Source organism: Coregonus clupeaformis, chromosome 19 (genome assembly GCF_020615455.1).
Source record: "Coregonus clupeaformis isolate EN_2021a chromosome 19, ASM2061545v1, whole genome shotgun sequence".
NCBI lineage: Eukaryota > Metazoa > Chordata > Actinopteri > Salmoniformes > Salmonidae > Coregonus > Coregonus clupeaformis.
Genome location: NC_059210.1, coordinates 47,052,859 through 47,197,037, shown reverse-complemented (window position 1 = coordinate 47,197,037; position 144,179 = coordinate 47,052,859). Strand labels below are relative to the sequence as shown.

The 144,179-nt window shown below is 43.4% G+C and overlaps 4 protein-coding genes across 5 annotated transcripts; 2 read left to right on the top strand and 2 right to left on the bottom strand.

Moving 5' to 3' along the window:
- Positions 1 to 37,146: 37,146 nt before the first annotated feature.
- LOC121531217 (fibroleukin-like) lies at positions 37,147 to 37,500 on the top strand (the record flags this gene model as incomplete). Its single annotated transcript, XM_041836472.1, has 1 exon — positions 37,147 to 37,500. A coding segment is annotated over exon 1 (354 nt), but the record flags the coding sequence as incomplete, so codon positions are not given.
- Positions 37,501 to 39,443: 1,943 nt separating this feature from the next.
- LOC121531414 (fibrinogen alpha chain-like) lies at positions 39,444 to 43,371 on the top strand. Its single transcript, XM_041836653.1, has 2 exons — positions 39,444 to 40,678; positions 42,252 to 43,371. The coding sequence occupies exons 1-2, from the start codon at positions 39,451 to 39,453 to the stop codon at positions 42,959 to 42,961; spliced, it is 1,938 nt and encodes a 645-aa protein (XP_041692587.1). The 5' UTR covers positions 39,444 to 39,450; the 3' UTR covers positions 42,962 to 43,371.
- An 18,058-nt stretch (positions 43,372 to 61,429) lies between these two features.
- Positions 61,430 to 111,984, bottom strand: fbxl13 (F-box and leucine-rich repeat protein 13). 2 transcript variants are annotated; one of them, XM_041836651.1, is made up of 21 exons: positions 111,845 to 111,984; positions 111,551 to 111,657; positions 110,843 to 110,936; positions 110,352 to 110,419; positions 107,530 to 107,684; positions 106,138 to 106,247; positions 105,435 to 105,539; positions 99,310 to 99,405; positions 98,277 to 98,412; positions 75,961 to 76,013; positions 67,454 to 67,554; positions 66,111 to 66,240; positions 65,560 to 65,658; positions 65,313 to 65,433; positions 64,749 to 64,911; positions 64,528 to 64,647; positions 62,725 to 62,851; positions 62,555 to 62,638; positions 62,274 to 62,408; positions 62,026 to 62,189; positions 61,430 to 61,922 (listed from the first exon to the last, which is right to left on the bottom strand). In XM_041836651.1, the coding sequence occupies exons 1-21, from the start codon at positions 111,917 to 111,919 to the stop codon at positions 61,697 to 61,699; spliced, it is 2,469 nt and encodes an 822-aa protein (XP_041692585.1). In that variant the 5' UTR covers positions 111,920 to 111,984; the 3' UTR covers positions 61,430 to 61,696. The 2 variants fall into 2 exon arrangements, with proteins under 2 accessions (XP_041692585.1, XP_041692586.1); XM_041836652.1 differs by lacking the exon at positions 99,310 to 99,405.
- An 8,582-nt stretch (positions 111,985 to 120,566) lies between these two features.
- On the bottom strand, positions 120,567 to 124,191 carry LOC121532181 (zona pellucida sperm-binding protein 4-like). The gene is made up of 8 exons (XM_041837950.2): positions 123,633 to 124,191; positions 123,161 to 123,348; positions 122,804 to 122,901; positions 122,312 to 122,472; positions 121,833 to 122,025; positions 121,462 to 121,615; positions 121,035 to 121,107; positions 120,567 to 120,732 (listed from the first exon to the last, which is right to left on the bottom strand). Exons 1-8 carry the CDS (start codon positions 124,189 to 124,191, stop codon positions 120,635 to 120,637), a joined length of 1,524 nt encoding a protein of 507 aa, XP_041693884.1. The 3' UTR covers positions 120,567 to 120,634.
- Positions 124,192 to 144,179: the final 19,988 nt, after the last annotated feature.

The window sequence follows — 144,179 nt, the reverse complement described above, 5'->3', positions numbered from 1 at the left end:
AAACATAAATATCCTTAAAAAATATATATACAGTGGGAAGAACAAGTATTTGATACACTGCCGATTTTGCAGGTTTTCCTACTTACAAAGCATGTAGAGGTCTGTAATTTTTTATCATAGGTACACTTCAACTGTGAGAGACAGAATCTAAAACAAAAATCCAGAAAATCACATTGTATGATTTTTAAGTAATTAATTTGCATTTTATTGCATGACATAAGTATTTGATACATCAGAAAAGCAGAACTTAATATTTGGTACAGAAACCTTTGTTTGCAATTACAGAGATCATACGTTTCCTGTAGGTCTTGACCAGGTTTTCACACACTGCAGCAGGGATTTTGGCCCACTCCTCCATACAGACCTTCTCCAGATCCTTCAGGTTTCGGGGCTGTCGCTGGACAATACGGACTTTCAGCTCCCTCCAAAGATTTTCTATTGGATTCAGGTCTGGAGATTGGCTAGGCCACTCCAGGACCTTGAGATGCTTCTTACGGCGCCACTCCTTAGTTGCCCTGGCTGTGTGTTTCGGGTCGTTGTCATGCTGGAAGACCCAGCCATGACCCATCTTCAATGCTCTTACTGAGGGAAGGAGGTTGTTGGCCAAGATCTCGCGACACATGGCCCCATCCATCCTCCCCTCAATACGGTGCAGTCGTCCTGTCCCCTTTGCAAAAAAGCATCCCCAAAGAATGATGTTTCCACCTCCATGCTTCACGGTTGGGATGGTGTTCTTGGGGTTGTACTCATCCTTCTTCTTCCTTCAAACACGGTGAGTGGAGTTTAGACCAAAAGGCTCTATTTTTCTCTCATCAGACCACATTACCTTCTCCCATTCCTCCTCTGGATCATCCAGATGGTCATTGGCAAACTTCAGACGGGCCTGGACATGCGCTGGCTTGAGCAGGGGGACCTTGCGTGCGCTGCAGGATTTTAATCCATGACGGCGTAGTGTGTTACTAATGGTTTTCTTTGAGACTGTGGTCCCAGCTCTCTTCAGGTCATTGACCAGGTCCTGCCGTGTAGTTCTGGGCTGATCCTCACCTTCCTCATGATCATTGATGCCCCACGAGGTGAGATCTTGCATGGAGCCCCAGACCGAGGGTGATTGACCGTCATCTTGAACTTCTTCCATTTTCTAATAATTGCGCCAACAGTTGTTGCCTTCTCACCAAGCTGCTTGCCTATTGTCCTGTAGCCCATCCCAGCCTTGTGCAGGTCTACAATTTTATCCCTGATGTCCTTACACAGCTCTCTGGTCTTGGCCATTGTGGAGAGGTTGGAGTCTCTTTGATTGAGAGTGTGGACAGGTGTCTTTAATACAGGTAACGAGTTCAAACAGGTGCAGTTAATACAGGTAATGAGTGGAGAACAGGAGGGCTTCTTAAACAAAAACTAACAGGTCTGTGAGAGCCCGGAATTCTTACTGGTTGGTAGGTGATCAAATACTTATGTCATGCAATAAAATGCAAATTAATTACTTAAAAATCATACAATGTGATTTTCTGGATTTTTGTTTTAGATTCCGTCTCTCACAGTTGAAGTGTACCTATGATAAAAATTACAGACCTCTACATGCTTTGTAAGTAGGAAAACCTGCAAAATCGGCAGTGTATCAAATACTTGTTCTCCCCACTGTATGTTCCCCTTTATTACTTTCCAACCCCGCCACCCTTTCCCCACTTGGAGTAAACTAGTGAACAACAACGCCTAGGCCTCTACTTCCAGCCCATACCCACTATCTACATTTTATGGACACAGTCAATTTTACAATAATTACATTTTGTTTGTTCTATCTCCTGAACTTCTTCTACTCTCAACCTCTCCGATCATTTTCATGATGTCCATCCGGTTTGCTTCTATATTGCCATATCTTTCTAACTGTGCTCCTTCACAAAAGCTCCCAACCTACAACCCATACACTTATTATGGACACAGCATGCCTACATTATTAGTTATCTTGTTATTGTTTGTTGTTAGTTGTTATTAGTCCCATCCTTCAATTCCATTCAACACCTCCCATCTATCTTTTAACACCATCCATATAGGATTTCTATTTGCCATATATATTTCAACTGTACTGTGATGTCTTACAAAAGTTCTGAACTTTTCTATTCTCATTGTTTCTACAGATTGTGAATTGAAAATAAACATTTTTGCTAATAGTATTATTATGTTATTGATCGATTGACTATGACTTTTCAGATCACCCAGTAGTGCTATCTGCAGGGCTAGCTCCAGGTAAATATTGCAATCCTTTAGCCATTCCTGGACCTGTGTCCAAAAACAAGATACAAATGGACAGTACCAAAACAAATGATCTAATGATTATGTCTCTTCGCAGCAAAATCTGCAGAGCTGGGAAGATTGTATCCCCCATATAAATAACATTCTATTGGTAGCAAGAATTGTATATAATAATTTAAATTGAAAGATTCTAAGTTTTGAATCCGGTGTCGTTTTGCGTATCAGTTCATAAACACTATGCCATGGGATCGGTACGTCAAAAATCTCTTCCCAACTATTTTGCAATCTATATGGGGCGGCTGTCAATCCTTTGGTCCTTAAATTAAACTGATATACTTTTTTATTTATCACAATATTCTTTAACCAATTATGTTCTTTAATGCAAGGCCGACAGACAAGTTCCTTACTTTCTCCTCCTTCCACTTTCCTCTTCCATTTTTGCAGTAAGGCTGCAATTATTTGGTTGTAATTTTGGGTAGAGCAGACATTTCCATATGTTTTTGTTAGCTGCATGTGCGACATAACTTCACCAGTCCTACCTATGATATCATTTACAAAGATTATACCTTTTTTTTAAATTTTGTCAAAAAAAAAAGGTTTTTTGTCAATTAGTATATTTGAGTTTAACCACAATATTTGTTGCATTATTTGTTCTGTCGTTTCTGGAGGATTAAATTGAAATTACAACCAACTTTCTATGGCTTGTTTTAGAAATAGTGATATCTGGGAGATGATTTCCTTTTCAAATAACTGAAAGTGAGTGGTTGTAATCTGAATAAAGGGGAAAAGGCCATTCTTGAACATTGGGTGAGACAATCTTACTAATTTGCTAGAGAACCAGTTTGGATTTAAGTATAACTTTTGTATGACTGAAGCTTTTAGTGTAGGTCTAATGCTTTAATATTTAATAATTTATGTCCTCCGAATTCATATTCATTATATAAATAGGCCCGTTTAATTTTGTCTGGCTTGCCGTTCCAAATAAAATGGAATCTTTTTTTCTCATACAATTTAAAAAACTGTTCGCTAGGCGTAGGCAAGACCATAAGCAAATAGGTAAACTGGGATAATACTAAAGAGTTAATCAGGGTGATTTTTCCACAAATGGACAGGCACCCACCTTTCCATGGTAGCAAGATCTTATCTATTTTTGCTAACTTTCTATTATAATTTATTGAAGTGAGATCATTTATTTCCTTTGGGATATGTATTCCGAGTATATCCACATCACCATCAGACCATTTTATTGGTAAACTACATGGCAATGTAAAAATTGTATTTTTTATTGATCCAATATGTAATATAGTACATTTATCATAATTTGGTTGTAATCCAGAGAGGTTAGAAAATGTATCGAGATCCTCTATGAGGCTGTGGAGTGATTCTAGTTGTGGATTTAAAAGAAAACATGAATCATCAGCGTACAATGACACCTTTGTTTTTAAGCCCTGGATTTCTAATCCCCTGATATTATTGTTGGATCTGATTTTAATAGCTAATATCTCGATGGCCACAATAAATAGATATGCCGATAGTGGACAACCTTGTTTCACTCCTCTTGACAGTTTAAAACTTTCTGAGAAATAGCCGTTATTTACTATTTTACACATAGGGTTACTATACATGATTTTGACCCATTTTATAAGAGATTTACCAAAATTGAAATGCTCCAGGCATTTATATATAAACCCCAGTCGTACTTTATCAAATGCCTTTTCGAAGTCTGCTATGAAAAGCAGGCCTGGTTTCTCCGATTTTCCATAATGTTATATTGTTTCCAATACTTGCCTTATATTATCTCCAATGTATCTTCCATGTAAAAAACCTGTCTGATTAGAATGAATAATATCCGACAATACCTTTTTAATTCTATGCGCTATACATTTTGCTAGAAGTTTTGCATCACAACACTGAAGTGTAAGGGGCATCCAAGTTTTTTAATGGACTGGATCTTTATATTTTCCACTTGTATCCTGTTTCAGTAATAATTTACATTTACATTTTACATTTTAGTCATTTAGCAGACGCTCTTATCCAGAGCGACTTACAGGAGCAATTAGGGTTAAGTGCCTTGCTCAAGGGCACATTTACGTCATTTAGCAGACGCTCTTATCCAGAGCGACCCACAAATTGGTGCATTCACCCTATAGCCAGTGGGATAACCACTTAACAATTTTTTTTTTTATTTATTTTTATTTTTTTTTAAACAATTTTTTTTGGGGGGGGGGGTAGAAGGATTAATTTATCCTATCCCAGGTATTCCTTAAAGAGGTGGGGTTTCAAATGTCTCCGGAAGGTGGTGAGTGACTCCGCTGTCCTGGCGTCGTGAGGGAGCTTGTTCCACCATTGGGGTGCCAGAGCAGCGAACAGTTTTGACTGGGCTGAGCGGGAACTATGCTTCCGCAGAGGAAGGGAGCCAGCAGGCCAGAGGTGGATGAACGCAATGCCCTCGTTTGGGTGTAGGGACTGATCAGAGCCTGAAGGTACGGAGGTGCCGTTCCCTCACTGCTCCATAGGCAAGCACCATGGTCTTGTAACGGATGCAAGCTTCAACTGGAAGCCAGTGGAGTGTGCGGAGGAGGGGGGTGACGTGAGAGAACTTGGGAAGGTTGAACACCAGACGGGCTGCGGCATTCTGGATGAGTTGTAGGGGTTTAATGGCACAGGCAGGGAGGCCAGCCAACAGCGAGTTGCAGTAATCCAGACGGGAGATGACAAGTGCCTGGATTAGGACCTGTGCCGCTTCCTGTGTAAGGCAGGGTCGTACTCTCCGAATGTTGTAGAGCATGAACCTGCAGGATCGGGTCACCGCCTTGATGTTAGCGGAGAACGACAGGGTGTTGTCCAGGGTCACGCCAAGGCTCTTCGCACTCTGGGAGGAGGACACAACGGAGTTGTCAACCGTGATGGCGAGATCATGGAACGGGCAGTCCTTCCCCGGGAGGAAGAGCAGCTCCGTCTTGCCAGGGTTCAGCTTGAGGTGGTGATCCGTCATCCATACTGATATGTCTGCCAGACATGCAGAGATGTGATTCGCCACCTGGTTATCAGAAGGGGGAAAGATCAGACCTTCTTCTTGAGTGTCAGATAATCTACCATTTACATAGGAGTGGTTGAAACATGCTAATAACGGTCCTCTTAGTATATCAAAAAAGGTATGGTATACTTCAACTGGTATGCCATCCAACCCTGGAGTTTTCCCGGACTTAAAGTCTTTAATTGCATCCAGAAGTTCCTCCTCTGTAATTTCACCTTCACATGAGTCTTTCTGTTTGGCTGTTAATTTTACATTATCAATAGAAAAAAATCTCTACAATTAGCTTCAGTTAGAGGAGATGGAGGTGACTGAAACAAAAACATATGCTTAAAGTACCTTGTTTCCTCCTTCAAAATATAATTTGGTTAATCATGTGTTACTCTGTCAATTGTAACCAGTTTCATTAAATTATTTTGATTTAAAAAGATTTAAAAAGAATTTGGTGCATTTTTCCCCATATTCCATCCAGTTTGCTTTATTTTTATAATATATTACACTTGATCTTTCTTGAATAAGTTTCTCCATTTCTTTTAGTTTTCCTCTAATTTATTCTGAGCCTCTATGTTACAGTTTTTATTGCCACCTATCTGTTCTGTTAGACTTTCTATTTCCTTTGTTAGTATAAACTCTTTTGACCTAAATTGCTTTTGTTTTCGAGAAGAGTACTGAATTGCATGGCCTCTAAAGGCACATTTAAAGGTGTCCCATACAATAAGGGGATTTGCTGTACCTATGTTATGTCGGAAAAAGTCAGTTATAAATTCCTTTGTCCTAGTTAAAAATAAATTATCATCCAATAGGCTTTGATTAAATTTCCAATATCCTCGCCCACGTGGAAATTCAGTAAGAGTAATGTATATGCCAATTATATGATGGTCCGACCGCATTCTGTCCCCTATCAACACTTTTTAAACTTTTGGTGCCAACGAGAATGAGATAAGAAAGAAGTCAAGACAACTAGCTTGATTGAGTCTCCGCCATGTATATCTCACTAGATCAGGATATTTAAGCCTCCATATATCTACTAGTTCTAATGTATCCATGTCATGAACCCTGCGTCCTGAGTCTGTTCCTGCCTGTGTTGCCGTTTTTTCTGCTCTGAATCTCCTGTTTCCTGAAAGTTCCTGAACCACACCCTGTCCGGTTGCCGGGCGGCGTTGCTAGGCGGGTGATTTCTCGATTACCCGCACCTGCTTCTCATCAGCTTCGGCACACCTGGTCCTGATCATCACCCCTTCATAAGCCCTGACCTGACATCCATTCCCTGCCGGATCGTTAGCCATGAACAGTATGTTTGTCAGCGTATCAGCCTCTGAGTTACTAGCGTTAGTTTTGTTGTTTTGCACCTTGTTGGCTTGCCGTGTACTTACCTCCGTTTTTTTCTGTCTACAGTCATTCTCCCGGAACCTTCACCCAACCCCTGCCTGGTTGTCGGCGGCTGCCGAGCCATCATTGGATCTGCCACTTCACCTCCACCAACTCATCTCCGCCGCCCGCTCCGTCTCCTGGATTATTCTGCATCTTTTTTTGAATCTGTTAATAAATACTCACCTTCGTTCAACTCACCTTGTCCTGGTCTGCTTCTGGGTTCTGGCTTAGAAAACCGTGACAATCCATGACATTCACGATTTCCTTAAGAGCATGTGGGTGATTGTTTGTGGTGTGATTTCCTTTACGGTCCATTGAGCTATTTAAAACAGTATTATAATCCCCCACCATAATAATATTGTATTGAATTGCTTGCAGGGTTGATAATTTATTATATATATTGTCAAAGAAGTGTGGATCATCATTATTTGGTCCGTAAATGTTAATGAGCCATATCTGTTTATTGTCCAATAACATATTTCAAATAATCCATCTACCTTGCGTATCTATTTGGACAATTTGCACATTTGGATCGAAATTACTATTCATTAATATCATCACCCCTTTTGAATTTCTTTGCCCATGGGAGAAGTATATTTCGCCCCCCATTCCTTTTTCCACTTAACTTCATCTAGAATTGTTGAATGAGTTTCCTGTAAACAATAGATATTATATTCCTTCTCTTAGAGCCATGTAAATATTGTTATTATTTTGTTATTATCAGCTAAGCCATTACAATTATAACTGGCTATACTTATTTCACCATACACCATAATGAGATACAAGTTTCAAGTCTATTTATCATTATATATGTTTGTAAATTTACCAATAAAAAATACCCTAATGATTGAGTGTCCATATAGCTGTACCATGATATTTGCATTGCTACTAAGTGTCCCTTCAATTGTTCTCCACTAATTCCCCAGCTAAAGCCCCTCTCCATCCCAAATTGAGCCGTCATCCCAGTAATCGGCATCCCACCCACATCCCTCCGGATCCCTAGGGCCCCGAGAGGCCAGGACCCATCCATCGAAAACTGCACACAGTGCCACGCACAAAACAGAAGCAGATTAACCGCCAAAAGCATTTCCAATGCTGTCACCTCTATATATAACTATTATAAAATATATATCTATTCAAATATCTTGCATATCTTATTTTCCATCATTATCAATTAATATGCGTAATAATGTCGGCAGTTCATACGTAGGATTTTAACATATAACCCGGATTGCCATTGTATTACATTTAATTTATTGACAAGCAATGAACTGCATTGTTGGTTAAGGGCTCGTAAGTAAGCATTTCACGGTTGTATTTGGCGCATGTGACAAATAAAAATAGATTTGATTTGATTTGATGACACTTTACCCAATACATTTAGTGTGGTCCCTCAGGCCACTACTCCTCTATCACATATTTACAATACAACATCCATGTGTACATGTGTGTAGAGTGCGTCTTATCATGTGTATGTGTCTGTGCCTGTGTGTGTGCCTCTTGACAGTCCCCGCTGTTCCATAAGGTGTATTTTTATCTGTTTTTAAAAATCTGATTCTACTGCTTGCATCAGTTACCTGATGTGGAATAGAGTTCCATGTAGCGATGGCTCTATGTAGTACTGTGCGCCTCCGATTGTCTGTTCTTGACTTGGGAATTGTGAGTAATGCATGGGTGTCCGAGTTGTGTGCTAGTAGTTTAAACAGATACCTCGGTGCATTCAGCATGTCAACAGTTCTTACAAAAACAAGTAGTGATTAAGTTTTTTTTTCTCTCCTCCACTTTGTGTCATGAGAGATTTACATGCATATTATTAATGTTAGTTCTCCGTGTACATTTAAGGGCCAGCCGTGCTGCCCTGTTTTGAGCCAGTTGTAATTTTCCGAGGTCTCTCTTTGTGGCACCTGACCACACGATGGAACAGTAGTCCAGGTGCGACAAAACTAGAGCCTGTAGGACCTGCCTTGATGATAGTGTTGTTAAAAAGGCAGAGCAGTGCTTTAATATTGACAGACTTCTCCCCATTATAACTACTGTTTTATCAACATGTTTTGACCATGACGGTTTACAGCAGTTTAGTCACGCCCAATACCCACATTATATATTACAAGATTTAGTTGAGGTTGAGGGATTAGTGAATGATTTGCACTGAAGTCTAACAAAACAGCTCCCACAATCTTTTTATTATACATTTCTCTCAGCCAATCATCAGTCATTTACATTACATTTTAGTCATTTAGCAGACGCTCTTATCCAGAGCGACTTACAGTTAGTTAGTGATTACATTATTTTTTTTATACTGGCCCCCCGTGGGAATCGAACCCACAACCCTGGCGTTGCAAACGCCATGCTCTATCAACTGAGCTACATCCCTGCCGGCCATTCCCTCCCCTACCCTGGGCGACGCTGGGCCAATTGTGCGCCGCCCATGAGTCTCCCGGTCGCGGCCGGCTGCGACAGAGCCTGGATTCGAACCAGGATCTCTAGTGACACAGTTAGCACTGCGATGCAGTGCCTTAGACCACTGCGCCACTCAGTCATTTGTGTAAGTGCCGTGCTTGTTGAATGCCCTTCCCTATAAGCGTGCTGAAAGTCTGTTGTCAATTTGTTTACATTATAATAGCATTGTATCTGGTCGAACACCATTTTTTCCAAAAGTTTACTAAGGGTTGGTAACAGGCTGATTGGTCGGATATTTGAGCCAGTAAATGGGGCTTTACTATTCTTGGGTAGCGGAATTACTTTTGCTTCCCTACAGGCCTGATGGCACACACTTTCTAGTAGGCTTAGATTGAAGATATGGCAGATAAAAGTGGCAATATCGTCCGCTATTATCCTCAGTAATTTTCCATCCAAGTTGTCAGACCCCGGTGTATGAGTATGAGCTTCTTTCCCCGTAAAGAGTTATCAACAAAGAGTTTCTGAACCATCTTTGTTATTAATCCACGTTTGTTTGGTTTTCCTTGCTTGGGGACTCAGTGTACTATCACTACACCGACCTTATACAATTTGAGGCAATATGAATGGGATGAGATCACGGCCATGCTGAAATATTAAAACGTACCACACGGTGGAAGCAGACCTGAACAATGACATCACCTACACCTCCATACACAGTGCCTAGAGAAAGTATTCATACCCTTGACTTATTCCACATTTTGTCGTGTTACAGCCTGAATTCAAAATGTATTATATGTTTTTTTTTTATCACCCCCATCTACACACCATACCCCATAATGGCAAAGTGAAAACATGCTTTTAGAAATGTTTGCTAATTTAATGAAAAAGAAATACAGAAATATCTAATTTAGATGAGTATTTACACCCCTGAGTCAATACATGTAGAATCACCTGTGGCAGCAATTACAGCTGTGAGTTTTTATGAGTAAGTCTCTAAGAGCTTTGCACATCTGGATTGTACAATATTTGCCCATTATTATTTTCAAAATTCTTCAAGCTCTGTCAAATTGGTTGTTGATCATTGCTATACAAGCATTTTCAAGTCTTGCCATATATTTTCAAGCAGATTAAAGTCAAAACTGTAACTCGGCCAATCAGGAACATTCACTGTCTTCTGGCCTTGTGTTTTAGGTTATTGTCCTGCTGAAAGGTGAATTCATCTCCCAGTGTCTGGTAGAAAGCAGACTGAACCAGGTTTTCCTCTAGGATTTTGCCGGTGCTTAACTCCATTCCATTTATTTTTTATATTGAAAAACTCCCCAGTCCTTAAAGATTACAAGCATAACATGATGCAGCCACCACTATCCTTGAAAATATGGAGAGTGGTACTCAGTAATGTGTTTTATAGATTTTTTCACCAAACATAACATTTTGTATTCAGGACAAAAAGTAAATTGCTTTGCCACATTTTTTGCAGTATTACATTAGTGCCTTGTAAACAGGATGCATGTTTTGGAATATTTGTATTCTGTACAGGCGTCCTTCTTTGCACTCTGTCAATTATGTTAGTATTGTGGAGTAACTACAATGTTGTTGATCCATCCTCAGTTTTCTCCTATCACAGCCATTAAACTCTGTAACTGTTTTAAAGTCACCATTGGCCTCATGGTGAAATCCCTGAGCGGTTTCCTTCCTCTCCGGCAACTGAGTTAGGAAGGACGCTGTCAGATGAACCGATGTGGATGTGGTGGAGGAGTCAGGCGCAGGACACAGAGGCTTCGTCCAACAGACTTTACTAGTCAAAAGTGCAAAAATACAATACACGGCCTCGAAACAAACAGAGGCGAGTGAATACGTAAACCATGCGTAAACACTAAACAAACAAACAGAGCGTAAACACGCAGCTCCGAAATACAGGCAGACAACAACACACAATCTAACCAATACAAAACAGGGAACTTATAGGACACGTAATCAGAACACAAACAGACACAGGTGTACAAGACAGACCAAAGCAATCACACCACGAAACATTCAATGGTGGCAGCTAGTACTCTGGGGACGGCGAACGCCGAAGCCTGCCCTAACCAGGAGGAGGAGCAGTCTCGGCCGAAACCGTGACAGTACCCCCCCCTTGACGCGCGGCTCCAGCCGTGCGCCGACCCCGGCCTCGGGGACGGCCAGGAGGACGCGGACCCGGGCGCGTGGGATGCCCACGGTGGAACTCAGTCAGGAGGGATGGATCTAGGATGTCCCTCCTAGGCACCCAGCACCGTTCCTCCGGACCGTACTCCCTCCCACTCCACGAGATACTGGAGACCACTCATCCGGCGCCGAGTCCAAGATGGTCCGGACCCTGTACGCCGGGGCCCCCTCGATGTCCAAAGGGGGCGGAGGGGTCTCTCCTATCTCATCTTCTTGGAGTGGGCCAGCTACCACCGGCCTGAGAAGAGACACATGGAACGAGGGGTTAATATTCTTGTACTCAATAGGCAGTTGTAACCTGTAACACACCTCGTTCAATCTTCTCAGGACTTTAAAGGGCCCCACAAACCGCCGACCCAGCTTCCGGCAGGGCAGGCGGAGGGGCAGGTTTCGAGTCGAGAGCCAGACTCGATCTCCCGGTGCGTACACCGGTCCCTCACTGCGGTGGCGATCGGCGCCGCCTTTTGTTGACGGATGGCCCGCTGCAGATGGACATGGGCAGCGCCCCACGTCTCCTCCGAGCGCCGAATCCACTCGTCCACCGCAGGGGCCTCGATCTGGCTCTCGTGCCACGGTGCCAGGACCGGCTGATACCCTAAAACACACTGGAAAGGTGTTAAATTGGTGGAGGAGTGGCGGAGAGAGTTCTGGGCCATCTCTGCCCAGGGGATATACCTAGACCACTCCTCCGGCCGGTCCCGGCAATAGGACCTCAGAAACCTACCCACATCCTGGTTGACTCGTTCAACCTGCCCATTGCTCTCTGGGTGGTACCCCGAGGTAAGGCTCACCGAGACCCCCAAGCGGTCCATGAACGCCCCCCAGACTCTGGAGGTGAACTGGGGACCTCGGTCAGACACAATATCCTCGGGGACCCCATAGTGCCGGAACACGTGGGTAAATAGGGCCTCGGCGGTCTGTAGGGCAGTAGGGAGACCCGGCATTGGGAGGAGACGACAGGCCTTGGAGAACCGATCCACAACGACCAAAATGGTGGTATTCCCCTGGGAAGGGGGTAGGTCGGTTACAAAATCCACCGAGAGGTGGGACCATGGTTGTTGTGGAACGGGCAGGGGATGTAACTTACCCCTGGGCAAATGTCTAGGCGCCTTACACTGGGCGCACACCGAGCAGGAGGAGACATAAACCCTCACATCCTTAGCTAACGTTGGCCACCAGTATTTCACGCTAAGGCAGTGCACTGTCCGGCCAATACCTGGATGTCCAGAGGAGGGTGATGTATGAGCCCAATAAATAAGACGATCACGAACGTCGAGCGGAACGTACGTCCGCCCCACAGGACACTCGGGGGGAGTAGGGTCGGTACGCAGTGCCCGCTCGATTTCGCGATCGACCTCCCATACCACCGGAGCCACCAGACAAGACTCCGGCAGTATGGAAGTAGGCTCAATGGCCCTCTCCTCTGTGTCATACCACCGGGACAGGGCGTCTGCCTTATCGTTCTGGGACCCTGGGATGTATGTGATCTTAAAAACAAACCAGGTCAGGAACATGTTCCACCTAGCCTGACGAGGGTTCAATCTCCTAGCTGCCCGGATGTACTCCAGGTTACGGTGATCAGTCAGAATGAGGAAAGGGTGTTGAGCCCCCTCAAGCCAATGCCTCCACACCTTTAGGGCCTGGACTACAGCTAACAGCTCCCTGTCCCCAACGTCATAATTGCGCTCCGCCGAGCTGAGCTTCTTGGAGTAGAACGCACAGGGGCGGAGCTTAGGTGGCGTGCCGGACCGTTGTGACAGGACTGCCCCAATACCGGTCTCGGACGCGTCTACCTCTACTTGGAATGGTAAAGAGGGATCCGGATGCGCCAGCACCGGGGCCGAGGTGAACAGGTTCTTTAGTTTGACAAATGCCCTGTCCGCCTCAGCTGACCACTGCAAACGAACCGGACCCCCTTTAGCAGGGACGTAATGGGAGCTGCAACCTGTCCAAAGCCCCGGATAAACCACCGGTAGTAATTAGCAAAACCCAAGAACTGCTGCACCTCTTTTACAGTGGTTGGAGTTTGCCAATTACGCACGGCCGACACACGGTCTACCTCTATCTCCACACCAGACGCGGCCAACCGGTAACCCAAAAGGAGACGGACTCCTGGAAGAACAGGCATTTCTCTGCCTTGACATACAAGTCATGCTCCAACAGTCTTCTCAACACTCGGCGCACCAGGGCTACATGCTCGGCCTCGCGTAGAAGAGTACACTAGGATGTCGTCGATGTACACTACCACACCCTGCCCATGCATGTCCCGGAAAATCTCGTCAACAAAGGATTGGAAGACTGAAGGAGCATTCATTAACCCGTATGGCATGACGAGATACTCGTAATGACCCGAGGTGGTGCTAAATGCCGCTTTCCATTCATCCCCCTCCCTAATGCGCACCAGATTGTACGCGCTCCTGAGATCCAACTTTGTGAAGAACTGCGCTCCGCGTAATGATTCTGTCATAGTCGCAATCAGTGGAAGAGGGTAACTGTACTTAACCGTGATCTGATTGAGACTACGGTAATCAATACACGGGCGCAAACCCCGTCCTTCTTCTTCACAAAGAAGAAACTCGAGGAAACCGGGGAAATGGAGGACCGTATGTATCCCTGTGCCAAGGACTCGGCTATGTAAGTCTCCATAGCCGCAGTCTCCTCTTGAGACAGGGGATACACACGGCTCCGCGGAAGTGCCGCTCCTGTTTGGAGATTTATCGCACAGTCCCCCTGTCTATGAGGTGGTAGCCGTGTTGCCCTCGTTTTGCTGAACACAAGTGCTAAGTCCTAATACTCAGGGGGAATGCGCATTGCGGGCACTTGGTTCGGACTCTCTACCGAGGTCGCCCCTAAGGAAACACCTAGACATTTCCCTACACACTGGGCAGACCACTCCATAAGAGCCCTCTGTTGCCACGCAATGGTAGGATCAAGGGCGCTTAACCAGGGAAGCCCCAGCACCACGGGGTACGCAGGAGAGTCAATCAGATAAAACTGAATGATCTCCTCATGACCCCCCTGCGTCGTCATCTTAAGTGGTGCTGTGACTTCTCTGATCAGCCCCGACCCCAACGGCCGGCTGTCTAGGGCGTGGACAGGAAAGGGGGCTTCTACCGGCCGAAGGGGAATTCCTAACCTATCACAAAATGCACGATCAATAAAATTCCCAGCTGCGCCTGAATCTACTAGCGCCTTATGCTGGGAATGAGGTGCCACCTGTGGAAATCTCACAGGAATACTCATGTGACCAACAGAGAGCTCTGGGTAAGTGGGGCGCCTACTCACCTGAAATGACTCCCCAGTGCGTGACCTGTTGTCCCCTCTCCCAGGAGACCCTCCCCAGCACCTGGCCGCGGTGTGTCCTCCACGGCCACAGTTGGTGCAGGGGATGGCCCCCCTCGGGTTCTCTCTCCTCCTCTCTCTAGCGCCAGCACCCCCGAGCTCCATGGGAATCGGCTCGGAGGTGCTGGAGGGTGGAATGGACGACCCCCACTCGGGACGTCCGCGGGTAGCCAGCAGGGTGTCGAGACGGATGGAGATGTCCCCCAACTGGTCGAAGGATAGGTTGGTGTCCCTGCAGGCCAGCTCACGACGAACGTCCTCTCGTAGGCTACACCGGTAATGGTCGATGAGGGCCCTCTCATTCCACCCCGCATCCGCCGCTAGAGTCCGGAACTCCAGGGCGAACTCCTGTGCGCTCCTCTTCCCCTGTCGGAGGTGGAACAGATGCTCCCCCGCCGCCTTTCCCTCAGGTGGGTGATCGAAGACAGCCCTGAAGCGGCGGGAGAACTCCGCGTAGGTGATGGTAGCGGCGTCTATTCCCCTCCATTCGGCGTTGGCCCACTCCAACGCCTTGCCGGATAGACAGGAGATGAGGGCGGAGACGCTCTCGTATCCCGAGGGCGCTGGGTGTAGGGTAGCCAGGTAAAGTTCCACCTGCAGGAGGAACCCCTGACACCCGGCTGCAGAACCGTCATATGCCCTCGGGAGCGAGAGCCGAATGCCCCTGGGTTCCGGTAATGAGAGAGGAGGACTGGCCGTTGGTGATGGGATGGTGTAAGAAGACGTGGGCACCTCCCCAGTAACCAACCGGCGCAGAGTGTTGGACACCTCGTCCATGGCGGACCCAAGTTGCCGGATCATGGTGTCCTGATAGCTGATCCGTTCCTCCAGCGACTTGGGTGTCGCAGCTGCTCCTGCTGACTCCATAGTTGGTGTGTTGTTCTGTCAGATGAACCGATGTGGATGTGGTGGAGGAGTCAGGCGCAGGACACAGAGGCTTCGTCCAACAGACTTTACTAGTCAAAAGTGCAAAAAATACAATACACGGCCTCGAAACAAACAGAGGCGAGTGAATACGTAAACCATGCGTAAACACTAAACAAACAAACAGAGCGTAAACACGCAGCTCCGAAATACAGGCAGACAACAACACACAATCTAACCAATACAAAACAGGGAACTTATAGGACACGTAATCAGAACACAAACAGACACAGGTGTACAAGACAGACCAAAGCAATCACACCACGAAACATTCAACGGTGGCAGCTAGTACTCCGGGGACGGCGAACGCCGAAGCCTGCCCGAACCAGGAGGAGGAGCAGTCTCGGCCGAAATCGTGACAGACGCCTGTAAATTTTTACTCCTGAACTTATTTAGGCTTGCCATAACAAAGGGGATTCATTTTTAATTAATTTGTACACATTTCGAAAAACATTATAATAATATAATATAATATGCCATTTAGCAGACGCTTTTATCCAAAGCGACTTACAGTCATGTGTGCATACATTTTTACGTATGGGTGGCCCTGGGTATCGAACCCACTACCCTGGCGTTACAAGCGCCATGCTCTACCAATTAAGCTACAGAGGACCACATGGGGTATTGTGTGTAGGCCAGTGACAAAAAAAAGCTAAATGTAATCCATTTTAAATTCAGGCTGTAACATAAAACATTTAGGAAAAAGTCAAGGGGTGTGAATACTTTCCGAAGCACTGTATATTTGGACATAGCTGCTTTTGGGTCATTCACTATGCGGTGCCTTTTGGACCTCATAACTTTTTTGTGGAAAAGTATATACAGTACCAGTCAAAAGTTTGGACACACCTACTCATTCCAGGGTTTTTCTTTATTTTTACTATTTTCTACATTGTAGAATAATAGTGAAGACATCAAAACTATGAAATAACACATATGGAATAATTTAGTAACCAAAAAAGTGTTAAACAAATCAAAATATATTTTATATTTGAGATTCTTCAAATAGTCCCTCTTTGCCTTGATGACAGCTTTGCACACTCTTGGCATTCTCTCAACCAGCTTCATGAGGTAGTCACCTGGAATGCATTTCAATTAACAGGTGTGCCATCTTAAAAGTTAATTTGTGGAATTTCTTTCCTTCTTAATGCGTTTGAGCCAATCAGGCTGATTGGCTCAAACGCATTAAGAAGGAAAGAAATTCCACAAATCACTTAAATCCTAATAATTATCGGTGGATACACATGGACCATGAAATATTTCCACCCTGTTAGGGACATACACATAATTATCTGAAAGCGTTAACAATGCATTCGGAACGTATTCAGACCCCTTGATTTTTTCAACATTTTGTTACGTTACAGCCTTATTTTTCCTCATCAATATGCACACAATACCCCATAATGACAAAGTGAAAACAGGTTTTTAGAAATGTTTGCTTATTTATTAAAAATAAAAACAGAAATACCTTATTAACATAAGTATTCAGACATTTTGCTATGAGACTAGAAATTGAGCTCAGGTGCATCTTGTTCCCATTGATCATCCTTGAAATGTTTCTACAACTTGATTGGAATCCACCTGTGGTAAATTCCATTGATTGGACATGATTTGGAAAGGCACACACCTGTCTATATAAGGTCCCACAGTTGACAGTGCATGTCAGAGCAAAAACAAAGCCATGAAATCGAATGAATTGCCCGTAGAGCTCCGAGACAGGATTGTGTCGAGAAAAAGATCTGGGGAAGGGTACCAAAACATTTCTGCAGCATTGAAGGTCCCCAAGAACACAGTGGCCTCCATCATTCTTAAATGGAAGAAGTTTGGAACCACCAAGACTCTTCCTAGAGCTGGCTGCCCGGCCAAACTGAGCAGAAGGGGGGAGAAGGGCCTTGGTCAGGGAGGTGACCAAGAACCCAATGGTAACTCTGACAGAGCTCCAGAGTTCCTCTGTGGAGATGGGAGAACCTTCCAGAAGGACAACCATCTCTGCAGCACTCCACCAATCAGGCCTTTATGGTAGAGCGGCCAGATGGAAGCCACTCCTCAGTAAAAGGCACATGACAGCCCGCTTGGAGTTTGCCAAAAGGCACCTAAAGACTCTCAGACCATGAGAAACAAGATTATATGGTCTGATGAAACCAAGATTTAACTCTTTGGCCTGAATGCCAAACATCACATCTGGAAGAAACCTGGCACCATCCCTACGGTGAAGCATGGTGGTGGCAACATCATGCTGTGGGGATGTTTTTCAGTGGCAGGGACTGGGAGACTAGTCAGGATCGAGGGAAAGATGAACGGAGTAAAGTACAGAGAGATCCTTGATGAAAACATGCTCCAGAGCACTCAGGACCTCAGACTGGGGTGAAGGTTCATCTTCCAACAGGACAATGACCCTAAGCACACAGCCAAGACAATGCAGGAGTGGCTTCGGAACAAGTCTCCTAATGTCCTTGAGTGGCCCAGCCAGAGCCCGGACTTGAACCCGATCGAACATCTCCGGAGAGACCTGAAAATAGCTGTGCAGCGACACTCCCCATCCAACCTGACAGAGGTTGAGAGGGTCTGCAGAGAAGAATGGGAGAAACTCCCCAAATACAGGTGTGCCAAGCTTGTAGCATCATACCCAAGAAGACTTGAGGCTGTAATCGCTGCCGAAGGTGCTTCAACAAAGTACTGCGGAAAGGGACTGAATACTTATGTTTTTTATTTGTAATGAATGTGCACACATTTCAAATTTGTCATTATGGGTTATTGTGTGTAGATTGATGAGGGGAAAAAACTATTTAATCAATTTCAGTATAATGCTGTAACGTAACAAAATGTGGAAAAAGTCAAGGGGTCTGAATACTTCCGAATGCACTGTATAACACATCAATCTAACACGTATTCAGGTCTCAGGCAAGGTTCTCATCACATAAGCATGGATCACCAAACGTAACGTTATGACTATAACTACTGTCCCCTGAAGGAGAGAAACGAGGTACAACATACTATGGGGAATCGCGCTCTCGCAACTTCGGTTGAAGGATCTACAATCATGACGGTCAAAGGCTAATGAAACCCAAGCCTCACTGGAAGCCCCGCCTTCCACAGGTGGATACTAAATTAAACGGCCCAAGGCAAACCTCCCACTCCTGACCCCACCCACATGGCATGCTGCCTAGTGACTTTCCCATGTCCCAGCAGTAAGCACACTGTGGGCTACACTGGGAGCAGTGACATCCAAGCGATAAAACCTCACAAAAGTGTGTGGTGATGCCCAACTCACTGCATCACAAATATCTCCTATAGTCAACTCCTTAAACAATGCCCATATGCTGCTATATGACAGGGAGATAGCCTCCACAATTGAGTGGGAGAGACACTGCTTAGAGAGCGCCCTGCCACGAGACGGATTAACAAAACGGACAAAGCTGGTCACATGTGACTCACATACTTGCTATTAGCCACCGTTAGCGGTTTTCACCCAGAACATCAGATTTTCTGCCGGAATAACTGAATCACTGGACATTAACACCGGATCGTAACTAGCTAGCCGCAACCGAATGGATGTTGCTGTTGGCTAATCACCACTGCCCCCGAAGCAAGCACCAGTTAGCCTTGAGCTAGCCTCGAGCCAGGCCCATATCCTGGCTATCTACCTCTCTGTCTACCAGACTGGAGTAGCCAGCTAACTAGCTACTTGCTATTAGCCACCGTTAGCGGTTTTTCACCATTGTCCGTGGCCTGCACTACCTACCAGCCAGCTATCTAGCCAGCCCCGGCCCGCTAGCACACGCAAACAACAGCCGTGCTTCCTGCTAGCCTGTGCTGTAGCACCAATTCGAACTGCTCTCGGACTCACATATTGCTGTTCTCTGGACCTTATGATCACTCAGCTGCACAGCTGATGCCTGCTGGACTGTTCCTTTACACAGTACCCTGTCCTGTTTATCTGTTTAGCCTCAGCCCAAACTTTCATCGCCATTACCAGTTGTTGTCTTAGCTCTCTCGAATAACACCTGTGATTGCTTTATGCCTCTCTCCCATGTCAATATGCCTTGCCTATTGCTGTTCCAGTTAGTTCTTATTATACAATTTCACTGTAAAGCCCCAAGTCCTTCTCAAACTGCCTCTAATAGGTCCTTTGTTCCACCCCCCATACACGCGGAGACCGGCTCAATCGGTGCCTCCAGTGATGCTATCTCTTTCATTGTTACCCAACGCTTAGGTTTACATCCACTGTACTCATATCCTTGTCTGTACATAATGCCCTGAATCTATTCTACAACGCCCGGAAATCTGCCCCCTTTACTCTCTGTACCCAACGCACTAGAAGACCAGTTCTTAAAGCCTTTAGCCGTATCCTTATTCTAGTCCTCCTCTGTTCCTCTGGTGATGTAGAGGTTAACCCAGGCCCTGCAGTCCCCAGAATCACTCCTACTCCCCAGGAGCTATCATTTGTTGACTTCTTTAACCGTAAAAGCATTGTTTTTTTGCATGTTAACATCAGAAGCCTCCTCCCTAAGTTTGAGTTATTCACTGTGTTAGCACACTCCGCCAACCCTGATGTTCTAGCAGTGTCTGAATCCTGGCTTAGGAAGGCCACCAAAAATTCAAAAATGTCCATCCCCAACTACAACATTTTCCGTCTAGATAGAACTGCCAAAGGGGGTGGAGTTGCAATCTACTGTAGAGATAGCCTGCAGATATCTATCATACTATCCAGGTCTGTGCCCAAACAGTTTGAGCTCCTACTTCTAAAAATCCACCTTTCCAGAAATAAGTCTCTCACTGTTGACGCTTGCTACAGACCCCCCTCAGCCGCCAGCTGTGCCCTGGACACCATATGTGAATTGATTGCCCCCCATCTATCCTCAGAGTTTGTACTGCTTGGTGACCTAAACTGGGATATGCTTAACACCCCGGCCATCCTACAATCCAAACTAGATGCCCTCAATCTCACACAAATTATCAAGGAACCTACCAGGTACAACCCTAAATCCATAAACATGGGCACCCTTATAGATATCATCCTGACTAACTTACCCTCTAAATACACCTCCGCTGTCTTCAACCAGGATCTCAGCGATCACTGCCTTATTGCCTGCGTCCGTAACGGGTCCGCGGTCAAACGACCACCCCTCATCACTGTCAAACGCTCCCTAAAACACTTTAGTGAGCAGGCCTTCCTAATTGACCTGGCCCAGGTATCCTGGATGGATATCGATCTCATTCCGTCAGTAGAGGATGCCTGGTTGTTCTTTAAAAGTGCTTTCCTCTCAATCTTAAATAAGCATGCCCCATTCAAAAAATTCAGAACTAAGAACAGATATAGCCCCTGGTTCTCCTCAGACTTGACTGCCCTTGACCAGCACAAAAACATCCTGTGGCGTACTGCATTAGCATCGAATAGCCCACGCGATATGCAACTTTTCATAGAAGTTAGGAACCAATATACACAAGCAGTTAGGAAAGCAAAGGCCAGCTTTTTCAAACAGAAATTTGCATCCTGTAGCACTAACTCCAAAAAGTTTAGGGACACTGTAAAGTCCATGGAGAATAAGAGCACCTCCTCCTAGCTGCCCACTGCACTGAGGCTAGGAAACACTATCACCACCGATAAATTTACAATAATCAAGAATTTCAACAAGCATTTTGCTACAGCTGGCCATGCTTTCCACCTGGCTACCACTACCCTGGTCACCAGCTCTGCACCCTCCGCTGCAACTTGCACATGCCCCCCCGCTTCTCCTTCACACAAATTCAGACAGCTGATGTTCTGAAAGAGCTGCAAAATCTGGACCCCTACAAATCATCTGGGCTAGACAATCTGGACCCTTTCTTTCTAAAATTAGCCGCCGAAATTGTCGCAACCCCTATTACTAGCCTGTTCAACCTCTCTTTCGTAACGTCTGAGATCCCCAGAGATTGGAAAGCTGCCGCGGTCATCCCCCTCTTCAAAGGGGGTGACACTCTAGATCCAAACTGTTACAGACCTATATCCATCCTGCCCTGCCTTTTGAAAGTTTTTGAAAGCCAAGTTAACAAACAGATCACCGACCATTTCGAATCCCACCGTACCTTCTCCGCTATGCAATCCAGTTTCCGAGCTGGTCATGGGTGCACCTCAGCCACGCTCAAGGTCCTAAACGATATTATAACCGCGATCGTTAATAGACAGTACTGTGCAGCCGTCTTCATCGACCTGGCCAAGGCTTTCGACTCTGTCAACCACCGCATTCTTATTGGCAGACTAAATAGCCTCAGTTTCTCAAATGACTGCCTCGCCTGGTTCACCAACTACTTCTCAGATAGAGTTCAATGTGTCAAATCGGAGGGCCTGTTGTCTGGACCTATGGCAGTCTCTATGGGGGTGCCACAGGGTTAAATTCTTTTGCCGACTCTTTTCTCTGTGTATATCAATGATGTTGCTCTTGCTGCTGGTGATTCTCAGATCCACCTCTACGCAGACGACACCATTTTGTATACATCTGGCCCTTCATTGGACACTGTGTTAACAAACCTCCAAACGAGCTTCATTGCCACACAACACTCCTTCCGTAGCCTCCAACTGCTCTTAAACACAAGTAAAACTAAATGCATGCTCTTCAATCGAACGCTGCTGGCACCCGCCCACCCGACTAGAATCACTACTCTCGACGGGTCTGACCTAGAGTATGTGGACAACTACAAATACCTAGGTGTCTGGTTAGACTGTAAACTCTCCTTCCAGACTCACATTAAGCATCTCCAATCCAAAGTTAAATCCAGAATCGGCTTCCTATTTCGCAACAAAGCCTCCTTCACTCATGCTGCCAAACATGCCCTCGTAAAACTGACTATTCTACCGATCCTTGACTTCGGCGATGTCATTTACAAAATAGCCTCCGACACTCTACTCAGCAAATTGGATGTAGTCTATCACAGTGCCATCCGTTTTGTCACCAAAGCCCCATATACTACCCACCACTGTGACCTGTACGCTCTTGTTGGCTGGTACTCACTACATATTCGTCACCAAACCCACTGGCTCCAGGCCATCTATAAATCACTGCTAGGCAAATCCCAGCCTTATCTTAGCTCATTGGTCACCATAGCAACACCCACCCGTAGTATGCGCTCCAGCAGGTATATCTCACTGGTCATCCCCAAAGCCAACACCTCCTTTGGCCACCATTCCTTCCAGTTCTCTACTGCCAATGACTGGAACAAACTGCAAAAATCTCTGAAGCTGGAGACTCTTATCTCCCTCACTAACTTTAAGCATCAGTTGTCAGAGCACCTTACCGATCACTGCACCTGTACACAGCCCATCTGAAATTAGCCCACCCAACTACCTCATCCCCATATTGTTATTTATTTTGCTCATTTGCACCCAAGTATCTCTATTTGCACATAATCTCTTGCACATCTATCATTCCAGTGTTAATACTAATTGTAAACTAATTGTAATCAGGAGGGTGGTTACGTGTATTTTAGAGGCAGAGGTCCGGAGTTCAAGTCTCGGTATGATCTGAATCAGGGGGAAGCGGTACTCGCTAAGCATCAGCGTGACGTCCTTTACATTAACTTCCTGAACTTATCCCTATAGGCTTGAGCTAAGTGGGCTAACACAGTCTTGTGACAAGAGCCAGGTCAGTCAAACCCAGTCAGTCACAAGAGCAAGATTAAATAGGGAGTGGAAAGGCTATCCTTAGAAGAGCTACTGTATGACAGGGCTATTCAACTATATTCTTATGGGGGCCAAGTCCCTTTTAACATGTCTTGCGCATCACATGATCATCATAGAGGGGAACAGAAGGCACGTACCTGTTCCAGAGTGTCTTAGCTTTCAAGAATAGGGTCATAATGGGGTCATAATGGGGTCATAATAGCTTATAGCCCAAACGGTTCCAATGCCAGAGCCAAATCCATAGGAAGAAAATAAATTCAACATGCTACATTGGTTTCAGAAACTGTCAGAAACCACTCCATTGGTACCACTAGCTTCTGTTTACTACAGAGAGCGTTTGATTTTGTATTTTTGGGGTATTTTATTAGGATCCCCATTAGCTGTTGCAAAAGCAGCAGCTACTCTTTCTGGGGTCCACACAAAACATGAAACATGACATAATACAGAACATTAATAGACAACAGCTCAAGGATATAACTACATACATTTTTTTTAAATCACTAAAGGCACACATAGCCTACATATCAATACAAACACACAAACTATCTAGGTCAAATAGGGGAGAGGCGTTGTGCCGTGAAGTGTTGCTTTATCTGTTTTTTTATACCAGGTTTGCTATTCACTTGATTAATATGAGATGGAACGGAGTTCCATGCAATAACGGCTCTATATAATATTGTACGCTTTCTTGAATTTTTCTGGATTTGGGGACTGTGAAAAGATCCTTGGTGGCATGTCTGGTGGGGTAAGTGTGTGTGTCAGAGCTGTGTGTAAAATGACTATGCAAACAATTTGGGATTTTCAACACGTTAATGTTTCTTATAAAAAGAAGAAGTGATGCAGTCAGTCTCTCCTCAACTCTTAACCAAGAGAGACTAGCATGCATAGTATTTATATCAGTCCTCTGATTACAATGAAGAGCAAGATGTGCCACTCTGTTCTGGGCCAGCTGCAGCTTAACTAGGTCTTTCCTTGCAGCACTCAACCACATGACTGGACAATAATCAAGATAAGACAAAAGTAGAGCCCGCAGGACTTGGTTTTTGGAGTGTGGTGTCAAAAAAGCAGAGCATCTCTTTATTACGGACAGACCTCTCCCCATCTTTACAACCATTGAATCTATATGTTTTGACCATGACAGTTCACAATCTAAGGTAACGGTAAAAGTAATTTAGTCTCCTCAACTTGTTCAACAGCCACACCATCCATTACCAGATTCAGCTGAGGTCTAGAACTTAGGGAATGATTTGTACCAAATACAATGCTCTTAGTTTTAGAGATGTTCAGGACCAGTTAATTACTGGCCACCCATTCCAAAACAGACTGCAACTCTTTGTTAAGGGTTTCAGTGACTTCATTAGCTGTGGTTGCTGATGTGTATATGATTGAATCATCAACATACATGGACACACATGCTGTGTTTAATGCCAGTGGCAGGTCATTAGTCAAAATAGAAAAGACTAGAGGGCCTAGAGAGCTGCCCTGTGGTACACCACACTTGACATGTTTGACATTAGAGAAGCTTCCATTAAAGAAAACCCTTTGAGTTCTATTACATAGATAGCTCTGAATCCACGGTATGGCAGAGGTTGAAAAGCCATAACACATATGTTTTTTCAACAACAGGTTATGGTCAATAATATCAAAGGCTGCACTGAAATCTAAAAGTACAGCTCCCACAATCTTCTTATTATCAATTTATTTCAACCAATCATCAGTCATTTGTGTCAGTGCAGTCATGTTGAGTGCCCTTCTCTATAAGCATGCTGAAAGTCTGTTGTTAATTTGTTTACAGAGAAATAGCATTGTATTTGGTCAAACACTATTTTTTCCAACAGTTTGCTAAGAGCTGGCAGCAAGCTTATAGGTCTGCTGTTAGAACCAGTAAAGGCCGCTTTACCACTCCTGGTTAGAGGAATTACTTTGGCTTCCCTCCAGGCCTGAGGACAAAGACTTTCCTCTAGGCTCAGATTAAATATGACAGATAGGAGTGGCTATAGAGTCAGCTACCATCCTCAGTAGCTTTCCATCTAAGTTGTCAATGCCAGAAGGTTTGCCATTATTGATCAATAACAAAAAATGTCACCTCTCCTACACTAACTTTACAAAATTCAAACGTGCAATACTTTTATTTCATTATTTGTTTTTTTATGCATGAATACAATGGCTCACTGTTCATTGTTGCCACTTTGCCAATTAAGTAATCATTAAAATAAATGGCAACATCAAATGGTTTTTGTGATGAATAAGCCATCTGTTGAATTTGAATTTGTTGAATTTGTCTTTCTGCCCATAATTTAATTTAAAGTACTCCAACGTTTTTCTATCATTCTTTATATCATTGATCTTGGCTTCATAATACAGTTTCTTCTTCTTTTTGTTGAGTTTAGTCACATAATTTCTCAATTTGCAGTAAGTCAGCCAGTATCGGTTCTCTTCTACCTTTCCTGGCTGGCAAAGTACCAGGATGTTGATCGTGTTCTCCTGCTCAGACATTGCATGCATGCATCAACCAATGGTTGCGTGCCACGCCATAGACTGTGCCGTCGGGCACCAGATTGCTATAACATATGATGTGGTTAGCTGATACGTAAAATACCTATCCAGGCATTGTAAGATCTGGCATGCATCAGCAACGTCTGAGCAGTACTCCAAACAACCACTGTTGTTTCTGGTTTTGAATCTGAATTTTGAGACCTGAATTGAAAAACTGAATCTGAATGCATCTGAGAGGTTGAATATATGAAACTTTGGTCAACTTGAAATTACAGTTTGTAAACTTAATACGCAGATAATAAATGCAATAAACATTGAAAATGAATATATAAATATTGAATGTGAATATTACATTTAATGTAATTTTTTAATTGAATGCAATATTCATTCAATTCAATTCCAAATCCTGAAAATGAATTCAATTTATGAATTCAATGATTCAATTTGTGCATTTCAAATTCAAAAATATTAAATTAAAATTCAACAACCTAATACAAATTCATAATTATGGAATTCAAATACAATTTCTCTTTGCTCTGAAATCACTCCATACCAGTGTTTTGGAACTAACTTGCTTACCACTTCTTCCATGGGGTTTCTTCCTTCACAGACTCCATGAAATGGTGACCTCTTTCTAAATATTTGGTCAAATGATTCATTTTGTGTATGGTTTCCTAGAAACAAGGGATGGCTCAACTTACCCTTTGGCTCAACTTACCTCACTCTCCTCTATGTATGAAAATACCCTCAAATAAAAGCTGACATTCTGTACAGTCGCTTAATATGAAACATTCTATCTCAAATCTAAAATGCTGAAGTATAGAGCCAAATGAAATTGTCTTGCTTCATTTTCAAAATACATATGGAGGGGAGTGTATGTGCTTTTCCTTTTGAGAGAGAGGGGGAGGGGGTGACAAGGGAGAGACCCCTACTCCTAGGCACTTCACTTCATGTAGAGCCTAAAGAATTGCATAGGCATAAGCAATTAGTGGTCTAATAGGCTGGTGGAGTTTTTTTGCCAGACATGGTGGCGTAGCAGGAAGATCGGAATGCCATGAACCAAGAGGTTGTGAGTTAAAATCCAAGGTGAGGACATGCTGAATAATAATTACTGTATAAATTAACATGCAATGTAATCATGTACGTCAAAGTGTGTCAAATATGTAAGTTAAAAACATTGTATGTTAAATGCGCTGTTTGTGTGTGTCCCTAACCTTGCCAACAGACAAAGAGCTGTGAATGGATAAGTGGTTCACCAATCAGGGTCTTGAATATATTTGACATTTTAGCCATTTAGCAGATGTTCTTATCCAGAACGACTTACAGGAGCAAGAAGGGATAAGTGTCTTGCTCAAGGGCACATCAGCAGATTTTTCACCTAATCGGCTCAGGGATATGAACCAGCGACCTTTCGGTTACTGACGCAACACTCTTAGTCGCTAGGCTACCTGCAGCCCTATAGGCTTGGCAACAGCAACAAACGTCCTATGTTTTAAACATCATTGGACACAGGAATGTTCTTGCAACATTCCCATGAAACGTCTAGAACATTAATATCTTATATTCTGAGAACATGGCAACCATGTCCTGTGTATGTTTGGTGTGATGTTGATGACATATTCTCCTAACCCTCAGAAAACTGGACACGTGAATGTTCTTGCAACATTCTAATGACACGTGTCTAGATTATTCATATTGAATATTCTGAGAACATGGTAACCACATTCTTGGTAAATTCTGGAAAATCACCTGAACATTCCTATGAAAATGTTAGGTAATGACCTAATGACACTCTTAAAGATGCAGACTGGGATCTTAAGCACTTACAAATTCATAACATATTGTACGAATTGGAATTCGTAACATATCGTACGAATTGCATACACATTTTATTTATTTATTAGCAGGACATAACATATAATACGTAATGGATGACGTAGTACACAATTGTGTACAATTTTCGGGGACCCATTTTGGCTCGTGAGCACTACTTTCAAAACTCATGGCTGAAATTACGTTCTCTAAAGTTGTGGAAACGTTTGATGTTAGCTGGGGAGAGACATCAGGTGCACTTTAAAGGATGAGTAAGTTATTTCAGAAGCTAGCAGATTCATTACTTACCAAAAAAGTTGCAAATCCCAATAACAATACATCACGTTTTGAAGTTCACTTACCTTGGTTTGTCTAACAACACTATCATGAATCTAGCAACAAGGTTTTGTGGGTCAGAGTGCAGTATTTATTTAGTTTCATAGCATAAGCGTTTGCTAGAAAATCTCTCAAACTGGCTTAAGTGCAGGGGGGTTGCCTAGTAATATGCGCCTCGGAGGGAGGCAACATCTGCATAGAGCAACAAATTCCCTTGATTTGTGAATCTGTTTGGATCAAACAGCTAGCGTGACTGCTAAAATAGCTTTGTAATAATAGGGAGAAGGATCTATCAAAATAACTACATTATGGCATTCACTAATCATAAACTATGTACATAGAAATTTGGGTACATTTCTGGACAAAATTCTAACTTACTCAACACTTAAAACCCTCTGCTGTTTTCATAGATCTAGTAAAAACCCAAATAGTGTGAGGAAGAGAGAGATGTCATTCCAAAACATGACTCAGTTTGATAAGGTGGTGTTGAAGGAGTCAGGCGCAGGAGGGTAAATCACAGAATAACAGGCTTTAATCCGCAAAATACAGGTTTATGCAGAACTGCGTCAAACACACTCCAGGGCACAAAACAGGTGCACTGGAAAATACAAGGTACACAGGGAAAAAAAAATACTCCCGTCGAACAAAAAATACACGCGCTTCACAATAAACAATCACCCACAAGGACAAGGGGGCAGAGGGAACACTTGTACATGGACTAATTAGGGGATTAGAACCAGATGTGTGTGATAACGAGACAAAACAATTGTGATGATGATTGGGGCGGCAGTGGTTAGTACTCCGGTGACGACGAACGCCGAAGCCTGCCCGAACAAGGAGGGGAGGCAGCCCTTTTTTCTTCACTTTTATTGATTATTTATATTACATCTCTTCTGTCTCAGTTACAGAAAAAAAATAAAGTGCTGTAAACAGCGTTCAAACGTTTCCAGTAATGCACTGCTAATCTGAAAAAGTGAAGTTTGTTTTATATGAGCGGTAACATACATCAACAAATAAACACAGTGAAAATATGCAAACTATACCACTTCTAAATAATTCTGTTCAAGTGCACACTCGGGAAAGGAATCCAGTTGAATACCACTCCCTCCTTCTAATGCAACGTTCAAGTATAGGGCTCAAAATCCATTAGAACGAATGGAGAGTATAGAGAAAACACAGCATAGTTAAATCCTGACAGTGGATTACTCTAACAGAGATTGTTTATTTCTCAGGCCCTAAATTGTTCGTGAGTGTATGTTGGATAGAAAAATGACACTGAGTGAGTGGGTTACAATGGATACAGTGATGACTCACTAGGAAGAGTCAGTAACTCCCTTTTGACCCTCACACACACTCTCCATCCACACACCCATCAGTGGTCTTAAGGGTGTGTGTTAATTGTCTGAAGTGTCCTCCTCTCCTCATCCTCTCCTCATCCTCTCCTCTCCTCTCCTGCGCTGATCTAAAAACATATGGAAGACATCTATGCAGATGGAGATAGATACGAATATAAGGAGACAAGGAGAGGAAGATGTCAGACTATTGAGAAGCACCATAGGGGTCAAATGATCCAGACTAAGAAAAATATTTATAATTTGAAAAATGTAATAATACAAATATATATCTTGTACACAATAAAGAAAACAAATTACGGGGTCAACATCTAAATATTGCTCCCAGCACTGATCAAAGCTCAGAACGCTTATATTCTTGCTCTGACTGAGTTATAATTTTCCTGCCAGATTTGCCTAGCCCTAGCAGCTAGAGGTCTTCTCAGGTCCAAAAAGCTGGACCTGGACCTGAACGGACCAGAGGACAATCAGACCCGGACCCGAACGGACCCAATATATATTTTTTAAAGGGGACCCGGACCCGAGAACAATCAGACCCGAACCCAAATGGACCCGACGTCAATCAGACCTAGACCCGACCCATACCCTAATGGGTCCGGGTCTAGACCAAACCCGATTGTACCTGAGAGAAAAAAATATAATTTGCTCTTCTGAATAGGTATTTTATATGTTGGCTAGACCTTCTATAATTCAATAAATTCACCGTAAAATAAATATGCTACAGGCTATGCAGGGCCGTGGTTGGGTCCATTCGGGTCTGCTTGGGTCTCTCAGCTGTAGTTACACAGACCAGAGACCCAATGACAATCAAACAGGACCCGACCTGGACCCAAGGAAAAAGTTTGAATTTTGGACCCGCTCGGGTCGCGGGTCAGGCCTCGGGTATTTGGGTTCGGGTGGACCTGTGAAGAATTCTACTAGCAGCACATTCACCACTCTCTCAAATGGCTAACTCCACCCTCTCGCAGCACAGGCCGAGGGATGCCGGCCACCTGTCCCACGACCACCTGCAGTGTCTACAGACATCCCCCAAACAAACAAAAAACGACTCTGAGAGTGCACAACTGGTAAATAGTTGCTTATGTCAGATATGTCAGTCAGTCAGGTGGCTAGCTGCCGACAGAGACTTCTATTGCAGTAACGTTGAAGGGCTCTGGCTAGTATTATTTAGCCAGCAAGAAGGATGAAGTAAGAAGTTAACATTAAACGGAGCCTACCTCAGCAGGAGCAGAAAATACACTACAAAGTTCTCATTATAACTTTGCGGCAGGTAGCCTGGCGGGTAGGAGCATTAGACCAGTAACCGAAAGGTTGCTGGATCAAATCCCTGAGCTGACAAGCTACCCCTGAGCAAGGCAGTTAACCCCCGGCCGCTGATGATGTGGATGTCGATTGAGGCAGCCCCTCGCACCTCTCTGATTCAGAGGGGTTGGGTTAAATGCTGAAGACACATTTCAGTTGAATGCATTCCCTTTGCAGAGAGTAGGCAACTGAGACAGCCAATGATGTAGCACTCAGGGGTGAGGCTGAGGCAGGCTGCAATGCATGCAGGAGGAAGCAAAGGAGATACACAGAGAGAGATGAAGCTAGCAGAGAGAGAGGCACAGTGGGGTCCCCCAAGAAAATATGTACTAATCTTATCAAACAAGTTGGAACTTTAAAATGTTTCAATATGAACATCACCACATGGCCTATCTTCCCTATAGGCCTACATTAAAATGCAAACAATACAGTTCTAAAAATATAATGTGTTTTAGTTTCAAGGGTATAACATTACAATTGTATAGCTAATAGGCTATGTGTTTGTAGAGCGACTGAGGTGAATGAGGTGATAATGGCTGGCGTAATTTTTGCTTGTTTTTGTTGTTCTCCATATAGCATTGTAACGTTTTTTTATTGTATAGAAATGCAATAAATGAGCTTCAACTTTCAAGAAATGTCCCTTCCGGACCTCACTAAAACTCAAATCCCGGTTACGGCCCTGCATGCACTATGGAACTAAATGGAGAAATGCACAGTTAAACAATAACAGTTATACAATATAGTGGTCCCTCAGGACACAATATGAGGATTATAAATATAGAATGTCCCATTGTAAATTTGCTGGGAAACATAAAGGTACAAACACAATGTTTTCCAGTACACCACAACTTCTCCTTCAGGTGAAAAATATCAGGGTTAGGGTCAATTCCATTTAAATTCAAGTCAATTCAGAAAGTAAACCAGATTCCAATTTAAATTCCAAATTTTCCTCATTGAAAAGCATTGAAGATTATTGGAATTGAAATTTCAGAATACTTCCTGAATTGACTGATATTGAAATGGAATTGACCCAATGCTGAAAAATATAAACTTTGTTTTATAAAGATTGTGTGGATGGTTGAGAGTCAGTCCAGTCCAGTCCTACCTTGAAGCTCCCCAGAATCCCCTGGGTGAGAGGTGTTAGAACCAAACAACCCACTCCCCTTTTAAAGCACGTTTTCGAAACCCCGCATCGACTCAGGGAATCTTAGAAAGAATTTTCAAACAACGTCTTAATGAGGTCCAGGCTCTTGAAACGGAAACAAAAATGACCTGACGTTATCTGTTTTTGACGCTGTGTAGGAAATCCAGCCCAGATGTGTGGGACTCTAGGTCCTCTCTTTCTCATTGGAAAAAAAAATCTGGCGACTGACCAATGAATAAGTGGAAAACTTTCACATTGAGGAGCAGGAATCTATCAGTTACAATATGTACAGAGGGTTGACCGTGACAGAGGCTGGGGAAGATATTAATTCATTAATTAGTGATTGTGTGTGTGTGGTTTGTGGATACTGTTATAGTAATTAGTTGACAGCTCCTGTCAGAGCACATAACCTCACCTTGTCCTATCTAGCCATAACTCAGCTGATCAGCCTCAACTACAGTTTCTAGACTGAACATAACCTCATGGCAATGACATGCCTAATGCTTCATTATATTACTGTGTTTATGCTATCAGATCCACAGGTCAAGTGCTGCATTACAGGGGACTGGCATGGCGTCACAGACATTTACATTTTTAGTCATTTAGCAGACGCTCTTATCCAGAGCGACTTACAGTTAGTGAGTGCATACATTATTTTTTATACTGGCCCCCCGTGGGAATCGAACCCACAACCCTGGCGTTGCAAACGCCATGCTCTACCAACTGAGCTACATCCCTGCCAGACAGATGAGACTGGTTGGTTTGCTAAGGAAACTTGAGCATAGAGCCGACATAACTACCACTTCTCTCTATAGAGTTGGAGTGGCCTACCAGGAGGTATGGCATTACAGGGAAGTGGCATGGCGTCACAGACAGATATGTGACTTCAGCTCAGTCAGGAATAGGGCACTTACACACATACAGACATACAGGCCAGACGACAGTCACTTCTCTGTCCAGAGTGGATAGAGATGGGGAGGCCTGCCAGGAGGCCTGATCTATTAGTCTAGTCTAGGCAGTGAAGCCTCACTGATGGTCAGATGTTTATTTTAGCCGGTTTATGGAAAGACTACAGTGCTGTGTAGTGCTTACACAACCCAGGACAGAGAGTGGGCCAAGCCAGCTTACCAGGGGAATTCAAAACACTGTGTTCAGAGAGAGGGCACCCTGAAGAGAAAAAAACCCTCCTGACCATACATGGCTACAGCCACAGCAGAGGGTATTAATGGCCTGGGTATAAAAAAAAAAGATAAAGGAAATTGGCTGTGCAGTGTAGTGCCATCGCTCTTGGTAGAAATCGTCCTTAGGCACAGATCTAGAAGATCAGCTTTCACTTACCCAAATCCTAACCTGAGCCATTGGGTGGGAGTCTAGTCTATTGTCTTGGGGACAACTTCATTCTTCAACTACGTAGGCATTGTGGGTTTATACCAGGTTGTGCTATAAATGGCCTGTTCTTGGTTGTTAAATGAATACCCATCAGTCAAGGGATTAGGGTTAGTACATAGGGCTTTGTTTATTTGTTTATTAATTTGACCATTTAAAAAAACAAGCACACATCAAACTTGAAAAAGCCATACATGCACATTAGTAAAATCATCGAGGATAACACACAATAAAGTCTGGGACTTATTTCCATTGTGGTCCTCTTGAGACAAGATGGCTAGAGTGTAAACAGTTCTCTCACACCAATCTTGAGAGACGGGTGGATTTGCTTTTAGCTTTTCAGCTAAGTGGTGGCAGGATAACTGGTCCTGGTTTGTGTCCTTGTCATAGCCACTTTGAAAGAGAGAATGCGGCCAAATCTAAAACCAACAGCAAGCAGTAACATTGTAGCATCCCTGTACTCTATAAGTGTGTATTTGAAATGTACTACAGCCTCAGTGAAGATGACTAAACCTTTATTTGACAGGAAGGCAGTGGTGGGAAAAAGTACCCGATTGTTAAAAAAGTAAAGACACCTTAATAGAAAATGACTCAAGTAAAGGTGAAAGTCACCCAGTAAAACACTACTAAAAGTGTTACTTACAGTTCCAGTCAAAAGTTTGGACACACCTACTCATTCCAGGGTTTTTCTTTATTTTAAATATTTTCTACATTGTAATAGTGAAGACATCAAAACTATGAAATAACACATATGGAATCATTTAGTAACCAAAAAAGTGTTAAACAAATCAAAATATATTTGAGATTCTTCAAAGTAGCCACCCTTTGCCTTGATGACAGCTTTGCACACGCTTGGCATTCTCTCAACCAGCTTCATGAGGTAGTCACCTGGAATGCATTTCAATTAACAGGTGTGCCTTGTTAAAAGTTAATTTGTGGAATTTCTTTCCTTCTTAATGCATTTTAGCCAATCAGGTCCATATTATGGCAAGAACAGCTCAAATAAGGAAAGAGAAATGACAGTCCATCATTACTTCAAGACATGAAGGTCAGTCAATCCGCAAATGTCAAGAACTTTGAAAGATTCTTCAAGTGCCGTCGCAAAAACCATCAAGCGCTATGATGAAACTGGCTCTCATGAGGACCGCCACAAGAAAGGAAGACCCAGAGTTACCTCTGCTGCAGAGGATAAGTTCATTAGAGTTACCAGCCTCAGAAATTGCAGCCCAAATAAATGCTTCACAGAGTTCAAGTAACAGACACATCTCAACATCAACTGTTCAGAGGACACTGCGTGAATCAGGCCTTCATGGTCGAATTGCTGCAAAGAAACCACTACTAAAGGACACCAATAAGAAGAAGAGACTTGCTTCGGCCAAGAAACACGAGCAATGGACATTAGACTGGTGGAAATCTGTCCTTTGGTCTGATGAGTCCAAATTTTAGATTTTTGGTTTCAACCGCCGGGTCTTTGTGAGACGCAGAGTAGGTGAATGGATGATGTCTGAATGTGTGGTTCCCATCGTGAAGCATGGAGGAGGAGGTGTGATGGTGTGGGGGTGCTTTGCTGGTGACACTGTCTGTGATTTATTTAGAATTCAAGGCACACTTAACCAGCATGGATACCACAGCATTCTGCAACGATACACCATCCCATCTGGTTTGCACTTAGTGGGACTATCATTTGTTTTTCAACAGGACAATGACCCAACACACCTCCAGGCTGTGTAAGGGCTATTTGACCAAGAAGGAGAGTGATGGAGTACTGCATCAGATGACCTGGCCTCCACAATCACCCGACCTCAACCCAATTGAGATGGTTTGGGATGAGTTGGACCGCAGAGTGAAGGAAAAGCAGCCAACAAGTGCTTAGCATATGTGGGAACTCCTTCAAGACTGTTGGAAAAGCATTCCAAGTGAAGCTAGTTGAGAGAATGCCAAGAGTGTGCAAAGCTGTCATCAAGGCAAAGGGTGGCTATTTGAAGAATCTAAAATATAACATATATTTTGATTTGTTTAACACTTTCTGGTTACTACATGATTACATATGTGTTATTTCATAGTTTTGATGTCTTCACTATTATTCTACAATGTAGAAAATAGTAAAAATAAAGCAAAACCCTTGAATGAGTATGTGTGTCCAAACTTTTGACTGGTAATGTAAGTATCGAAAGTAAATGTTATTGCTAAAATATACTTAAGTATCAAAAGTAAAAGTATAAATAATTTCACATTCCTTACATTAAGCAAACCAGACGGCACCATGTTCTTGCTTTTGTTTTATTTACGTATAGCTAAGGGCACACTCCAACACTCAGACATAATTTACAAACGAAGCATATGTGTTTAGTGAGTCTGCCAGATCAGAGGCAGTAGGAATGACCAGGGATGTTCTCCTAGTGCGTGAATTGGATCATTTTCCTGTCCTGCTAAGCATTCGAAATGTAACAAGTACTTTTGGGTGTCAGGGAAAATGTATGGAGTAAAAAGTACATTATTTTCTTTAGGAATGTAGTGTAGTAAAAGTAAAAGTTGTCAAAAATATAAATAGTAAAGTAAAGTACAGATACCCCAAAAAACTACTTAAGTAGTACTTTAAAATATTTTGACTTAAGTATTTTACACCACTGCAGGGAGGAGTGTGCTGTAGTGCAATGGTTCAAATCCTTTTGTTGCATTCAATCACTATAATAAGTGATAAATAGGATTGGAAGTTGATTACATGGCAAGACACAGTGACACCACCAAAAAATGATGTTTTTTAAGACATTAATGCATCACTATTATTTGACCCATGAGCCTGTGATATCCTTAGATGCTCCTGCTCTTTTCCCTCCATCCCTCACTTTCTCTCTCCACACCCTGTCAAACAAAAGGAAAATACAACTTCTGGTTGTCTTTGCTGAAACACATCTGAGAAGCATACTCTCCAGCATCAAATAGCATAGCAGAGGTCAGTGAGAGCAGAGAGGGAGATACAAAGTAATTGTTGTGTTGTCACCAGGGGACTTTAAATATGGTGAAACTCTACCGAACGGGCCGGTCTCTCAGATCCAGGTGAAACCTACTCCTGGACTAAAAAGCTCAATGTTGAATCTTCCAAAATAGGCTTAATCTGGGATGAGGAAACCGGCCCAAATTGTATTGTTTTTCAATGATAATTTTTAAACAGTACAGTATTCTGTTTCACATTCCAAAGGCAGTAAAAATATTTTATTTCCATGAATAGAATGTGTATAAATGGCCTACAACCCACATCTCTAACTAAGACAATTCATTACCCATACACTGTATTTAGCAACCACAAACCCTCTGAGATAAATATGTGAAGATAAATTATTGCCTGTTATGCCTTTTAAGCCAGAGAGAACCGAAGCCAGAAAGAACCCAAGCCAGAAAGATATGAGATACAGTGTGTATGAACAGTAATGCAACAAACATTTGTCTACAGCCCAGGGTCTGACGAAGTTGTGCTTCAAATGCATATTTGGACCTGTCTCATCTGTCATTCACATGTGTGTCGGCCCTATTGTCAGGAAGCATGGGTAAATGCCTGCTAAAGCAGCTGTCACACACATGCATATTCACGGTAGTGATATACAAGGAGAGAAAACAATGTGTGCTTATCATTACAGCATGGAGTGAGAATGCATTGCGAATGGCCCTCATTAGATGTTTTGATTAGGTTAAAGACAATGTGGAAAAGAATAATAGGATTACAATATGCTGTAATAATGCCTTTCACTTTTGAAGCTTTTCCGTGCCTTGTTCTATTTAGGACCGATTTAGCTCTGTACCTGTTAACTCTTTTAGTGACATGCTGAAGCAACCAAAGACTACTTTAATCCCCCAATTCTCTCTCTTTCCCTTCTCTTTTCCTGTCTCTCTCACAGACATGGATACCCCCTTGAAGTGGACGCCCAATTATTTATCCCTGATGTCCATTCCTTTTTTCTCTCTCTCTCTTTCTCCATCCCTCTCACACATGCAGACACCACTCTTAAGAAGTCCCTCAGCCCCCTCCTCCTTCTTCCCCTCCTTTCCTCCCTCCCTCTCTCTGTCACAGCTTCCCACACACCGAGGTGGGTCTTTCACCCTCTCACCCTCTCTTCTCTCATCATTCTTCTAACTCAGGATAGCGATGAGGTTAGCTGTGCTTTGCATGTGCGGAACCCTGCTGGCCATCTCCATGACCCCTGGGAACTATGCAAACCCCAGCGAGGGAACCTTCCAGTGGGGTACAGAATCTGGGAGCTGCCTGGTAACTCTAAAGCCTGCAGGGAAGTGTGGGGGAGAGGGGATAGAAGAGGACGCATGCCCCTACCGATTTATCCTGCCACCGCTGGACATCATGCTGCCCTGGCAGCTCAGGGAGTTGGAGAGGACGGTGAAGGAGGTGCAAAGGCTAAAGGAGACTGTGGAGCAGCTGAAGAGAGCCTGCATGGAGTGCAAGATGAGCCAGAGGGAGAGGGAGCGAGAGAGATTGGGGGACAGAAAGAGGGAGAAGGAGAAAGAAGAGAATGAGAAGGTGAGATTGGGAGACAGAGAGAGGGAGAATGAGAAAGAGGGGGAGAAGGAGGGGGAGAAGAAGACGGAGAGACAAGGGGACAGAGAAAGGAAGATGGAGATGGAGAAGGAGGAGGAGGGAGAGGGGGCAAGGGAGAGAAAAATTGTGGAAGAGAGAGACGGAGTGGAAGAAAGGGCCATGGAAAATGAGATAAATATTGTAGAGGAGAGAAAGAGAGAACGGGAGAAAGGGTGTGAGAGCGAGTGGGAAAGGGAAAAGGAGAGCGATAGGGAGGGAAACAGGCAATGGGAGATAGTGAGGGAGAGAAAAATAAAGGACGAGACCAAGAGAGAGGAAGAGGAGGGAAGGGAGACAGAGATGGAGAAAGAGAGAATTTTAGAAGGGGAGAGGGGGAGAGGAGGTGAGATAGAGAAAGACAGGGGGAGTGAAAATGAAAGAGAGAGGTTATGGGAAACAAAGATGCAAACTGAGAAGGAGAGTCAGGGGGATAAGGTAAGGAAGAAGGAGCTGGAGACTGAGAAAATGTGTGAGGGGGGTAGAAAGAAGGAGGAGGAGAGAGGGAGGGGAAATAGAGAAGAGATCCAGGAGAAGGAAGAACATCCGGTGGTGACAGAGAGGGAGAGGGAGGGGAAGATAGAGAAGGAGACGAAGAGTCAACATCCTTGGCAAGGGAAGGAGAAAAATAAGGAGAAAAAGACCCAAGGAGAGAAAGAATGGCAGAAGGAGAAAAAGAGAGAGAAGCAAACCCAGAGCAATGGACAAATAGAAGAAAAGAAAGAGAGTGATCGAGAAGAGACAAGGAAGAAGATAGAGAAAGAGGTAGAAAAAACAGTCCAAAGTGTGCAGAGCGAAAGCATAGGGGCGGTGATGACAGATGGGTCAAGTGATGATCAGGACACGACCTCACCTAGCCCAAGCACTGGTTTTAAACATGACTCAATCCCCAGACCTGACTCCTCAGGACCAGACCAAACATCCAACTCCATCTCAGGACCTGGCACCAATCCCAGCCCAGGATCTAGCTCAGACACCAGCCGTGGATATATTCCATGTCCTTCCTCCAGCTCAACCTCTAGCCCCAGATCTTCTTCCATCTCCAGCACAATAACAAGCTCAAGCCTTAACACAAGCTCCAGTCAAAGGACCATCTCCTCTTTACCTCGCCAGGGAGCCACCAGGTCTGACCCCATCACAACCCCAAGTTCAGGCACCAGCTACAGGACTGCCAGAACCAGCCCAAGTATCACAACAAGCGCAAACCAAACAACCATCAGCTCATCAAAAATGACTACTAGCCCAAGAAACAGACCTGTCCAGAAGCACAAGCCCAACCAAGCTAACCAGGCCATCAGACCCAGACTTAAGCCCAGACCACCCAGCTCGACTAGCTCCTCCAGTTCAACGACCAGCTTCACTAGCCTCAGCTCATGGACCACCACCATCAGCTCCAGCCCTGCATGGACAAGGACTAAACCAGGCCAAAAGCCTATTCCAGCCCTAAGACCTAAACCTGGACCAAAACAAAAGCCTGTCCTAAAGACAAGCCCACCCAACCCAACCAGCTCCTCCAGCTTCAACTCTAAGATCACTCTCAGAACTGGCTCAACTTCAACCACCACCTGTAGTCTTAGCCCTGGGATCAGCTTTACAAGACCCAGTCTACAGTCCACTAAGACAAATACCAGCCAAATCAGCACCATGCCGGGACACTCTTCAGCCACCACCACAAGTCCTAGCTCAAAGATTACCAGCTCAAGCTACAGGACCACTAGTTCCAGCCCTGGGGCCAGCACTAGCAGTAGCCCAACTCCAGGAACTACAACCACCGCTAGACCTAGCCAAAGGACCACCAGTCCAAGCTCCAGAATTGGGTCCTGGTGGACCCCCAGACCTGGCCTAAAGCCAAAACCAGGCACAATGCCTATTCCAGGCCCCAGACCCAAACCTGGACCAAAACCAAAGCCTGTCCTGAAGCTCAGACCATCAAGACCAACTGGCTCCTCCAGCTCCATTCCAGAGACCAATCCCAGAACTGGTTCAACTCCAGCCACCACCTCTAACCTTAGCCCAAAGACCACCAGTCCAAGCTCCAGGACTACCAGCTCCAGCCCTGGGATTAGCTTTACCCCCAGTCCAGGCAGTCTCAGCAGAACCACACCAAGTCAATCTCCAGCAATCACAACCACCACTAGCTCTAGCTCAAAGATCACCAGTTCAAGGATCCGGTCAGGCTCTTTCAGCTCAAGTATCATCACACTAAGCCATACTCCAGCAACCAAAACCACCACTAGCCCCAGCTCAATGACCAGCTTCACTAGCCTCAGCTCAAGGACCACCAGTACCAGCATAAGTCCTGAGACAAAGTCTGCACAACATCCTGAACCCAGCTCAACAATCCCCAGACTTAGCATTAAGCCCAAACCCAGGCTAAAACCCAAACCAGACCAAAAGCCCAAACCAGGCCCAAGGCCTATTCCAGGTCCAAGACCTGGACCAAAGCTTAAACCTGTCCTGAAGCCCAGAACTGCTCCAAAGCTCTGGCCCAAAACCACCACCCAAGGTCGAAGGACCACTTCCCCCACACCTAGCACCAAGACATCTACTAGCTCAAGCCAAAGGACCATGACTGACCCCAGCCCACAAATGACCACAAGCCCTGGCTCAAGAACTACAAGACCTAACCAACAAACTACCCTCAGCTCTAGCTCAAAAAACATATTTAACACTAGCTGGAAAACAACCATTAGCCCTGGCACAATGACCACCACGTTCGCCAGTCTAAAATGTAAGACCAGCTCAAGCCAACAGACTAGCATAAGCCGTAGCCCCAAAACTACCACTACTAAACCCATTCCATTGGCCAACTCTACCCATAGTCCTACTACCACCAACCCTGAGTCCACTACCCCCAGCCCCATACCTGGGTCTTCCACCCCCAGTGTGAGAGAACTTCGTGTGAAGACCAGCCGGGTATCTGCTAGTCTGAATGACACAAAGGACACAAGTGGGGGGCCAAAGGTTTTACAAAGAGGGCACCCAAAGGTCCGTCCTGGGCTAAACCTGCTCATGGAGAAGGACCAGGTAGGCAGCAAGACTGACAGAACAGGGAACCAGCCTCAAAGCCTTGCACAGATTTCATCAGGAGGTAAGATAAATCAATTTTACTTTACCTGCTATTGTCTGCTATTTAAATGGAATTATGATAATTACATTGTAATTGATAATTACATACAGTTTAGATTGAACTTAACTTTGATTAATGTGCACTGTCCCTGTAAAAATAAAAATAAACTCAAACTCAAACTTTCTTAAGGGTTCACTGAATCAAGCCATATTATGTACCATTTGTTACCAGGTAGGCTATAGTAGATACCAAATGTGTTGACTTATTCATAGTTTGATTACATTTTTTTGTAAACTTTATAGAATCGTGCTATACAGATATGACGATTACAAATTCAGAATACTGTATACAAAAACCCTATTCCTATTCTCAGCAGTTAAGAGAAATTATAAACTTTTATTGACAATCATTGCAAAGGTATTCAATACCTTTTGAACAACAAGGGCTGTTAAATATTAATGGTGTTTTCCTTGTTTACCATTTTGTTCTTCCTGGTTGACCCTTCAAAGCCCAGTGAAAATGAGGTTGGAGAAAGAGAAAAAGAGTGTAGGCTAAGTTATGGCAGATAACAATGGAAATTGTGACTGTAAAATATATTGAACAATGTTGTTCTTGAAAAAATAAAATGTTTAACTTTAAAGTCCAAGCGACCTAAGGTGATGTTTAATGAGCCAATTACAATGTGGCGAAGGTTTGAGATCATCATCTTTATATGTATGAGCATGTGCGTGTCTGTGAGTGTGTGTGGCTTAAGTAGGGATCAAGGGACAGCTGTGCAGAGCGTCCTTTGAGGTCATAGTCAGCTTAAACACACATTGTTAGTGCTGAGTGGCACATCTATCAAATAATGCATGAAGTGTCACACAAAGCTAATGCTAGCTTCTGTTAATGTACGAGGCCACTTTAAGCCAATCACCTGATTTCTTACAGACTTAACAACTATAATTGACATTTAACTTAAATCTGTAGGTTTGTTCTCTTAACAAGTCCAAGGGACATGCCTGATTCCTAGACTTGTAATTTATGGTGACAGAGAAATCCTAACTATTTCAGCATGATACAATCCTATTCTAGTCTTGTGTGTATAGTTTCAAATGTGCGAAATATTAAATGTTTTCATTTATTCAACATTTTACTGCAGTGGGCTAAATCAGGGTCATACAGAGTGATTATTTGTAGTCTTAAACAAATCTACTTTTAAACGAAAGTATACACCTCACACACAAGGTTATGGGCTTAAAAAAAAGAAGATGCCTGTACCATGTCAGATATAGAGTTGAAATGTATTCCATTTTGAGTTTTCATCCCAATATTACACTTTATATACATCACAGAAGACTGAAATACAACAAAACTGTTTGACATAGAAACACAGCATTTTCATCTAGTTTTTTAAATATTAATAACGTTCCACCCATGAGGCCAAAGAGGGCGCTTTTGGTCATTGACTGGAGGAAATGAACCAGGTTAGTCTCTGTAGGCCTACAGTAAGAACATTTCTGTTTGTATTACACGCCAAGGCACCTTTTTGTCAGAAAGGATGACAGACTACTCTAATCTTATTTTCTCATTCCACTTTCCTTCCACTCAACAGTTACCATGGCACCCAGAGACTGCTCTGACCACATGGCCAAGGGGGAGAGGAACAGCGGGGTCTACCAAGTGACCCCTGACCCTAAGAACGGAACCATCGCAGTGTTCTGTGACATGGAGTCTCATGGCGGAGGGTGGACCGTCATTCAGCTCCGTCAGGACGGCAGTGTGAACTTCAATCGGACCTGGGCTGAATACCGGACGGGCTTCGGTAACCTGAGGGCTGGGGAGTTCTGGCTGGGCAACGACCACATCCACCTCCTGACTCGACACAGGGAGATGGTCCTCAGGGTGGAGCTGGAGGACTTTAACAGAGCGAGGGAGTACGCAGAGTACAGGCTCTTCCGTGTGGCTGGCGAGCGGCTGCGGTACCGCCTGTCTGTGGGTGGGTACTCGGGCACGGCGGGAGATGCACTTCAATTCAGCAAGAGTTACGACCACAACAACAGGTTCTTTACGACTCCTGACAGGGACTATGACCGCTACCCTTCAGGGAACTGTGGGGCCTACTATGGCTCAGGCTGGTGGTTTGATGCCTGCATGGCTGCCAATCTCAATGGGAGATATTATGTGGGAAAGTACAAAGGGGTGCGGAACGGGATCTACTGGGGGACGTGGCATAACATATCTACAGAGTACTACCCGACAAATGACAGACAATCTTTCATGACTGTCAGAATGATGATCAGGCCAAGAGGCTATGCAAAGTGAGCTAGACGGCTGGCTCTTCATTTGGCGTACTCAGCTGTTGTAATTCTCAAACAGGGGGGCCGGGAAACCCTATAAGGCCTCAGCAATTTCAATTCAATTCAATGGGTCCGCGACAAAAACAGGAAAAAAGTGAATAAATGCTCAATATTAAAAATGTATTTTTTTGGAGGAGCACTGTTTGATATGAAAATGGAGACATTCAGATTGTACTGCTGTTTCATATTTTGGGTGTTTATAATGGCTGTTGTTTAACAAGCAGTTTGAATATATTGTCTCTTATTTACTCTTTGAAATATTATATCTCTGATTCAGGTGGGTCAACCCCTACATCTTGATTTCTTGATACAGTATTTTTCAATCGCTTTGGTGCTATTTTCACAAGTATGTGGTGAATTTTCTAAAATCTTAGTACAAAACTCCAAAGTGGTAACACATACATTGAGGGAAAAAAGTATTTGATCCCCTGCTGATTTTGTACGTTTGCCCACTGACAAAGAAATTATCAGTCTATAATTTTAATGGTAGGTTTATTTGAACAGTGAGAGTCAGAATAACAACAAAAAAATCCAGAAAAACGCATGTCAAAAATGTTATAAATTGATTAGCATTTTAATGAGGGAAATAAGTATTTGACCCCTCTGCAAAACACGACTTAGTACTTGGTGGCAAAACCCTTGTTGGCAATCACAGAGGTCAGACGTTTCTTGTAGTTGGCCACCAGGTTTGCACACATCTCAGGAGGGATTTTGTCCCACTCCTCTTTGCAGATCTTCTCCAAGTCATTAAGGTTTCGAGGCTGACGTTTGGCAACTCGAACCTTCAGCTCCCTCCACAGATTTTCTATGGGATTAAGGTCTGGAGACTGGCTAGGCCACTCCAGGACCTTAATGTGCTTCTTCTTGAGCCACTCCTTTGTTGCCTTGGCCGTGTGTTTTGGGTCATTGTCATGCTGGAATACCCATTTTCAATGCCCTGGCTGAGGGAAGGAGGTTCTCAACCAAGATAAGACAGTACATGGCCCCGTCCATCGTCCCTTTGATGCGGTGAAGTTGTCCTGTCCCCTTAGCAGAAAAACACCCCCAAAGCATAATGTTTCCACCTCCATGTTTGAAGGTGGGGATGGTGTTCTTGGGGTCATAGGCAGCATTCCTCCTCCTCCAAACATGGCGAGTTGAGTTGATGCTAAAGAGCTCGATTTTGGTCTCATCTGACCAAAACACTTTCACCCAGTTCTCCTCTGAATCATTCAGATGTTCATTGGCAAACTTCAGACGGGCATGTATATGTGCTTTCTTGAGCAGGGGGACCTTGCGGGCGCTGCAGGATTTCAGTCCATCACGGCGTAGTGTGTTACCAATTGTTTTCTTGGTGACTATGGTCCCAGCTGCCTTGAGATCATTGACAAGATCCTCCCGTGTAGTTCTGGGCTGATTCCTCACCGTTCTCATGATCATTGCAACTCCACGAGGTGAGATCTTGCAAGGAGCCCCAGGCCGAGGGAGATTGACAGTTCTTTTGTGTTTCTTCCATTTGCAAATAATCGCACCAACTGTTGTCACCTTCTCACCAAGCTGCTTGGCGATGGTCTTGTAGCCCATTCCAGCCTTGAGTAGGTCTACAATCCTGTCCCTGACATCCTTGGAGAGCTCTTTGGTCTTGGCCATGGTGGAAAGTTTGGAATCTGGTTGATTGATTGCTTCTGTGGACAGGTGTCTTTTCTACAGGTAACAAGATGAGATTAGGAGCATTCCCTTTAAGAGTGTGCTCCTAATCTCAGGTCATTACCTGTATAAATGACACCTGGGAGCCAGAAATCTTTCTGATTGAGAGGGGGTCAAATACTTATTTCCCTCATTGAAATGCAAATAAATGTATAACATTTTTGACATGCATTTTTTCTGGATTTTTGTTGTTGTTATTCTGTCTCTCACTGTTCAAATAAACCTACCATTAAAATTATAGACTGATCATTTCTTTGTCAGTGGGCAAACGTACAAAATCAGCAGGGGATCAAATACTTTTTTCCCTCACTGTATAACGCTGTAAGTCTAATATTCAAAACCTTTTACTGTGCATTCATTTTCTTTCGAGACATCTTTCACCACACAACCAATGATCCAAAATCTAAGCTTACTGTGAAATACTATGATAACATTGATTTAATCACCAAAACACAACATAATGATATCTTCTCAATTTAGTTGTTTTAACAACCAGTTAATTCAATAGCAAAATATGCAAGATACATGGCACAACATTTCCCTTCGAATGTAATATGCTACGGTACTGTAAATTACAGTATGTTACACTGTTTTAACATTAGGTAATACACTTGCACTACCCATCACAATTGACTGAAAATCTAATTTCCATAATTTCTATCCAACGTGTGATCAAAGGTGTGATCACTGAAGACATCTTTCAAAATCATTGATGCAAAAAATAAATATATTGTTCAGATACAATTACAACATAGGTGTACTGTAATCAAATTAAACAAATGAAATTAATGAAATGAACATAACATTTAACAGGGACTAGTTTGCATCAAGCCTGTCTTGAGCATTTGGCCATAGGTTCTCCTTGACATCCCAGTAAATGTCCTCATTGTTCATCCACGTGGGGAAAAACCTTTTGGCATGGTGAATCCAAGCCTAACATAGGTCTGGATTGATGTCATTGCATGCCTCATCCATGGCATGGAGTAGGGTGGCACACTCATAGGGATGGTGATCATACACCTTCCACCTGTTTTGTAATCATGTATTGTATTTTACTGTATTGTAGTCGCTTTGGATAAAAACGTCTGCTACGTAAATGTCATATATTATGGAATAACAGTACTGTATTGGCCAATGCAATTTTAGTAAGGCAGTGTGAAACCTCCCCACAAAAAGACACCAGTGACTTCATTTTAGGTACATGTATAGGGGAATTTATTACATACAGCAGATCTCTGAACTTGTCAATATCCAATTTTTTTATCATAATAGTCATCATCATAATAGTACATTACAGTATTTCATATCATTACAGTATATATCACAAACATACATTTCCATGATGTAGTTCTCAAAATCTGTTGTAGACAAACCAGTATAAAATCTATCAGTTTACCAAACGGTTAAGTTATTTTCAATTAAGAGCAGTCAGATTAAGTAATAGTAAAATGTATTTTATCAAATGAGAAGGCAATCATATCAAAAGTAATGTGTGCATTGCATTGTGAAAAGGAATTACTTTATATGAACATGTATTGCAATAGGTAACGTATTCCTAAGATGAAACACTGATTTAGTTTGGTGAAAAAGTGACTAAATGATTTTGTGTGTTTTACTTAGTCAATTGAAAATGTGCTTAGAGTTTTGAAACAACTGCCTTTTTGATAATCTGTTTTGAGTTTGTACTGTTTTGAGTTTGTACTAAGCGTTGTGAAAATGTCCCACATACTTGTGAAAATTGCACCAAAGTGATTGAAAAAAACGAATATCAGTTGGCCTCGGAAAAGCCTGCTCTGTTGGTACAATACTGCCACTTAGTGTTCTGAAACGAAACACCACTTTTTTATGGATTAAAATTGAACTATTTGAAACTGTGGAAAAGAGTTCCTGAAGTAATTTATTATACGATTTTATCTACGGTATGTAAGGTTACTGTGTGAAAGTATTGTCGGAAAACGGTTTCGTATAAGTTTTTTGCCTGTGACGAGAAATAAAAATACTCGGAGGATGGTACTGTATGGCTCAGTTGGTAAAGCATGGCGCTTGCACTGTCAGGATTGTGGGTTTGATTCCCGGGACCACGTAAAATGTATGCACGCATCACTGTAAGTCGCTTTGGATAAAAGTGTCTGCTAAATGGCATATATTATAGAATATTACATTGTACTGGAATGATGATGGTGGTAATGTTTTTTATTCTCAGTAATTTTTACGGGGGAAGATGTAATGAGGTCAATAAAACGTAACTTTATTTCCTTTTCTGATGTGTTCAGTCTCTTGACTTTCTATACAGACATTTTTCAACTAAGCCCAGGAAAATGAAGCAGGCCAACCACTTTTTTGTTTTTTGTTATGTGGGGGAGGGGGAGGGGAGGGGGGTGGGGGGTAGAAGGATTACTGTTATACTATTCCAGGTATTCCTTAAAGAGGTAGGGTTTCAAGTGTCTCCGGAAGGTGGTCAGTTGTAAATTGAAAATAAACATTTTTGCTAAAAGTATTATTATATTATTGATCGATTGACTATGACTTTTCAGATCACCCAGTAGTGCTATCTGCAGGGTTAGCTCCAGGTAAATATTGTAATCCTTTAGCCATTCTTGGACCTGTGACCAAAAACAAGCTACAAATGGACAGTACCAAAACAAATGATCTAATGATTCTGTCTCTTCGCAGCAAAATCTGCAGAGCTGGGAAGATTGTATCCCCCATATAAATAACATTCTATTGGTAGCAAGAATTTTGTATAATAATTTAAATGGAGAAATTCTAAGTTTTGAATCCGGCGTCGTTTTGCGTATCAGTTCATAAACACTATGCCATGGAATCGGTACATCAAAAATCTCTTCCCAACTATTTTGCAATCTATTTGGGACGGCTGTCAATCATTTGGTCCTTAAATGAAACGGATATACTTTTTTATTTATCACAATATTCTTTAACCAATTATGTTCTTTAATGCAGGGCCGACAGACAAATTCCTTACTTTTCCCCCCTTCCACTTTCCTCTTCCATTTTTGCGGTAATGCTGCAATTATTTGGTTGTAATTTTGGGTAGAGCAGACATTTCCATATGTTTTTGTTAGCTGCATGTGCGACATAACTCAACCAGTCCTACCTATGATATCATTTACGAAGATTATACCTTTTTTAAACATTATTTCAAAAAATAATGTTTTTTTATCAATTAGTATATTTGAGTTTAACCACAATATCTGTTGCATTATTTGTTCTGTCGTTTCTGGAGGATTAAATTGAAATTGCAACCAACTTTCTATGGCTTGTTTTAGAAATAGTGATATTTGGGAGATGATTTCCTTTTCAAATTACTGAAAGTGAGAGGTTGTAATCTGAATAAAGGGAAAAGTGCCATTCTTGAACATGGGGTGAGACAATCTTACTAATTTGCTAGAGAACCAGTTTGGATTTAAGTATAACTTTTGTATGACTGAAGCTTTTAGTGTAGGTCTAATGCTTTAATATTTAATAATTTCTGTCCTCCGAATTCATATTCATTATATAAATAGGCCCGTTTAATTTAGTCTGGCTTGCCGTTCCAAATAAAATGGAATCTTTTTTTCTCATATAATTTAAAAAAACTGTTTGCTAGGCGTAGGCAAGGCCATAAGCAAATAGGTAAACTGGGATAATACTAAAGAGTTAATCAGGGTGATTCTTCCACAAATAGACAGGTATTTACCTTTCCATGGTAGCAAGATCTTATCTATTTTTGCTAACTTTCTATTAAAATGTATTGGAGTGAGCTCATTTATTTTTATTGGTAAACTACATGGTAATGTAAAAACTGTATTTTTTAGTGATCCAATACGTAATATAGTACATTTATCATAATTTGGTTGTAATCCAGAGAGGTTAGAAAATGTATCTAGATCCTCTATGAGGCTGTGGAGGGATTCAAGTTGTGGATTTAAAAGAAAACATGAATCATCAGCGTACAATGACACTTCTGTTTTTAAGCCCTGGATTTCTAATCCCTTGATTTATTGTTAGATCTGATTTTAATAGCTAAGATTTCGATTGCCATAATAAATAGATATGCCGATAGTGGACAACCTTGTTTTACTCCTCTTGACAGTTTAAAACTTTCTGAGAAATAGCCATTATTTACTATTTTACACTTAGGGTTACTATACATGATTTTAACCCATTTTATAAGAGATTCTCCAAAATTGAAATGCTCCAGGCATTTTCAAAGTCTTCTATGAATAGCAGGCCTGGTTTCCCAGATTTTTCACAGTGTTGTATTGTTTTCAGTACTTGCCTTATATTATCTCCAATGTATCGTCGATGTAAAAAACCTGTCTGATTAGAATGAATAATGTCCGACAATACCTTTTCAATTCCATGCGCTATACATTTTGCTATAATTTTTGCATCACAACACTGAAGTGTAAGGGGCCTCCAATTTTTTTAATGGACTGGATCTTTATATTTCACACTTGTATCCTGTTTCAGTAATAATGAAATCAGACCTTGTGTGTCTGATAATCTACAATTTACATAGGAGTGATTAAAACATGATAATAACAGTCCTCTGAGTATATCAAAAAAGGTTTGGTATACAGTGGCTTGCGAAAGTATTCACTCCCCTTGGCATTTTTCCTATTTTGTTGCCTTACAACCTGGAATCAAAATTGATTTTGGGGGGGTTTGTATCATTTGATTTACACAACATGCCTACCACTTTGAAGATGCAAAATATTTTTTATTGTGAAACAAACAAGAAAAAAAAAAAAAAAAAAAGAAAACTTCAGCATGCATAACTATTCACCCCCCCAAAGTCAATACTTTGTAGAGCCACCTTTTGCAGCAAAGCTTGGCACATCTAGCCACTGGGATATTTGCCCATTCTTCAAGGCAAAACTGCTCCAGCTCCTTCAAATTGGATGGGTTCTGCTGGTGTACATCAATCTTTAAGTCATACCACAGATTGAGGTCTGGGCTTTGACTAGGCCATTCCAAGACATTTAAATGTTTCCCCTTAAACATTTACATTTACATTTTACATTTACGTCATTTAGCAGACGCTCTTATCCAGAGCGACTTACAAATTGGTGCATTCACCTTATAGCCAGTGGAATAACCACTTTACAATGTGTTTTTTTAAATTATTTTTTAATTTGGGGGGGGGGGGTTGGGGTAATGGAGGGGTAGAAGGATTACTTTATCCTATCCCAGGTATTCCTTAAAGAGGTGGGGTTTCAAATGTCTCCGGAAGGTGGTGAGTGACTCCGCTGTCCTGGCGTCGTGAGGGAGCTTGTTCCACCATTGGGGTGCCAGAGCAGCGAACAGTTTTGACTGGGCTGAGCGGGAACTATGCTTCCGCAGAGGAAGGAGAGCCAGCAGGCCAGAGGTGGATGAACGCAATGCCCTCGTTTGGGTGTAGGGACTGATCAGAGCCTGAAGGTACGGAGGTGCCGTTCCCCTCACAGCTCCATAGGCAAGCACCATGGTCTTGTAACAGATGCGAGCTTCAATTGGAAGCCAGTGGAGTGTGCGGAGGAGGGGGGTGACGTGAGAGAACTTGGGAAGGTTGAACACCAGACGGGCTGCGGCATTCTGGATGAGTTGTAGGGGTTTAATGGCAAAGGCAGGGAGCCCAGCCAACAGCGAGTTGCAGTAATCCAGACGGGAGATGACAAGTGCCTGGATTAGGACCTGTGCCGCTTCCTGTGTAAGGCAGGGTCGTACTCTCCGAATGTTGTAGAGCATGAACCTACAGGATCGGGTCACCGCCTTGATGTTAGCGGAGAACGACAGGGTGTTGTCCAGGGTCACGCCAAGGCTCTTCGCACTCTGGGAGGAGGACACAACGGAGTTGTCAACCGTGATGGCGAGATCATGGAACAGGCAGTCCTTTCCCCGGGAGGAAGAACAGCTCCGTCTTGCCAAGGTTCAGCTTGAGGTGGTGATCCGTCATCCATACTGATATGTCTGCCAGACATGCAGAGATGCGATTCGCCACCTGGTTATCAGAAGGGGGAAAGGAGAAGATTAGTTGTGTGTCGTCAGCGTAGCAATGATAGGAGAGGCCATGTGAGGATATGACAGAGCCAAGTGACTTGGTGTATAGCGAGAATAGGAGAGGGCCTAGAACTGAGCCCTGGGGGACACCAGTGGTGAGAGCACGTGGTGCGGAGACAGCTTCTCGCCACGCCACTTGGTAGGAGCGACCGGTCAGGTAGGACGCAATCCAAGAGTGAGCCGCGCCGGAGATGCCCAGCTCGGAGAGGGTGGAGAGGAGGATCTGATGGTTCACAGTATCAAAGGCAGCAGACAGGTCTAGAAGGACAAGAGCAGAGGAGAGAGAGTTAGCTTTAGCAGTGCGGAGAGCCTCCGTGACACAGAGAAGAGCAGTCTCAGTTGAATGACCAGTCTTGAAACCTGACTGGTTTGGATCAAGAAGGTCATTCTGAGAGAGATAGCAAGAGAGTTGGCTAAAGACGGCACGCTCAATAGTTTTGGAGAGAAAAGAAAGAAGGGATACTGGTCTGTAGTTGTTGACATCAGAGGGATCGAGTGTTGTTTTTTTGAGAAGGGGTGCAACTCTCGCTCTCTTGAAGACGGAAGGGACATAGCCAGCGGTCAAGGATGAGTTGATCAGCGAGGTGAGGTAGGGGAGAAGGTCACCGGAGATGGTCTGGAGAAGAGAGGAGGGGATAGGGTCAAGCGGGCAGGTTGTTGGGCGGCCTGCAGTCACAAGTCGCAAGATTTTATCTGGAGAGAGAGGGGAGAAAGAAATCAAAGCATAGGGTAGGGCAGTGTGAGCAGGACCAGCAGTGTCATTTGACTTAACAAACGAGGATCGGATGTCGTCAACCTTCTTTTCAAAGTGGTTGACGAAGTCATCCACAGAGAGGGAGGAGGAGGGGCGGGGGGGATTCAGCAGGGAGGAGAATGTGGCAAAGAGCTTCCTAGGGTTAGAGGCAGATGCTTGGAATTTAGCGTGGTAGAAAGTGGCCTTAGCAGCAGAAACAGATGAAGAAAATGTAGAGAGGAGGGAGTGAAAAGATGCCAGGTCCGCAGGGGGTCTAGTTTTCTTCCATTTCCGCTCAGCTGCCCGGAGCTCTGTTCTGTGAGCTCGCAATGAGTCATCAAGCCACGGAGCTGGAGGGGAGGACCGAGCCGGCCGGGAGGATAGGGGACATAGAGAGTCAAAGGATGCAGAAAGGGAGGAGAGGAGGGTTGAGGAGGCAGAATCAGGAGATTGGAGGGAGAATGATTGAGCAGAGGGAAGAGATGATAGGATGGAAGAGGAGAGAGTAGCGGGAGGCAGAGAGCGAAGGTTGCGACGGCGCATTACCATCTGTGTAGGGGCAGAGTGAGTAGTGTTGGAGGAGAGCGAGAGAGAAAAGGATACAAAGTAGTGGTCGGAGACATGGAGGGGCGTTGCAGTGAGATTAGTAGAAGAACAGCATCTAGTAAAGATGAGGTCAAGCGTATTGCCTGCCTTGTGAGTAGGGGGGGACGGTGAGAGGGTGAGGTCAAAAGAGGAGAGGAGTGGAAAGAAGGAGGCAGAGAGAAATGAGTCAAATGTAGACGTAGGGAGGTTGAAATCCCCCAGAACTGTGAGGGGTGAGCCATCCTCAGGAAAGGAACTTATCAAGGCGTCAAGCTCATTGATGAACTCTCCAAGGGAACCTGGAGGGCGATAGATGACAAGGATATTAAGCTTAAATGGGCTAGTGACTGTGACAGCATGGACTTCAAATGAGGAGATAGACAGATGGGTTAGGGGAAAAATTGAGAATGTCCACTTGGGAGAGATGAGGATTCCTGTGCCACCACCCCGCTGACCAGATGCTCTCAGGGTATGCGAGAACACATGGTCAGACGAGGAGAGAGCAGTAGGAGTAGCAGTGTTTTCAGTGGTAATCCATGTTTCCGTCAGCGCCAAGAAGTCGAGGGACTGGAGGGTAGCATAGGCTGGGATGAAGTTTGCCTTGTTGGCAGCAGAACGGCAGTTCCAGAGGCTGCCTGAGACCTGGAACTCCAGGTGGGTGGTGCGTGCAGGGACCACCAGGTTAGAGAGGCAGCAGCCACGCGGTGTGAGGCGTTTGTGTAGCCTGTGCGGAGAGGAGAGAACAGGGATAGGCAGAGGCATAGTTGACAGGCTGCAGCAAATGGCTACAATAATGCAGAGGAGATCGGAATGAAATGAACTAAACATCTGGGAAAGGAGAGAGCGGGGCCTCCCTCAGCACAACTCCCAAATATAACTCTCCCAACTTCCACCTCAGAAACTATAATTGTTGTAAACTACAGCGGTTCAATGTTTCTAGGAATAGACTAACTCAGTTTATTCAGCTAGCTAACTAGGTGCAGTATTATTCCGTGAAAATCGTCCGGGCATCAAGTCATATGACGCCACAGACAGCTAGCATGCCGGACTCCAGCAACACGGTTTAGCGCCAATACTCTGCCACAACAAACCACCAGTGTATCAACACGCAAGCAGATCGTTCGTGTCCATGTCTAACGTTGTGGGTTAGTCCCGACAGCTTGAGCGAGTCCGTCGTCAACTTATTCAGCCAGTTAGTTAGCTAGAATAGTTAGCAAACTAGCTAGCCATTGCTTTCAGACAAAGAAGAACCCCTCCTTTCACGGCACGAACACACAGAGAGAGCCAAACTAACGTTAACTAGTCACCCATGTCCCAAATTCCTTGAACAATTCGGGCTATCAATATGTAAAAAAAACTAAACACAAATGTAGGTTATGACTTACCCCTAGCAGCTACTGTTAGCTAGCCAAGTGCAAAGCTAGCCACTGAATTGACTCAGCCAGTTCACGTCTGTTCGCACGGTCGTTCCAGCTATTGTTTACTGGTAGCTATCCAGGTAGCAACAAGCTAGCTAATATTTCAAGCACAGTAGCCACTTGCTACCTAACGTTAACGGTTCAGACAATGAGGTTAGGAAACAGCTGAATGGTAGGCAATTATTGTATGTAATTATTGTAGGCAGCCAGCTGGCGTAATTACAGGCACTCTCAGGCGTGAAATAACTATACCGTTGCTAATAGCTACTCGCCAGCTAGTCCCGGTGGTGGGTTAGCTAGCTAGCTTCGTGCTACGCTAGGCTACGCTGGGCACAGCCGAATACAATACTAACCTACAATAATTACATACAACAACCCACAATAACTACCTACAATACCTAACTACAATCTAAATACATAGTTTAAGCCTTACTCGACATAGCCCAAGCTATGTGTAAAGCCAAGCTTACCCGACGACCTCCCCGTGACAAGGAGGTAAGCAATGTACCTCTTGTTCCAACCTCTGAACAGCTAAACCACTTGAGTGTTGCTTTAGCAGTATGCTTAGGGTCATTGTCCTGCTGGAAGGTGAACCTCCGTCCCAGTCTCTAATCTCTGGAAGACTGAAACAGGTTTCCCTCAAGAATTTCCCTGTATTTAGCGCCATTCATCATTCCTTCAATTTTGACCTAAATTGCTTTTGTTTTTGAGATGAGTACTAAATTGCATGGCCTCTAAAGGCACATTTAAAAGTGTCTCTAGTTGTTAACCCCTTTCGCAAAGTGTGGGTTCAGCTCCAATGTAACATCTCCATACGACCTCTAGACCCGCACGCTTTGCCCGAGGCTAACCGGGCCTTCATCACCATTCACGGTACCAGTGCAGATCAGGGTGTCAAACTAGACAACTTCCAGGTGCACTATGATGACAAAACAAGGAACTGTTTATCTCCCATTAAAAGTGGTGTGTTTTGGTTTGTGATGTTCAAGCATGAGTTTAGGGCCACTGTCTGCATCATGAATCAAAGTAGGCCAATCAGAGAATAGCTCTTAGGTGTACTAACTGTACTAGGATCAGACTGTCAGCTGATGCTCATAATTACATCATTGATCTGATGACCCCTAACCAAGCACATCCCCACCATTTTATAAAACTAGTGATCAGTTAGATATCACGTCCTAATCTCTCTGTGTGTGTGTGTCAGACCTATAATCACCACTCAAGGAGAGGGCAATGTGCGTGTCCAGAAGATGGAGTGTGATACCTGCAGGGTGAAGACAGAGAGGGGAAACTGTGTGCTGCACGCAGTCAAAGTAAATATGAACAGGATTAAAGGCTGTACTGTCAAGATAAATATGAATAAAGTTATAATGTGACTAAAACTACAGCCACGTCGTCTGTTATAATGCGGCAGCCCCTTCTCCCTCTGTGAATGCAAGTATAAGGAGGAGACAGCTGAGCATAAGAAATAATGATGGCCCCACCAAAGTCAAATGGTTCTGGCTTCACGTAGCTTTCTGTGATGACATGCATTGTGAGCTTTAACCCCTTACCTACAGTGGGGAAATAAAGTATTTAGTCAGCCACCAATTGTGCAAGTTCTCCCACTTAAAAAGATGAGAGAGGCCTGTAATTTTCATCATAGGTACACGTCAACTATGACAGACAAATTGAGAAAAAAAAATCCAGAAAATCACATTGTAGGATTTTTAATGAATTTATTTGCAAATTATGGTGGAAAATAAGTATTTGGTCACCTACAAACAAGCAAGATTTCTGGCTCTCACAGACCTGTAACTTCTTGTTTAAGAGGCTCCTCTGTCCCCCACATGTTACCTGTATTAATGGCACCTGTTTGAACTTGTTATCAGTATAAAAGACACCTGTCCACAACCTCAAACAGTCACACTCCAAACTCCACTATGGCCAAGACCAAAGAACTGTCAAAGGACACCAGAAACAAAATTGTAGACCTGCACCAGGCTGGGAAGACTGAATCTGCAATAGGTAAGCAGCTTGGTTTGAAGAAATCAACTGTGGGAGCAATTATTAGGAAATGGAAGACATACAAGACCACTGATAATCTCCCTCGATCTGGGGCTCCACGCAAGATCTCACCCTGTGGGGGTCAAAATGATCACAAGAACGGTGAGCAAAAATCCCAGAACAACACGGGGGGACCTAGTGAATGTCCTGCAGAGAGCTGGGACCAAAGTAACAAAGCCTACCATCAGTAACACACTATGCCGCCAGGGACTCAAATCCTGCAGTGCTAGACGTGTCCCCCTGCTTAAGCCAGTACATGTCCAGGCCCTTCTGAAGTTTGCTAGAGTGCATTTGGATCATCCAGAAGAGGATTGGGAGAATGTCATATGGTCAGATGAAACCAAAATAGAACTTTTTGGTAAAAACTCAACTTGTCGTGTTTGGAGGACAAAGAATGCTGAGTTGCATCCAAAGAACACCATACCTACTGTGGAGCATGGGGGTGGAAACATCATGCTTTGGGGCTGTTTTTCTGCAAAGGGACCAGGACGACTGATCCGTGTAAAGGAAAGAATGAATGGGGCCATGTATCGTGAGATTTTGAGTGAAAACCTCCTTCCATCAGCAAGGGCATTGAAGATGAAACGTGGCTGGGTCTTTCAGCATGACAATGATCTCAAACACACCGCCCGGGAAACGAAGGAGTGGCTTCGTAAGAAGCATTTCAAAGTCCTGGAGTGGCCTAGCCAGTCTCCAGATCTCAACCCCATAGAAAATCTTTGGAGGGAGTTGAAAGTCTGTGTTGCCCAGCGACAGCCCCAAAACATCACTGCTCTAGAGGAGATCTGCATGGAGGAATGGGCCAAAATACCAGCAACAGTGTGTGAAAACCTTGTGAAGACTTACAGAAAACGTTTGACCTGTGTCATTGCCAACAAAGGGTATATAACAAAGTATTGAGAAACTTTTGTTATTGACCAAATACTTATTTCCCACCATCATTTGCAAATAAATTCATTAAAAATCCTACAATGTGATTTTCTGGATTTTTTTTCCTCATTTTGTCTGTCATAGTTGACGTGTACCTATGATGAAAATTACAGGCCTCTCTCATCTTTTTAAGTGGGAGAACTTGCACAATTGGTGGCTGACTAAATACTTTTTTTCCCCACTGTATATCCCAAGGCACTTATAGATGTGAAAGGATTAGATACCAATAAGTTCAAAGTTAGAAACTCGTAGCCTATCCATGGGCAACATACACTACATGATCAAAAGTATCTGGACACCTGCTCGTCGAACATCTCATTCCAAAATCATGGGCATTAATATGGAGTTGTTCCCCCCCTTTGCTGCTATAACAGCCTCCACTCTTCTGGGAAGGCTTTCCACTAAATGTTGGAACATTGCTGCGGGGACTTGCTTCCATTCAGCCACAAGAGCATTAGTGAGGTTGGGCACTGATGTTGGGCGATTAGGCCTGGCTCGCAGTCAGCGTTCCAATTCATCCCAAAGGTGTACGATGGGGTTGAGGTCAGGGCTCTGTGCAGGCCAGTCAAGTTCTTCCACACCGATCTCCACAAACCATTTCTGTATGGACCTTGCATGTGCACAGGGGCATTGTCATGCTGAAACAGGAAAGGGCCTTCCCCAAACGGTTGCCACAAAGTTGGAAGCACAGAATCGTCTAGAATGTATGCTGTAGCATTAAGATTTCCCTTCATTGGAACTAAGGGGCCAAGCCTGAACCATGAAAAACAGCCCCAGACCATTATTCCTCCTCCACCAAACTTTACAGTTGACACTATGCATCCGGGCAGGTAGCGTTATCCTGACATCCGCCAAACCCAGATTCGTCCGTCGGGACTGCCAGATGGTGAAGAGTGATTAATCACTCCAGAGAACGTGTTTCCACTGCTCCAGAGTCCAATGGCGGCGAGCTTTACACCACTCCAGCCGACGCTTGGTTTTGCGCATGTTGATCTTAGGCTTGTGTGCGGCAGCTTGGCCATGGAAACCCATTTAATGAAGCTCCCATCGAACAGTTCTTGTGCTGACGTTGCTTCCAGAGGCAGTTTGGAACTCGGTAGTGAGTGTTGTAACCGAGGACAGACGATTTTTACGTGCTTCAACACTCGTTCCACATCACAATAACAGCACTTACAGTTGACCGGGGCAGCTCTAGCAGGGCAGACATTTGACGAACTGACTTGTTGGACAGGTGGCATCCTATGACGGTGCCACGTTGAAAGTCATTGAGCTCCTCAGTAAAGTTCATTCTATTGCCAACGTTTGTCTATGGAAATTGCATGTCTGTGTGCTCGATTTTATACACCTGTCAGCAACGGGTGTGGCTGATATAGCCGAATCCACACATTTGAAGGGGTGTCCACATAATTTTGTATATATAGTGTATATCTTCGACCTAATCAGTCCTTCTCGATCTACAATAAGTGCCTAGAGGGCTAGGGGGATTAGGGATTGCTTGGGCATGCATCTTTCACCGCGGGTTAGTATAGTCTGTTACTTACAGATGGAGTAATATTCTATTATATTCTATAGGGTCACCAGGTACAGGTCCAGTCCCAGGGAGGCAATGTCACCGGGGTGGGAACCATCCATGGCAATGTGGACATCAGCTCCTCTTATACTCACCTATATGAGACCGTGTACACCCACAGTTATTCTCTAACTATATGAGACCTACCCAATTACAGTGCCTTCAGAAAGTATTCACACCCCTGGATTTTTCCACATTTTGTTGTTACAGCCTGAATTTAAAATGGATTACATTGAGATTGTGTCACTGATCTACACACAATACCCCATAATGTCAAAGTGGAATTATGTTTTTAGAACTGTTTACAAATTAATTAAAAATGAAATGCTGAAATGGCTTGAGTCAATAAGTATAACCATTTTGTTATGGCAAGCCTAAATAAGTTTAGGCATAAAAATGTGATTAACAAGTCACATAATAAGTTGCATGGACTAACTCTGTGTGCAATAATGGTGTTTAATGTGATACCCCACACATACAATTATCTGTAAGGTCCCGCAGTCGAGCAGTGAATTTCAAGCACAGATTCAACCACAAAGACCAGGGAGGTTCCACCCCCCACCCCCACCGAAAAAAAAAGTAGACATTGATAATCCCTTTGAGCATGGTGCAGTTATTAATTACACTTTGGATGGTGCATCAATACACCCAGTCACTACAAGGATACAGGCGCCCTTCCTATCACAGTTGCCGGAGAGGAAGGAAACCGCTCAGGGATTACACCATGAGGCCAATGTTGATTCTAAAACAGAGTTTAATGGCTGTGATAGGAGATAACTGAGGATGGATCAACAATATTGTAGTTGCTCTACAATACTAACATACATTTCAGAGTGAAAAGAAGGAAGCCTGTACAGAATATAAATATTCAAAAAACATGCACCTGTTTGCAATAAGGCAATAAGACAAAAACTGTGGCAAAGAAATGAACTGTTTGTCCTTATACAAAGTGTTATGTTTGGGGCAAATTCAACACATCACTGAGTACCACTCATTAATATTTTCAAGCATGGTGGTGGCTGCTTCATGTTATGGGTATGCTTGTCATCGGCAAGGACTAAGGAGTTTTTAGGATAAAAAGAAATGGAAGAGTGAAACACAGGCAACATCCTAGAGGAAAACTTGGTTCAGTCTGCTTCCCAACAGACACTGGGAGATGAACTCCCCTTTCAGCAGGACAATTACCTAAAACACAAGGCCAAATATACACTGGATTTGCTTACCAAGACGACATTGAATGTTCCTGAGTGGCCTAGTTAGTTTTAACTTAAATCGGCTTAAATCTATGACTTGAAAATGGCTGTCTAGCAATGATCAACAACCAACTTGGCAGAGCTTGAAGAATTTCTAAAAGAATAATGGGCAAATATTGTACAATCCAGGTGTGCAAAGCTCTTAGACTTACCCAGAAAGACTCACAGCTGTAAGGTGATTCTAACATGTTTTGACTCAGGGGATTGAATACTTATCTAATCAAGATATTAGTGTTTTATGTTCCATACATTTTTTAATAATGTTAGAATTTTTCTTCCACTTTGACATTGCAGAGTTTTGTGTAGATCGTTGACAAAAAATGACAATTAAATCTATTTTAATCCCACTCTGTAACACAACAAAAAGTGGAAAATGTCAAGGGGGTGTGAATACTTTCTGAAGGCACTGTATGTGTTTATATACAGTTGAAGTCGGAAGTTTACATACACCTTAGCCAAATACATTTAAACTCAGTTTTTCACAATTCCTGACATTTAATTCTAGTAAATATTCCCTGTCTTAGGTCAGTTAGGATCACCACTTTATTTTAAGAATGTGGAATGTCAGAATAATAGTAGAGAGATTCCGGAGCCAGAGCAGTCCGCTCCACCGGTTTCAAGTCCAGCTCCGGTCAGCGGTTCAACTCCGGAGCCAGAGCAGTCCGCTCCACTGGGGTCCAGTTCAGCTCCGGTCAGCGGCTCCAGTCCAGACCCAGACGTCAGCCCCTCTCTAGGTTCGGGGTCTCCCACACCAGGGTCCAGATAGGGCTTGGTGCATCGTGGGAGGAAGGAGAGGGGAAGCATCGCGCCGAGGTCCAGACCAGACCAGGGGCGCAACGGGGAGGCTGAGAGGAAGAGGTCGTCATGCCCGGAGTCGGATCCGCCTCTGAGGCGGAATGCCCACCCGGACCCTACCCTGTTATGTCAGGTTTGTGCGGTCGGAGTCCGCACCTTTGGGGGGGGGTACTGTCACGCCCTGACGTATGGAACTCTTGTTTGTTTAGTCAGGGTGTGGAAATCTATGTGATGTTTTCTATGTTTAGGATCTAGATTCGTATTTCTATGTTTGGCCGGGTGTGATTCCCAATCAGAGGCAGCTGTCGCTCGTTGTCTCTGATTGGGGATCATACAAGTAGCCTGTTTGCCTACTATGTTTGTGGGATCTTGTTCCTGTGTTTTGGCTTGTATTGTGTATAGCCTTGGACTTCACGTTACGTTGTTGTGTTTATTATTTAATAAACATGTTCACATCGCACGCTGCACCTTGATCTTACCCGTCTCTCAACGATCGTGACAAGTACACATCTACTACTGTTAGTACTAAACTCACCCAATTCTCTTATTCTGCTCCCCCTCCTCTCTCCCTCTTTCTAGGCCATATGAATGGGCAGCCCCAGGGGGACCAGTGGATCAGGGCCCAGGCAGACAGAGGCGCCATAAGCCTAAAGACACAGAGCTGGTTTGAGTCTCTAAAGGCAGACTAAATAGCCTTGCTTTCTCAAATGACTGCCTCGCCTGGTTCACCAACTACTTCTCAGATAGAGTTCAATGTGTCAAATCGGAGGGCCTGTTGTCTGGACCTATGGCAGTCTCTATGGGAGTGCCACAGGGTTCAATTCTTGGGCCGACTCTTTTCTCTGTGTATATCAATGATGTCACTCTTGCTGCTGGTGACTCTCAGATCCACCTCTACGCAGACAACACCATTTTGTATACATCTGGCCCTTCATTGGACACTGTGTTAACAAACCTCCAAACGAGCTTCAATGCCATACAACACTCCTTCCGTAGCCTCCAACTGCTCTTAAACACTAGTAAAACTAAATGCATGCTCTTCAATCGAACGCTGCTGGCACCCGCCCACCCGACTAGAATCACTACTCGACGGGTCTGACCTAGAGTATGTGGACAACTACAAATACCTAGGTGTCTGGTTAGACTGTAAACTCTCCTTCCAGACTCACATTAAGCATCTCCAATCCAAAGTTACTTATCCAATACTTATTTTCCACCATCATTTGCAAATAAATTCATTAAAAATCCTACAATGTGATTTTCTGGAATTTTTTTTCTCATTTTGTCTGTCATAGTTGACGTGTACCTATGATGAAAATTACAGGCCTCTCTCATCTTTTTAAGTGGGAGAACTTGCACAATTGGTGGCTGACTAAATACTTTTTTCCCCACTGTATACTGCATAAATGTATATACTGTATTGATGCTCAGATATAAAATATTTCCTCCCCTAAAATAATCTGTTTTGTGGTTATTCATCTTTGGCCATTCCCTTCCAGCGCTTGATATCTGAGCTAGAGTTAATGTAAGGTGCAGTGTATGTGTTAGGGATTTGATTTACCTTAGATTGTGAGGTGGTGTGTGTACTGTATAAACTCAGTCCTTGTGCATGTGTTTGTTTGTCTGCATGGACTGTGTGTATTCATGCTGTGTAATCGTAGTCCTCTCCACAGGCCTTTATCGAATTCCTCTTTTTGTTGTTGTTTCTTGGTGCAGGCTCCTCTTCCTCCCAGGTGTCCTGGATCTTGTCGGGTCGTCCGATTGGCTGCAGCAGCTGGCCAAGACTGTCATAGCCGAACCAGTAGGGGGCGTCATCGTTACTGTGCTCCCACTTCTCAACACAGGGCTGGAGCCTCAGAGCCGCCTGCCTACACACACACACACACACACACGTCGTTACTGTGCTCCCAGTGTTACATCTTTAGCTTCTGGACATGTTGTTCAGTTGAAGTGTGTGCATGTGTGTCTTACTTGGATATTCCCCTGCAGTAGACCATGTTGATGGTGTTGAGCTGTGGGCAGCCTGTCTGTAGGAAGCGTGGTGTGCGATCAGTCAGGAGAACACAGCCACTCACGTCCAGCTCTCTCAGGAAGTGACGCCCTACTGTCAGGTACTGTACCGCCAGGTCTGTCATCTGATAGGAGGAGTGCATAGACAATAGGCACGATATTTTGGTAAGTGTGTGTATGTGTGTGTGTGTGTGTGTGTGTGTATATACCTTTGGGCAGCCAGGCATGCGTAACGTGACTATAGTCCTGCAGTAGAAGGACAGGGCCTTGATGGCCTGGTCAGACAGAGCTACACAGTGAGACACGTCCATATACTCCAGACCTCTTGCCTGCCTGCAGAACTTCTGCTTTCACAGGGAGAGCAGGAGAAGAGGAAGAGGAGAAGGAACGTTACTTTAAGAAGTGAATTCCTTTAACATTCTTTCAATGAGGGGTCACAGACAGTCAAAAGGTACTGTGCAGACTGCAGAACACAAAGTAAACATAGTACCTCTATGCCAATGTCAGTGATCCAGACACACTCAGAGGCAACCAGCTTCTTCAGGCCAGGGTTCCCACCCAGAGCAATCAGCCCCTGAAAACACGAGTTATGTTGTTGGAGTGTTTTAGATAGCTAACTGTAATACGACACACATACACGGCAAGGTAAGGGAGCATTACCTGGTCCATGATGTTGCAGCCACTGATGTCCAGAGAGAGGAGAGAGGAACAGCTACTGAGCCACTCCAGACCAGAATTAGACAGGTTATCACAGTAAGCCACACTCAGGTGGTTCAGCTTACTGCACCTGTACACACACACCATGCCAGTCTGTCAGTGTGTAATATATGCATGTGTGTGTGTGTGTGCGTGCATGTCTGTGTGTATGTGCGTGTGAGTTTACAGTGCATTCGGAAAGTATTCAAACCCCTTGACTTTTTCCACATTTTGTTACGTTATAGCCTTATTCTAAAATGGATTAAATAAAATATTTTCCTCATCAATCTACACACAATACCCCATAATGACAGAGCAAAAACAGGTGTTTAGAAATGTTTGCAAATTAAAAAAAATAAACAACACAAATACCTTATTTACATAAGTATTCAGACCCTTTGCTATGAGACTTGAGCTCAGGTGCATCCTGTTTCCATTTATCATCCTTGAGATGTTTCTACAACTTGATTGGAGTCCACCTGTGGTAAATTGAATTGATTGGACATGATTTGGAAAGGCACACATCTGTCTATATAAGGTCCCACAGTTGACAGTGCATGTCAGAGCAAAAACCAAGCCATGAGGTCGAAGGAATTGTCCGTAGAGCTCCAAGACAGGACTGTTTCGAGGCACAGATCTGGGGAAGGGTACCAAAACATGTCTGCAGCATTGAAGGTCCCCAAGAACACAGTGGCCTCCATCATTCTTAAATGGAAGAAGTTTGGAACCACCAAGACTCATCCTAGAGCTGGCCACCCGGCCAAACTGAGCAATCGGGGGAGAAGGGCCTTAGTCAGGGAGGTAACCAAGAACCCGATGGTCACTCTGACAGAGCTCCAGAGTTCCCCTGTGGAGATGGGAGAACCTTCCAGAACGACAACCATCTCTGCAGCACTTCACCAATCAGGCCTTTATGGTAGAGTAGCCAGACGGAACCACTCGTCAGTAAAAGGCACATGACAGCCCGCTTGGAGTTTGCCAAAAGGCACCTAAAGGACTCTCAGACCATGAGAAACTAGATTCTCTGGTCTGATGAAACCAAGATTGAACTCTTTAGCCTGAATGCCAAGCATCACGTCTGGAGAAAACCTGGCACCATCCTGTGCTGTGGGGATGTTTTTCAGCAGTAGGGACTGGGAAACTAGTCAGGATCGAAGGAAAGATGAATGGATCAAAGTACAGAGAGATCCTTGATGAAAACCTGCTCCAGAGCGCTCAGGACCTCAGACTGGGGCGAAGGTTCACCTTCCAACAGGACAACGACCCTAAGCACACAGCCAAGACAACACAGGAGTGGCTTTGGGACAAGTCTCTGAATGTCCTTGAGTGGCCCAGCCAGAGCCCTGACTTGAACCCGACTGAACATCTCTGGAGAGACCTGAAAATAGCTATGCAGCGACGCTCCCCTTCCAACCTGACAAATCTTGAGAGGATCTGCAGAGAAGAATGGGAGAAACTCCCCAAATACAGGTATGCCAAGCTTGTAGCTTCATACCCAAGAAGACTTGAGGCTGTAATCGCTGCCAAAGGTGCTCCAACAAAGGGTCTGAATACTTATGTAAATGTGATATTTCCGTTTTTTATTTGTAATAATTTTGTAAAAGAATCTGAAAAAATATTTTTGATTTGTCATTATGGAGTATTGTGTGTAGATCGATGAGGGAAAAAAACAATTTAATCAATTTTAGAATAAGGCTGTAACGTAACAAAATGTGGAAAAAGTCAAGGGGTCTGAGTACTTTCCGAAGGCTCTGTATATGACCTTACTTCTGAGCCACCCTCATGATAGCTAAGTCGTTGATGCGGCTGCAGTTGCTCAGATTCAGCTCCCTCAGTTTAGAGGCAGAAGGCCCTTCAGTCAGGTACCGCAGCCCCATGTCACTCACCCTGCAACAAACGAACACACACGGGCACACACACACAAGCAGTCAGGTACCGCAGCCCGATATCATCTAACGTAGAGACAGAACACACGCGTGCACACACACCTGCTGCAGTGTGAGATGTTGAGGTAGACCAGGTTTTTGAGGGCGCCCATAGACTTGAGGCTGGAGTCAGTCATTCTAGGGCAGTCAGCAGCATGGAGTCTAGTAAGGCCTGGAGAGCTACGACACAGAGCCCTCCAACTGATGTCTGACATACGACTATTACCTACAAAAACACACAGATAATACTGTCATAACACGCACCATAACAAACAAAGTGCGTGTGTTGACATTTGTCTTACATTAATCATTTGTCTTACATGTCTAATCACATCTTCAGAAACAAACTGATCATCTCCTTTGGCTGAAGAGCTATAATCATTGGCTAATCACTTAACAGTGACCTGTGCCAGATACAGCACTGTATAAGGCCAAGAGTTAGAGGATAGCAAAAGTTTTAGGGTTGACCAACAACATGACCTGCTGGCTGCTGCATCATGGTTTGATGTCACAGACCAATCAGAGCCCCTGTAGACTTCACCCTGGCAACGAGACTCACCACAATGATCGTTGCCAAGACAACTAAATAACACTAGTAGACAGACATGGGACATGACACACACTCACCATCAACGCTGAACTTGATGAGGTTGGCCACCTCAGCGATGGCTTTGAAGGCGGAGTCTGAGAGATGGGGCGTGTCCCATAGGGAGATGGCAGACAGAGACTGACACTTAGAGGCCAGCTCCTATTGGACGAAACCAGACTGAGTGACAGGCAGAGGTCCATTCATTCATTAAAGACACAGGTAGCCAATGGTAAAAAAAATATGATCTTACTCCCTAAATGAGTTGTCTGGTAGCTCCATACGTACCAGCACACAGCTGTCTGACAGAGTAGGCATGTCATTGAAGACTATCTGCTGGAGCAGTGGGCAGCCCGCTGCTATGTACCTGAAACCATCCACTGAGATCTGCAGGGACAAAACACCACACACAGAGTACATTAGAGAGTAGGGGGGTGAGAGAGAGACCGAGAGGGTGTACATTTTGTAATTTAAAACGAATTCTCTCTCTCTCTCTCTCTCTCTCTCTCTCTCTCTCTCTCTCTCTCTCTCTCTCTCTCTCTCTCTCTCTCTCTCTCTCTCTCTCTCTCTCTCTCTCTCTCTCTCTCTCTCTCTCTCTCTCTCTCTCTCTCTCTCTCTCTCTCTCTCTCTCTCTCTCTCTCTCTCTCTCTCTCTCTCTCTCTCTCTCTCTCTCTCTCTCTCTCTCTCTCTCTCTCTCTCTCTCTCTCTCTCTCTCTCTCTCTCTCTCTCTCTCTCTCTCTCTCTCTCTCTCTCTCTCTCTCTCTCTCTCTCTCTCTCTCTCTCTCTCTCTCTCTCTCTCTCGAACTCTCTCGAACTCTCTCGAACTCTCTCGAACTGACCTGAGTGCAGCCAGAGAGGTCGAGGTGGATGAGCTTGTGGCAGCCCTTCCCTGAGGCCAGGTACTGTAAGCCTTTATCAGTGAATTTACGGCAGCATGCTAGACTCAGGTACTGTAGGTTCAGACAGCTCCTGGACAGACAGAGAGGGTTGTGTATTAGCCTCATATCCATACTGGATGTGCTAAAGGCACCTCTAAAGCTCTATGATTTGTATTGGAAAAGTAATACTCCAGAGTATTTCTAAAGCCAATGTGCACCCGCAGCCTGTTATCAGCCTGATTTCACTAGTTCAAGTCTTCTCACAATCTTCAGTTTGTGAAGGTGTGGGGGTTGGGTAGCGAGGATATTAATGATTATTTGACTTCTGGCTGGGATGCACCAGTTGAACGACCAAGGTAGGATGGCAGGAAAGGGGTTGAGCGGGTTGGTGAGACGTGAGGTAGGCAGAGTTGTAAATTGACTGTGGCATCTGATTGGGAGAAGCTTTTCCTTCTAAACGTGAGTTTAGACATTGTTAATCAAGAGAGAAATCCCACAAGAACAGCAGAGATGAAGGATGGACAGAGAGACAGAGAGGAGGAGAGAAGGGACTGCCATAGAGAGAGAGCGGAGTGTAGGCATGTGTTGACAGCAGCAGCTGAGGGTTGAACGTCTTTGGAGTTTAAATGAAATAAGACTATTTCTCCAGGTTAATTCTCAGCGAGGTCTGTGAAGCATTTTCACACTGCTAGGTTCCAATGATTTCTAGTCTATAAGCTCATAAGGTTTTTTTTAAAAATGGAGCCTATGGAATTGCTTTCAGGTGTAACATTCTTTGGATACAAAGGATACAAAGAAACATGGTCAAGGTCCTGCATGTGCGCACACACACACAAACGTTTGGCTTCTCTATTTCTCAATCTGTTTCTCTCTGTTCCTCTCAGTATTTCTGTTTCGGCGTGCCACATCATCCCACTACATCACTGGGATAACAGTATTGGGTAATCCTAACTGATTATGACATGAGTAATAGCGATGGCCTGGGATTTAAGTGACTATTTTCCATTCAGAAGAGAGAGAGAGAGAGAGAGAGGAGAGACCCATCTCCTAGATTAGGAGATGAGAGAGAGAAAGAGTGTGCAGGCTCTGTCTGCTTGGGCCAATGGGTACTTCAGCACAGAGGGAACAATAACAGGCCCTTATAAAGGCTTTGCGGACAAGAGGTGGTAAAAGCAGTCCTCAATGTCAACTGACATTAACCCATGGACCTGAAACAATAACTGCTTTACTGTGCATACACTGTGTTCTAATGAAATGGGAAACCTTTTCCATCACTGGAGTAGCTGTGGTCTATGGGTGTTTACCTGGAGAGCTCTCTGAGAGTCCCGTTGGTCACATATGAGAAGGACAGGTTCAGGTAGAGCAGAGTGGGGCAGCCTTCTAGAATCATACGCACCATCTCATCCTGGTGAAGGACAACACAAGGTTACCACTAAACTGCCACCAACAATATATTTTTCATGGTATTCCACTGTGGCCAAAGGCATGTAAAGAAAATCACCAACAGCTGCAACCACCTAGATGAGCCTGGTACAGTGAGCCTGGTACTTCAGAAAGTATTCATACCCCTTGACTTATTCCACATTTTGTTGTGTTACAGCCTGATTTTTTCTCTCACCCATATACAAACAATACCCCATAATGACAAAGTGAAAACATGTTTCAGAAATGTTTGCACATTTATTGAAAATGAAATACATAAATATCTAATTTACAGAAGTATTCACACCCCTGAGTCAACACTTTGTAGAAGCACGTTTGGCAGCGATTACAGCTATGAGTCTTTCTGGGTAAGTCTATAAGATTTTTTCCACACCTGGATTGTGCACCATTTTCCCATTATTCTTTTCAAAATTCTTCAAGCTCTGTCAAATTGGTTGTTAATCATTGCTAGAGAACCATTTTCAGGTCTTGCCATAGATTTTCAAGTAGATGTACAGTGATAGAAAAAAGTATTTGATCCCCTGCTGATTTTGTACGTTTGCCCACTGACAAAGACATGATCAGTCTATAATTTTAATGGTAGGTTTATTTGAACAGTGAGAGACTGAATAACAACACAAAAATCCAGAAGAACACGTCAAAAATGTTATAAATTGATTTGCATTTTAATGAGGGAAATAAGTATTTGACCCCTCTGCAAAACATGACTTAGTACTTGGTGGCAAAACCCTTGTTGGCAATCACAGAGGTCAGACGTTTCTTGTAGTTGGCCACCAGGTTTGCACACATCTCAGGAGGGATTTTGTCCCACTCCTCTTTGCAGATCTTCTCCAAGTCATTGAGGTTTCGAGGCTGACGTTTGGCAACTCGAACCTTCAGCTCCCTCCACAGATTTGCTATGGGATTAAGGTCTGGAGACTGGCTAGGCCACTCCAGGACCTTAATGTGCTTCTTCTTGAGCCACTCCTTTGTTGCCTTGGCCGTGTGTTTTGTCATTGTCATGCTGGAATACCCATCCACGACCCATTTTCAATGCCCTGGCTGAGGGAAGGAGGTTCTCACCCAAGATTTGACGGTACATGGCCCCGTCCATCGTCCCTTTGATGCGGTGAAGTTGTCCTGTCCCCGTAGCAGAAAAACACCCCCAAAGCATAATGTTTCCACCTCCATGTTTGACGGTGGGGATGGTGTTCTTGGGGTCATAGGCAGCATTCCTCCTCCTCCAAACACGGCGAGTTGAGTTGATGCCAAAGAGCTCCATTTTGGTCTTATCTGAACACTTTCACCCAGTTCTCCACTGAATCATTCAGATGTTCATTGGCAAACTTCAGACGGGCCTGTATATGTGCTTTCTTGAGCAGGGGGACCTTGCGGGCGCTGCAGGATTGCAGTCCTTCACGGCGTAGTGTGTTACCAATTGTTTTCTTGGTGACTATGGTCCCAGCTGCCTTGAGATCATTGACAAGATCCTCCCGTGTAGTTCTGGGCTGATTCCTCACCGTTCTCATGATCATTGCAACTCCACGAGGTGAGATCTTGCATGGAGCCCCAGGCCGAAGGAGATTGACAGTTCTTTTGTGTTACTTCCATTTGCGAATAATCGCACCAACTGTTGTCACCTTCTCACCAAGCTGCTTGGCGATGGTCTTGTAGCCCATTCCAGCCTTGTGTAGGTCTACAATCTTGTCCCTGACATCCTTGGAGAGCTCTTTGGTCTTGGCCATGGTGGAGAGTTTGGAATCTGATTGATTGATTGCTTCTGTGGACAGGTGTCGTTTATACAGGTAACAAACTGAGATTAGGAGCACTCCCTTTAAGAGTGTGCTCCTAATCTCAGCTCGTTACCTGTATAAAAGACACCTGGGAGCCAGAAATCTTTCTGATTGAGAGGGGGTCAAATACTTATTTCCCTCATTAAAATGCAAATCAATTTATAACATTTTTGACATGCGTTTTTCTGGATTTTGTTGTTGTTATTCTGTCTCTCACTGTTCAAATAAACCTACCATTAAATTTATAGACTGATCATTTCTTTGTCAGCGGACAAACGTACAAAATCAGCAGGGGATCAAATACCTTTTTCCCTCACTGTAAGTCAAAACTGTAACTCGGAATAGGAACATTCACTGTCCTCTTGGTAAGCAACTCCAGTGTAGATTTAGCCTTGTGTTTTAGGTCATTGTCCTGCTGAAAGGTGAATTCATTTCTCAGTGTCTGTTGGAAAGCAGACTGAACCAGTCTCCCCAGTCCTTAACGATTACCAGCATACCCATAACATGAAGCAGCCACCACTATGCTTGAAAACATGGAGATGGGTACTCAGTAATGTTTTCTATTGGATTTTCCCCAAACATAATACTTTGTATTCAAGGCAAAAAGTTAATTGCTTTGCCACATTATTTGTCGTATTACTTTAGTGCCTTGTTGCAAACAGGATGCATGTTTTGGAATATTTGTTATTCCGTACAGGCTTGCTTCTTTTCACTCTGTCATTTAGGTTAGTATTGTGGAGTAACTACAATGTTGTTGATCCATCCTCAGTTTCCTCCTATCACAGCCATTAAACTCTGTAACTGTTTTAATGTCGCCATTGGCCTCATGGTGAAAACCCTGAGCAGTTTCCTTACTCTCCGGCAACTGAGTTAGGAAGGACACCTGTATCTTTGTAGTGACTGGGTGCATTGATACACCATCCAAAGTGTAACTAATAACTTCACCATGCTCAAAGGGATATTCAATGTCTGCTTTTTTTTTTACCCTTCTTTGCGAGGCATTGGAAAATCTCTCTGGTCTTTGTGGTTGAATCTGTGTTTGAAATTCACTGCTCGACTGAGGGACCTTACAGATTTGTATTTGTATTTCTTAGGGATACCCATTAGCAGCTACTCTTCCTGGGGTCCAAACACATTAAGGCACATCACACATAAAACAAAAGATAAAACAGTACATCATATGACATTATTACACCACTACATATCTACAATACAAAATGTATAATACCACCATACAACAATATTACAATGTACGTGTGCGTGTTCTAGCGTGTGTGTGCGTATGCGTGTCTGTTCCTGTGTGTGTATCTCTTCACAGTCCCCACTGTTCCATAAGGTGTATTATGTTTTTTTTTTTTTTTATCTGATTCTACTACTTGCATCAGTTATCTGATGTGGAACAGAGTTCCATGTAGTCATGGCTCTATGTAGTACTGTGCGCCTCCCATAGTCTGTTCTTGACTTGGGGATTGTGAAGAGACCTCTGGTGACGTCTTGTGGGATATGCATGGGTGTCCGAGCTGTGTGCCAGTAGTTTAAAACAGACACCTCGGTGCATTCAGCATGTCAACACTTCTTACAAAAACAAGTAGTGATGAAGTCAATCTCTCCTTCACTTTGAGCCATGAGAGATTTACATGCATATTATTAACGTTAGCTCTCCGTGTACATTTAAGAGCCAGCCGTGCTGCCCTGTTCTGAGCCAATTGCCATTTTCCGAGGTCCCTCTTTGTGGCACCTGACCACACAACTGAACAGTAGTCCAGGTGCGACAAAACTAGGGCCTGTAGGACCTGCCTTGTTGATAGTGTTGTTAAGAAGGCAGAGCAGCACTTTATTATGGACAGACTTATCCCCATCTTAGCTACTGCTATATCAACATGTTTTGACCATAACAATTTAAAATCCAGGGTTACTCCAAGTAGTTTAGTCACCTCAACTTGCTCAATTTTCATATTATTTATTACAAGATTTAGTTGAGGTTTAGTGAATGATTTTTCCCAAAGATAATGCTTTTAGTTTTTGAAATATTTAGGACTAAGTTATTCCTTGCCACTCATTCTGAAACTAACTGCAGCTCTTTTTTAAGTGTTGCAGTGATTTCACTCCCTGTAGTAGCTGACGTGTATAGTGTTGAGTCATCCACATACATAGACACACTGGCTTTACTCAAAGCCAGTGGCATGTCATTAGTAAAGATTTTAAAATGTAAGGGGCCTAGACAGCTGCCCTGTGGAATTCCTGATTCTACCTGGATTATGTTGGTCCAGGCTTCCATTAAAGAACACCCTCTGTGTTCTGTTAGACAGGTAACTCTTTATCCACCATATAGCAGGGGGAGTAAAGCCATAACACATACGTTTTTCCAGCAGCAGACTATGATCGATAATGTCAAAAGCCGCACTGAAGTCTAACAAAACAGCTCCCACAATCTTTTTATTATCAATTTCTCTCAGCCAATCATCAGTCATTTGTGTAAGTGCCGTGCTTGAAGAATGTCCTTCCCTATAAGCGTGCTGAAAGTCTGTTGTCAATTTGTTTACAGTAAAATAGCATTGTATCTGGTTAAACACCATTTTTTCCAAGTTTACTAAGGGTTGGTAACAGGCTGATTGGTTGGCTATTTGAGCCAGTAAAGCGGCCTTTGTTACAGGAGGGGGTCGCAGTTACAGGAGGGGGTCGCAGTTCCGGAGCGACCCACTAGGTGTCATCCTCCGACAACCTTAGGCACCTCCTTACTCACAGTCTGGACTAATCATCATCCTATTGGTGTCACCTGTGTCTACCTGTTCACCTGTGTATTTATGCCCTCACTTCCCTGTGTTCCCTTGCTCAGTTTTCTCTGCTAGTTTCTCTATGCTCAGCAGTACTAATCAGTGTCTGATTGGAGAAGTATGTACAGGTACTCGAGAAGTGTTCTCCCCGTTTCTTTATTATTTCAGTCGTAGTTACTATTCCGTATTTTGGCTGTCAGACGGTTTTTGTAGACTTATTTGCTCCACCTTTCTTTTATCGTGTTAAGTCTATTGTTTTGTATCCTGGCTTCGGGACCACAAGTAAAGATCCTTGTTTCACCATCTCTGCCTACTGTCTATCCTGCACTGCACCTGGGTCACACCTCACACCAACCCTTACAGGCCTTTACTATTCTTGGATAATGGAATGACTTTTGCTTCCCTCCGGGCCTGAGGGCACACACTTTCTAGTAGGCTCTGACTGAAGATATAGCAAGTAGGAGTGGCAATATCATCCGCTATTATCCTCAGTAATTTTCCATCCAAGTTGTCAGACCCCGGTGGCTTGTCATTGTTGATAGACAACAATACTTTTTTTACCTCTTCCACACTCACTTTACGGAATTCAAAATGATAATGCTTGTCTTTCATAATTTGATGAGTTATACTTGGATGTGTAGTGTCAGCGTTTGTTTCTGGCATGTCATGCCTAAGCTTGCTAATCTTGCCAATGAAAAAAATATATCAGTGGGTTTTGTGATGAATGAGCCATCTGATTCAATGAATGATGGAGCTGAGTTTGCCTTTTTGCTCGAAATTTCATTTAAGGTGCTCCAAAGCTTTTTACTATAATTCTTTATATAATTTATCCTTGTTTCATAGTATAGTTTCTTCTTCTTTTTATTCAGTTTAGTCATATGATTTCTCAATTTGCAGTACGTTTGCCAATCGGTTGTGCAGCCAGACTTATTTACCATTCCTTTTGCCTCATCCCTCTCAACCATACAATTTTTAATTTGTCATTAACCACAGGGATTTTACAGTTTTTACAGTAATTTTAATGAGTGCATGCGTATTAGTAACTGGAATAAGCAATTTTATAAATGTGTCAAGTGCAGCGTCTGGTTGCACCTCATTACACACCACAGACCATCAAATATTCTTTACATCATCAACATAGGAATCACTACAAAACGTATTGTATGACCTCTTATACACTATATTAGGCCCAGCCTTTGGAACTTTGGTTTTCCTAGATATGGCTACTATATTGTGATCACTACATCTGATAGATTTGGATATTGCTTTAAAGCCAATTTCTGCAGCATTAACAAAGATGTGATCAATACATGTTGATGATTTCATTCCTGCTCTGTTTGTAACTACCCTGGTAGGTTGACTGATAACCTGAACCAGGTTGCAGGCACTGGTTACAGTTTGAAGCTTTTTCTTGAGTGGGCAGCTTGATGAAAGTCAGTCATTATTTAAATCACCCAGAAAATATACCTCTCTGTTGATATCACATACATTATCAAGCATTTCACACATATTATCCAGATACTGACTGTTAGCACTTGGTGGTCTATAGCAGCTAATTGTATGTGTGGGGTACAGAGATGAGGTAGTCATTCAAAAATCATGTTAAACACTATTATTGCACACAGAGTCCATGCAACGTATTATGTGACTAGCTAAGCAAATGTTTACTCCTGAACTTATTTAGGCTTGCCACAACACAGTAGTGGTGCGTGGGTAAAATCACTGAGGAAGCCAAGCCAGTAAAAACATCCATATTACAACCTATGTTGTGATAACTGCGTTGTTTGTTCTATAACCCATTCGTTTATAGGCCTGCGTGATATACAATAAGGCTGTGACAACAAAAAAACAACAGTCACACAGTGGCGGAATAAATTCAACTACACATACATTTGTTTCATCACAAAACCAGAGAGCAACATCCACAAAGCAAATACTGCATGTAACAAACAGTTATACGACCTGCAACATGGTCAAGCAAGTTGTTTTCGACAGCACTGCTTCTGCTATTTCAGCACCATTTTAACTTAAACATCATCAAATCAACAAGGCTTAGTTTAATACACTGAAAACCAACTTAAAGATACCAAAAACAATTTAGTCCAATCAATGTTGCTAAATATCATGTGGCTGTCCATGGTACTGATTTATGTGTGTGTGTGTGTGTGTGTGTGTGTGTGCACAAGTATTCTTCTTTTTTGACTCCTCCTCTCTGTCATGTTGGCAAAACGGTCTATGGCTCTGTCATACAGTACGCTTTTAGTTTTTGTTGTCATAGGCTACATAGCTAAAATGCTTGATAGCCTAACTTCCTCGCATAGGCAACAATGAACCAGCTAAGTTAGCTAGCTAATTAACGTGAGCCTAAAAGGGCCAGGCTACATATTGAACTTCAACTGTCTCAGGCCAGTGCCACAACATATTCATTTATGGTTAGATCAGAATCGCCGTTATAATCATTGGCCTGTACAGAGAATGAAGTCAAAACCACAAGTCCAAATCCCCATCTCCATCCATGGCTTAGGAAAGGGACAATTTAGCAAGCTAGCTGCTGCAGGAGATCAACACAAGCAGACCAGAAGTTTGAAGTTTTGCTTAGGATGTGATTTGATTGGTGTGAAGCCAAATCCAAACTGGCCTCCCTTGGGGGGCGTTTTGCAGCACCAGGACAACTCACAGTTGAGCTTAGCTCAACGCTGATTGGCTAATACTTTTATATATTTTTTATCAAGGGAGGTCAAATGCTTGCTGGCATCAGTCAATCAAACCGCAATATGTCATACTCTTTTGATCCAGATGGCATCAGATACATGGGCTACACATACTGAGAGAGAGAGACACTGTTTATCTCGCTCTGATGATTTCTCCAGTGAGATTCAGCCACTTGTGAATTGACGGAAAAATATGAAAACACAGAAAGATAAATTATTTTATAATTTTAATGTTTTTATTGGTCAAATATTTGGGGAAGCCTGGCTTCCCTTGGTATCCATGAATACACACCACTGCCATAACAAAGGTGTTGAATACTTATTAACGCAAGACGTTTCAGCTTTTCATTTCTTATTAATTTGTAAACATTTCTACAAACATAATTGCACTTTGATATTATGGGGTATAGTGTGTAGGCCAGTGACACAACAACTCCATTTAATCAATTTTAAATTCAGGCTGTAACACAACAAAATGTGGAAAAAGTCAAGGGGTGTGAATACTTTCTGAAGGCACTGTATGTTTAAAAAACATTTAATGTAGAATTGTTTTTCCTATTATCCATAGTCATTTTATGTTATTTAAAGAATGTTGTGTAATCAGTAGAGATGAATCGTAACTGTAAATCACATTTACAACCAAATCGGCCAAAACAGCCACACCTTGGTCATCACCTGTGGTCCTCTGTAGCTCAGCTGGTAGAGCACGGCGCTTGTAACGCCAAGGTAGTGGGTTCGATCCCCGGGACCACCCATACACAAAAAAAATGTATGCACGCATGACTGTAAGTCGCTTTGGATAAAAGCGTCTGCTAAATGGCATATTATTATTCTTATTATTATTATACGAGAAGCAACTCCACCCTAGTCCACATGTGGTCCTGATTTCATAATCTGACTACAACTCTCTCTGCATGAGTGGTGATGAGCTTCAGAACAGTGCCATTCCATCACTGCTATGGAGAGAATGAATGAAAAGCATATAAACTAAAGATGAAAGGGATATTTTATTTATTCTTTCCTTCTGTTCTACAGTTGGGTTTTATTCCACTCCTGGAAGATAAGATAAGAGGGTAGTTTGTACCCGTGAGTAGACCTGGCCATTACTCACTTTAATGTTGAAACACTCTGACAGGTTCAGCTCCTGTAGGTTTCTGCATTCACCTGGGAAAGAGAGGGATACAAAGAGAGAGATAGAGGAGAGAAAAGCAGCAGCAGAAACATTAGGATGTTTCCAGATGTGTGCTTTATTTTAAATAATATACTCAAGTGCAAATGCACATAAACACACACCAACAAACAAATCACAGACTGTGAGGAATGTTTATGGACGTTTATTTGAAAAACATCTTTGAACTTGGTTCAAAGTCAACAAGACCATAGATGACATACTACTACACTGTATTTATGAGGGGTCTGTGGTGTATCTAAGTCACCAGGTCAATGTGAGAGTTATTTATGAGTTATTTATCTCCCACACACATTGACTTAATGCTGTCAACTGAATTTACTGTCACACATTGTAAGCTAAATAAGCTAAATGCTAAAGGCAGGAATGTAAATCAAACAATATTTCAGATATTGCAATTTAAATCACTGTGATGCTTCAAAGTAACTCTCCAGTGGTTCTAGATTTCTATGAAATATGACCTATATTAATTACAATATGAGTGTAGCTCAGCTGGTAGAGCACGGCGCTTGTAACGCCAAGGTAGTGGGTTCGATCCCCGGGACCACCCATACACAAAAATGTATGCACGCACGACTGTAAGTCGCTTTGGATAAAAGCGTCTGCTAAATGGCATATTATATTATTATATTTATTATAAATAGTTATTTCCAAATAATAGTAATTAAGTATGTTAAAATGCAGCCAGCTCATTCTCCTCAGGAGGATGACATAATCCTCTATGAGGAAATAGCAATCCTTTTTTTAACTGTCTTGTTTCAGGTGTTTTTTAAGTGTTTTTTCTCCAATTTATGCTTTGGCCACAAATACGAGTATAGGATGAGTCAACAACATTATTTGGGTATGAGTTAACAGAACATTAACTTTTAAAAGTGAGATTTTCACTGGACAGTTACTTTAATGCCATGCCATCCTTTGTTTAGATTATCTGTCTACTTTCTCTCTTTCCCAGTCACTCACTCTCTGTATTTTTTCCCTCCTCCTCATCTCACTCCTCTCCCTACTCCATCTTTTCCCCCTCTCTCTCCTGCCCTCTCTCCCTCTTTGCAGGGACAGCAGCTGAATCCCATCATATCAGACACTGTCAACATGCAACCCTCCCCTCCCGTTTTCCAGTAAAACTTCACCCCACCCCCTGCTTCAGCTCCAGCTCTCCCCAGTGATAGACAGCCCCAGCTGGGCTCAGGATGCGTGTGACCTCCCCTCTCCTCCTGGCTCTCCTAGTCCTCCCAGACCACCTCCTGCTGGCCCGTAACCGTATCCGGGCCCTCCATGATGGGGCCTTCTCTGGCTTCGAGGGCCTGAGAAGTCTGGACCTGCAGCAGAACCGGATCTAAGTGTTGGAGGGGGGTGCGTTCCTGGGCCTGACCCGCCTCACCACCCTCCTGCTGCAGCACAACCATCTGGGCACACTCAGCGAGGAGGCGCTCATCCTCATGCCAGCCCTTCGCTACCTGCGTCTCCATTACAACACCTGGAGTTGCCGCTGCACACTCGAAAGTCTGGTTCGCACCCTGCAGGTGCCCAGCCACCGTAACCTGGGGAACCACGCCAGGTGGGTAGGACTGGAACGTGTCACAGGGTTCAACAGATGTGTCCCAAGTGACATCTGGGGTATTGGTAGAAATTAGTGCACTATACTTCATATAACAGACAACATAAATCTGTGTTCTCATTTTTGAAGTTTCTATAGCACCTTCCTGTTTCACTCTGTTTCAAAATCTTTTCTCTACTACCTACTGAACATCACCCAGGTGTGTAGAGCCGGTTGGGCTGAGGGGCAGGAAGCTGAGACAGGTGGACCCAGAGCTGCTGTGTCTGGAGTCGGAGCCCCCCAGCGCACCCCCGGACCCCCAAGGGGAGGACCAGAGGGACTCCACAGACCCTCTTCAGCCCAGCCCCATTAGATGCAAGCCTGACGCCACCACCTCCTGCCATAACTACCTGTTCCCCACACCCCGACTGGACTGCAAGAGCAAAGGTCAGGTCACAAACTAACATCACTAACGCCATGTAGGCAGTGTACCACTGTAGGCAGTCTAAGTTTACTACTTCCTTCTCTCCTTTATCCTCATCTTTTATTTATCAGACCCACCTGGGTCAAATACATTGTCAAATACTTGAGGTGCGTTTCATTTAGCTTGACCGACATGCAGGGTGGGTGTTGTTTGCACTTTTGGGACTATTCCATTGGTTCCATTGTACCAGGCAAGGTAAATAAAGTGTACTTCAAAGTATTTGAAAGTATCAGGGCTCTAAGCTGACCTTTTTCACAAAGGCGCACGTGTGCTCCTAAATTGACAAATGTATGTGCACAAAAAGACATTTAGGAGCAAAATAAAAAATATTTGAGGTATTAAAGCTAGAATCCTTAATTTTTCTAGGCACACTGGTGCTCCTCAATTAAAATTCCAGGTCGCACAGCAAAATATTTAGGCGCATGTGCGAGTAAAATGGTTGCACTGTAGTAGTCTGATCTTTACCTAACTATCTAAGTGTAAGCATCCCTCTATAAAGTTCCCACACCGATAGGATTGTGAAACGTTTGCCTGCTGACAGTACGATAGAACCTCTGAACAGAGTGCCGGCAGTCAATCTCAGAAGTCGTCAGAATCTATTGGTAGGGAGGCGCATACGCATACTGATAGGACGCATTGGGTGTGAGTAGCTCCGTTTTGTACCGACAAAACTAAAGTGATATGTAGAAACCAGACAACAAAGTTTAAATCAATAATATAATATAATAAATCAAGCCTCAAAATCGATCAAGCAAGTGGGAGAATGTGAGTGATCGGTTACACTACCAGTCAAAAGTTTGGACAAACCTACTCATTCAAGGGTTTTTCTTTATTTTTACAATTTTGTACATTGTAGAATAATAGTGAAGACATCAAAACTATGAAATAACACATATGGAATCATGTAGTAACCAAAAAAGTGTTAAACAAATCAAAATATATTTTATATTTGAGATTCTTCAAATAGCCACCCTTTGTCTTGATGACAGCTTTGCACACTCTTTGCATTCTCTCAACCAGCTTCATGAGGTAGTCACCTGGAATGCATTTCAATTAACAGGTGTGCCTTGTTAAAAGTTAATTTATGGAATTTATTTCCTTCTTAATGCGTTTGAGCCAATCAGTTGTGTTTTGACAAGGTAGTGGGGTATACAGAAAATAGTCCTATTTGGTAAAAGACCAAGTCCATATTATGGCAAGAACAGCTCAAATAGGCAAAGAGAAACGACAGTCCATCATTACTTTAAGACTTGAAGGTCAGTCAATACGGAACGTTTCAAGAACTTTGAAAGTTTCTTCAAGTGCAGCAGCAAAAACCATCAAGCGCTATGATGAAACTGGCTCTCATGAGGACCGCCACTGGAATGGAAGACCCAGAGTTACCTCTGCTGCAGAGGATAAGTTCTTTAGAGTTACCAGCCTCAGAAATTGCAGCCCAAATAAATGCTTCACAGAGTTCAAGTAACAGACACATCTCAACATCAACTGTTCAGAAGGGACTGTGTGAATCAGGCCTTCATGGTCGAAATGCTGTAAAGAAACAACTACTAAAGGACACCAATAATAAGAAGAGACCTGCTTGGGCCTAGAAACACGAGCAATGGACATTAGACAGGTGGAAATTTGTCCTTTTGTCTGGAGTCCAAATATGAGATTTTTGGTTCAAACCGCTGTATCTTTGTTAGATGCGGTGTGGGTGTACGGATTATCTCCGCATGTGTAGTTCTCACCGTAAAACATGGAGGAGGAGGTGTTATGGTGTGGGGGTGCTTTGCTGGTGACACTGTTTGTGATTTATTTAGAATTCAAGGCACACTTTACCAGCATGGCTACCACAGCATTCTGCAGCGATACGCCATCCCATCTGGTTTGGGATTAGTGGTACTATCATTAGTTTTTCAACAGGACAATGACCCAACACACCTCCAGGCTGTGTAACGGCTATTTGACCAAGAAGGAGAGTGATGGACTGCTGCATCAGATGACCTGGCCTCCACAATCCCCCGACCTCAACCAAATTGAGATGGATTGGGATGAGTCAGACTGCAGAGTGAAGGAAAAGCAGCCAAAAAGTGCTCAGCATATGTGGGAACTCCTTCAAGACTGTTGGAAAAGCATTCCAGGTGAAGCTGGTTGAGAGAATGCCAAGAGTGTGCAAAGCTGTCATCAAGGCAATGGGTGGCTATTTGAAGAATCTCAAATATAAAATATATTTTGATTTGTTTAACACTTTATTTGGTTACTACATGATTCCATATGTGTTATTTCATAGTTGTGATGTCTTCACTATTATTCTACAATGTAGAAAATAGTAAAAATAAAGAAAAACCCTGGAATGAGTAGGTGTTCTAAAACTATTGACCGGTAGTATATATATACAGTGAGGGAAAAAAGTATTTGATCCCCAGCTGATTTTGTACGTTTTCCCACTGACAAAGACATGATCAGTCTATAATTTTAATGGTAGGTTTATTTGAACAGTGAGAGACAGAATAACAACAACAAAAATCCAGATAAACGCATGTCAAACATTTTATGAATTGATTTGCATTTTAATGAGGGAAATAAGTATTTGACCCCTCTGCAAAACATGACTTAGTACTTGGTGGCAAAACCCTTGTTGGTAATCACAGAGGTCAGACGTTTCTTGTAGTTGGCCACCAGGTTTGCACACATCTCAGGAGGGATTTTGTTCCACTCCTCTTTGCAGATCTTCTCCAAATCATTAAGGTTTCGAGTCTGACGTTTGGCAACTCGAACGTTCAGCTCCCTCCACAGATTTTCTATGGGATTAAGGTCTGGAGACTGGCTAGGCCTCTCCAGGACCTTAATGTGCTTCTTCTTGAGCCACTCCTTTGTTGCCTTGGCCGTGTGTTTTGGGTCATTGTCATGCTGGAATACCCATCCACGACCCATTTTCAATGCCCTGGCTGAGGGAAGGAGGTTCTCACCCAAGATTTGATGGTACATGGCCCCGTCCATCGTCCCTTTGATGCAGTGAAGTTGTCCTGTCCCCTTAGTAGAAAAACACCCCCAAAGCATAATGTTTCTACCTCCATGTCTGACGGTGGGGATGGTGTTCTTGGGGTCATAGGCAGCATTCCTCCTCCTCCAAACACGGCGAGTTGAGTTGATGCCAAATAGCTCGATTTTGGTCACATCTGACCACAACACTTTCACCCAGTTCTCCTCTGAATCATTCAGATGTTCATTGGCAAACTTCAGACGGGCCTGTATATGTGCTTTATTGAGTAGGGGGACCTTGCGGGCGCTGCAGGATTTCAGTCCTTCACGGCGTAGTGTGTTACCAATTGTTTTCTTGGTGACTATGGTCCCAGCTGCCTTGAGATCATTGACAAGATCCTCCCGTGTAGTTCTGGGCTGATTCCTCACCGTTCTCATGATCATTGCAACTCCACGAGGTGAGATCTTGCATGGAGCCCCAGGCCGAGGGAGATTGACAGTTCTTTTGTGTTTCTTCCATTTGCGAATAATCGCACCAACTGTTGTCACCTTCTCACCAAGCTGCTTGGCGATGGTCTTGTATTCCATTCCAGCCTTGTGTAGGTCTACAATATTGTCCCTGACATCCTTGGAGAGCTCTTTGGTCTTGGCCATGGTGGAGAGTTTGGAATCTGATTGATTGATTGCTTCTGTGGACAGGTGTCTTTTATACAGGTAACAAGCTGAGATTAGGCGCACTCCCTTTAAGAGTGTGCTCCTAATCTCAGCTCGTTACCTGTATAAAAGACACCTGGGAGCCAGAAATCTTTCTGATTGAGAGGGGGTCAAATACTTATTTCCCTCATTAAAATGCAAATCAATTTATAAAACATTTTACATGCGTTTTTCTGGATTTTGTTGTTGTTATTCTGTCTCTCACTGTTCAAATAAACCTACCATTAAAATGATAGACTGATCATTTATTTGTCAGTGGGCAAAAGTACAAAATCAGCAGGGGATCAAATACTTTTTTCCCTCACTGATATATATATATATATATATATATATATATATATATATATATATATATATATATATATATATATATATATACACACACACTACCAGTCAAAAGTTTGGACACATTATGCAAATATCACATTTACGTATGTAATCAGACCCTTTACTCAGTACTTTGTTGAAGCACCTTTGGCAGCGATTACCGCGTAGAGTCTTCTTGGGTCTGACGCTACAAGCTTGGCACACCTGTATTTGGGGAGTTTCTCCCATTCTTCTCTGCAGATCCTCTCGAGCTCTGTCAGGTTGGATGAGGAGCGTTGCTGCACAGCTATTTTCAGGTCTCTCCAGAGATGTTCGATCGGGTTCAAGTTCGGGCTATGGCTGGGCCACTCAAGGACATTCAGAGACTTGTCCCGAAGCCACTCCTGCGTTGCCTTGACTGTGTGCTTAGGGTTGTTGTTCTGTTGGAAGGTGAACCTTCACCCTAGTCTGAGGTCCTGAGCGCTCTGGAGCAGGTTTTCATCAAGGATCTCTCTGTACTTTGTTCCGTTCATCTTTGCTTCGATCCTGACTAGTCTCCTAGTCCCTGCCGGTGAAAAACATCCCCAGGTTTCCTCCAGATGTGACGCTTGGCATTCAGGCCAAAGAGTTTAATCTTGGTTTCATCAAACCAGAGAATCTAGTTTCTCATGGTCTGAGAGTCTTTAGGTGCCTTTTGGAAAACTCCAAGCGGGCTGTCATGTGCCTTTTAAGATGTGGCTTCCATCTGGCCGCTCTACCATAAAGGCCTGATTGGTGGAGTGCTGCAGAGATGGTTGTCCTTCTGGAAGGTACTCCTCTGTCAGAGTGACCATCGGGTTCTTGGTCACCTCCCTGACCAAGGCCCTTCTCCTCCGATTGCTCAGTTTGGCTTGGCGGCCAGCTCTAGGAAGAGTCTTGGTGGTTCCAAACTTCCAGAGATCTGTGCCTCGACACAATCCTGTCTCGGAGCTCTACGGACAATTCCTTCGGCCTCATGGCTTGGTTTTTGCTCTGACATGCACTGTCAACTGTGGAACCTTATATAGACAGGTGTGTGCCTTTCCAAATCATGTCCAATTAATTGAATTTACCACAGGTGGACTCCAATCAAGTAGTAGAAACATCTCAAGGATGATCCATGAAAACAGGATGCAACTGAGCTCAATTTCGAATCTCATAGCAAAGGCTCTGCATACTTATGTAAATAAGGTATATATATTTTTTATTTTGTATAAATTTGCTATTTGTCTCATGCAGCGCGACACATCTCCTTCGCATAGAGTTGATCAGGCTGTTGATTGTGGCCTGTGGAATGTTGTCCCACTCCTCTTCAACGGCTGCGCAAAGTTGCTGGATATTGGTGGGAACTGGAGCACGCTGTCGTACACATCGATCCAGAACATCCCAAATATGCTCAGTGGGTGGTGACATGTCTGGTGAGTATACAGGCCATGGATGAACTGGGACATTTTGAGCTTCCAGGAATAGTGTACAGAGCCTTAGAACATGGGGCCGTGCATTATCATGCTGAAACATGAGGTGATGGCGGTGGATGAATGGCACTACAATGGGCCTCAGGATCTCGTCACGGTATCTCTGTGCATTCAACTTGCCATTGATAAAATGCAATTGTGTTCGTTGTCTTTAGCTTATGCCTGCCCATACCATAACCCCACCGCCACCATGGGGCACTCTGTTCACAACGTTGACATCAGCAAACCGCTTGCCCACATGATGCCATACACACTTTCTGCCATCTGCCCGTTACAGTTGGAACCGGGATTCATCCGTGAAGAGCACACTTCTCCAGCATGCCAGTGGAGGTGAGCATTTGCCCACTGAAGTTTGTTATGACGCCAAACTGCATTCAGGTCAAGACCCTGGTGAGGACGACGAGCACGCAGATGAACTTCCCTGAGACGGTTTCTGACAGTTTGTGTAGACATTTTTAGTTTATGCAAACCCACAGTTTCATCAGCTGGCCGGGTGGCTGGTTTCAGATGATCCCGCAGGTGAAGAAGCTGGACATTCCTGCTCTGGTGGGCATTCCTGTAGTCAGCATGCCAATTGCACGCTCCCTCAAAACTTGAGACATTTGTGGCATTGTGTTGTGTGACATAACTGCAGATTTTAGAATGGCCTTTTATTGTCCCCAGCACAAGGTGCACCTGTGTAATGATCATGCTATTTAATCAGCTTCTTGATATGACATACCCTTCAGGTGGATGGATTCTCTTGGCAATGGAGAAATGCTCACTAACAGAGATGTAAACAAATTTGTGCACAACATTTGAGATAAATAAGCTTTTTGTGCGTATAAGAACATTTCTGGGATCTTTTCTTTCAGCTCATGAAACATGGGACCAACACTTTACATTTTTGTTCAGTATAAATATCCTAAAGCAAAAATATACATAAATAATACATTATCTGATTAAATTGCTTTAGAAAGTGGCACAAGACAGGGATGTCCTCTCTCCCCCCTCCTGTTTGCACTGGCAATTGAACTGAATTAGACAGAATATGTTGTTACAGGAGTGGGTTGCAGTTCCGGAGTGACCCACTAGGTGTCATCCTCCGACAACCTTAGGCACCTCCTCACTCACAGTCTGGACTAATCATCTTCCTATTGGTGTCACCTGTGTCTATCTGATTCCTGGGTGTGTTAAACGCCGTCTTCCACTCGTCCCCCTCCCAAATCCTCACCAGGTTGTAGGCCTTACGTCAGTCCAGCTCGGTGAAGACCCGGGCTCCCTGCAACGACTCGAATGCTGTCGTCATCAGGGGGAGTGGGTAGCGGTTCTTAACCGTGATGTGGTTGAGCGCCCGGTAATCAATGCACGGCCGCTGCCCACCGTCCTTTTTCCCCACGAAGAAGAAGCCCGCGCCCGCGGGTGAGGTAGAGGGATGGATATGACCCTCGACGAGTGCCTCGTTGATATACTCCCTCATGGCCAGCGTCTCCGGCTGAGACAAGGAAAACAATCGCCCTCGTGTGGGCATGGCGTCCGGAAGGAGATCGATAGCACAGTCGTATGGCCTATGAGGGGGTAGGCCCTTGGCACGCCTCTTACTAAACACCTCCCCCAGATCCAAATATTCCCGGGGAACGCCTGCCAGGTCTGGGCCGGTGACTGAGTATGTAGCCGCCGTCCTCCCGGTGGCAACCGCCGCTAGGGCGGTAGGCGGTTCGGAGTGCGGGACCTGGGGAAGAGGTGAGGACTGGTAGGTGGTCTGGGACGGTGGTTTGGGCTGATGAGTGGTCGGTGGAGACGGGAACAGGACGGGGGCGGCACCTCCCTCCAGGATGAGACACCCCGTGGACCAGTCTATCCATGTAACGATCCCGGCAGTCTGAGTCGGGTCCTGTCTGTGGACTAGTTTTTCTGCTCGTGATCTCCAGTTTCCCGAGGGTTCTGGAACGCTCCGGGGAGCTCTCTTGATTTCCGCACCTGCATCCCATCAGCAATCTGCACACCTGGTCCTGATCATCACCCTTCTTAGGCTCTGGCCTAACATCCATTCCCTGCCGGATCGTTAGCCATGAACAGTAGGTTTACCAGAGTATCAGTCTTAGAGCTTCTAGCGTTAGTTTTGTTGTTTTGCACCTTGTTGGGTTGTTGTTTACTTACCTCCGTTTTGTTCCATCTGCAGTCACTCGTCCGGAACCTTCATCCAACCTCTGCCTGGTGGTCGGCGGCTGCCGAGCCACGATTGGATCAACCACTGCACCCCCAACAACTAATCAACGCCGCCCGCTCTGTTCCCTGGATTATTCAGCATCACACTTGACTTTGTAAATAAACACTCACCTTCGTTTCAACTTACCTTGTCCTGGTCTGCTTCTGGGTTCTGGCTTTGTAACTCGTGACAGAACGATCCGGCCTGGATCTAAGAACGGCAAGGCGGACGCCTTGTCTCGGATGTTCTCCAAGACGGAGGAGAGTGGGTCCAAGACCGAGACAATTCTCCCCCGGAACTGCGTCGTGGGAGCTGTTAGGTGGAAGATTGAGGAGGAGGTGATGGCGGCCCTTCGGACGCAGCCCGGTCCCGGTAACGGTCCACCCGGTCGGTTGTTTGTGCCTGAGTCGGTTCGTCCTGCGGTCCTCAAATGGTCCCACGCCAGCAAGATGGCTTGTCACCCTGGCGTGGCTCGGACGATGGCGCTTCTTCGCAGACGCTTTTGGTGGCCTGCCATGGCCGAGGATACTCGGGGTTATGTTGCTGCCTGTCCAGTGTGTGCGCAGAATAAGAGTACCAATCGGCCCAGCTCTGGACTACTTCACCCCCTTCCTATTCCCCGGCGACCATGGTCGCATCTGGCCCTGGACTTTGTCACTGGGTTGCCCGCTTCTGAGGGGAACACGGTCGTTCTGACTATCGTGGACAGATTCAGCAAGTTCGCCCACTTTGTGCCAATTGCCAAGCTTCCCTCTGCCTCGGAGACGTCCGAGATCCTGGTTAGGGAGGTTTTCAGGGTCCACGGTTTGCCCAGTGATATCGTTTCCGACCGTGGCCCTCAGTTTACCTCTGCTGTCTGGAAGTCCTTCTGTTTGGCCATTGGAGCTACAGTCAGTCTCACATCTGGTTTTCACCCCCAATCTAATGGTCAGGCGGAGAGAGCCAACCAGAAGATGGAGTCCACGCTACGCTGCCTGGCCTCTTCCAACCCCACCTCCTGGGTCTCTCAGTTGCCTTGGGTTGAGTATGCCCACAATACTCTCCCTACATCTGCCACTGGGATGTCTCCCTTCCAGTGCCTGTATGGCTACCAACCTCCCTTGTTCCCTTCTCAGGAGAAGGAGCTCTCAGTGCCTTCTGTTCAGGCCCATATTCGTCGTTGCCACCGGACCTGGCATCGGGCCAGAAAGGCACTCCTTAGAGTTTCGGACCGGTATCAGCTCCAGGCGAATCGTCGCCGGATCCCCGCTCCCACCTATACCATCGGAGATAGGGTCTGGTTGGCCACACGGGATCTTCCTTTACGGACTGAGTCTAGGAAGTTGTTACCGAAGTTCATTGGTCCGTTTGTGGTGGAGAAGGTGATCAATCCGGTGGCAGTTCGACTCAAACTCCCGAGGACGCTCAGAGTCCATCCCACCTTTCATGTCTCCTGCCTCAAGCCTGTTTTCCTCAGTCCTCTGTTGCCTCCTCCGCCTCCTCCTCCTCCTCCTCGGATGATCGGAGGTGGTCCTGCCTACACGGTGCGACGCATCATGGATTCCAGACGGCGGGGCCGGGGTTTCCAGTATCTCGTGGACTGGGAGGGGTATGGTCCTGAAGAGAGGAGTTGGATTCCGCGGCGACAGATCCTAGATGCTGACCTCATCCGTGACTTCTACCGCCTCCATCCTGGCGCTCCGGGAGTCCGCCCGGTGGCGTTCGTCGGAGGGGGGGTACTGTAACGATCCCGGCAGTCTGAGTCGGGTCCTGTCTGTGGACTAGTTTTTCTGCTCGTGATCTCCAGTTTCCCGAGGGTTCTGGAACGCTCCGGGGAGCTCTCTTGATTTCCGCACCTGCATCCCATCAGCAATCTGCACACCTGGTCCTGATCATCACCCTTCTTAGGCTCTGGCCTAACATCCATTCCCTGCCGGATCGTTAGCCATGAACAGTAGGTTTACCAGAGTATCAGTCTTAGAGCTTCTAGCGTTAGTTTTGTTGTTTTGCACCTTGTTGGGTTGTTGTTTACTTACCTCCGTTTTGTTCCATCTGCAGTCACTCGTCCGGAACCTTCATCCAACCTCTGCCTGGTGGTCGGCGGCTGCCGAGCCACGATTGGATCAACCACTGCACCCCCAACAACTAATCAACGCCGCCCGCTCTGTTCCCTGGATTATTCAGCATCACACTTGACTTTGTAAATAAACACTCACCTTCGTTTCAACTTACCTTGTCCTGGTCTGCTTCTGGGTTCTGGCTTTGTAACTCGTGACAATCCAGGGTTTGTGGGCGACCATCCAGGGGTGCCTGAGGACGAGGGGCCACTCAGGAGAGTCCACAATGAAAAACCCAGTATGGAGACAAAGTGGTGTCGCAATTCAAAGCCTCTGACACGAGACATATGTGGCAGGGTCTACAGACAGTCACGGACTACAAAAGGAAAACCAGCCACGTCTCCGACACCGACGTCTCGCTTCCAGACAAGCTAAACACCTTCTTCGCCCACTTTGAGGATAACACAGTGACACTGACGAGGCCCATTACCAAGGACTGTGGCCTCTCCTTCTTCGTGGCCAATGTGAGTAACACATTTAAGCATGTTAACCCCCGCAAGGCTGCCGGCCCAGATGGCATCCCTAGCCGCGTCCTCAGAGCAGGCGCAGACCAGCTGGCTGTTGTGTTTATGGACATATTCAATCTCTCCCTTTCCCAGTCTGCTGTCCCCACATTCTTCAAGATGGCCACCATTAATCCTGTACCTAAGAAAGCAAAGGTAACTGAACTAAATGACTATCGCCCTGTAACACTCACCTCTGTCATCATGAAGTGCTTTGAGAGACTAGTCAAGGATCATATCACCTCTACCTTACCTGTCACCCTAGACCCACTTCAATTTGCAATCGCCATCACACTGCACACTGCCCTATCCCATCTGGACAAGAGGAATACCTATGTAAGAATGCTGTTCATTGACTGTAGCTCAGCATTCAACACCATAGTACCCTCCAAGCTCATCATTAAGCTTGAGGCCCTGGGTCTGAACCCCGCCCTGTGCAACTGGGTCATGGACTTCCTGACGGGCCGCCCCCAAGTGGTGAAGGTAGGAAACAACATCTCCACTTCGCTGATCCTCAACACTGGGGCCCCACAAGGGTGCGTGCTCAGCCCCCTCCTGTACTCCCTGTTCACCCATGACTGCGTGGCCAAGAACGCCACCAACTCGATCATCAAGTTTGCAGATGACACAACAGTAGTAGGCTTGATTACCAACAATGACGAGACAGCCTACAGGGAGGAGGTGAGGGCTCTGGGAGTGTGGTGCCAGGAAAATAACCTCTCGCTCAACGTCATCAAAACAAAGGAGATGATCGTGGACTTCAGGTACACCCCACTATCCACAGGACCGCAGTGGAGAAGGTGGAAAGCTTCAAGTTCCTTGGCGTACACATCACTGACAAACTGAAATGGTCCACCTACGCAGACAGTGTGGTGAAGAAGGCGCAACCAAGCCTCTTCAACTTCAGGAGGCTGAAGAAATTTGGCTTGGCACCTAAAACCCTCACAAACTTTTACAGATGCACAATTGAGAGCATCCTGTCGGGCTGTATCACCGCCTGGTATGGCAACTGCACCGCCCACAACCGCAGGGCTCTCCAGAGAGTGGTAAGGTCTGCAGAACGCATTACCGGGGGAAAACTACTCGCCCTCCAGGACACCTACAGCACCCGATGTCACAGGAAGGCCAAAAAGATCATCAAGGACATCAACCACCCGAGCCACTGCCTGTTCACCCCGCTATCCTCCAGAAGGCGAGGTCAGTACAGGTGCATCAAAGCTGGGACCGAGAAAATGAAATACAGCTTCTATCTCAAGGCCATCAGACTGTTAAATAGCCATCACTAGCACATTAGAGGCTGCTGCTGCCTATTGAAATCACTGGCAACTTTAAGAAATGGAACACTAGTCACTTTAATAATGTTTACATATCTTGCACTACTCATCTCATATGTGTATATACTGTATTCTATAATATTCTACTGTTTCTTAGTCCATGCCGCTCTGTCATTGCTTGTCCATATATGTATATATATATTCTTAAATTCCATTCCTTACTTAGATTTGTGTGTATTGGGTATATGTTATGAAATTGTTAGATATTACTTGTTAGATATTACTGCACTGTAATAGCTAGAAGAACAAGCATTTCGCTATACCCGCAATAACATCTGCTAAACATGTGTATGTGACAAATAAAATTTGATTTGATTTGATACCCGATGGGTTGGATAATACTCTTCTCGTCAATTATCTTGAAAAAACGTATACTTAACTGGAAATCAACCAATCTTCCATCATTAAGACAATGGAAAAATCATATGCTTCATTATTTAAATATTGTAAGAGCATGGGCGACGGAGAAGAACAAAATGGTGCAATTTGAGGACGTGGTGGAGAGTAGTGCAGGCACTGAAGAATGGGGTGAGAACAGGTGGGTCTGGGCAGGTGTAATGTCGTTGATGTTTGTGTGTGTCTGTGTGTTGTCTTTTGTATGTGTATGTTTTGTATTGTTAAAAAAAAGTTGTCAGCCACTCAGCCTATCTGCGCTAATGTTGTTATTTTGTAGGAAGCCCTTGTTGATACTAGCCAGATGGGCACAGCTAGATAACTACCTAGCAAGATGACGAAAAAACTAATTTGATTCACTCTCCATAATCCCATACTGCCAGTGCCAGCCCATAGCCAAATGTTTAGCTAGCTAGCTAGCGAAGGAAACTGCACTTACTCGGCAGCGAACACAGGCAGCTGTTTCATGGAAACTAGCTAATCCATTGTGATTTTATTATAATGTCAATACTAGCTACAGTGGTTGGTGCACTTAGCTAGCTACCATCCCATAGCCTACATTGCATAAGTGTGACTAAGCTCATCCGTGGATGTACGGAGAAAATTACCTATTTTTTCCCTTTTTTTGTTGGCTCCCCCATGTGGGGGTTCGTGCTCTCTGATTGGCTCAAAGTCAAGTGGTTGGCCACTGACGAACATTGCGATTCTACAAGTAGAATCGGTAAGTTTGTCGCTGCCGGGTCAGCATGTAGCAGGTACCGCTTTTGTTCTAGCAAGAGAAGGAAGTCTATCGGCAGTGAGATTCTCGGTATGTTTCATGCTTTTACGTTAGGAAGCTAAGCAGCAGAATCATTAACAGTTGGAAGCTGTCTTATCTGTAGGTTATGACGTAGGTTTCACTTAAACCCCCTAAAGCCGATTTCCGCGGCACCGTGGAAATCTAATTAGCATTTTTTAAAATCCCCATAACAATGTGTCAGTTTAAGCTAGAGATATGTTTTTTTGCATCAATCCAGCGCATCCGCCGATGTCGCACTTCCACATCTGCGATGAAAGGTGACAGAGCTAGAGCGGTGTTTGTCAGACCATGAGACATCCCGAAAATCGGTCTTCTCACAAAATTGTCCATAGCGTCCAAACGGTTTGGCCTACAAACTATTACCTTATGAAAAGATGAGAGTCTACGTTTTGCTCTACGACCCACACAAGTGTCTTGGGACTCATCTGAAGTCCTGAAGTCCTGCCAACTTCTGTCTGTAGTGTTCGAACAGTTTGGCTACAGACTAATGTGACCCATCTGTGGAAAGGTGAGACTCTCACGAACACGTACATGTCAGTATTTTTGCTCTCGCCTGGTACCAGTTGAAAAAATGTATGGAAGTACACTACATGACCAGAAGTATGTGGACACCATTTCAAAATAGTGGATTTGGCTATTTCAGCCACACCCGTTGCTGACAGGTGTATAAAATCGAGCACACAGCCACGCAATCTCCAGAGACAAACATTGGCAGTAGAATGGCCCGTACAGAAGAGCTCAGTGACTTTCAACATGGCACAATCATAGGATGCCACCTTTCCAACAAGTCAGTTAGTCATATTTCTGCCCTGCTAGAGCTGCCCCGGGCAAACTGTAAGTGCTGTTATTGTGAAGTGGAAACGTCTAGGAGCAACAACGGCTCAGCTGTGAAGTGGTAGGCCACACAAGCTCACAGAACGGGACCGCCATGTGCTGAAGTGCGTAGCGTGTAAAAATAGTCTGTCCTCGGTTGCAACACTCACTACCGAGTTCCAAACTGCCTCTGGAAGCAACGTCAGCACAATAACTGTTCGTCGGGAGCTTCATTAAATGGGTTTCCATGGCCGAGCAGCCTAAGATCACCATGCGCAATGCCAAGAGTCGGCTGGAGTGGTGGAAAGCTTGCCGCCATTGGACTCTGGAGCAGTGGAAATGCGTTCTCTGGAGTGATGAATCACGCTTCACCATTTGGCAGTCCGACGGACAAATCTGTGTTTCGCAAATGCCAAGAGAACGTTACCTGTTCCAATGCATTGTGCCAACTGTAAAGTTTGGTGGAGGAGGAATAATGGTCTGGGGCTGTTTTTCATGGTTCGGGCTAGGCCCCTTAGTTCCAGTGAAGGGAAATCTTAACGCTACAGCATACAATGGCATTCTAGACGATTCTGTGCTCCCAACTTTGTGTTAACAGTTTGGGGAAGGCCCTTTCCTGTTTCAGCATGACAATGCCCCCGTGCACAAGGCTAGGTCCATACAGAAATGGTTTGTGGAGATCGGTGTGGAAGAACTTAAACTGGCTTGCACCTAGTGGAAAGCCTTCCCAGAAGAGTGGAGGCTGTTATAGATACTTCAAGGGGTATTAAAATTCAAAACAAAATAACTAAATGATCCTTGGTACGACCTTCTTAAAAAACAATTTCATATAGCTTAGTAGAACCCCCCACCCCTCCCCCAGATTACACTGTACATGGTTATTAAAGGTTCATGTCTCTGAGCATGTTTTTGTCCAACCTCATGTTTGTGTTTCTCTGAAAATTCACTACAGATGTGGATTACCAAAATTACATCAATTTACTTCGTCGGCGGGCAGGTTAGAACGAAAACAAGAGTAAGTGTGTGTACATGTGAGTTTGTGTGAGATGTTTTTTTTTATCTCATAGGCCAAGTCACGCCACAGGAATGACAAACCCTCATTCCTCAGAGGATTCATAGAATTAGAGACAGAGCTGGAGACATCATCTCTCTTCCCTCACTCTCAATCTGTATACACTCAGTGGCCAGTTTATTAGATACACCACCACGTTCATGAAAATGGTGTGCTCCTACAGACAGTGAGTCACGTGGCCGTGGCTTGCGAAAGTATTCACCCCCCTTGGCATTTTTCCTATTTTGTTGCCTTACAACCTGGAAATAAAATGGATTTTTGGGGGATTGTATCATTTGATTTACACAACATGCCTACCACTTTGAAGATGCAAAATATGTTTTATGTGAAACAAACAAGAAATAAGACAAAAAAACAGAAAACTTGGACGTGCATAACTATTCACCCCCCCCAAAGTCAATACTTTGTAGAGCCACCTTTTCAGCAATTACAGCTGCAAGTCTCTTGGGGTATGTCTCTATAAGCTTGGCACATCTAGGCACTGGGATTTCTGCCCATTCTTTAAGGCAAAACTGCTCCAGCTCCTTCAAGTTGGATGGGTTCCGCTGGTGTAAGCAATCTTTAAGTCATACCACAGATTCTCAATTGGATTGAGGTCTGGGCTTTGACTAGGCCATTCCAAGACATTTAAATGTTTCCCTTAAACCACTTGAGTGTTGCTTTAGCAGTATGCTTAGGGTCATTGTCCTGCTGGAAGGTGAACCTCCGTCCCAGTCTCAAATCTCTGGAAGACTGAAACAGGTTTCCCTCAACAATTTCCCTGTATTTAGCGCCATCCATCATTCCTTCAATTCTGAACAGTTTCCCAGTCCCTGCCGATGAAAAACATCCCCACAGCATGATGCTGCCACCACCATGCTTCACTATGGGGATGGTGTTCTCGGGGTGATGAGGTGTTGGGTTTGCGCCAGACATAGCGTTTTCCTTGAAGGCCTAAAAGCTCAATTTTAGTCTCATCTGACCAGAATACCTTCTTCCATATGTTTGGGGAGTCTCCCACATGCCTTTTGGCGAACACCAAACATGTTTGCTTATTTGTTTCTTTAAGCAATTGCTTTTTTCTGGCCACTCTTACGTAAAGCCCAGCTCTGTGGAGTGTACGGTTTAAAGTGGTCCTATGGACAGATACTCCAATCTCTGCTGTGGAGCTTTGCAACTTCTTCAGGATTATCTTTGGTCTCTTTGTCGCCTCTCTGATTAATGCCCTCCTTGCCTGGTCCGCAAGTTTTGGTGGGCGGCCCTCTCTTGGCAGGTTTGTTGTGGTGCCATATTCTTTAAAAATTTTAATAATTGATTTAATGGTGCTCCGAGGGATGTTCAAAGTTTCAGATATTTTTTTAGAACCCAACCCTGATCTGTACTTCTCCAAAACCTTGTCCCTGATCTGTTTGGAGAGCTCCTTGGTCTTCATGGTGCCGCTTGCTTGGATGTGTTGCAGACTCTGGGGCCTTTCAGAACAGGTGTATATATACTGAGATCATGTGACACTTAAATAAAGTCCACCTGTGTGCAATCTAACTAATTATGTGACTTCTGAAGGTAATTGGTTTCACCAGATCTTATTTAGGGGCTTCATAGCAAAGGGGGTGAATACATATGCACGCACCACTTTTCCGTAATTAATTTTTTAGAATTTTTTGAAACAAGTTATTTTTTTCATTTCACTCCACCAATTTGGACTATTTTGTGTATGTCCATTACATGAAATCCAAATAAAAATCCATTTAAATTACAGGTTGTAATGGAACAAAATAGGAAGAACGCCAAGGGGGATGAATACTTTTGCAAGGCACTGTAAAGAAGGCAGGCAGGCATCGAGGCATTCAGTTACTGTTCAATTGAATGTTAGAACTGGCAAAACGAGTGACCTAAGCGACATTGAGCGTGGTATGATCGTTGGTGCCAGGTGCGCCGGTTCCAATATCTTAGAAACAACTGGCCTCCTGGGCTTTTTCACGCACGACAGTGTCTAGGGTTTAACGAGAATGGTGCAACAAACAAAAAAACATCCAGTCAGCGGCAGTCCTGTGGGCTAAAACAGCTTGTTGACGAGAGGTTGAAGGAGAATGGCTAGAATCCTGCAAGCTAACAGGCGGGCCACAAACAGGCAAATAACGACGCAGTACAACAGTGGTGTGCAGAACAGCATCTCGGAATGCACAACTCGTCAGTCCTTGTCACGGATGGGCTATTGCAGCAGATGACCACACCGGGTGATGCTGCCACCTCCCGAGTGGCGCAGTGGTCTAAGGCACTGCATCGCAGTGCTAGCTGTGCCACTAGAGATCCTGGTTCGAATCCAGGCTCTGTCGTAGCCGGCCGCGACCGGGAGACCCATGGGGCGGCGCACAATTGGCCCAGCGTCGTCCAGGATAGATGGAGGGAATGGCCGGCAGGGATGTAGCTCAGTTGGTAGAGCATGGCGTTTGCAACGCCAGGGTTGTGGGTTCGTTTCCCACGGGGGGCCAGTATGAAAAATATAAAAAATAACGTATGCACTCACTAACTGTAAGTCGCTCTGGATAAGAGCGTCTGCTAAATGACAAAAATGTAAATGTAAATGTTCCACTCCTATCAGCTAAAAACAAGAAGAAGCGGCTCCAGTGGGCACGCGATCACCAACAATGGACAATTGAGGAGTGGAAAATGAAAACCTGGTCCGACAAATCCCTGTTCCTGTTGCGTCATGCTGATGACAGTTAGGATTTGGCGTAAGCAGCATGAGTCCATGGCCCCATCCTGCCTGGTGTCAACGGTATAGAATGGTGTGGGGAATGTTTTCCTGGCACAAGTTAGGTCCCTTGATACCAACTGAAGAATTCAGGCTGTTCTGGAGGCAAAGGGGGGTCCAACCCGGTACTAGATGGGTGTACCTAATAAACTGGCCACTGAGTGTATATCTTCCTCTCTCTCTTTGTAAGGGACCAGCAATCTATAGGCCAAATCAGACGCATTAACAGAATACAGTCTCTCTGAAACAATAACAAAACAATGGCTTCATTTAATTTGGTAATAAACTGAACCAGTACAAGTTTAAACCCAGGACTGAGCCATTGTCATGGTGCCAGCAGACGCATCACGCAGACAAGCAGAGGACAGAGTTTCAAACTGTTCCTCTGCCAGTTTTCTATCTGTCCCTCTTCCAGGGTTTACCTGTGGGAGTCCCAGTCCTGCCTCTATAATCATTAATAACTTGAAAACCATTCCTTCAGGGACTCCTTGGATATTATCAATACCAAGCTGTAAAAATGTAATTTCCCCCAAAAACCTAAAGTGAGTCTTTAACTACAGCCAGCTTGTTCCATGCCGATCTGAGGAAAAACAATTGACAGAGACTGACTATCACCCATAAACTCTTTCTGTTATCGCACCCCCTCCTCTCTGTCTTTAGATCTGACTGAGGTTCCTGCAGACATCCCAGGGGACATGGTTCACATGGACCTGTCCCAAAATTCCCTCCGGCGCCTGAAGGCCAGAGACTTTGTGGAGGCCAACACCCTGAGGTCACTCAATCTCAGCCACAACAACCTGGAAGATATGGACACAGATGTGTGTGTTTGAGTGAGTGCGAGATAGTGAGAGAGATGGCGAGAGAGAGACACGGAGAGACAGAAAGCCTGATTATCAACCTCTAATGTGTGAGAGTCAGAGAGGCCAGATCTCAAGGCCCTGAGGGGTAGAATATTCCAGATCCAGATCATAGATCAATTTCAACCACTATTCACTGTGATAGCCATGAGAAACATATGGGAGGTTTGAAGCATTCGCATTGCCAGATAACTATTTCTGTTTTGAATTGATTGTATAATGCTCGTCCACAGGACTGTTTTGGAAGTACTTAAAAAAGGAAGAAATTATTACATTTACGTTTTTACATTTTTAGTCATTTAGCAGATGCTCTTATCCAGAGCGACTTACATGAGCAATTAGGGTTAAGTGCCTTGCTTAAGGGCACATCAACAGATTTTTCACCTAGTCGGATCGGGGATTAGATTATTATTATTATTATTATTATCAGTTTGACCTTAATATTGATGATAATAATGATTTCCTCTCCCTCTCTCTCTCAGCCTCACTGTCTGGCCTCCTCCACCTACATGAGTTTGACCTGTCCATCAACAGCCTGCGCTTCTTCCACTATGGCGTTCTAGAAGACCTCTATTTAATGTCACTGCTAAGGCTGGGGGGAAACCCCTGGGTCTGTAACTACAGGTGGGTAGTACTACTATTAACATTAGCTAAAAACTAACGCATTATGTGTACAATGCATTTGACCATGGATCATTCAATGCGTGAATGTTTCAAAATGTCCCTGTCCCTTGTAAATAAACATTCCAGCATCCACTACCTGGTGTACTGGCTACGTCTGCACCCAGGGGTGACCCATTCTGGCCTGCTGTGCCACTCCCCTCCCGAGCTCAGAGGAAAGAGTGTGGAGGACTACGTCCACTCCTACAACAGAGCCTGCGGCCAGACAGAACACAATCAGACGGAATACGGCCAGACGGACCCAGAGTTGTGGAACACAGCAATGGCGCTGAAGGGAGAGCTAGAGGAGGAGGAGGTGGAGCCGGCACATCTGAAAGGACCGCTGAAATACCGCATCACCAGATTGAATTAAACAACCACCGAAGGATGGAATCTTAAACATCTTTAAAGAGCGACTGCCTTTAAAAAGCAACACATCCCTTTGAAAACAGCCTATGTGGCATTGATATGAATCAGAAACAGTTATTCTATTGTCGAAATTGACTATAAAGTGTAAATAGGATAATTTTGGTCATAAAGTCAGTCTCGTCTAAAACGGAGTTTGGAACATCCATGCATAACAACAGGTAAATGAAGGTTGGGTTTTGAGTTGACGATGTCCATTTTCCCACTAACATGGGGTGAACAGCTGCAGTGATTGCGCTCTATCCAATAGCATAGACAGTGCGACAGACCTGCTCAGCAGCGCTGACTGTTTACATAAGACAAAACCTCGTGCATTTACACCTTAGTTAGATGTAAAATTGCGCAACTAAAACATCCTCTGCAAAAATGTCAAAATTAATTACGCATTTCTTGAGTTATCTTACATTAATTCTGGGGATTTTGAGGAAGTGAAATAGGGTTGGGGAAAAACATCATTAACCAAACACGGAATCAGTCTGAAAACACACCTCCAAGACTGAAATCTTGTTTTTCTAATGAGCAACAGAAAAACACATCGGGGTGTTCAGTGGCTCTTTAAATACTTATTTGTCTTATTTTATAGATTATTTAAATGTAGCCTGTATCAGATGGTAAAACTAACTTTGTTCAATATTGTTGTTCCTGCTTTGTCAGTGCAGTTTTTTTCCAGATTATTTATTTATGACAGCAATTTGAATGTACATGTAGCTGTGAAATTAAACACAATCGCATTTACATAATTGTGTGTTTTTTGTTGTGTGTGTTAGTGTGTGTGCATGCTTGCGTGCAGGTGTGCATGTATGTAATCTTTACACCCGTGTGTGTGTGTGTGTGTGTGTGTGTGTGTGTGTGTGTGTATACTAGTACTCACTGATACATTTGAAGCTGGGCCACTGTAGAGAGGTGCATCCACGCATGTTAAGGTGGACTACAAACGGCCGGTACTTCTGTAGGATCTGTTCCACGATGCTGTCTGTGATCCAGTCCCTCTCCACAGAGAAACTGATCTGTCATTCAGAGACAAACATCGGAGGAAACATTACAGGACATCCCAACTCAACAGGTAACAATACAATACAAGGGATATATTAGGCCTGAAAGCACCGTGGAAAATGCTGCAGACATAAGAGTTAAATCACTGACAACAATTAGTTAATGTTATGAAAAATGTTATGTTGGTGCTTTTCTATTTACCAATTTCTCTGTTCTGTTTGTGCTTTTCTAATAACCGTTTTCTGTGTTCATGAAAGTGACTGACTGAGCGAATCCTCACTATCAGTATCTGCAATTTGGCATTACGCCCAGACCCTTGTTTTGAGAACGAAAGATATCTCAGTTTCAAGGTCTCAGCTTATGTTATGTTGGTCCTCTGTAGCTCAATTGGTAGAGCATGGCGTTTGCAACGCCAGGGTAGTGGGTTCGATCCCCGGGACCACCCATACGTAAAAAATGTATGCGCACATGACTGTAAGTCGCTTTGGATAAAAGCGTCTGCTAAATGGCATATTATTATAAGCCTCGTGAGGTATTGGTCTGTCACATGCATGACCCAGTATTGGTCGGTCACATGAATGACGCAAAGCGTTAATGATAAATTATTATGAATAATGAATAAGCTAAATCATGCAAATATTACTTTCTGTGTAAGTATATAAGATAACTAACGAGACTGCCCCGTAAGAGCTCCTGACAGACGTTCACTATAGTGCATCAAGTTTGTTGGAACCTCTCCAGTTAACTGACAATAAACAATTATTCATTTAAGATTGACTTAGAGTGTCCCTGTGTAAGAATTTCCACGACAGTTACATTAAATGTTTATGGTAATTTCAGTAACTGTGATTGTGGTGTGTGTGTGTGTGTGTGTGTGTGTGTGTGTGTGTGTGTGTGTGTGCCATACTGACCCTACTCCACAGCGAGCAGGTCTGAGTGATGGCCTTCCAGGTCCGACACACTTCTGCACATTTCAGTAGGTCTCCTACGTCTAGACTCTGGAAGACCTGACCAAACAGAATACTATGATGGAACAGTTGTCACCAACCCAGCACTGGAACCTACACACCCTGTAGCCTAGGTTGAAGATAGAGATATTTTTTCGACCTAGCCTGTAGCTCTCCAGGACCTGGGTTAGTGACCACTGCCATAGCTACTGTTCAGTCAATCTGGTGTTGAAAGATGTCATGCATGGCTGCATCCGAAAGTATACCCTATTTCCTATCAAGTTAACTACAAAAAAATCAGACGACACATCTACCACTTTTCATTCGCAACACAACACTGCAGCATAGGCCTTGATTTACTGCAAGTCAATTCAAACTTTTCACCCATACCGTTTATGCCATTTGCACTGTGATTGTGAGTTAATCTGAATCCATTTCATATTGAGAGAACACAGCAGAACAATCTCTCCGCCTCCATTCCTCTTGCTATTTTCCCACAATTACTTAGATTTTGCCTCTAAAAACAGACAAAAAATACTGACGGTCAACAAAGCATTTAGGAGCTCTTCTCCTTTCCGAAACATAGTCATGGCCCAGTAATATTTATTGGCCGAGATGTTTGATAAAAACAGCATAGTAATCACTGCCAAGAAATAAGCCTTGGTGCCAGAGCTACTCTGTAACTGCTAGATGCCTACAGGAGTGGTCACAGACAAAACAGTCCTGTATAGTATTTAATAGGTACGCTTTTTCTATTTAGGAACCATTTCCTAGCATTTCCCCTCACACTAAACATGAACCTCTGCTGATTAGCTTCCCTGCGATTTCAAAACCCCCGCCGCCACTCCAAATTGAAAACAAGTCCCTCGCAATTTGCTTGGCCAGAAGACAAAACATACAGGGTAACATGTAATTATTGGGTAACTGCTCTCAGAAATGGGTCCAATAACACTATCATCCAGAGGGAGGGAGAGAGTCATTCGATACACACACACACACACACACACACACACACAACTGCCATGGCAACCGATAATAGAACATAATAGGCCATGACAGGCTGTGATTGACTAATCATGGGTCGTTCCATATGAATTCAATCACTTTCTGACTGCACCCCTTTAGATTTTAAAGTTCTAATGCAGCTGTTTCTAGCTCGATATCAAACCATTTCTGGGTAACAATTAAGTACCTTACTGTGATTGTTTTACATTACAATGGTCAAAAGTAGCTTCTTAGCAACGAGCAATTTCTCAAGCAAGAATTTTGCTAGGACTGTCTGGGAGTGGTCTGAGTAGGGAGGGGAAAACTGAAAACTAGCTGTTAGTGGAAGAGAGCTTTGGGAACTCTCTTTCTTATTGGTCTATTAACTAATTTACCGCCTGGTGATGTCATCAGGCAGGCCAAAACTCCATCCCACCAAAACAGGCAGAAATTTCAGGCGGTCTTTTCAAACAGCTCTTACACTAAAAGGGCATTATCATAATTTTCACAATATAACAGTATTATTCCAACCTCAGTGTGGAAACATATAAAACACAGTAAAATCCAGTTTGACTGCACTGGGCCTTTAACGAAACCTTCCAAACATGTGGTCAGAAAGTGACGTTTTGGACCTGAATGCCAAAACATTCAGGAGATAGAGGTGCTCAAAGTTGACCCATTTTGCATACCCCACCCTACCATGAGACATCCATGTCTTCATCACTGAAAAATATAAAGGGTTGAGTTTGATATCATTTGAAAGCTTACAAACAGTGTTGTCAAACTATTTTATAATTTCTTGAAAAAACACTTTTTTTATAGAGATGATGTAATTTCTTAACCTTTAACGTAAATTCTCTCAAAACGCGTAAACTCATACCCTATTTTACATTGTCTGAAGTGTTTTTGTTGTGCCCGTCATTGGTTGAAACATAGCATTCTCTTGAATACAGGGTGGGTGTCATTTCAATCATAGAAACTTAATTCATAGAATGGCCCTATCCCTTCAGACCACTGCAATTTAGCTGGCACACCATTGGAGAAACAACGGTGTGTACATGTTTTGTTATAGTAGAAATACATGTACAGTATAACATGTTCAGTTATATCCTGTATTTCTATATGATATTATGACATCTAGTGGCCCTTTTGGGTACTTTAGATTACCACAGGTGTCTGCAATTACCTCTGACTCGCTGTGTGGCCTTATCTGTCCCACTATTGTTTGTGGAGATATGCTCTGATGACCGAAAGCTCAGCTATAATAAACATTTATTTGGTAGTATGCGGAGACTTTTTCCTGTTTCTCCAGTTTTGCCTTTTGCCTCCAGCACCTTCACAAATCAGCTTTGGGTGTGCGGTAGATTCTGCCTATCAGTTTGTACACCACTGAAATTAAAATTTAAGTTTCAATTACTACCAGAAAGATGGCCGCCAGTCCACCCACCGTTGAATGTCAACTTGAATGGGAATGTCTATTCTATTATCTATATTTCTATGATTTCAATAGGTTTCCTATGGAAGATTGACAGTTTAATTCAAAACAATGTGCATTCCCACTAAAGTCAACATTCTCTGATGTGTGGACCATTAACCATCTTTGTGGTACCATTTGAAAGTTGAAATGTACATTTTATTCACATTTTAGTTAATTTATCAGCCAAAACATGACACCTGCTCTGTCTCAACCGATGGTGGGCACAATACAAACACCTCTGATTATGTAAAATAGGGTCTAAGTTACAACATATATGAACATGAAAAAAATTGGAGTTTACGAGTTTCTAGATAATTGATGTTTAAAGTTAAGAAATTCCAATTTAGAAAAAAAAACGTTTTTCAAGAAATTATAAAATAGTTTGACAACCCTGTTTGTAAGCCTTTAAATTATATAAAGTCAATTTTATTTTTCAGTGATGAAGACATGGATGTCTCATGGTAACGTAGGGTATGCAAAATGGGTCAACTTTGAGCACCTCTATCTCCTGAATGTTTTGGCATTCAGGTCTAAAAAGTAACTTTCTGACCACTTATACCATGGGCAAACATGTATGGAAGGTTTCGTTCAAATCAAAAGGGGTGCATTCAGAAAGTGACTGAAATCATATGGAACGACCCTCATGTGGCCTTAGAGGGGACAAGGACAGGGGACATCATAACTCATGATGCATGCAATAGAGGTGACCTCAGGATTAACTGCCCATGAAGGCTAGGAATCTTCACAAACTATTACAGTTTTTCTCAATTGCTTAAACACTAAAACCCATTGGCTGAACAAAGTTCTCAGTTGCCTGGACTCATTTAGCTAATTATGCAGTCTGTTGTCAATACCTTAAACCATTTCACATGGTAAAACACAATTTGCAGATCTCACTTAGACTTTTCAGCAAAACTCTAAACATATTCTCATTCTCAAAACACATTCTGCACTCTAATGCACATGTCATCCATACTGGTAAACACAAGTGGCAACAGTCAAATACAAATAGAGAACACATGTCATTGATTGAACACAACCACTCAAAATTGATTTAACCTGTTTCAAATGATGCGACACAACCAATATAAGCCAGTTCAGAGAGCAAACAGGTTGTTGAAGGTGGGAAGGAGAAAGTCTGAGAATGGAAAGAAGAAACAATGTGAGAGGACGAATGCGTATGCGAGGTGGGCGACGAGGAGGAAGAGGAGGAGGAGGGCAAGAAAGAGGAAGAGGAGGACGAAGAGGAAGAGGACAAAGAGTGGAAATATCTGATGAAATTCGAGCAACAGTCATAGACCATGTTCTTGTCCATGGACTGACAATGAGGGAAGCAGGACTTAATGTGCAACCCAATTTGAGCCGATTTTCTGTGTCCACCATAGTAAGGACATTCAGAGAAGAGAACAGGTACAGTATACTACTGTATTTTTGTAATTGCAAATTTACTGTACTACACTATATGCAGCTGTTTCAATAGACATTTGTAAAGTTAATCACTGTATGTATTGTACTGCATGAATATGTTTTGTAACTGCACAACTACTTTTTGTAGAATTGCAAGGCTGTCACATACAGGTGGAAGGACAGCTATATTCACTCTGGAGCAAGAGGCCGTTATAGTTGGCATGGTCCTTCAAGATAATGCAATACGACTTCAAGGGAATCAACAGTGTGAGCATTTCCACAATTGACCATGTCCTCCATCGTAACAGGATGCGAATGAAACAAGTATACAGAGTACCTTTTGAGCGCAACTCACCAAGGGTGAAAGAACTGCGAGCTCAGTATGTGCAAGTAAGTGTACATTCAGAAACATTTACTGTAATCCAGATTGTCTACAGTACTAACACATACTATGTGAATGACATTACTCTTCAGTACATACAATGTATGTGAATCAGAAGTGCATACAGTTGGCCTAATTGTACTCTACAGTATAGCACTGTCTCTGTACGACTTACAAAATCCTACATACAGTATATTGTATTTCTACACAGACAATATTTGACTTGGAATCCTTGGACAGACCCCATGAGTTCATCTTTGTCGATGAAGCAGGCTTCAATCTAACAAAGAGGAGAAGGAGAGGCCGAAACATGATTGGACAGAGGGCCATTGTTGAAGTCCCTGGTCAACGAGGTGGCAATGTCACAATCTGTGCTGCTATCAGCAACCATGGTGTTCTACATCACCATGTTACACTCGGGCCATATAACACCCAACACCTTCTAAGATGTATTGCCAATCTAAGAGATATTTTATTTGAGCAGCAGGTTCAAGAGCAGCAGGGTCAAGAGCTAAATGAGAATCCCATTCCCACCTATGTGATAGTGTGGGACAATGTCAGTTTCCACCGAGCTGGGAATGGTTTAACATCAATGGGCAGTTTATGAACTTGTACCTCCCTCCATACTCGCCTTTCCTGAATCCGATTGAGGAGATGGAAAGTATATGATAGACAACCCTACACTAGAGTAGGTCTGCTGCAAGCCATGGATTTAGCCTGTGGTGATATAGGTGAGGAATCATGTCAGGGCTGGATACGGCACACTAGAGGCTTATTTCCCCATTGCCTCAGGAGGGACAATATTGCTTGTGATGTCGACAAAGTGCTCTGGCCTGACCCAGCCCAAAGACAAGAAGAAGCACATTGATCACATGTTTACTCCTTTGATTTTTGTCCCTTTTAGTATTGTATACTGTAGTACAGTGCATTGTAGGCTGTATACTGTACAATGGACAAATTGTATGGCCCTGAACATTGTGCTTTCCATTTGTTAACAGTACTGACTACTCAATAGATTTTGACTGGTTGCAGGTTCATATCAACAAAGAACAAGAATTACAGTATCACAGAGACAAAGGACAAGTTTGTGAGATGCAGGGTACAGTACTGTAAAAATAGGGGTACAAGGAGGAGGAAGAACAAAAAACAAAATTGCAAAGAGCAAAGCAGAGTAGTGATTTCTGATCAATTTTGAGCTACTATGATAGAACATGTTTTCGTTCATCAAAAGAAAATTCTCCCTGAGAACTGTATGTTTTGAACAATGTGTTTTCTATTTTTCAGTGTATTGTTTACTGACTGCTTGAGAGTGTATATCATTTTGATCACTTTGTTTATGATTTGAGAGCAGTGTTTGATTTTGAACACAGGTAAAACTGTTTTGAGGCGAATGTTTCATTTTGCGAGAGGAGTCAGAGGTTTTGTAAATAGTGCTTGAAGATGAGGTTTTGTGTTGAATGTTTTCAGAAAATGGAGCAAGGTTTCAGAAATTGTGTATTAGCAATTGAGAAAAACTGTAATCTGACAGTTATATAAGGAAACTCAGGATCCCTGGGGTGGACATGTGACTCATAAGAATGTAGGGTGAGAAGAGTGAAATTGGGTGGAGATAGAAGAGGAGGCAGGTTTGGCGAGTGAGCATGAGGGAGACAGTAAGAGAGAGAGAGAGAGAGAGAGAGACATTGAGAGAGAGAGAGAGAGAGAGAGAGACATTGAGAGAGAGTGAGAGAGAGACATTGAGAGACAATGAGAGAGAGAGACAGTGAGATAGAAAGAGGGAGACAGTGAGAGAGATAGACAGTGAGAGAGAGAGAGAGAGAGAGAGAGAGAGAGAAGTACCTTTATTGAGAGCTTGCAAGGTAGCAGTGAGAGTCCGTCATGTCCCTCTCCAATGGCAACGTCAGAGTCCTGACTGCTCATCTCCAACAGACCGTTCTCCAGGCTCTGATAACACACACATTACATTGTCTATATGAACGGAGCTGCCACTGTATTGAAGCCATTGGACCCAGTTTAACATAGCGCACTACGCCTTATTACGGGCAATATGTTCAGTACACATCATTGCATTCTGTATCAGAAAGTAGGCTGGCCCTCTCTGAAGTCTCGTAGACCAATGCATTGCACTCTTTTTGTTTATCAAGCCCTCCTGCATAAACTTCCGCCGTACCTTACCTTACCTTACCCAGTCTCAGGGATGGCTAACTCTGGTAGATGTGCTTTTAGTTATTTTTCACCTTATGTGTGGAAAGATCTCCAATGCACTTTAAAATTGGAGGAATTGGTTCCTCTAAGGCTGCTAGGATACCTTTTTACTGTATTGTGTATAATAATGTGTATTTTAATGTTTATATTGACGTTTAATTTAATGGGTATATTGTATTTTGATATGTATTGTTGTTGTGCTAAACAGGGCTCATCTGGAAAAGAGACCTTGGTCTCAGCATTGACTCCCAGTCAAAATAAAGGTTTAATAAATAAATAAAAAATACTTAATTGGTATACAGTAAATACTAGTCAGGTTAATCTTGTCCAGTCATACCTCAAAGTACTCCTTTGTCCGTTTTGAGTCCTGCACCACATAGCGCCAAGCAGCTATGACAATCTTACAGTGGATAGCATTCCACACTCGCTGGATCTTCTTCATGGCATCTGAGAGCAAAACACACACAAGCATTATACATGTTCTGCATGAAAAAGTGAACATATGTCACGACTGCCTCCTCTCCTTGTTCAGGCAGGCTTCGGCGTTCGTCGTCACCGGCCTTCTAGCAACTGACGCTCCATATCTCATCATTCCATTTGTTTTTTCTTGTCTATTACACACACACCTGGTTCTTATCCCCTCATTAGTACATGTATAAGTGTTCCCTCTGCCCCCTTGTCCTTGTGGGTGATTGTTTAATGTGAGGAGAGAGTAGCTTGGTTGAGCTACGTGTATTTTGTATTGCCGGGGTATATTTTCCCTGTGTGCCTGTTTTGTTCCAGTGCACCTGTTTTGCTCACTGGACTGTTTGACGCTATCCAGCGTAACTCTGTGCTACAGAATAAACTCTGTATTCTGTGATTTACCCTCCTGTGCCTGACTCCTTCAAATCACCTATCACAATATACTGTCGAAAAATGATCTATTTGTGGAAGAAAATAAAATCGTAGAAACATGGATGTTGCAACTGTATTTTGTACCAACACTTTAACTCAATAAGCATAACTGAGTTAGGGACACCCAAAATAAAAATTATCTGTATACTGTCATTCATAATGCAAAACATCCTGACAGATTTTTTAAAGCAAAATCAGTCAGACTAACAGCAGTCTGGATAACTAACTGTATTAGCTAATAACTTTCAGCTGACCCACTTAACATAACTGACCAAAAACAAGCCATGCTGTTTTTTGGAACTATGGTCTCATACTGTACTCTGCAGCTTTGCAAAAGACAGGCGATTCACGCATACAGGTTACTCACATGGATACTAAAGCATAACTTTTTTTATGTACTGAAGCACATGAATGAACGGAGGTCAGTCAAGTAATGCTCTAACAGTAATGCATAAATATACATTAGTCATAGATAGGCCTACTTAGTAGAGTTTGGCAAACTACCCTCCACATTGATGTTGGGACCAAATGTTCCATAAGAGTCTAATTTACATTTTAACCTGTAGCTCAGTTGGTAGAGCATGGCACTTGCAACGCCAGGGTTGTGGGTTCGTTTCCCACAGGGGGCCAGTATGAAAATGTATGCACTCACTAACTGTAAATCGCTCTGGATAAGAGCGTCTGCTAAATGACGTAAATGTAATATAAATATCTTCTAAGGTGCCAAAATGGCACCCATTAAAATTCCAGAGGCTTAAACTTTAGTTTCCCTACAGTAACTCTGTAGACTATATCAATGACTCTGCAACACATGCCGACAGTAGTTGCCTACCGTTCTGCCTTCTCTTGCGGACCTGTACCCACTCCACCCACTTGCAGAGTGCGACCCTCCGGCCCCTCTGTATGTAGTGCCTCTCAGCTGTCTCCATCTTCAGTGTTAGCTCCCTGGCCTCCTTCCGCTTATTCCAGATGAACCTTTTCCACGCCCTGCCAGCGCCCACAAAACACAGCCATCATTAATTCAGTGAGCTGGCAGGTAGGACTGATCCTGTACACCTTCATTCATTCAGCGGGGTAGAACATGAACCAGGGGCATTTTCATTCAATAGGGGTAAGTCGTGTATAGAATAGACCTACAGTATATGTGCCTCAGTTATCTTGTTGAATTGAAGTCTTTGATTGTTCTATACAGCATATTTATATCTGCAACACCTTAAAGGTTTCACTCTCCTCAATGAGCTATTCCCCCCAGATACTCAGTTATTCAGATAGCAGCATATGTTAGCTAGACAAAGGCTGTCAGTGATACTAGATACTGATATCATCCTCCCAGGGCCTGTACTACCTGCATCAGTAGGAGGTGAAAGGAAATACAGAGTACAGTGTCTCAGCTAACCCCCCAGCTTGTTTACCAGTGACCCACGGAGAAGGACTTTCAATCACACGTCTCGTTATTGGCCACCACTCTTCATAGACAAAAGTGTGTGTTTATTAAATTTGAATTATTAACTGTCAACTGCACTGTAGGCCAATGTTTTTTAACAGTATCTAAGCTTCATATTGATGTCTAAGCTGATGATTTACTTTGGAACTGACTAATCAATTGGAAGAGTGGTATTCTATGGTGCTTTCAAGACAACTGGGAACTTGAAAAAAATGAGGTCAAATCATGACGTCAGTGATCTTTAGGAAGATGCCAGAGTTTTTCCCAGTCGGGGCTTGTTTTTTTTCCAAGTTCCCAGTTGAATTTTGTATAGAGGTCAACGAGAGAATGTTGAATTTGGTCAACAAAAAATTGAATTGCTAATTTGCTACTTGAGGCTTATTTGATCGAATAGAAGCTTCGTAATGGTTAAGTTTTTACGAATGCACTGAAATAAGTAGACCCACGTGGCAAAACGACTTTATATCGGACTTGTGCCTGTTGTTCACACAGGCACAAGGACTGAAAAAAATCGTGGACTGATTTTTGTTGTTCACACAACAGGCCCTCTCATTGGCTAGAATGGTCCCACCTGATCTCGCCTCCTCCAGCCTGCCTTCCATCTTTGAGAACATGTATTTCCATTGTTAGTGGTCACTCGACTATATTGTCAATATAATAGAAAATCTTTGACTGTATTGAACGACCAGTTGAAGAACGGTGTGATTATGATGGCCCAGAGGGAGATTGTATGGTGTGTGCTGCACCAGTTTAGCGATTTCAAATGGTCACACCACAGAGATAGATAGAGGACTTTAGTGCCCAAAAGCCTGTTTTAGCATGGGCAGCACGATTGAGGACTTTCAGGAGAATTCTGCAGACTCTGTCCCGTTTGGTAATAAGCATGTCTTGCATATTGACCTGAATAGCATAACAACCTTGATAATATTAGGCTAAACCTTACACATGTCCTTAGGAAACCCTGTTCTGCATGTATATCCATCCAGTACACTTCTACAGAGGTGTGCCTGCTCCTTATTGAGATGCCTCAGGTCTTTTGAAATCTAGAGGCTTCTCAGGGCCTGGTCCGGACTCTGGCTCTGCAGACACCAGCTACCAGTCCAGTGGAGGGAAACCAGCCCCCAGCTTTGTCTGTGCAAAGAGAACCAGTCCCCCAATCCCAGGAGCCTGGGCAGTTCACACAACTTGTCTCCACTCCAACTAAACCAAGGCCAATGCCCAAGGGTGGAACTGTCCGAAGCGAGTATGAGCCAAGAGAAACCGTGGAGCAGGCCAACTACCCCAGTCACTCCAGTGTTTATGGTGATCATGTTTCTAGCCATTCTGGCTCTGCCCAGATCGGAACCTCCGCAGGACATGAGCCCAATGAGTTCATCCCAGCTCCCTCTGACACCTTTGTTCAAGAGCCTGAACATGCTAGCACTGGTAATGATGTCCAAACTCCCTACAACCCTTTACTTGAGAGGCCAGCACTTAGTAACATTGTCAAGGAAATCAGTTTCGCAAACCATTCATGATTTAAAACAATTTGTGAAGTCTATGAGGAACACCTTCCTTAAGCCAGGTAGACCTTTCCAAGAAACCTTGGACACTGTGCAGAATTAACATGTCCCCCATATTCAGCTGCCAAGCCAAATATCCCAAACTATCCATGTCTCTATTGAGAAAAGGCTTGCCCAAAATGGCTGCAGTTCGACCCAGAGCTTGAGAGAGCCAGCCTCTCCAAAGCCCCATTGAAAGTACACTGTCCCTAATCCTCTCATCTCTACCCAAGGTCCAGCCTCTCCCAGTGGTTATAGCAGTAAAGGCCCTGATTCTGTTCCCTTGTATCATTCTAACGAAGTCCCTGCAGGGGAATATGTTTCAAAGAGCTATGGAAGTCTTTCTTATGCTGGCTCAACCTTTGGAAATGATGGTGGTGCTTATAACAGTTTTGATGTCCAGAGTGAACAAATCCCTAATGTCAAGCAGCCGTTCAAAGTGTCTCAAACTGGCTATGTCCCTACTGTACAAAGGCCTTTCCCTTCCAGTTCTTCCTCCAGACAGGATGGACAAGCTTTGTCTTCCAACAGTGGTGGCTACCAGAGTGCCCCAAGACTCAGCCCCCCTCGCCCATCCATCCTCTCAGTATGCCAACTAAACATGGTTCTCAAAATGGGACACATTTTTTGTATTCAATAGGTGAGCTTTAGATAACAGGGGTTACTTACTTGAAGCACATATTTGTTAAACTTATTCTGTAACAGGAGTAGGCCTTCTCAAACAAATGTGAGAGAAACTGTGGAGGGAAGGAAAGATGTAAAGGTGAGATTATTTTCAAAATGTAGGAAACCACTAAACCTTACCAACCAAAACAAACTGCAAATACATCCAACAAGTTTGTAAAGCCACAAGCTTGATGTAGTCATTGAGTGCAAGGAATATGGGACCAAATTCTAAACTTCTGACTACTTTAATACACTATAAGTGAATTTGCCCAAATACTTATGACTTGTTCAACAAAATGTGCTTTTATTTCTAAACGTTAAAACAGATATATGAAAATACATTCAAATAAAAGGTGACATACTGTACTGTCACCTCATATGAAACGTTTGATCTCAAATCCAAAATGCTGGATGGAGTATAGAGCCAAATGTAAAATGTTTGCTTCACTGTCAAAATACATGGAGAGTGTATGTAGGAAACCACTCAACCTTACCAGTGTATCATCTCGTTTCCCAAAGATGTCACGCACCATGCTTCCTGCCAGTGAGGTTATGGCGACTTGTTCCGGATCATCAACACATGTATGCCTAGAGACAGAGCTTTGATAACATTTTCTGCAATTCACTGCAGCTTTTATCAACCTGGTTTCATAAAGTTTTGGGCTTGGCTATGATACTAAATGCTAATCCCTCTTGCATTTCAAACGTGGGAATGAAACTATCACTGCCATTATACTCAGACCACACTGCATTCATTGTGGTGTGGGCCATGCACTGCAGTGTTGATAAGTAAAGCAAGTGGGTCCCCAACTTGAACCTTTATCAATCCGTCAATCAATCAATTGTATTTATAAAGCCGTTTTTACATCCGCAGATGTCACAAAATGCTTATACAGAAACCCAGCCTAAAACCCCAAACAGCAAAATAAAGATGTAGAAGCAAGTGCCTAGGAAAAACTCCCTAGAAAGGCAGGAACCTAGGAAGAAACCTAGAGAGGAATCAGGCTCTGAGGGGTGGCAAGTCCTCTTCTGGCTGTGCATGAATATTTCATTCTTGAAAATAAGAAAATGCACGTGTGCTGTGACTTACTCCCTACACAGCTTTTCAGAAAGTGGAAGTTTTGAGACGTTTTTATTTATAGGTCACAACCGTTTTATATTATTGACCAATCAGAAGTAGGATAATGTAACAGGCTACCCACCAATCAATCTCAACAGTGTCCCGGTTTTCCTGAATAGACACAATCTTCCTTTCCAGAAAATGTAATGGCCTTTCAGGACACGACACACATAAACCTGTTAATAATGCCTGTTGAAACACCAAACGAGTATTGTAAATATTAAGGGACAAATTTAGCTATATAGCTAACTAAGTTAGCTACCAACTGCTATTTAGCTCTGTTGTTAACTATCTAGCTACTGTAGCTAGCTAGCTATCTTACGTTTGGTTCACGAGAGTTGGCATGGCAAAATTAGAGACATTGTAAAAGTCTCACCTGAAATATCTGGGGCAAGGAATGCTTCAGTATATATTCCCTCAACGCCGGGTCAGCATTTTGTAAATAAGCCATATCAAAACTCCATCCCAAAGTAGGTAATATAGATAGCTAAGTGCAAAATTATCAAAATATTTGTCAACACAGAAGGCCCCGTTCTGTTCTCTGATTGGACACTTCCCTGTACAGTTTACCGTTACCTAGTAACCAAGATTCCATGTTGGGGGGGGATATTGCTATCAGGTTGTAAATCACAGCTGGCCTGGTAAAAAAAATTCTGCCGCCACCCATTAGGGATGCAGTTTCAGTTTCAATGACTCAATATTGACGACTGTAACTAAGGTTGGGAATGTCAATGCAATCAAACTAGCAAGGGCAATCATCACAACTCAGTCATAGCGTGGCTAAAATGCTAGCGTACGTGTCAAACAGAAGTCCTGCGGGCGGAATAGGACACACAAGCGAGTCAACAGTTGAGTCATCTACTTTATGAAATTACAGCCTGAAGCGCTCACATCTGTGAATTCAACTTCAATTGTGCTGCTTTACTTTATGTATATATATATATATATATATATATATATATATATATATATATATATATATTTATATTTATATGTGTGTATATATAATAATAATAATATAATATGCCATTTAGCAGACGCTTTTATCCAAAGCGACTTACAGTCATGCGTGCATACATTTTTTTGTGTACGGGTGGTCCCGGGGATCAAACCCACTACCTTGGCGTTACAAGCGCCGTGCTCTACCAGCTGAGCTACAGAGGACCACGTATGTGTGTATGTGTGTGTGTGTGTGTGTGTGTGTGTGTATATGTATGTGTGTGTATATGTATATGTGTGTACATGTGTATGTGTGTATATGTGTATATATGTATATGTGTGTATATATATATGTATATGTGTGTGTGTATATATGTGTATATATATCTATATGTGTATATAGATATGTGTATATATATGTGTGTGTGTATATGTATATGTGTGTATATGCGTATATATATATATATATATGTTGTGATGTCACGAGAGGCTACACAGCTTTCAGCGGGATTGCTCAAGTAGTGCAAGGAGACCAGGTTCAATCAAAACAAGGATTTTATTAAAGGTCTTGGGAAACTAACGAAAGTATAACACAATTCTGTTCTCTGGTGGCTCTTTAAGGGTTAACAGTTCAGGGATGTCTCTTCCACATCCACAATCACAACTCTCACTCGCTCAAATAACTTTTCCCCAGTCTTACTGTATTCCACGTTGCAGCTAGTGGCCAACCCAGCAAAACGTCCTTCCAAATGTCCCACACGTATTTCCACAGGTGCAGATATCCAAAAGTGAGTATTTCCCAAAGGTAAGTATCTCCAAATCCTTATATTCCTCATGGAAGTGGACGTGCAGCACTCTTGTCCTCCAGAGAGCCCAGGTTGGAGACTGTGTCTCTTCCCTTCCCAAACCTTCAGCTCATCAGCTCCTGATTGGTTTCAGCTGCGTGGGAAGATTGGCCATAGAGGGTTGGAGTTCCCGACCATACCAGCAGATGGAGCCATAGCTGTCTGGGTTTGCAGCCATCTCAGGGGGATGTAACGTCCCTCCAGGACACAGCCTCTCGTGACATCACACATCCCCCCTCCTCGGGACCGACGTCCTCGTCGGGGTAAAGGCAGCGAAGAAGGCATCACGCCGGGAGAGGGCGTCCGCATTGCCGTGGTGCTTGCCAGACTGCTCTCTCTTCAACTCCTCCAACTCTAGGACCAGGGACTCAGCCTCCTGTTGTCTCTCCTTGAGTTTCTTACTGAACGCATCAGCCTTGGTTTTAGCAGAGTTTAGCTTCTGTTGAGCAGCTTTCAGTTCCTTCTCTCTCTCTGCCTCCGCATTCTTCATCTTGTTCTCCAACACCTTGTACTTCTCCTCTGCCTTCTTCTGGACCTCCTTACTACTGCGCAGGGTCTCCTCACACTCCTCGATGGTCCTGCGCAGCCTCTCCAGCTCCTCCTGTTGCTTAGGGAAGGAGCTCTGTTGGAGTTTAGCCTGGAGGATATCTAACTCTTCTGTCTTCATGTCTAACTGTTGCTTTAACAAACGATACCTCTCAGCTGTCCCTTTCAGACCAGACAGTTCTTTGTCCAGATTCTGTAGCTCCGTCTCTGTGTCGGTCTGGGCACCTGCCATCCCTATCAGAGCCCGGGCGGGAGTGAGTAACTCGGAGGATTGCACCGGAGCCTTCCCAGGATGAGTCTTGCCTCTCCGTTTCCGAGGTACTCGGGTTATCCTCTCCTGAGACTCTCTCCAGAGTGGGTAAAAGGCTGGGCAGTCTCGTCCAATTAGGACAGGGACGGGGAGGGAATCAACCACCCCCGCCGTCGTGTGTATGGTTCCCCGTGTGCTGGTCATTGTAAGTTCAGTAATGGGGTATTCTCTGGTGTCCCCATGGACACAGGAAACTGGGAGGACTTTCCCCGGGGTCAGACACGTTGGGCCCACCAAATCCTTACGCACCAGGGTGGCCCGGCTACCAGAATCCAGTAAGGCCTCCACATCATGGTGATTCACAGTTACCGGGCAGGTGGGGGGTCGATCTGGGCCGCCATCTACGACTCCCAAGAGCGAGGCAAAACGGTGTGTGGGTGCTGAGCTGGAGGACTCCGCAGTGGGCATAGGTTCATCGGCTGGTTTCCCACACTGCCAGGAGATATGTCCCATCTCCCCACACCGGTAACACTGTCGAGTTTCCCCCTCCTGGTGTACTCTTCTTGGACCCGTCTGGTTTCTGGCTCCCCCTGGAGCCGGGATAAGTCCTGACGTGGCTGGGTTCGAGACCTTGGGGTCCTTTGGACGGGTTCTTCCCATTTGTGGTGGGGCCGCACTCCTGGGGTCTTTTCGGGAAGCATTCAGCATCTCCGCTGTGGCCTGGTACTTTTCCACAGCTTCCACGGTCAGATCAGCCGTGGTCAAGGCCTGTTGACTGATGAACCGTTTTTGCCTCATAAGGCAGGGGCGCGTGAGGTAACGATCCACCACAACGGCCTCCACCACCGCCGCTGCTGTATTCCTCTGCGGATCCAGCCATTTCCTTGCGATTCGGACAAGTTCATGCATCTGTGCCCGAGGAGGTTGGTCTGGTTGGAAGGTCCAGCTGTGAAAGCGCTGGGCCATACCAAACTTTGTGAGTCCATATCTGCTGAGGATCTCAGACTTCAGGGCATCATAGTCAGTAACCTGGTCAGGGCCCAGGTCCCGGACAGCATTCAGCGATTCCCCGGTTAGAAAGGGGGGCTAACAGACCAACCCACTGTTGCTTGGGCCAGGCTTCCCTAGTGGCCGTGGCCTCAAATGCATGCAGGTATGCCTCAATGTCATCGGTAGCTCCCATCTTAGATATAAAGTCACTTGCCTTTATTGGGCGGGTATTTTGGACCACCCTCTGTCTCTGCAACTGCAATTCCTCTGCCTTCAGAAGGTTGGCTTTCTTTTGCTCCTCCAAGAGAGCCACGTTTGCTTGCATCTGGGCTTGCTGGCCAGCAACAAGGGCTTTCAATATGTCCTCCATTTCAGTCGGGCGGGAGCCTACGGCCAACTTGGAAAACTGGGTGATCAAACCTTCGGTATCCTCCTCTGACATGCACTATTAACGCTTGAGCGTGCCCGTATTCTCCACCATCTGTGATGTCACGAGAGGCTACACAGCTTTCAGCGGGATTGCTCAAGTAGTGCAAGGAGACCAGGTTCAATCAAAACAAGGATTTTATTAAAGGTCTTGGGAAACTAACGAAAGTATAACACAATTCTGTTCTCTGGTGGCTCTTTAAGGGTTAACAGTTCAGGGATGTCTCTTCCACATCCACAATCACAACTCTCACTCGCTCAAATAACTTTTCCCCAGTCTTACTGTATTCCACGTTGCAGCTAGTGGCCAACCCAGCAAAACGTCCTTCCAAATGTCCCACACGTATTTCCACAGGTGCAGATATCCAAAAGTGAGTATTTCCCAAAGGTAAGTATCTCCAAATCCTTATATTCCTCATGGAAGTGGACGTGCAGCACTCTTGTCCTCCAGAGAGCCCAGGTTGGAGACTGTGTCTCTTCCCTTCCCAAACCTTCAGCTCATCAGCTCCTGATTGGTTTCAGCTGCGTGGGAAGATTGGCCATAGAGGGTTGGAGTTCCCGACCATACCAGCAGATGGAGCCATAGCTGTCTGGGTTTGCAGCCATCTCAGGGGGATGTAACGTCCCTCCAGGACACAGCCTCTCGTGACATCACAATGTATATATGTTTGTGTATATTGTTGCGGATACAGGTATCCTGTGTTTTTTTGTGTTTTTCCTCTCCTTCTGCCCTAATCACAGGTGTCCTGTATGTTCCTGATTGATGGTCGTTGGGGTGTCTGCTGATTGCTGAGGTGGACCAATCAGTGGACATTCCTCTTCATTGCACCACCTGTTTCTGGTTTTTCAATCACACATCCCATTGTTTAAAAGCCGGTCAGTTGTGTTTGTAGAGAGAGACTGTTTTCTGTATGTGAGTATGGATACTGCGGTGTCCTGTGTTTTGTGTACTCACTCATTTGCTGGTTACTCTGTTTGGTAACTTTGTTGTGTGTTTCTGGGAAAAGGGGAATTTAAGCAAGTTGCCCTTGGGCATACATTACCCATAGGAAGAAAACTGTCTAAAAACACTAGTTAGACCTGAGTGGACCACCCACTGTATTTTTGTATGATTAGCAGTAGCTTAGTGGTTCTTGAGGCAGGCAAGATCAGTTTAGTTTTTTTTTACACTAGTTTCATTTCTTGGGTCCTGCTCAGCCCTTTTTCCCAAACCTTTACCGTGTGTTCAAAAATAAACATTCTATGTTTGACGGTAGTTTATGGTTGTCGTGTAGTTTTTCTCACTGTTCCATGTCACGATTCTAATTTGCATGAATTATGTTACGGGTCTCTTGTCCATCCACCCTAGACGTTTAAAGCCACGGGGTTCGTAACTATATATATATATATATATATATATATGCATGCTACTGCTCGACAAAAAAAAAAGTCGACCAACAGCCTGTCGACTAATTGGGGTCAGCCCTAATCTGAAAATGGTTAGGATTAAATGTCCATACTTAATTTCAATAGTTCATACTTTATTCAATACCTAACCTTCGGTTTGTACCAAATCTGTTTAACAATCAATGTCTCTGTCTGTCAGGTTTATGTGGACCAGGTGATGGAACTGATTGAGATGTCTCCGGTGAACTCTGACCTCCCGGTGGCTGCCCTCCGGCTGTTGACTAACCTGTCCGTCACAGATGACCACCACCACCTACTCAGGGGGTCAATTACCCTCCTCTCTCTGCTTGTTGTTAGCAACCAAGTGTTACAGGTACAGTAGGTGCCATTTATGAAGTGTTGTATAGCTTGTGTATACTGGGACCTCAACCCAAATGTGATTCAGTGTAAATCCTAGTTATGATTGAATAATGTATTCCTACTTTTTCTTTACAGATTCAAGTTTTAAAAGTGCTTGTGAATTTATTCTCCAATCCTGATATGATGGATGGCATAGTGCAAGCTACGGTAAGGCTGACACATACAAATACATTTACAACCAAATCGGCCAAAACAGCCACACCTTGGTCATCACCTGTGGTCCTCTGTAGCTCAGCTGGTAGAGCACGGCGCTTGTAACGCCAAGGTAGTGGGTTCGATCCCCGGGACCACCCATACACAAAAAAAAATGTATGCACGCATGACTGTAAGTCGCTTTGGATAAAAGCGTCTGCTAAATAGCTTTATTATTATTATCAACTTTGATAGGGCCTCATATTACTATGATTGTTAATTTAGCCTACATATAAGTTTCACTATTTAGTCCAGAACCAGAGCTGTTTTCTTTGAACTGTTGGCTCAGTTCAGCACCTGGGTATTTTGGGTGTGTACATATTATACCTAGTCTCATGAGCCAGACTCATAGTCTTCCTTTAGTATTCCTCTGATGGGTGTCCTATGCACCAGCCTCCATGGTCCTGCTGTGACAATTTTCTGAGCTCTAAACTTGACTTGTTTTGAGCTGTGTTGCTCCCTGTGTCCTTCCCAGGCTCCAGCCTCTGTGGTGCTGCTGTTTGACGTGTGGACCAGCCTGGCGGTGCTCTTGCGGCTGTTGATGTTTGCAGGTAACCTGAAGGCCTGGAGGGCTTCTGCCCAGGTGGCGGAGGCCCTGAGGAGGAGACAGGATTGCCTGTACTGGGGTCCTGCTGGATGAGTCCTCCCAGCTCCACAGCAGACTGATCTCCTCTCTCACCCTGATGGGGAGGTTCGAGCTCAGGTGGCCCGGGTCCTCTCGTAGACCCCCATATCGAACCGAACTCGACACCGCCTCTCTTACCTACAATATTATTTTAACCTCCAACCTAATTTTCCCAACATCGACTCCTTAAATGCCCCAAATCCTCCTAATAACAAATCCTCCTTAATCATGCCACCAAACATACATCCTACCTCCACCCTCTTCCCTTGCCACAAACCTCCAACATAACGTACACCGCAACCAGACTTAATCAATGTGCCTAGGCCTGCCCGTGCCTTCAAACACCACCCAGCGCTATATCCCTTCTGCCAATTTCCACCCAACTTCAGTCCTACTTCTCCACCTCTCCAAACCAAACCATCATAAACCTCCACCCACTGGAAATCTATCCAGTTCTCCAGTGATCAAGGAGGTGAGGAGGAGAGGAAGCCATTTAATTGTATTGAGACTCGGGCCACCTCTCCCTCCCACTCCTTCACTCAGGCTGTATTTAAAGAGGCAGTGCTCCTGCAGAACTTCCACACAGTGTCTTTCTCTCTCCCGAGAACATGTTTTCCACTTCCTCTCAAGGCATCATGTTCCAAGTGAAGCCCCGTAATCTAAACCCACTGCCAAAACCTTTCAAGTAAAGAGAATGTGTCGGGAATATGCCCTCTAACACCTCACACAACTGCTAACTGCAGTTGCATGGTGAACTGTGCATATGTAATGGAGGTGGTTCAGTTAACCACATTCGCATGATGAGTACACTTGCCTGATGCATAAAGACTTGCAATAGCTCCTGGACCTAATACCTAGGCTTTAGCTGAGTGGGCTAACACATCTTCTGGATGAGACCCACTGGACAGGCTGGCCAAATCATTACTGTATGTTGAGTTTACTTGATGCACACTTTTTGCATGCCTTGTTGACACCAGTACAGAGATGCACAGCTCCAGTCTTCAAGGGTCATGGTGGGTTGGAAGTCTTGCCCGCTTAAACTGTCAATCAGTAACTGATTTACCCCTGGGAATCAAAGGTCAAGTTAGGCATATCCAAAATATGTGCACTAGCAGCTTAATGCTTTCAAGAAGAAGTAGTACTCATTGCACTGCAGACTGCTTAAATAGATAATAGACAAACATTTCCCGACTTGAGTTGTTTGTTTAAATCACTGAGAGAAGAAAAATGACAACCAGCTCATCTCAGGCTTCATATAAAATCATACAACTGGTGAATGAGACTGAGCCAGGTCAGACACTATAGACCTGGGAGGACTGGTGGTATGGACCCCTGTTGTTAGCATGTCACGCACCGTAGACTGTTTACAGAGGAACGAGGGAGACTACTGCCACTGATCTCCTGTTTGTATGACTCAATAAATGTCAATGGGGTTTTCCCTAATCCAATGGCATTCACATCATCCGAATGGGATTTTTAAGCACTTATCTCATAAGACATGAGGGTGATATGAAGTATAGGCTACACTATCTCTACAAACACAACTGACTGGCTTTTAAACAATGGGATGTGTGATTGAAAAACCAGAAACAGGTGGTGCAATGAAGATTAATGTCCACTGATTGGTCCACCTCAGCAGACACCCCAACGACCATCAATCAGGAACATACAGGACACCTGTGATTAGGGCAGAAGGAGAGGAAAAACACAGGGTACCTGTATCCACAACAATATACACAAACATATATACATATATATATATATATATATATACGCATATACACACATATACATATACACACACACATATATATATACACATATCTAGTTCTCCAACTCCAAACACCTCATTTAGATAATTGTGGCCACATTGAAGACCATGATTGGTTGTGTTTCCCCTACTTATTGTATAGATGGGTTGTATAGATTGCCCCCCCCTTTCCCAGTTAGATAGGTGTGTAAGTGCTTGTCAAGATCGGTTTGGAAGAACTTGACTGGCCTGCACAAAGCTGTAACCTCAACCCCATCGTACACCTTTGGGATGAATTGGAACGCCGACTACGAGCTAGGCCTAATCGCCCAACATCAGTGCCCGATCTCACTAATGCTCTTGTGGCTGAATGGAAGCAAGTCCCCGCAACAATGTTCCAACATCTAGTGGAAAGCCTTCCCAGAAGAGTGGAGGCTGTTATAGCAGCAAAGGGGGGACCAACTCCATATTAATGCCCATGATTTTGGAATGAGATGTTTGACAAGCAGGTGTCCACATACTTTTGGTCATGTAGTGTAGATACCAACAGTAGCATCCCCTTGTGTAAAGCTTATTTACTACAGTTATTCATGAAATATTAATTTTTATTATGAAGTTGACTGTCTCCATGCCTCATTATTTTAGCATGTCATAAAGGAAAAGTTGAGGTTCTCCAGCATTGAGTGTTTCCAGTAAAATACTGTGTGCAATCTCCACAAGCAAAAGCAATGAGATGTCTCTCCTCTTTTATTGTCAAAGTCAGACCATATAAACCAGGCGCATATAAAACATTTGATTTAAGCAAGAGGACTTGGGTCAATCATGATGACTTTGTGACTGGAAACCACAACATCTCCTTTAGTCTTCTTCTGGCCTTGAGAAGAAAGATCTCTCCCTGAATAGAAAAGACAGTCAGAGCACAGACACAGACTCCAAACTAAAGACGGAGGCTGCTAAGAGTAGGACAGCTCATAATAATGTCTGGAACAGAGCAAATGGAATTGCATCAAACGCATAGAAGCAATGTGTTTGATACCATTCCACTAATTCCGCTCCAGCCGTTACCACGAGCCCATCCTCCCCAATTAAGGTGCCACCAACCTCCTGTGCCACTCACACAGCCTGTACCAATAAAAATATACTCCAAACTGTTGCACAGAGTAAACATGACAGCCTGGGCCTAAGCACACCACTCACTTTGCCTGTTGCACCTTTGTTCACAGGAGCCTGCTAGAGCGTGGCACACTGTTGCACTACAGTGGATGTACACCTGGTGAGACAGAACCATGTTAGAAATGAAATCAGCTGCATCTCTGGAGCTGATCAACAGAGCCTTGTCTACATTGATTTGTACCATGGTAATGTCTATATCTATATCCGGTCTTCATCCACCTGATTGTGATGCTTTTATTTATGTTTAAAGCACTCTGGGTGTGTGAGGAAGCACTATACAATATGTATAAAATAGATACATGTGTAAGCAATATGTTAATAGCTACACCTTGCTCTATGGTATGTTAGGTGGAATCTTAACCACCATCTTTACATCTATGCAATGCTCTCAGATCTACACACGTGACTATAGGGGTTCTGATGTGATTTGGAATTGGACTGCACTCATTACATTCTCCTGCAGGGGGACCATAGATGTCGGATCCACAAAGGTGAACATCTTGAAGACGAAGCGCTTGTAGTGGGAGAAGAAGTCTCCCGGAGGGATATAGGAGCTGTCCGAAGGGATGGGCACGGTCAGGTAACGGTCATCATGGTAGGGACACCTGGGGGGAGATGAACACAGAGAGAGAGAGAGTCATGGTGAGGAGCACCAGAGACCAGCTAGGACAGAACCTGGGGGGAAATTGATTAATCAGAGTACTATATTGTTCACAAACTTCAAAAAGAATAGCTGGATTTAGAAATGTATTTAAATTACTTGCTTTCAATTTTGAACATATATATAGTGCAAAGTTAAAAAAGTATAGAGTAGTTAGTTACCCATTAACCAGTAGGTCCCACCGGGGCAGCCTATCACCTGTGGGGTTTGTGGTGGCCCAGCACTGCTCCAGTATCAGGACAACGTTGGGATCTGTCATCCCCAGGATGCGAACCTCAGCATACACGGGATCCCTGAGGACCTTGGTGACTGGGTAGTCTGCCAACGTGTAGTAAGAGGTGTATGCTTCTTGCACTGTGGAGGAAAATCACATTGTTAGTGGATGAGTTCACCTTACAATATACTGTAAATCACTTAAACCACCAAGCACTTGGAAAAGTGATACATTACTCCATCATCATTAGGTTCATATCAGGCTTTTTCCCTTTATACTTTTTAAAATTATTTAATCAGAAAATGTGCAATACAAAAATATTAAGTGATGCAGATAAACCTGAACACCTGGTGAAAAAACTCACATGAACCCAGACCGTATACCTCATATCAGATACACAGGAACAATATCAAAACTAGGTCTTACCTTCATCACATCCTTTGGAGAGACATTTTCCATTGGCCAGTCGGAGCTCCACGTTGAGAACTGCATCAACAGTAACAATTGGGTTGGGGTTTGGATACATTTTCACCTCCATAACCAGTGTCTCAACGGAAGTCCCAGTATACCGACACTGGAAGAGCAGGCTGAGAAGAAAGCAATATAGTCAGAGCTTTCAGAGAGACATCACATACCAAAGAAGGCAGAAGCGGCACATTTTCTGGGAATGGCCAATAAAGCCTGCAGGTATAACACGTTATGAGGCAGTAATGAGGTTATGAGCATGTACCCTCATGCTTTATAATAATCTAAATACAAGCCATTGTAAGTCAGTTGAAATGTTGTTACATAGAGAGACAGAACACATTATTATACATTATGAATGTTCATACATGTTTTTAATAACTTAAAAAACATTATACCTTATCACTGTATATAAATGGCCATGACACCACATTCTAGGCAAATATCACCTACTCATAGTGGCTGTCCCTGGTGATGTCGCCGAAGGGTCCAATCCCCACTACATATGAAGAGGACAACCTGTTCTCATAGAAAATAGTACCTGGTTCCTCCTGCAGACAGATCATGTATCACATTGTGCAAAAGTAGAAATAAGTACTTTCTAACTCATTATATAGCCCAGGGATGGTCAACCCTCTTCCAGAAGAGCTACTGGGTAAGTAAGTCCTGCCCTGCTTTAACAAACTCCATTCTTCTAATCAGCTGCTCATTAGGACCTCGATTAGCTGAATTAGGTGCTAGAGCAACACTGGAGCTCTCTAGTTAAGATACAGTTTCATTGTACTGAATCCAAACCCTGGTCATACGTACCGTCATTACAGTTCCACAATCAGTGACTTTGAACTGGTAGATGGTAAAGGCAGATGTGGTGCCAACAGGGGTGCAGTGATCTCCGTTTGTCCCTAGCAGGCTGATGGAATCTAGCTCAAGGTTGGGCAGAGTGGCATCCTTGGAAACCACCACCACAAACTGGCCATCCTTGGTACACTGGACAGTCACTGGTGACAAAGAGCATAAGAAAAACATGAAGTTAGTAGTCCTGATCGCTGAGTAAACTGGAACATTTTGGTGCTTGTTGATTGTTGGATACAAAATGGCCATATCTAAGTGGGTAAGTGTAAGTGGAATTGTTGAGATTGAAGAGTTCACAATCCAATTACTAGTTTTCTGGTAAAGAGAAAAATACTTGTTTCTCTGAGGGGGCAATACATTAAGTAAAATCACACTGTTACAACTTGGGAGTGAGAGTTCTAGAGTAAAATGAGCATGGTCTGACACCTACCTGCTTTCCCGTAGAAGCACATCCGTCCATCAAAACAGCAGCTGATGGCCTGGCATTGGACAGCAGTGATGCCAGAAAGTCCACACGACACCTTGTTCTTGTCCTCAACCTCACAGGTCTGTTTTGTGTCGCCTTTCGTGTAGGGTATCAGTTGATGTATGGGTTCGGCAGGCTTCTGAGGAAGGGGTTGGGCAGGCTTCTTAGGAAGGGGTTGGGCAGGCTTCTGAGGAAGGGGGTGGAAAGGCCACTTAGGAAGAGGTTGGGCAGGCTTCTGATGAAGGGGTTCAGCAGGCTTCTGAGGAAGGGGGTAGGAAGGCCACTGAGGAAGGGGTTGGGCAGGCTTCTGAGGAAGGGGTTGGGCAGGCTTCTGAGGAAGGGGTTGGGCAGGCTTCTGATGAAGGGGTTCAGCAGGCTTCTGAGGAAGGGGGTAGGAAGGCCACTGAGGACGGGGTTGGGCAGGCTTCTGAGGTGGTTGGTGAGGCGACTTCCATTGAGCGTCACACAGACAGCCCAGCATGGCCACTGCCACGAGACTTACGACACTCCACTGCATGGCCATGGATTCAGAACAAGAGACAAGGATCACTGTGCCACTTTTATACATGGTGAGGTGTGTTGAACTGTTAAAAAAACCCACCTCCTTGGCTGATCAATCATTCACATTCAGTCCTGTGGAATCAAGGCTTTCGACACTCTGAAGTCCCAAACATTTATTGACAAATGCAATGTTCTGGTCACATAGATCTCTGACATGCCTTTGACCAGAGTTGAAGGTCTTTGTGACCGTAACATTGTATTTGTTAACAAATGTTTATTTTGCAGGTACACACGGTCTGCAGGACTACACTCAAGAAGTAAAAAATAAATAAATAAATAATAATAATAATAGACACAAATGTATCAATTATATTCTATCTGTTTCTAATATAGCTAAATATATTGGCACCGTTGCACTTTTCTTAAATAATTCCCTATTTCTTCTCAAATAAGTTGACATTTAAAAAAAACATTGTCTCCACACATTGTTATTGGATTGTCAACATTACAGAACCACCAGAAAATGCTTATTGTAGCCATCAATGAGCTTGCTGCACCTTTCTAATGGCAATTTGACCAACTCTTCATCCACTCTTCAAACTGCTCCAATTGTTCAATGTTTGAGTGGTGCCTTCCACCAACTACTGTTTTCAGATCTCATACACAAAAGCTGAAGAACATACGCACATCCAGGTACTTTTTTGGAGGTGCTGGAGTTATAGGTGAAAAATATCTCACCATAGGTTTTTGATGGAATTCTGATCTGGACTCATCGGTGGCCACTCCAGAAATGTCCAGTGTTAATTTTAGAACCATTCCTGGGTGCATATTGATGTGTGTTTGAGTTGTTGTCCTGATGGAAGACCCAGAACCTTCAACAGAGCCCCAATAGGTTGCCAAAAACACCTTGATAATCTTCTGATTTCATTATGTCTTGCACATGTTCAAGGCCCCCAGTACCAGAAGCTGCAAAACAACCCCACAGCATTATCAAACCTCCCCATGTTTGATTGTAGGGAGGGTGTTATTTTCTTCTAAAGCTTAATTTGGTCATCTGTAAACATACCACTGATCTGTATTGCCAAAGAGCTCTAATTTTGTTTCAGTGGTCCACAGAACATTTTCACAGGATTTAGACTTGTTTAGGTGGGCTTTTGCAAAGTTCAATGGGGCTTTCTTGTGTCTCTTTCAGCAGTAGGGTCTTCCTATAATGTTTACCAACTACCAAATGAAGCATTCAAAGAAAATAACACCATTCCTACAATCAAACATGTTTAAATTATTTTTTAATTATGTTATTTAACCTTTATTTTATCAGGGAGTCATACAGGAAATACACAAAAATATAAATACAAAAATATAAATACAAAATGCAAGCAAAAAGAAAAACACAAATAACAACCACATTCAACAGTAATAAGGTCCTCAATCAGCTTTCTGAATTGCCCTAGAGGCACCAAAACATCACATTTAAGATTGTTCCACAAATAAGGTTCAAGAAAACTAAAAGCTGATTTATCTAACTCAGTAGAGACCAAAGGAATTTCCAGAGATAGCCATTCATGAGACAAGGTGTGGTAACTCGTATGTCTAAAGTTTAGTAATGATGTTAGGTACAGTGGGACTTTTTGAAAAAGGGCTTTATAAATGAAAACATAGCAATGTATCAACCTACGTGACATCAGAGAGGGCCAACCAACTTTCTGGTAGAGAATGCAGTGATGAGTACTAAAATTGTCGCCCGTAATAAAGCACAGTGCTCTATGATAAACTGGATCTAACGGCTTTGATGAAGTGTCAGCTGCGTTCATATACAGTTGAAGTCAGAAGTTTACATATACCTTAGCCAAATACATTTAAACTTAGTTTTTCACAATTCCTGACATGTAATCCTAGTAAAAATTCCCTGTCTTAGGTCAGTTAGGATCACCACTTTATTTTAAGAATGTGAAATGTCAGAATAATAGTAGAGAGGATGATTTATTTCAGCTTTTATTTATTTCATCACATTCCCAGTGGGTCAGAAGTTTACATACACTCAATTAGTATTTGGTAGCATTGTCTTTAAATTGTTTAACTTGGGTCAAACGTTACGGCTAGCCTTCCACAAGCTTCCCACAATAAGTTGGGTGAATTTTGGCCCATTCCTCCTGACAGAGCTGGTGTAACTGACTCAGTTTTGTAGGCCTCCTTGCTCGCACACGCTTTTTCAGTTCTACCCACACATTTTCTATAGGATTGAGGTCAGGGCTTTGTGATGGCCACTCCAATACCTTGACTTTGTTGTCCTTAAGCCATTTTGCCACAACTTTGGAAGTATGCTTGGGGTCATTGTAATATTTTAAATTTTTAATTTAATTTGTCCATTTGGAAGACCCATTTGCGACCAAGCTTTAACTTCCTGACTGATGTCTTGAGATGTTGTGTCGTATCGAGTAAATGCTGGCAATTATTGCTGATGAACAAAGGAGTCCGCTCATACTGAACCTGGATCATAAGTTTTATTCATATCGCAAGCTTTCAGCATGAGTTACAGACTTGCAGGGTCTGGAGAGCAGTGTCCTCGAATTCTAATGGCTGCTCTGCTTTCCTGTGCCCCCAGCATATACTTATAAACAATGTGAAAATATGGGTGGCTCCCTCTGCGGTCCAATCACCCGTCTCCCCTGGGGCGTCACCCTACAACTGCTACTTTTGAACTAAGATAAACATATTTTCTTTGTCCCTCTAGAATAGTCATAATCTTTAATACACTACATTTCCCCCCTTCGAGACTAACTAAAAGTCTCGAAAACAAACAGAATAGGATTATGACCAGTAATAATTTATCTTATTGAGTATCTTTAACCTTAAACCAAAAAACATTCTTCTCTAGAGTGTATATACCTTTCTATGAAATATGAATAACTGTTTATGAAGTGTGAATACATTACTATGAAATATGAACAAATCTTTATGAAGTGTGAATACATTACTATGAAATATGAACAAATCTTTATGGAGTGTGAGAGCGAAAAACTGTCTGTCAACCTTCATTCCAAATCCATCCATCAATCAAGACAGTAAAATTCTCTCACGGTCCCTCTGCCCCAGGCAACCACCTAGGTACTCCCGATAAACTCATAAATCCCTATCAATGCATTTGAAACTATGATGCAATTAAATACACATGAAAGCCCCTGCAAACAAAATACTATCCAAAAAATGTCCACTCTAAGGCTGGTCAACCCATTGGACCCTACACTGGACCTCTCCCTGCCTAGACTCCCTGTCCCTAAGCATTCACGAAATAAACAAAAACATCTAAGATCCCCACGTATCCAATAACATCAAATATCATTCTACAAAAATTAATACCTAAGACTATGACACAAATTATGTATTACACATGCAAATATGTCTATATTTCATTGCAGACACTGGAATGTAGTCCACTACACTTCATCTCCTCCGTAGTCTCCTCTTCCAATGCATTGTTGATGATGGAATCGGAATCTTTCCACACCTTCTTTGTTCCATCTCCTCCAGTCATTGTCCTTTCATATTGTCCCTTCATATTGTCATTGTTTGAGTATTTCAATCTCCACATATTCCCCCAAATGCTTCTGGAAGAAAAGAAAAGACCAAACAGTATCTTTTGCAAAACAACACTTTCAAAATTAAACATCAATATCAACTAAGAATATAAAAATTATATATAAATGATGTATGAATCAATATAAATGATAGAATAATGAAATAGGATAATATGAAATAGGATAATACGATTCATTCATACACTTCCCCCCTTTGATTCATACAATCATACTAAAATCACCCTAATATTGAAACAAAATTGAAAAATGATCAAATAATCAAAAAGGATATTTATCATCCAGTCCCACTTGTCCATCTTCATCCAGATCAGGAACAGTCAACAACGGCATCTGAGTGTTGTCTCCAGGCATCACTACTCCAACCTATCTCAATATCATAGCTTTCTCAAAGGTCAGTAACATATTACAAACATCACACACAGTGCTACCAAAGCTGCTACTAAAATGTAATCCATCACTGCTCCTACTGGCCTAACTGATCTTGCAACCAAGTCTTCGCTGACCATCCAGCTCCTTCAGATCTACCAAATGCATCCCTTATATTCTTCAATGCATATATAACCCTAGTGATAATATCTGAACTATCTGGACTCAAAGTATAACTAATATTATCAATATGATCTTCCCAAATGTTACACCATACCATGGAAAAAGTCCCCCCTTCTCCCTTAGATTTATCCTTCAATGATAGGCTTGAAGACTATGACATGTCGCCATGTCTCTTTTCACCCTATTTTCAACCCTAGATTTATCTGTGTCCGGTGCTACCCCTCTTTTAATGGTAGAAACCTCATATGGAAGCTTCAACGTTGACATGTAACAACATCCTATCCATCCATAGGGTAAGAATATATATGCTTCATCACCACAAACCCTCCAAATATCTCTAAAATTCCCAATAGTCACATTGTCAGGCAAAAGCTAATCTTTTAACCCTCAAAGTCCTGCTCTTCTTACTAACTGGAACATGAAAAGTTACATTATATTTCTCATTACTACCCTTAAGGTCATGCATACCCAAAGTTATCATATAATGATCACAATCTGATATTCCCATAAACATACCCCTTACATCATATGTTTTATTAGAACAAAAACAACTTTTAGCCCTCAAGGGTTTCACCTCCAATGCTTCAGGGTTCGCTGTTAACTGATTTTTCTCCCCATCTAACAAATTCCCATAGGGTAATTCATTTAACCCAAGAACACTTAAACCTAGGCTTAAACAAATGTTTTGACAACGACATTATTTTATCTGTTACTGATTGTTGTTGCTGATACAACAGTCATGACAAAGCATAAGATTGACACATACTTGATAGAGGTCGAGCGACCGTCTCTAAAATGTTTGGCTGAAATTCTCAACAGACATGGACCCTCAAGATTCCTCCCTGATCTTACAGAATGAGTTAACTGCTGGAACCAAAGATTTCTCCCTGCCCATCCATTTTTAAATTTCACAACAGAAGAATCAAACCCATCCATTTAGTTTCTCTCTTCCCTAACGAGCGGTACTGATCAGATACCTCTCCTTGTCTGTCATTAAAATCAAAGACCTCATCCTGTACCTCCATGATAGTATCCTTCACTATTTCAGATGAATCTATATTGTTCTCTACTACTATCTGCTCTCCTATTTTAACCCTATCCTTACTACCATTGACAGCACTCTCTATCCGTATCATAAACCCCTGAGTCTCTCTTGCTACCTCCTTTTATTTCAGAAAAGTTGTTGTCGGTGTCGGTGTCATACTTCCTACATTTGCTATTGCCATCATATCATTAATCCCTTTCCAAAGTTACCATTAAAGTAGTTGATTTAGTTGATGTATTAACCCCCTTAACTACTTCTAGTGGGAAAGCTACCGATATCCTATGTGTATTATTTACTGTTGGAGTGGCTACTGTAATAATATACTTCTCCTGACCTCCTTTGGTGACTGCGGAAGCTTCGACAGACTTCAAATCTTCCATTATAAGCGTCACTTTATGAATTACATAGCCTTTTAACCAATAATTCTTAACCAGAACAAATTTTAATGCTTGCACTAGATAAGTACACATATATTCTCCCTGATCTTTCTCTGTAACATTACGCAAAATAAATGAACAATCACTCATAACCCTCTTCCACTTCATATTGTTTTACAAAATATACTTCCTTTGACTTAGGTGCAACAGCTTCTACATCTGGTCCTGATAACAATACTTCTTCTCCATAATTATCTCTCCATGTGGGAGGAACGTCCCCTCTCCACTCCATCTCTCACATCTACAATGAAGATGAGCTGGATCACTCATCCTAACCCTAATAACAGTCTTTTCCTCTAAAATTGGTGCTGGAGCTATTGGTTCCCTTATAATCAAATGCGATATATTTATGGCTTTAATAACTATCAATGTTGAAAGAGTTAAATTGCTTCTCACTGTTGTTTTAATAGACTGAAGTGTTGATGTCCTTATTGTTACTTCATCTAGTTTCCCCAAAGCTTTGAACTCTTTGCTTGTACTTCCATCTATTACCACTAGTGTCAAATGACGTAAATGTAACTTACATTCACTCTCTCTTCCTACTCTAAACCCTAACTTTCAACCTTTTGATTATAAAAATACACCTACAATTACCTTGATCTTCCTACTCTAAAATGTCCTTCACCACTGTTCTCTCTCTTACTACTAACTTTGAAACTTAGCTTACTGTCTTAGAGTTCCTTCAACCCTAGTTCTCTTAACTTTTTTAATCTAATCTTTTCTCCTAACCTTTAAAAACCTTTTTCCACTGATTTATTCACAAAATCCTTTACCACCACTTTTTAGAATATGTGATGACTTCTTTACACACAGACTTGGCAAACGACTAAACACCTTTTAGCCTAGCCTGAAATCTCTTGGTGTAAGAATGTAACCCAGAATAACAGTCACCCCTTTTAACTTTATTTTCCAGACAGATTGTCTAATAGGCAGTCTAATAGATTATCATCCTTCCTATGATATTATCTTTTTAAGCCAATATGATTCCCAAAAACCCTACTTTTTTAAAATCCTCTACCAGACAGTCGTCTAGTGTACATCTTATTGTACAATTCAATTTAAACAATGCATCTCTTCCCAACAATGCAATAGGTATATGTTCTAATATTAGTATGTCTATTTTAATTCCTCTTTGATTTTTTATAGAAGAGCTCAATTGGTTCCTTAAGAGTAATTAGCTGTTGTACTACCTCAAATCCCTATCCTAATTAGTTAATTTTACATAGTGAGATGTTTAACCTCTTTAGGCTGAACACAGATAAAAGCTTTTCCACTATTCACCATCACTTCTCATAGTCCTTTGTTTTCACTTCAATTGTTAGATATTTTCTTCCTAATTGGTGCTACCAGCTGACACCCCCCCTTTCGGATCTTCTAGGCACCTCTAGAATCCTTGCTCCGGACCCCTGTAGGGGTTCATTTGGAGAACAGGTGATTTTGACTTGCCCCTGTATCTTCCTCTGAAATTCCCTCTGATGTTTCCTCCTGACTTATTGCACTCACAGGTAAAGTGACCAACCTGTCCACAATTATAACATTCTTCTGAAAGTTGCTGGAAGTGTAGCTGAAATCTTCCTCCTCCTTCTAAGCCTTCTCGTCCTCTTCCTCTCCAATTCTGTGTCTGTCCAGGAACTGGCTGTGGATATGAAACACCTGGTACCCCCCTTGGCTGGTACAATTGCATTTGATCTTGTTCAGTTGAAGCTGTAACAGTGATTGTTGATTTGGTTCACTCTGATTCTTCATAACCAAAGCTTCTCATCTCCACCAGTTGTATGATTGAGTTCTCTGAGAGTTTCTTGATCCTGTTCTTTCTTGCTGTTGACATATCAGGATTCTTCAAAAGCTTATATTCTAAGTTCTGTCCTCGAAATATCATCTTCCATCATCTTCTTACTATTGGCCTTTCCTTGACCTCAATGTATTCTTCTCCTCCAATTCTTGGGATTCTTTTCTCAGCAGTTTCTCCTTCTGTATCTTCTCTTCTTGAGTTGTTCATTCAGTTGTGTTACTTCTTCTAAACTATTCGCTTTATCCAGGCATGATAAGCATCGGTCTATATCTCCTTCTATTTCTTCTGTGCCAATCATTGCTGAATAAAATCCTCTTGAACATAAAGCACCTTTAATCTCTAAGTCTTCATCTTCCCGAACCTCATTCTTCTCTTAGTTTCCAGACATCTCGGTTTTTTCTTACTTCTGGAGTTTTGGATTCATCTTTCTGGTCGTTTCTGCTTGTCCTCTATCTATTATTCGTTCATCTTCATCTCTGATGCATCAATCACCCTGCTAGAGGATCACTGGAAGCTGAGGATAAACATCCCTAAGCTCTACTTCCTTCTCATAAGGTGGGTGTATTTTTGCTGAATCCGTATGTGAGAAAGGTGTACTAACTTCTGCCATTAGTTTTTCTGTCGCCTTCTCTTCCTTTAGCATTTTCCTCTATACCTTTGCTTATCTTATCGCTGGAATCTTTTATCAGTTTTTGTTTGAGAATGAAGGGCAACTTTTGTTTCATTTGCCGGATAACCTAACAATACTTTAGTTAAAGGATTACTATTTTGTACTATATCAACCGGCGTAATCACCTTCATAGCCTTGCTGTCCTTTCCCCATTGTAACAACCCTTTTATATTCCTTTATTGTGACTTATTTTATTTTAGACTATATAGCCTATGGCTTCCCCCCTTTAATTATTAATATAAACTAAACAACCCAAAAAAAAAATCAATTAAATTTTTTATTCAAAAACCATTTCTAATTAAAATAATAAATCAATTTTAAAAAATCAATTAAAAATTATGAATAATTAAAACAAATTTTTTATTTCTATATCCTATCTTACCAATTTATCAATTAGTGGTGGCTATCTTACCACAACCCATCAAATGCAAGTAGTCAACTTCAGACTACAATCCTAAAAACAAAGCCTCTAACCCTTCAACACTACAATTCCCATAAACCCCCTTGCTCTATAAGCACCTAATTATCTTAATTTTACAGAATAATGTCAGTACTCGATTTCCAACACAACTGCAATCAAACCCAAGTGATGCCCGAGACTCTAAAATGCAAATTTTATTCAAATGATCAGTCTGTTGCCAAGCCTCTGTGAAATTGTCATAACATCAAATATCCTGTAGGGGAAGATTTTGTAACCATACCAGTACCAAAACCTTTTTGACTTGATCCTCTGTCGCGTCACGTGACGTGTACGTCAGCACCCCCTCTCTTTCTCTCTCTCTCTCCTGTCGTATCATCCTATTGCTCCTCTCATATGACAAAAGAACAGAGACAGAAAAAGATTTTAGTAGTTAATGCAATACTGAGTTATCTCAACCATATTCAATATTCCCCCACTCACATTCGCTTTAAGACTTAACTCAGGACTAAATAGATCGCTCAAAAACATTTTTATTTTATTTTAATCCGTCATTTAATTTAATTCATTATAATCCGTCAACATATATCTAATTTATAAATTCACTACATCTCAACAAATAGTTTCATTTTCAAACAACAGCCGCTTTAACGACTAAAAGATTCGTGTCCAAATCTCTCTTGTCTGTGGCTATTTCTCTGTCTCCCCCTGCAGCACAGCCCCACAGAAATATGACATTTTACCCACAATCCCCCTGTTGTAGGTTTAGTACCCACCGTGTTGTAGTTTAGTACCGTAAACCAACGTCTCATAATCTCGTGCAATAAACTCCAACTCCCACGTTTTGTAGTGTAGTGTCGTAAAATTAAACGCATGCGCAAATACATCCAATTTCCAGACAATAGACCGCTAGCATTCCGCTACAGCTTCACCATTTTATACCTTATAATCAAACAATTACACGTAACAGAGCTCACAATTGCATAGAACTCTGAATTCTACACACACAGACATATTTTAAGAGGCTTATCCCATCGCAATGGACCCCCAAGGACAACCGTTAGCATGTAGCACGCAACACAATTAGCATTTAGCATCAGCATTAGCATTAGCCTTTAGCTACCCTGTGGCTTGCACCACGCCCTAAGTAACCTGCATTGTGCCTAAATCATTGTCCATTTATCCCCTTCTAACTTTATGCTGCCGTGAGATATGGATATTATATGAGCGGTTACCCCAAGCAGATACCCCGTCGGCTACAAGATGAGAATAACTTACAATATAACCGTCCACCTCATAGTTCCCAGAACTAACCTGAAACACCGAATGCATAATCAGGATTTATGGCCCATCCTATATGATGGCCCCCCTGGGGTCTTTATCAGATTCACAATGCCCTAATGTATACGTATTCCTGCCTTTATTCTGCCAATATCTGCCTTAATCCCTACCATCGATTGCTCTAAAATTCCAAGCCTACTCTCCCCCCTTTTGCCCTGTCTACCAGTGCAACAATTGATAATGATTAGCCAGACCCCCGTTCTCAGCAATAACGCCACACGAGGCACATTTCGGTCGTAATGGTACATTCCTCCAGTGTACACAAGTAGTATCCAAACTAACAACCTCCAAAGCTTGTGAGAAAAAACTCACCCTTTTCTGGCCATGACTTCAGAACGAGTTAGCTTGGCGGCAACGAATGAAACAGAGGAGAGATGCAGACCAGCCCCACGTTGGGCGCCATTTGTCGTATCGAGTAAATGCTGGCAATTATTGCTGATAAACAAAGGAGTCCGCTCATACTGAACCTGGATCATAAGTTTTATTCATATCGCAAGCTTTCAGCATGAGTTACAGACTTGCAGGGTCTGGAGAGCAGTGTCCTCGAATTCTAATGGCTGCTCTGCTTTCCTGTGCCCCCAGCATATACTTATAAACAATGTGAAAATATGGGTGGCTCCCTCTGCGGTCCAATCACCCGTCTCCCCTGGGGCGTCACCCTACAACTGCTACTTTTGAACTAAGATAAACATATTTTCTTTGTCCCTCTAGAATAGTCATAATCTTTAATACACTACAGTTGCTTCAATATATCCACATAATTTTCCTTCCTCATGATGCCATCTATTTTGTGAAGTGCACCAGTCCCTCCTGCAGCAAAGCACCCCCACAGCATGATGCTGCCACCCCCGTGCTTCACGGTTGGGATGGTGTTCTTCGGCTTGCAAGCAGCCCCCTTTTTCCTCCAAACAGAACGATGGTCATTATGGCCAAACAGTTCTATTTTTGTTTCATCAGACCAGAGGACATTTCTCCAAAAAGTACGATCTTTGTCCCCATGTGCAGTTGCAAACCGTAGTCTGGCTTTTTTTATGGCAGTTTTGGAGCAGTGGCTTCTTCCTTGCTGAGCGGCCTTTCAGGTTATGTCGATATAGGACTCGTTTTACTGTGGATATAGATACTTTTGTACCTGTTTCCTCCAGCATCTTCACAAGGTCCTTTGCTGTTGGTCTGGGATTGATTTGCACTTTTTGCACCAAAGTACGTTAATCTCTAGGAGACAGAACGCGTCTCCTTCCTGAGCAGTATGACGGCTGCGTGGTCCCGTGGTGTTTATACTTGCGTACTATTGTTTATACAGATGAACGTGGTACCTTCAGTCGTTTGGAAATTGCTCCCAAGGATGAACCAGACTTGTGGAGGTCAACACATTTTTTTCTGAGGTCTTGGCTGAATTCTTTTGATTTGCCCATGATGTCAAGCAAAGAGGCACTGAGTTTGAAGGTAGGCCTTGAAATACATCCACAGGTACACCTCCAATTGACTCAAATTATGTCAATTAGCCTATCAGAAGCTTCTAAAGCCATGACATCATGTAATATTATTATTATTATTATTATTATTATTATATTATTATTATTTACATCATTTTCTGGAATTTTCCAAGCTGTTTAAAGGCACAGTCAAATTAGTGTATGTCAACTTCTGCCCACTGGAATTGTGATACAGTGAATTCTAAGTGAAATAATCTGTCTGTAAACAATTGTTGGAAAAATTACTTGTGTCATGCGACTTGCCAAAACTATAGTTTGTTAACAAGAAATTTGTGGAGTGGTTGAAAAACAAGTTTTAATGACTCCAACCTAAGTGTATGTAAACTTCCGACTTCAACTGTATCTGATGTCGCCATAGTCTAGGAACAATAGGAATGTAGACTGAATAATCTGCTTTCTACTATTTATCGAGAGGCAGGACCTACTGTATTTCTATAGATTTTCTTAACTAACTCATCAATATGCTTTTTTAAAGACGGTTTTTCATCTATCCAGATGCCCAGATATGTGTAAGCAGGGGCACGATCAATATGGACACCATCCAAAGTAAATACAGTGCCTTCAGAAAGTATTCATACGCCTTGACTAATTCCACATTTTGTTGTGTTACAGCCTGAATTCAAAATTGATTAAAAATATATATATATCTCATTAATCTACGCACAATACCCCATAATGACAAAGTGAAAACATGTTTTTAGACATTTTTGCAAATGTATTGAAAATAAGATACAGAAATATCTCATTTACATAAGTATTCACACACCTGAGTCAATACTTTGTAGAAGCAGCTTTGGCAGCGATTACATATTGCCAACTACTTTAATGATTTTTTCATTGGCAAGATTAGAAAACTTAGGCATGACATGCCAGCAACAATTTCTGACGCTACACATCCAAGTATATCTGACCAAATTATGAAAGACAAGCATTGTAATTTTGAATTCCGTAAAGTGAGTGTGGAAGAGGTGAAAATGATTGTTGTCCATCAACAATGACAAGCCACCGGGGTCTGACAACTCCGATGGAAAATTACTGAGGATAATAGCGGACGATATTGCCACTCCTATTTGCCATATTTTCAATTTAAGCCTACTAGAATGTGTGAGGCTTGGAGGGAAGCAAAAGTCATTCCGCTACCTAAAAAATAGTAAAGCCCCCCTTTACTGGCTCAAATAGCTGACCAATTAGCCTGTTACCAACCCTTAGTAAACTATTGGAAAAAATTGTGTTTGACCAGATACGATGCTATTTTACAGTAAACAAATTGACAACAAACTTTCAGCATGCTTATAGAGAAGGACATTCAACAAGCACAGCACTTACACAAATGACTGAATGAATGACTGAGAGAAATTGATTATAAAAAGATTGTGGGGTCTGTTTTGTTAGACTTCAGTGCGGCTTTTGACATTATCGATCATCGTCTGCTGCTGGAAAACGTATTTGTTATGGCTTTACTCCACCTGCTATATTGTGGATGGAATTACCTGTCTAACAGAACACAGAGGGTGTTCATTAATGGAAGCCTCTCCAACATAATCCAGGTAGAATCAGGAATTCCCCATGGCAGCTGTCTAGGCCCCTTACTTTTTTCAATCTTTACTAATGACATGCCACTGGCTTTGAGTAAAGCCAGAGTGTCTACAGTGGGGAGAACAAGTATTTGATACACTGCCGATTTTGCAGGTTTTCCTACTTACAAAGCATGTAGAGGTCTGTAATTTTTATCATAGGTACACTTCAACTGTGAGAGACGGAATCTAAAACAAAAATCCAGAAAATCACATTGTATGATTTTTAAGTAATTAATTTGCATTTTATTGCATGACATAAGTATTTGATATATCAGAAAAGCAGAACTTTATATTTGGTACAGAAACCTTTGTTTGCAATTACAGAGATCATACATTTCCTGTAGGTCTTGACCAGGTTTGCACACACTGCAGCAGGGATTTTGGCCCACTCCTCCATACAGACCTTCTCCAGATCCGTCAGGTTTCGGGGCTGTCGCTGGGCAATACGGACTTTCAGCTCCCTCCAAATATTTTCTATTGGGTTCAGGTCTGGAGACTGGCTAGGCCACTCCAGGACCTTGAGATGCTTCTTAAAGAGCCACTCCTTAGTTTCCCTGGCTGTGTGTTTCGGGTCGTTGTCATGCTGGAAGACCCAGCCGCGACCCATCTTCAATGCTCTTACTAAGGAAAGGAGGTTGTTGGCCAAGATCTCGTGATACATGGCCCCATCCATCCTCCCCTCAATACGGTGCAGTCGTCCTGTCCACTTTGCAGAAAAGCATCCCCAAAGAATGATGTTTCCACCTCCATGCGTCACGGTTGGGATGGTGTTCTTGGGATTGTACTCATCCTTCTTCTTCCTCCAAACACGGTGAGTGGAGTTTAGACCAAAAAGCTCTATTTTTGTCTCATCAGACCACATGACCTTCTCCCATTCCTCCTCTGGCTCATCCAGATGGTCATTGGCAAACTTCAGACGGGCCTGGAAATGCGCTGGCTTGAGCAGGGGGACCTTGCGTGCGCTGCAGGATTTTAATCCATGACGGCGTAGTGTGTTACTAATGGTTTTCTTTGAGACTGTGGTCCCAGCTCTCGTCATGTCGTTGACCAGGTCCTGCCGTGTAGTTCTGGGCTGATCCCTCACCTTCCTCATGATCATTGATTCCCCACGAGGTGGGATCTTGCATGGAGCCCCAGACCGAGGGTGATTGACCGTCATCTTGAACTTCTTCCATTTTCTAATAATTGCGCCAACAGTTGTTGCCTTCTCACCAAGCTGCTTGCCTATTGTCCTGTAGCCCATCCCAGCCTTGTGCAGGTCTACAATTTTATCCCTGATGTCCTTACACAGCTCTCTGGTCTTGGCCATTGTGGAGAGGTTGGAGTCTGTTTGATTGAGTGTGTGGACAGGTGTCTTTTATACAGGTAACGAGTTCAAACAAGTGCAGTTAATACAGGTAATAAGTGGAGAACAGGAGGGCTTCTTAAAGAAAACTAACAGGTCTGTGAGAGCCGGAATACTTACTGGTTGGTAGGTGATCAAATACTTATGTCATGCAATAAAATGCAAATTATTACTTAAAAATCATACAATGTGATTTTCTGGATTTTTGTTTTAGATTCCGTCTCTCACAGTTGAAGTGTACCTATGATAAAAATAACAGACCTCTACATGCTTTGTAAGTAGGAAAACCTGCAAAATCGGCAGTGTATCAAATACTTGTTCTCCCCACTGTATGTATGTGGATGACTCAACACAATACATGTCAGCTACTACAGCGACTGGAATGACTGCAACACTTAACAAAGAGTTGCAGTTAGTTTCAGAGTGGGGGGCAAGGAATAAGTTAGTCCTAAATATTTCTAAAACTAAAAGCATTGTATTTGGGATAAATCATTAATTAAACCCTAAACCTCAACTAAATCTTGTAATAAATAATATGGAAATTGAGCAAGTTGAGGTGACTAAACTGCTTGGAGTAACCCTGGATTGTAAACTGTCATTGTCAAAACATACTGGTACAACAGTAGCTAAGATGGGGAGAAGTATGTCCATAATAAAGCACTATCAACAAGGCAGGTCCTACTCTTTGGTTCTATTATTGCTCACACATTTTAAAGCACATTTATTTTGTCACACATTTTTTTACATTTTACATTTTTAGTCATTTAGCAGACGCTCTTATCCAGAGCAACTTACAGGAGCAATTAGGGTTAAGTGCCTTGCTCAAGGGCACATCGACAGATTTTTCACCTAGTCGGCTCGGGGATTAGAACCAGCGACTTTTCGGTTACTGGCACAACGCTCTTAACCACTAAGCTACCTGCCGCCCGGACTACTGTTCAGTCGTGTGGTCAGGTGCCTCAAAAAAGGACGTAGGAAAATTGCAATTGGCTCAGAACAGGGCAGCACGGCTGGCCCTTCGATGTACACAGAGAGCTAATATTAATAATATGCATGTCGATCTATCCTGGTTCAAAGTGGAGGAGAGATTGACTTCATCACTACATGTGTTTATGAGAGGTGTTGACATGTTGGGTGCACCGAGCTGTCTGTTTGAGCTACTGGCGCACAGCTCAGTCACCCATGCATACCCCACAAGACATGCCACCAGAGGTCTCTTCACAGTCCCCAAGTCCAGAACAGACTATGGGAGGCGCACAGTACTACATAGAGCCATGACTACATGGAACTCTATTCCACATCAAGTAACTGATGCAAGTAGTACAATTAGATTTAAAAAACAGGGGACTGTGAAGCAACACAAACATAGGCGCAGACACATGCATACACACACACAATAACACAACACTTTGTTTTGAGGACAAAAAGTGAATTGCTTGGCACTTTAGTGCCTTGTTGCAAACAGGATACATGTTTTGGAATATTTTTATTCTGTACCGGCTTCCTTCTTTTCCCCTCTGTCAATTAGGTTAGTATTGGGCAGCAGGTAGCTTAGTGGTTAAGAGCGTTGTGCCAGTAACTGAAAGGTTGCTGGTTCTAATCCCCGAGCCGACTAGGTGAAAAATCTGCCGATGTGCCCTTGATAAAATAAAAACATTCTTCATCAGCCAATAGGTGTCCTTCTTTGGGAGGCATTGGAAAACCTCCCTGGTCTTTGTGGTTGAATCTGTGTTTGAAATTGACTGCTCGACTGAGGAACCTTACAGATAATTGTATGTGTGGGGTACAGAGATTAGGTAGTTATTCAAAAATCAAGTTGAACACTATTATTTCACGGAGAGTGAGTCCATGCAACTTATGTGACTTGTTAAGCACATTTTTACTCCTGAACTTATTTAGACCTGCCATAAAAAAACGGGTTCATTACTTTTTGACTCAAGACATTTCAGCTTTTCATATTTAATTAATTTGTAAAAGTTTAAAAAAACATAATTTCACTTTGACATTATGGGGTACTGTGTGTAGGCCAGTGACACATCTCAATGTAATCTATTTTCAATTCAGGCTGTAACTGTCACGTACGTTAAGAAACGGGTCGGACCAAGGTGCAGCGTGAACGGTGAACATGTTTATTAACTAATAAACACACAACACAGTAACCAAAACAATAAACTTAACCGTGACGGTCCAAAGGCTAACACACAAGCCTAAACAGGAACATAACAAAATCCCACAACGCAGGCAGGAAAACTGGCTGCCTAAGTATGATCCCCAATCAGAGACAACGAGCGACAGCTGCCTCTGATTGGGAACCACACCCGGCCAAACATAGAAATACAAACCTAAAATATTCACACCCTGACCAAACTAACTAGAGTTCTATAGGCCAGGGCGTGACAGTAACACAACAAAATGTGGAAAAAGTCAAGGGGTGTGAATACTTTCTGAAGGCACTGTATGCTTAAATCATCAGACATATTTTTATGCGCTCTAGAGAACAACATATACTTAGTTTGACCTGCATTCAGTACTAACTTCAGGTCAATAAAGTTTTTCTGTAATACAATGAAGGCAGACTGTAGTTCAGATAGAGCCTGGTCATGTAACGTAGACGCAGGGAGTCAGGAAACAAGTACAGTGTGAGTTTAATGATAACGAACATGGAACGAGAGAAGCGTCTAACAAGGAAACATAAACAATACTACCTGATGTCTGACAGAACAGAGTGCTAGATAAATGGTAAGTCATCAACGTAGTAATGAAGTCCAGGTGTGACTGATGATGGGGCGCAGGTGTAGGTAATGATGGGTTGCCAGGACCGGTGGTTAGTAAACCGAAGACGTTGAGCGCCGGAGTGGGGGAGCGGGTGTAGATGTGACAGGTCAACCGTTGGGGCAATAGCATACACAACTGTATCATTGGCATACAAGTGCAGGTTACAATTGTTATATTGTTAATGTAAACAGTAAAAACTACAGGACCCAGAATCGACTCCTGCGGGACACCTTTCATAATATCCAGGAAACCTGATTTAACACCATCAGTAGATACACATTGAGTTCTATCTGTCAAGTAATTTTTAAACCAGTTACATGCAGCCTGGTCTAGGCCAATTGAGGAAAGCCTCTGAATTAGTAGTGAGTGATCAACAGTATCAAAAGCCTTTGACAGGTCAATGAAGAGGGCAGCACAATGTTGCCTTTTATCCATACAGTTGACCACATAACTTATATCTAGGGATGCAGCAGAGATAGTGCTATGATCTGGTCTGATGCACATTTAGAATACATTTGAAAGATAAGAAATATCTTAGCTGAGAATGAATCAAGAATTCTAATATTTTAGCTAGGCAAGAAAGTTTAGAAATATGCTGATAATTAATTAGGTCACAAGGGTCATTACCTTTGTGATGGGGGAGTACATGGGCCGTCTTCCAAACCTTGGGGATAGTACCAGATATAATCGTTAATGATTCAGCAATCAGGGGGTCAGAGAGCTGCAGCGAAAATTGATGAAGCATATCAGCTCCAATTTAAGCAAAGCATCAAAGATACTAAATTGTTGAAATGAAAACAAAGATACACTAGAAGTTGACGGGTCAACTGTCGAGTCAGCTAGAGGCTGGCAGAGGGAAGAACAGTTGATTGACTGACCAGGGTCAACTACACCACCATTTCTCTCAAATAAAAAGCCTGCCGAGATAAAATGATTAAAAGCTTCTAAATGATTAAACATTTAAAAGGATCACCAGCCGAGTAGGAGATAGAGCTTAAAAAGTAGCTTGATTTAGCTTTCTTAATAGAGATAGTACATCTGTTTCTCAATTGTCTGAAAGATTGCCAGTCCACTACAGTCAGTTTTCTTTGCTTTGGCCCAGGCCTGATTTCTCATCTGAATGAGCTCAGATAACACAGAAGAAAACCAAGGGTTCGATATATCTTAGACTCTGAATTATTTAAAAGGGGCGTGTCTATCTGCCGGAGGAGTAAATATGGAGGATACATTTTCTAGAGCCAACTCCGGGTCAGGAAAACAGGAGACAGTGGCTAAATTGGAGTAGAACATGTCATGTAAAAACCCTTGGGCAGAAAACTTTTTAAAATGTATCTTCTTAATTTATCGAAGATTAGCATTTTGCTGTTTCGTATCTCTAATACATTCTACGGGACAATGTGTCTTTCAAATCTTGGAATGTTCTCAAACCATTACTATCCATTATATTGGCAAGGGGGGGTGGGGGGGTGCAAAAGGCCACCCTCCAGATTGCAAGACATTATTACACGGACATGAATTATCTGTTTAGTGTGTTAACACACTCTTGGTAGTTTGTTGTAACCAAGTATTGGTGCTAAACTGTGTGTTATTGGATGCTAGCATGCTAGTTAGCTATGGCGTCATAGCTAGGTATTGTGGGCTGTTGTGGGTAGTTACTGTAGGTTGGCATTGTTTTTCGGTGGTGCCGGGGGTTGCACGAAGCTAGTTAGCTAGCTAGCCGTTCTTCAAACAAGGTCAACACAGTGGCCATTGCTAGCTAGCCAACATGACCAGCTAACTGTACTGTAGTAGCTAAATACAATATAGTTGTGCTACATAGCCGAATTATCTGCTTAGTGTGTTAACACACTATTGGTGGTTTGTTGTGACCAAGTGTTGGTGCTAAACTGTGTGTTATTGGATGCTAGCATGCTAGTTAGCTATGGTGTCATAGTTAGCTAGCTGAATAAAGTGGGTTGAGTCTATTCCTTTAAACATTGAACCGCTGTGGTTCACAACAATTCTGATTTCTAAAGGTGGAAGTTGGTAGAGTTTTTGTTCGGGTGGTTCAGTGAAACAATGATAGTTTCTGAGGTAGAAGTTTTTGGTGAGGGAGGCCCTGCTCTCTACTCTCCCAGATGTTTAGTTCATTTCATTCCGATCTCCTCTGCATTATTGTAGCCATTTGCTACAACCTGTCAACTATGCCTCTGCCTATCCCTGTTCGCTCCTCTCTGCACAGGCTACACAAACGCCCCACACCGCGTGGCTGCTGCCTCTCTAACCTGGTGGTCCCTGCACGCACCCCACACCTGGAGTTCCAGGTCTCAGGCAGCCTCTGGAACTGCCGTTCTGCTGCCAACAAAGCTGACTTCATCCCAGCCTATGCTAATCTCCAGTCCCTCGACTTCCTGGCGCTGACGGAAACATGGATTACCACTGAAAACACTGCTACTCCTACTGCTCTCTCCTCATCTGACCATGTGTTCTCGCATACCCCGAGAGCATCTGGTCAGAGGGGTGGTGGCACAGGAATCCTCATCTCTCCCAAGTGGACATTCTCAATTTTTCCCCTAACCCATCTGTCTATCTCCTCATTTGAATTCCATGCTGTCACAGTCACTAGCCCATTTAAGCTTAATATCCTTGTCATCTATCGCCCTCCAGGTTCCCTTGGAGAGTTCATCAATGAGCTTGACGCCTTGATAAGTTCCTTTCCTGAGGATGGCTCACCCCTCACAGTTTTTGGGGGATTTCAACCTCCCTATGTCCACATTTGACTCATTTCTCTCTGCCTCCTTCTTTCCACTCCTCTCCTCTTTTGACCTCACCCTCTCACCGTCCCCCTACTCACAAGGCAGGCAATACGCTTGACCTCATCTTTACTAGATGCTGCTCTTCTACTAATCTCACTGCAACTCCCCTCCATGTCTCCGACCACTACTTTGTTTCCTTTTCTCTCTCGCTCTCCTCCCACACTACTCACTCTGCCC

Excerpts from the sequence above, each read along its gene's own strand:
- fbxl13 (XM_041836651.1), bottom strand. The coding sequence starts at position 111,919 with ATGGCTTATTTACAAAATGCTGACCCGGCGTTGAGGGAATATATACTG. Across the intron at positions 111,658-111,844 it reads CCTTGCCCCAGATATTTCAG|GCATTATTAACAGGTTTATG; the intron begins GTGAGACTTTTA and ends GTGTTTCAACAG. Across the intron at positions 61,923-62,025 it reads TACTGCAGGGGAATATCCAA|GCAGGCGGCTCTGAGGCTCC; the intron begins GTAAGACACACA and ends GTGTGTGTGTAG.
- LOC121531414 (XM_041836653.1), top strand. The coding sequence starts at position 39,451 with ATGCCTATTCCAGGCCCCAGACCCAAACCTGGACCAAAACCAAAGCCT. Across the intron at positions 40,679-42,251 it reads TGCACAGATTTCATCAGGAG|TTACCATGGCACCCAGAGAC; the intron begins GTAAGATAAATC and ends TCCACTCAACAG.
- LOC121532181 (XM_041837950.2), bottom strand. The coding sequence starts at position 124,191 with ATGGCCATGCAGTGGAGTGTCGTAAGTCTCGTGGCAGTGGCCATGCTG. Across the intron at positions 123,349-123,632 it reads GTGCTTCTACGGGAAAGCAG|TGACTGTCCAGTGTACCAAG; the intron begins GTAGGTGTCAGA and ends CTTTGTCACCAG. Across the intron at positions 122,473-122,803 it reads ACCAGGGACAGCCACTATGA|CCTGCTCTTCCAGTGTCGGT; the intron begins GTAGGTGATATT and ends CTTTCTTCTCAG.